This window comes from Brachypodium distachyon, chromosome 2 (genome assembly GCF_000005505.3).
Source record: "Brachypodium distachyon strain Bd21 chromosome 2, Brachypodium_distachyon_v3.0, whole genome shotgun sequence".
In the NCBI taxonomy this organism is placed as follows: Eukaryota; Viridiplantae; Streptophyta; class Magnoliopsida; order Poales; family Poaceae; genus Brachypodium; species Brachypodium distachyon.
The window spans coordinates 15,864,336-15,986,231 of record NC_016132.3 but is presented as its reverse complement, the minus strand read 5'-3'; the positions used below and the strand labels follow the sequence as shown (position 1 = coordinate 15,986,231).

General features: G+C 43.8%; 10 protein-coding genes and 1 long non-coding RNA gene across 41 annotated transcripts; 2 read left to right on the top strand and 9 right to left on the bottom strand.

Annotated features, from left to right (window-relative positions):
- Positions 1–3,409: 3,409 nt before the first annotated feature.
- Positions 3,410–7,079, bottom strand: LOC100845793 (chaperone protein dnaJ 10). The gene is made up of 10 exons (XM_010232781.2): positions 6,788–7,079; positions 6,586–6,692; positions 6,426–6,485; positions 5,980–6,062; positions 5,380–5,542; positions 5,159–5,288; positions 4,714–4,872; positions 4,467–4,639; positions 4,252–4,332; positions 3,410–3,693 (listed from the first exon to the last, which is right to left on the bottom strand). The coding sequence occupies exons 2-10, from the start codon at positions 6,670–6,672 to the stop codon at positions 3,613–3,615; spliced, it is 1,017 nt and encodes a 338-aa protein (XP_010231083.1). The 5' UTR covers positions 6,673–6,692; positions 6,788–7,079; the 3' UTR covers positions 3,410–3,612.
- Positions 7,080–10,002: 2,923 nt separating this feature from the next.
- Positions 10,003–15,604, bottom strand: LOC100845486 (probable periplasmic serine endoprotease DegP-like). The gene is made up of 11 exons (XM_003567925.4): positions 15,227–15,604; positions 14,976–15,137; positions 14,737–14,883; positions 14,472–14,644; positions 12,079–12,348; positions 11,841–11,974; positions 11,204–11,321; positions 11,008–11,100; positions 10,842–10,919; positions 10,669–10,756; positions 10,003–10,435 (listed from the first exon to the last, which is right to left on the bottom strand). Exons 1-11 carry the CDS (start codon positions 15,381–15,383, stop codon positions 10,401–10,403), a joined length of 1,455 nt encoding a protein of 484 aa, XP_003567973.1. The 5' UTR covers positions 15,384–15,604; the 3' UTR covers positions 10,003–10,400.
- A 4,229-nt stretch (positions 15,605–19,833) lies between these two features.
- On the bottom strand, positions 19,834–31,482 carry LOC100844876 (chaperone protein dnaJ 10). Of its 4 annotated transcripts, XR_001406158.2 has the most exons (8): positions 31,226–31,390; positions 31,008–31,131; positions 30,848–30,907; positions 30,332–30,414; positions 29,733–29,895; positions 23,272–24,071; positions 22,271–22,420; positions 19,834–20,353 (listed from the first exon to the last, which is right to left on the bottom strand). XR_001406158.2 is itself a non-coding variant. In XM_014899071.2 (6 exons), the coding sequence occupies exons 2-6, from the start codon at positions 31,092–31,094 to the stop codon at positions 28,350–28,352; spliced, it is 480 nt and encodes a 159-aa protein (XP_014754557.1). In that variant the 5' UTR covers positions 31,095–31,131; positions 31,226–31,482; the 3' UTR covers positions 28,204–28,349. The 4 variants fall into 4 exon arrangements, 3 of the variants coding, with proteins under 3 accessions (XP_024314215.1, XP_014754557.1, XP_010231078.1); XM_014899071.2 differs by lacking the exons at positions 19,834–20,353; positions 22,271–22,420; positions 23,272–24,071 and adding an exon at positions 28,204–28,436 and having other exon boundaries at positions 31,226–31,482; XM_010232776.3 differs by lacking the exons at positions 19,834–20,353; positions 22,271–22,420; positions 23,272–24,071 and adding an exon at positions 28,545–28,789 and having other exon boundaries at positions 31,226–31,481.
- A 1,061-nt stretch (positions 31,483–32,543) lies between these two features.
- Positions 32,544–37,613, bottom strand: LOC100844266. Its single transcript, XM_010232778.3, has 11 exons — positions 37,203–37,613; positions 36,426–36,584; positions 36,209–36,355; positions 35,946–36,118; positions 34,546–34,815; positions 34,308–34,441; positions 33,672–33,789; positions 33,479–33,571; positions 33,305–33,382; positions 33,133–33,220; positions 32,544–32,970 (listed from the first exon to the last, which is right to left on the bottom strand). The coding sequence occupies exons 1-11, from the start codon at positions 37,339–37,341 to the stop codon at positions 32,927–32,929; spliced, it is 1,443 nt and encodes a 480-aa protein (XP_010231080.1). The 5' UTR covers positions 37,342–37,613; the 3' UTR covers positions 32,544–32,926.
- Positions 37,614–42,023: 4,410 nt separating this feature from the next.
- On the bottom strand, positions 42,024–46,634 carry LOC104583109 (polygalacturonase). Its single transcript, XM_024458757.1, is given in 5 exon segments — positions 42,024–44,793; positions 44,932–45,166; positions 45,246–45,473; positions 45,476–45,671; positions 46,491–46,634. Coding segments are annotated over 4 exon segments (690 nt in total). The 3' UTR covers positions 42,024–44,793; positions 44,932–45,044.
- Positions 46,635–48,184: 1,550 nt separating this feature from the next.
- LOC100844567 (chaperone protein dnaJ 10) lies at positions 48,185–64,847 on the bottom strand. 6 transcript variants are annotated; one of them, XM_003567923.4, is made up of 6 exons: positions 64,637–64,792; positions 64,418–64,541; positions 64,248–64,307; positions 63,727–63,809; positions 63,127–63,289; positions 48,185–49,364 (listed from the first exon to the last, which is right to left on the bottom strand). In XM_003567923.4, exons 2-6 carry the CDS (start codon positions 64,502–64,504, stop codon positions 49,356–49,358), a joined length of 402 nt encoding a protein of 133 aa, XP_003567971.1. In that variant the 5' UTR covers positions 64,505–64,541; positions 64,637–64,792; the 3' UTR covers positions 48,185–49,355. The 6 variants fall into 6 exon arrangements, with proteins under 6 accessions (XP_003567971.1, XP_024314211.1, XP_024314209.1 ...); XM_024458443.1 differs by lacking the exon at positions 48,185–49,364 and adding an exon at positions 56,372–56,689 and having other exon boundaries at positions 64,637–64,845; XM_024458441.1 differs by lacking the exon at positions 48,185–49,364 and adding an exon at positions 61,415–61,655 and having other exon boundaries at positions 64,637–64,847.
- Positions 64,848–65,557: 710 nt separating this feature from the next.
- LOC104582598 lies at positions 65,558–68,382 on the top strand. 6 transcript variants are annotated; one of them, XR_002962934.1, is made up of 5 exons: positions 65,562–65,832; positions 66,026–66,107; positions 66,641–67,129; positions 67,501–67,584; positions 67,881–68,382. It is a non-coding gene; the product is annotated as an uncharacterized LOC104582598 (long non-coding RNA). The 6 variants fall into 6 exon arrangements; XR_002962935.1 differs by having other exon boundaries at positions 67,847–68,382; XR_002962932.1 differs by having other exon boundaries at positions 65,558–65,608; positions 65,783–65,832; positions 66,641–68,382.
- A 1,005-nt stretch (positions 68,383–69,387) lies between these two features.
- On the bottom strand, positions 69,388–74,456 carry LOC100828075. Its single transcript, XM_014899698.2, has 11 exons — positions 74,046–74,456; positions 73,269–73,427; positions 73,052–73,198; positions 72,789–72,961; positions 71,387–71,656; positions 71,149–71,282; positions 70,511–70,628; positions 70,319–70,411; positions 70,145–70,222; positions 69,973–70,060; positions 69,388–69,811 (listed from the first exon to the last, which is right to left on the bottom strand). The coding sequence occupies exons 1-11, from the start codon at positions 74,182–74,184 to the stop codon at positions 69,768–69,770; spliced, it is 1,443 nt and encodes a 480-aa protein (XP_014755184.1). The 5' UTR covers positions 74,185–74,456; the 3' UTR covers positions 69,388–69,767.
- A 9,776-nt stretch (positions 74,457–84,232) lies between these two features.
- Positions 84,233–93,670, bottom strand: LOC100843963. Of its 16 annotated transcripts, XM_024459216.1 has the most exons (6): positions 91,042–91,202; positions 89,159–90,842; positions 88,613–88,712; positions 88,302–88,397; positions 86,374–86,788; positions 84,233–85,451 (listed from the first exon to the last, which is right to left on the bottom strand). In XM_024459216.1, the coding sequence occupies exon 6, from the start codon at positions 85,447–85,449 to the stop codon at positions 84,463–84,465; it is 987 nt and encodes a 328-aa protein (XP_024314984.1). In that variant the 5' UTR covers positions 85,450–85,451; positions 86,374–86,788; positions 88,302–88,397; positions 88,613–88,712; positions 89,159–90,842; positions 91,042–91,202; the 3' UTR covers positions 84,233–84,462. The 16 variants fall into 16 exon arrangements, 15 of the variants coding, with proteins under 15 accessions (XP_024314984.1, XP_024314985.1, XP_014754658.1 ...); XM_024459217.1 differs by lacking the exon at positions 86,374–86,788; XM_014899172.2 differs by lacking the exon at positions 88,302–88,397.
- An 8,990-nt stretch (positions 93,671–102,660) lies between these two features.
- LOC100843349 (phosphatidylinositol/phosphatidylcholine transfer protein SFH8) lies at positions 102,661–107,774 on the top strand. Of its 2 annotated transcripts, none has more exons than XM_003567919.4 (15): positions 102,661–102,820; positions 103,015–103,104; positions 103,721–104,012; positions 104,174–104,270; positions 104,359–104,625; positions 104,714–104,791; positions 104,952–105,053; positions 105,155–105,204; positions 105,284–105,383; positions 105,487–105,585; positions 105,681–105,794; positions 106,108–106,237; positions 106,728–107,131; positions 107,262–107,336; positions 107,436–107,774. In XM_003567919.4, the coding sequence occupies exons 2-15, from the start codon at positions 103,068–103,070 to the stop codon at positions 107,454–107,456; spliced, it is 1,866 nt and encodes a 621-aa protein (XP_003567967.1). In that variant the 5' UTR covers positions 102,661–102,820; positions 103,015–103,067; the 3' UTR covers positions 107,457–107,774. The 2 variants fall into 2 exon arrangements, with proteins under 2 accessions (XP_003567967.1, XP_010231072.1); XM_010232770.3 differs by having other exon boundaries at positions 105,678–105,794.
- Positions 107,775–108,213: 439 nt separating this feature from the next.
- LOC100827763 (PH, RCC1 and FYVE domains-containing protein 1) lies at positions 108,214–115,630 on the bottom strand. 2 transcript variants are annotated; one of them, XM_010232768.3, is made up of 10 exons: positions 114,939–115,630; positions 113,936–114,016; positions 113,736–113,822; positions 113,557–113,646; positions 113,287–113,373; positions 113,082–113,189; positions 110,073–112,205; positions 109,848–109,994; positions 108,962–109,377; positions 108,214–108,807 (listed from the first exon to the last, which is right to left on the bottom strand). In XM_010232768.3, exons 2-10 carry the CDS (start codon positions 113,951–113,953, stop codon positions 108,717–108,719), a joined length of 3,177 nt encoding a protein of 1,058 aa, XP_010231070.1. In that variant the 5' UTR covers positions 113,954–114,016; positions 114,939–115,630; the 3' UTR covers positions 108,214–108,716. The 2 variants fall into 2 exon arrangements, with proteins under 2 accessions (XP_010231070.1, XP_010231071.1); XM_010232769.3 differs by having other exon boundaries at positions 113,936–114,003.
- Positions 115,631–121,896: the final 6,266 nt, after the last annotated feature.

Genomic DNA, 121,896 nt, shown 5'->3' with positions numbered 1-121,896 from the left:
CTTGCAGCTACCTCTTGATATGTACTACAGCACCTGACACAGTTTTGTTACTGTACGTGCGTATAGCTACCTGTAACTCAGCACTAAGCTAAAACGTAAACTGCAAGGCAATAAGTACTATGGGAGCAATTCCTACCTATGTTTCTTTACTAATTAAGCAACACATATAGGATTACTTGATCTCAGCGTCAACCAGTAGTCCAGTACCGCAAGGGAGTCTATTACGGAGTACATTTTCTCAAGAACAATAATAATAAGAAGAGCAACCATGACACGCCTACACAATTCACACATTTTACATGCTTCCGACAGACAAGCGGCTGAACATGCAGCGTGTCATGTTTCTGTATGATATTCCTCCTTAAGAAAAAAACTGTTTCTGTATGATTTTTGCTGCATTTTACAGCAAGTCCCATATGCTAATGAGCATGTTTTATCTCGCCCTTCAGGCCTCCTCTGGCTAGCTACCGTTCATAATCAATCTCATCAAGTGGTGATTAGTTAATTCCCTGGTGATCCAAAGGGTGCCACCTCAAATCCAAGGTTCCCCATCATGGATGTCACTTATCGGAGCCATTATTACTCCAGTGAAAACGCACACGTACAAAGCTAGCCATCCCAACCACCTCAAAAAAATAAAAATTAGTCTTAATCTTTATAAAGCATAAATGTGATGAAACAACCCAAATATATCAGCCACACAACGACAAAAAAAAAGTATGTATTCCTTACGCTTGTGAGGTGCATGAAAATCCTGCATGGCCGGCCGGTTGCTTCCCATGAAATCCTTCTCTCCCTGACGTAGACTTCGAGTTTTCTTTGTTGGTTTCTCTCCATGGGAACCTTCCGTGACTAGACTAGACCTGTCAGACTAATTAAGCCGCTAGCTGTTGCTATCCGTGTTTAAATAGTACCACGACAAGTAGCACCACCAGATGACTCACATCTGCAAAGAAAAAAAAAAACAGGTGGCAAAGCAATATTGCAGTAAGGCATTGATCAGCTATAGCAGTTGTCAGTTACATATATATCCCCTGCATGCAGGAGTTGCGAGTGTCGGCACGAGCAGGCAGGCATCGCGGCGGTTATATTGTCTAGATCTAATCTATCTGGGTACAGCTTAATTGGCTGACGCGGCAGGCATGGAATTTGTCAAACGGGATATTTGAGAATTGAGCGGGGTGCAGATACGCTTGTCCCCCTTTGGGCAAAAAAGGGCCGGGACTTTGCACGAATGAATGAAAAAGGTGATGTAAAAGCCTAAAAGGATCATGGAAATTTGTGTGCACCGATCTCCTTTAATCACCTGTGCACTCCGATGTATCCATGGGAGTATGGGACATGCAGAGCAGAAACCAGATAAGAAGATGAGATCACGAACAGTTTCGGCTGGAATAATATTACAATCTAGCCAGAAGCCTTGCATGGCCACGTACGCGCGAGAGTCGTTAATTGATTCGCTGCTAGTGCTGGTGCATGCACCGATCAATCAGTTCGATCGTGTGTGATGGATATGGACGTCGAGAGGGTGAAAAAAGGGATCATATCAGAGGGAGTTAATTAAGCCCTGATTTAACAATCAAGCCATTTTCAGATTGGATGACGCGTCGATCGATCGGTTTGGAAATCGTGGTCAGGGCCGCACATGCGTAACTTGCCTTCAGTTTGACTTAAGTGGCACGCTGAGTAAGTACGTACGCGTGTGTGATTTGATCGTCGTGATCCATCATGGCACGTATGTACGGCCGGGAGCAGTGTAGACGGCAACAGATTAACTGAAGCTACGTACGACATATATATCGCCTGCATGCGTCGTCTCGTCATGGTCAGAAATTGAATTAACCGATCGATCAATCGGAGAGATTGATTAATGGGACGTTGAAAAAACTGAACTCGATCGAACGCGCGTCATTTACGGAGAGAGCCCGGCCGGCCCTCTGTCGTCTAGCTCGATCAGACTAGTCATCAGCGAGTAACTACTCTGCTCACCGACGCTGCAAAGACAAGAGTACATACTTCAATCAGAATGCATCTTGTGCCCGATCCTGCTAAAATAAATAAATAAATAAACACATGTTTATTCTGAAACTCCTATATCCACGGTTTTCACCGCCAACTCCAATTGTTACAGCATTTTCATCATTGTTCCCCTGCGTTCCGCCTTCACTCTCTGTACGTACGTCAAAACCTCGGGTGCTATATACCCGCAAAAATAAATAAATCGTGTTCTATGTTAGGGGCCGGACAGAATGGATGTCTCCGTCCTCCTCTCTTTCCCCCCATAATCGCTTGCCCCCAGCAAGACGTCAATGCACAATGCATGGCACCATTTTTCGTTTCAGCTCGACGTCAAAGCACACACAATGGCACCGTTTCGTTTCAGCTTGACGTCCCGAGAAAGTGACCGGCCATGGCATGTCAATTGTCACCTCCGATCCCTTTTCAGTTTTTTTCTCCTCCACGCGCGCACACACGAGGCACCAGGATGGAGGTTTTTTGCAGTTAATTACGGCACCTCACAACTGGCGCGCCACGTAACATCGAATCGCCCTCTTTGCTGTTTAGTGTTTGGCGTCCGTCCGTTACGTCGCTACCGTGCCAGAAAGGGGTTTAAAGCCGCATGCCACATCGTCGATTCGATGATCTACTGGCAGAAGATTTGCGTGCACCTTTTCTTCAGTCTTACATTAATGAGCTTCACTGATCTCTTTCGCTGGCTCGATCGCGTAAAGCTCGGAGGAAAGAGGCCTCTGGGGGTGGGCCCTCGGTGCTTTCCGTGGAGCCTGGAGGAGAAGCCGACAGGTGCACAGATGGCTTGGAGCTGGCTTGCTCCAGCGTTCAGGTGCGTCTGGAGTCTGGACTTTGGAGTTCGTCAAGACGAGCTGCAGGGTTTCCCATTCTAGCAAAGCTACTCACCTACTGCCATGTGGATCTCAATGGGGATGATCATCATCGCTGCGCATTTCTACAACTCAGGCCGAGTCTAGTTTTTGGACACCCCATGTGCACTTGAATCTGCAACTCCCCTTTTCTCTTTAAGAACCATTTGAAACTCTTTTCCCATTTTTCCCTTTTTGTGAGCAACTTGGAGGATAAATATGCTACGTTCCATACCCTTGTTCGGAAGAGGTGTAAATTTTGCTATTGAGACCTGAGCTCAATTACTCCCTCCGATCCATATTACTTGTCGATGATTTAGTGCAACTTTGTACTAAATCTACCACAAGCAATATGGGTTGGAGGGAGTATAGAATTTACACCTCCTCGCACCGGCCCACCTACAAAGTTTACACCTCTTTCACACTCGCCTATATGGGCCAAGTGCAAGAACAGTCGGATAGATTGGCGCTCGGCGGCTCGGCCAAGGGCCAAATTTGTAACTAGCTACACAACATCAACATCCCCTACGAAAAAAAAATGCAACAGCCAACAAGAATGCCGGATGCCGGCCCAATCACAGCAATGTTTCATGTTCACCATTCGCCTTTGTACAGAAAATAAAGAGGAAACACAGGTGTGTACAGAGCAACCTGCGACATCAAAAAATCTTACAAACAAACAGAAGAATTCATAATAGTTCACAAATTGTTGAAGAGTTATCATCATCAGCCTTCAGTGAGATACTGTTCCATCCTGTTTCGTGGGAGTTTCAACGCGTAAGCTGTTCTCACGATGGTAGAGAGATTTCACGCCCTGGTTTTACAAGGAAGAATTATGGACATGAAGAAAGTCACTAATCCAGCAGTGAACTGGCTGGAGACAAGCTACCATACAAGGAAGAATACACACAGTTTGGTACAATTTTGAGATGGGAGACCTCTGAGATATTCGAAGTTCTGGACAATTGGTGAATTGTGTGCTAATTTTTAATTACTATTCCATCATTGTTGTCCCAAGGCAGGCAGACTTCCAATAATTGATTGAGATTTTAGGGAGTTGTTACTGATGTTAAAAACCATGTTCTAAAGGATTTTCTGTACTAAGACTGTCCTATTTACATTCTAAATTTCAAATGTGTCATGTATCAAAATGTTCAAGAAACCCAAAAGGCAGCAACTGAGGAGTAAGAACAAGTGTTACATGCATAGCTATATGTACAAAAGTAATTAAGGGTCAACAAGTGGAACCCATTCACATGGACTGCTTGCTACACAAGTACACAACTAGAGGTTTGCAAGGCTTGCGACTGCCCTTGTCAACATTTCAACATGCTACACGAAGAAGCAATCAGAAGGGCAAAATATTATGTACCTGGAGTATCGTTCCAAGTTTTTTCAATGCCTTTGCTCGCAACTTCAGAACATCTTTTGAGACAGTGTTATCTTTCAGAACCTAATAAAGACCAACGAGATAAAGAAAGCATTAGGCTTGAGCAAAAATAATTCATATATTTATTTTTACGTGGATAACAGGGTATGCAAGAAGTGACAAGCTTCCAGCCAGGAATTGTGAGAAAACAGACTTACTGCTTGGCATACACGGGAAAGTGTTGACTCAATATCAACCACATTGATTTTCCATAGGGAATTGAGCATTGCATCTTTTTTCTCCTCAAAACTCTTCATAAGCTGCTCTTCCTTATTGGCACCCTCCTCCATCTTTTTCATTCCTTCCTGTAGCTGTATCAGAGCGATAGCACCTATAACAGGAACTCATTACCAAGGAGGAATTTACTCATACATTCAATAAACTAAACAATGGCTTAGAAATTACCTGAAGCAGCATTAACCTGCGATTTAATGATGTGACCCTTGTCTCTTACCCATTCAGCTATGAACGGCACACCCATATACAATTTATTCTTTCCAAGTTCTCTTGACGCTTGCCGTACATAAATATATCCAACGGTGTGAAGCATAGCCTCACCAAAAGCTAAAAAAATGTTTCAAGCAAATCAACAACTTGAGAAGGGCAACATGAAATACTGAAAGTGAAGAAGTACTGAATTATCAAGAGACAACAATTACAACTCTTGTGCAATAGGGATTCCTATATAAAGGTTTTTATGACCCTTGCCTGTGGACAAAATGCCTTTTTTTAAGATGGTAAAAGTAAGAATGATCTTTTAAAGGTTTTTTTTTAAATGAAGCATCCGCAGTAAGCAAAATGGGCCCACTTGAAAAGGCAAACTAGTGCTGTGCACATTCACATGATATACCTGCTTGGGATAATCGCCGAGCTTCTGCATTTGCCCACTCCACAAATTCATCCTTCCTTCCATCCACATATGGTTGAAGTCGATCCTTTAGGCTCTGAATAAGCTTTTGCTCTCTTTCTTTTTGCAACTCCTGAGTTATTTACGTTTATTTTTTGCATCAGCATGGCAGAACCTAGACTAGACTATATTTCAGCGCAATGGATTAAGCAGAAGTAGCATACTTTTATCTTCTCTTGAACTTTTGCTCTGGCCTCTTGATTGCTTGAGCCTTCATCAATCTCCACTGAAGCTATGGATGCCAGAGCAAGCTGACCAACATAATCTTCAAAATAATCGCTTCCAAAAAGCATCCCAAAGACAGCAGCTGGATCTACCATGTTATCCCTGACAGCATTGCTTAAGCAAGTAAGAAGATAACCAGAAAGCGAGGAAGCCAATTAGCATTTTATTTCTGCATAAAGATATAAGTAGAATCTTGAATGGAGTTTTTAATCGGCTGTCTCGAGAGTAGTTACTTTTATGTCCCCCAACAGGTACTTTATTATAAATAGCTACTTAGTTGCTATACTGTCTATCCATCCATAAATTCGAGAGGCTATCTTAACTTGACCCCCATTTTCACCCTCTGTAGTTCCCCTCAAGCCTTTTTCTTGTTGTGCCCTCCTCTTTCTCTCTACATCAACAATCCACTAAATCACCCCGCTCTATCCTCCCAGCCAGCTAGTTTAATCAGAACAATCCTGGAAAGGTCTGCTAACATTGTATTGAGAAAAATACCTACTGTTTAATAAAGCATATAACTCAATAAATACATGACTTACTGGGCAAGACCGTCCTTTCCATGCTTATCATAAGCCTCCTTTTTCGCTGGATCACTTAGAACTTGGTAGGCCTCCCCGAGTTCCTGTTAATAGCAAGCTTTAACTCAATGATCTGCGCATCGGGGATATCATTTAAAGAGACATTTGATGACATATAAGCATTACAGTTAATAGATTCTGCATTTACATCCATGAGCATAGAAACACTACTCAGCAAATTATTTGATAAAATTATGCTTCATAAGGAGTAACAGTTGATGCTACCACAGCCAAACTCTTCTTTTCCTAACTCATATTTTAGCTCACACCTAGATCCAAACCACACGGTTTAGCTACATGAATTCTATAACAACAGACCTTTATGGCCACACAATTTTGCTCGTCCACAACAAAACCGCCACAGCGTCAATAGAAGGCATGCAGTTTGGCACAAAAACAAAATCCACCTGAAATTTCACCGCCGCGTCGGGGTTCCCAGGATTCTTGTCCGGATGCACCAGCTTCGCCTGAAAAACACAACCAATTTAGCGCACAGAGATAGCCCAATAGCGCTGAAGACTCGAGGACGCAACAAAGGAATCATTGATCCATCCGTCCATCAATCACCTTGACGTAGTAGGCCTTCTTGATCTCGGCGGGGGAGGCGTCGACGCTGACCCCCAGGGTGTCGTAGTAGACGGTCTCCTTCACCATGGCAGGAGGAAACCCTGGATCTGCGCCCCACTCAAAAACAGCGAATGCTATCACGCCTGGGAGACAAATCGACCGCGATTGGAACCCGAGGTAGGATAGAGATAGAGACCCGCACCACACGGCCTGTCGGTTCGAGAAGCTTCTGGAAGGTTCCTGGAGAAACGAGCGGTGGAAGAAGTAGAAGAAGAAGACGAGAAGATTTGGGGGAAAACAGAGGAGTCCCCGGTCGATCCGCGCTGAAGGGCGGAGTCAGGAACCGCCGAATCGCTGATGCGATGGGGTCAACGTGGACAGGCTGAGGTCCCGGGCCCGCACGTCAGAGATGCCACGTCAGGGAGGCAGGGCGCCACGGTGATGCCACGTCACGCTGTCTCTTTCCTCTTTGCCTCCGCTGTGAATCCTCTTCTCGTTGGCTCGTTGCGAGGTGCGAGCTGCAGAAGAATGCATCGGGGATTTGCCTGAGGTTTTTATGGGATGAGAAAGCTAATTAGCAGCTTTCAGATGTCGCACGCGGGCACGCACACGGCTGATTTCACGCGGGTGTGACAACGATGCTGCATGGAATGGAAGGGCACCGGTGTTGTATTTTGCTAAGAAACCTCTAGTTACTTAGCCGCGTGTGCTTGACCTGAGGACGTGGATTACGACAAGGTAATGCATTATGCCCGTTCTTATTTTTATTCAAAATATATTATTATATGAATATTCTAGCACTATTAGACTATTAGAGACTAATTAAACCTTGACCTCAAGAATAACCAAGTTCAATCATTTGTTATCGTCTTATCACTCTAACATACCACATTAGTTGATGAATCTAATCATTTTATATATTTCCTCGTCGGTACAACAAGACAATCCTCCAAATACATAAATCAAACCAAATCATCGTTACATTAGTCATAATCTTTATTTTTCTTAGTTGAGTTGATCATACTTACGGGGAAGCATTTACACCAAGGAGCATAACAATACTTTGGGAATAGATATCAACAAAATGAAAAATATATACTCCCTCCGTCCCATAATAAGTGTCAAATATTACATGTATCTAAAAACCTTTTAGGTATAGATACATTCATATTTGGGCAAATTTGAGTCACTTAATATGTGACGAAGGAAGTATATCAACAGCGTTAACACAATGCAATGAATGACTCGAAACCTTTCCTACTGTGTCCATGCCGGAATAGTCAACATATATAAATCCAAATTGAACCAATTGGAAACAAGAAAACCAAATTTAATAAGATTGTATGTCCAACTTAGATAATCACACACGGAAACCATAATAAAAGAGGGGCTCATAATGCACTTGACTGGAATCGGGTGAACTATAAAAGTTAAGTCCCACCTTGTCGCACCCCCGGTACCCGGGGTACCCGTGGATGATACCGCGTGGGCCAGCCTTGTTGCACCCGGGGGAAGAACGACCCCCGGGAGAGACCGGCAGCAGGGGAAGGGGAGCCTCTATTGGCCTCCAACTACTGCTGGAGAGACAAGATAGGACCCGCTGGTACAGCACCACACCGTGGCATAGTTCCGCCGGGGGCTGGGTGGGCCCAGGCGACACCGGAGGGAGTCGAACCCCGGCGAGGCTAGAGGTTTGTGCCCCAAGGGCTTCTCCCCTAGGGGTTGTGTGCAGGAGCGGCCAAGCCCAGGGCACCACCTGCTCCCGAGGGCTCGCCCCCGAAGGCTTGATGTACCTTCTTGAGGGCGTACCCTCCTGAGGGCACGCCCCCGGGAGGAGAGTTGCGTGTGTGCAGGGTGAAGATGACGCGTGGCACCTCCCATCTGCGTCCGAGCAGTAGCTTTGCAGGAGAGCAGATGCCATGCCAAGCGCATGCAGACAAGGAATCTCACTGTTCATCGACAAGACGAGACCCGCGCCGACCGGTCAAGGCTGACTGGACGGCAGGACCGGTCCCATCTATGCAGAGCGAAGGAGGGCGTGTGGAGGAAAGGATCCGATGGCTGCACCACCGACCGTCGCGCGCGACACGTGTGAGGGTAGCGTACTTCTTCAGCAGCCCTAGTTGCGGTATCCCCTTGGTATAAAAGGAGGACCAAGGGCAGTGTAGAGAAGAGAGCTTCAGACTGGTTAGGAATCTCAGCTCGGAACAAAGGGAGATGGAGATGAGTTTCCTAGCTTGGGTAGATAGGAAAGAGGATAGTTGTTCTCTGTTGGTTGGGGCCCCCAGGAGTAAGAGAGCGCCCCTAGGACCATGTGCCACTTCCATCAAGAAAGAATCCAGACAAGCAGGATGTAGGGTATTACGTTTCGGCGGCCCGAACCTTGGTAAAATCCTCTGTGTGTACGAGATCTTGTTGGGCACCGACACTCGTCGACCGCCGGCGCAGCTCCCTCGCCCTCACCAAACCAAAAAGGGGGTGCAAAGCATTCCTGGTGTTGGAGTTCAGGCACCAACACACCTTCTAAACATGTCAAACCTGTAGAGAACCCCTCTTATATCTAGCTCAAAGCAACAATGACGAATGAATCACCAATAAAGAAAAACAACCTCAAACAAGCATCTTGGTCATATTTTGGTTTTTTGTACTTTCCCAATTACTCGTTTTTGTTTTTATATCTTTAGCTCCGCTTGTCTAGAGGGTAGAGGGGAAATCATTTTTCTATTCCTTATGTCTCGTTTGGCTGGAGGGAGTTAGAGATAGGGAATGGGAGTTGAGGGGTACATGACATTAAAATCATTTGTTTGGTTGGAGGGAGTGGGAGTTAAGAGAGATTGGGCATGGGACTTGAGAGGCCAACTCCTACCATTTTATTAACATGGGGGAGGTGAGAATTGAGAGGGAATTGTTTCGTAGAGCTCAACAACTTATGTTATCCTCTCCAAACTAATTCCCCGTGAACTCCCTCAAACCAAAGATGGGATTTAAATTTTCTCGTTAATTCCTACGTATATTTCTTATCCCATACCAAACGATGGACTGAGACTAAAAATCAATTTCCACGTCTAAACTCCCATTCCCATTTCCTGATATTGCCAAACATGGTGTTATGGGCAACCCATGAGCTTGAGGTGCACCTAGCCTAAAAGACAAGTTTGTTTTCTACACAATGTATAAAGTCAACCTTAAGGGATGCCACATAGCCCTTAAGGTGGGCTCTTTTGCACATCGCGGCTGCCCTTAGTACTCAACAATTTCAGGAGAATACACAAAATACAACTCAAACAACTTGCATATACACATATAGATATAAGGTAGAGGCATAACACACATCTCCAATTAGCGGATGGGCCTGCTATGCTGGTGGAGTGCATCCGAGCACACTCGGGTATTTCCCCCACTTTAGGATAATATACATTGCTACATGATGACCATTCTTATTCGCTTTTACCCTGCGCAACAAGCTACAACTTATATGTTTGTTGCACATACATATAATGGGAATTGTCAATGTTAAATATATCAATCTTGTGCCGAACATTTCACTCTAGCATAGTTACCAAACTCAATTCATCATCCACAGCGTAAAGGATGCGAGTCTCACAAAACACAAAATATATAAGTAGCCAGGTTCTGCTCTAAGCTATGTTTCTTGTACGCTCCATGAATTACATTTTAAAACGCATCATAATTTGAAGTTCTTGTTTGATGATACACAAAAATTATCTACGGAACTTGTGTCTATAATTTGAATCGGGCTAATTCCATTGGCTCCATGAAAGAATCAGTTGATCAAAATGTATTTTTTAATTGAATCATCTCCGAAGGCCAACATTGATCGGGTAAGTGCCTACAGAAATAAAAACATCATGTTCGATTAAATACACCACATATATTGGTTGATTATTGTATTCTATTTATACATGCAATGAAGCAAGGGGCGGAATTAAAGAAATTATAAAAATATATAATAAAGGCTCATGGAAATTGGTGAACAAGACAGATTGAATCTACACAAGAGGGAAATACAATAACTTAGATTCACAACAAGAAATTAACTACTACGTTAAAAAAGATGTTTACCTTTTATGATGTCTTCTCCACAGTCCGATACAATTACATTCAAGTTTCTAGCTCTTCGGCAAAGTTTTGTGGCACGAAATATTTGAATCTGTAAAGTCAACAATTATTATTTCAAAGTGCTATGGTGGACATAAATTTAAGTAATCCATAGTTAAAACATAATAGTAACATACTCGAATATCTACTTCGGCATCTAAGACTTTTGCTTGATGAAAATGGTCCTCGCCTATGTCCAGCAACATCTTTTCCAACTGACAAGTTACAAAAGCCAAGAGCATAAAGTGTAGTAGGAATATACTCTCCATTCTATAGATACTCCTTTTCCAATTTACTACCTACCTCAATTGTATTAGAAATATACTCTCCGTTGAAAAGTTCAATAATATCACCCCCGCGGACTCCAAGTTTCTCAGCATTCGATTCTTTTGACACCTAATGTTTAATTGATCATGATTAAACCATAATATGCATATGAGGATTTTTATAGTGAAAACTAATTAATAACAATGTGAAAATAAATAATGTTAATCATTACCTTTTCAACAATAAGACCAGACTGAATGTTATGCTGACGCCTCATCCTCTCAATGCAAATAGGATCTAGAAGCTTGATGGAAATAAAGGTCATTCCAAGGTGGGCACGAGGGACGCACCTACACAAAATATAATCTCTAAGACTGCGTTTTAGACTTATGTTAAAATAAAACAACTTGTTTTATTAGAATCAATATCAAATGAGTATCGCACAAAACGTAGGCAGTAACATTATTATAGAATTAATACCATAACAAGACATTAGTTCACAACGTGCTCAAAAGAGGATTAAGCCAGACAAATAGATCACCAAGTTAAATAGCAAAACTGAATATTTACACCAAATTTAGTTCCTATACACTGGATAGGAATAGTTTGGAAAACATGGAGAGTTCGATAAGGTGACCAACACACATTTTCTCTATAATCTTACACACATTTTGTAGCACCTAGGTCTCACGTAATGATTCTTCTTAATCACAATTTAGCAATTCATTCAAACATAACAATTGCTAAGCAATCACAATGTAAACATAAATTTGTAGTTGCTCAATTGCAAGGAATGAGGTAAAATATATAAGAGAATGTGTTAGTGTAATCAAAAGCAGTAAAAAATGAATTGAGAATAAAGATCGTACTTCAACTTCCTCCACAAATCCAAGCACTTGTGCAATATAGAAGAAGGTAAAAAGGACTCTACGGATTGATTGTGAACCATTCCCACAACCTTGCCTTCTAAGTCAATGACAGGGCCTCCATCATCATGAACTAACTACAACATAGTGACAATAACAAACATTATAATTTATACTAACAAGATATTAACATCGAAAGACAAAACATAAAGTTAGAATTAAATAGTATAATAGTACATACATCTGGTCCATCGTGGATAAAATACATGTAGTGGCATCTCTCATAACTGGACGGAATCCTATAATCCACCCTACCATGGGTTATGCTTAGATCAAAACATTCATCTCTTCCAAGTCGCAGAACATCTTGACCAGAATGCACATTGTCATTAAAAATGGACAGTTGAACTGGTTTGTCCACTACAACCTCGTAAAGAGCAAATTCGTAGTGCTCCTGGAGGTAGATGAGACTGGCTAATGCAGTTGTGCCGTCCAGAAAGTGAACAATGACCTGGAAAGACAACCACAAAAATTATGACACTATGATTCCGAGAAAAAATTCATAGTATTTGGCAAAACCATTTTCAAGAGATTAACTATCAGAAAAAACGAACGCCGCACCGAATCAAGTCTTCTATGAAAATTGAATGATTAAATTTTGAGATGAAGAGTCTGTTTGGGACTACTCCACTTCACAACTTTACCTGTGTAGCATACACATGTGAAATTGTCCCAAACACTCCAAACTCCATATGTTATGTGAAGTAGAACAGTACAACTTTTTAGTTTTTTTTAAACCCTCTAGTTCATTTCACTAGAGTCAAGAAAGAAGTTTTTAACCTGCTTCACTTCACCTGAAACTGGGGTAATTTGCCCACCAATGCCACTCATTAACCCCGAACCGTTATCTACACGAACAGAACCTCGCCTACTCCTCCTCTTCCTCTCGTACTTGACTCCTCTTCCTCCTGTCTCCCCGTAGCGGCGCGCCCGGCCGTAGGCGAGGCATGCTCATCCTCCAGTGAGCCGGTGCTCTATCTCCGGCGAGGCCCGCCCCCCACCTCCACAACCCCCAAGGAGCCAGGTCCCCTGCACCAGCAGGATCAAGGCGCCGGCGACGGCCCCTATACCAGCAGGACCAAGGCGCCACCTCCGCCCCTACTGAAGCAGATATCGTCGTGGTCCTCCAGCAAAACTCAGGGAGAGCTTACAGGCCTATGCCCCGTCGCAAGTCTGCCGCAACCGCATCCAGTAGAACTCGCTGATGCTGCCGCTCTCTGCAGTTCAGCAGGACGTTGCCGCCTCAGCCACCCTTTTCTCCACTGAGACGACACAGCAACAAAGGTAGCAGGTTTCACGGTTGATTGATTGAGACGTCCTTGGTTGATTAGCTTGATTGATTTGAGTGTGGAAGAACAGATCTGTTCCCGTACGGTTAATGCCATCATGAATCTGGAGCTAGCTTGAGAGCCAAACACATTTAGTTGGTGAAGTGGAGTGAAAATGAAGTGGAGTTTAGAGCATGTTTGGGAGGGCTTGACTCCACCTAACACATTTAGTTGGTGGAGTGGAGTGAAAATGAAGTGGAGTTTAGAGCATGTTTGGCAGGGCTTGACTCCACATAAACTTCACTTCACCTCTAAATCCACTCCACTCAGCTCCACTCCACCTGATAAATGTGTTTGGACCAACCAGCTCCAGACTGCCATTCTCTTTCTTTGTTGTATTTTTTTTGCGGCTGTTGGTTCGATCACCCAAGTATTTACGAATTGATGAACGTGGCCGACTAATACAGCGGCTGCTGATCGATTATTTGCACGTACTTCTATTTTGTGTTTCACGTGTTGTGTAGATACATCTAAGAGACGACTTGTTTGCTTTAGAAAATGAACCCGCAATTTTGATAACCCAGCTATGAACACAATCGCAGATCTAAACAAAACGGAGAAAAAAGCCTGCTGCCTTCTGGTTCTAGGAGCAATCGACGGCGAAAAGGAATCACAGAGAAGAAGTCCTTGCTTAACCGGCGCCCGGCGACAAGGTCCTGCGAGGTCAGCGAGTAGTAGAAGTCAGGAGTAGCAGACGGCGATGAATTCGCGCGGCAGAGCATCAGGAGTTGGCTCGCAGGAGATTAAGGGCAGGCTCGCCGGAGATGTTGCGTGACGGGCTAGGTGTTGGAGATGAGCCGCCATGGGGATTCTCTGTCTCTGTCGATACGAGGGAGACGCGAAGAGTCGGGGGCTGGGGCTCGAGGATAACGGTTTGTGTTAACTAATGGCATTCGTGGGTAATTTGTCTCAACTTTAAGTGAAGTGGAGCAGGTGAAGCATCTATTTCTTGACTCCAGTAAGATGAACTAGAGGGGTATACTGGTCCACTTCACTTAACATGTGAAATTTAGGGTGTTTGGGACAACTTCACCTGCTTCAGTGGTGAAGCTGTGAAGTGGAGCTGTACCAAACAGGCTTAGAGGTGAAGCGGAGTGAAAATGAAGTGATGTTTAAAGGTGAAGTGGAGTTTAGCTGGAGTAGAGCCCTCTCAAACACACCCGAAACAAAGAAATAAATAAACAAAGACTAGTGCATGAAGAAGAAGATAGATAATACGATACTGAATTAATGTTAAGAAGCTCACGGTAGCATCACGATGATATTTGCCTGTCCACTCGAACAACCACTTGTTCAGCTTCTTGGGATCCGTTGTGCGATTTGCGCGAATCAGATGCGCGGACGTCAAAACAAGGGCGGTTTTCTTCTCGTCGTCCCGCTGAATCCACAAACCACAGCACCTATTCAGCGGCTCATCGTCTGCAATGAAAGCCATCCGGAAGTCACAACACCAGATCGGCAGATGTGCTAGAAAACATTAAAATTATATGTTCAGTTACATATGTTCATACCGAGATAGGACGAGAGGCTGATGACGGAGCTGGCGGCAAGAAGCACGGCATCCTTTGCAGAGTCACGGATGTGAAGAAGGCGTCGGTCCTTGGTCAGGCAGGAACGAGTAGAGTAGCGATCCAAGGTGAAGAGATCAGACCGACGATCTGCATATATGAAATTAGCTATGCTAGTGTCTTAGCAACAATGATGATAACGACAGGAGGGGAGGGATCAAGCTAGAGGGAGGGGAACCGACTCCTGTCTGCTTGGTATTCGGCCTCGGCATTCTGGAAGGCGGCACGTATGTCCGCCCTGTCAGCTAGCTCGTCGGGGATGTAGGGCTTGTGGAGCAGAGGGCTGGGTGGATCGGAGGACGATTCCTCCGTCGAGGACTCGACCACATCGTCGTACACACGATCTACATACAGAAAAAAAGGAACAACAACACTACTCATGTCGTGATGAGGAGGAAAATTATGTGGAGATTGGGTACGGACTGCGGAGTACCTAATTTTGCTTCGGATTGGGTTTTTTCTTCACTCTCAAAGGCCGCGAACATCACCGTCCGATCCTCTGCCAGGTTTCTGTTCTTCTTCTCCTTCGCTTCCCTCTCCCTCTCCGTCCCCGGATCCCCCCTCGTGCGCCGCCTGCCGGCCTTCGGCATCTTGGAACGGTTTGGGGATTGTTGAGGCGAATCGCGCGTCGAGAATGACCGGCGGTGGATTGCAACGGCGGATCTAGGACTCGCAGCGGCGAGGGGGCAGAGTGGAGGAGGGCTGGTAGCGAGGAGGGCGGAGGGGAGAAGAGGTGAGTCGACGATGCCGCCACTGGAGCTCGGGATGGAAGAATCCCGTCGCCGGCGGCTTGGTCGCCCTCTCTTCCTTTTCCCGAAATATTTTCAGGCCCATTTAATACTCTCCAGTTTTGGGCCCCAAAACGGGCTTCGGATCAGGGCCTCATGTATAGCAGCACTACTTCTGTGTTTCTCAAAAAAAAGAAAAAAAATTGCTCAAAAAAAAAAGAAAAAAAATAGCAGCAGTACTTCTGTATCCAGAGTTGGTGAACAAAACAACTGTAACAACGCTAAGCGACAGTTAATCACGGCCTAATCACAACCGCATAGCTTTGAAATTAATGCAATTTTTTTTCTCTACAATGGTTTCTTCAAGTCTGCCACATTCATCCTAGAGAATCGTGTCAAGGAAATAACTTCTATCGTTTCTCTCTTAGGTAAAGTTGTTAATTACTTTGATCTCTATCTGTGGACACTAAAATGGCTGGGGTTGGTTTGGTTCCTTTTTTACTAGAGTAGCTTACTGTTCATTCTGTTGTAAAACAGAAAAAACAACTCACCATCCCCTCTTTGTTGGGCCGAGGCAGAACTCAAATCGAGCCCATGTCGCTTTCTGAATTCTAAGGGGTTCGACCTGTACCTCAGCTAGGCTTCTTTATGCCTGGTCGCTCCAGATCAAAGAACCAACAAACACCAACATTAATTTAGCGAAATCCGGCATAGAGAGACATGTTTGTTCCTCTCCTCCGCCTGCGCCGCAAAGTGGCAAGTTTGGAGAATGACAAAGAAGAAAACTGAGCCGGGAGGATGCAATGAGGTTGAAAAGAGATCTATGCATCAAGAACATAATTAAGAAAGGACGGAATGGTAGATCTAAGAAAATCCCAAGGACGGCATCAAAATAGATAATTTGGCGGGCAAGTATTCATTGAGTGAGAGTGTTGAGAAATTGTAATGCATACCCCACTTTCTATCCTTTCTCCTCGATCTCTCTCTCCTCAGCACTGCACGCCTCCGGCAGGGTGCCGATCCTAGGTCGCCGGCCATTGCCTCTTCCCTCCTGCGCTGGCTCTGGGAAGAGAGGAGCGGCAGGTGGCGGCAAGCAACAGTGCGGAAGTAGTGGGGCATCAACGATGTGAGATGATCGAAAGGTGCGGCTGCCTTGATTGCCAGTTTGCCACTCGTGCTATAAGGCAATAAGCTCGGCGAGCTCCAGGTGCTGCCGTAACATGCGAGGATGAGGAACAGCGTGCAGGGAAGGACATATCAACAGTTCCTTGCATCCTCCAAAACAGAGATTACAAAAAGGAAATTGCTTCAACTGATCTTGTAAAAGTTTCTCGTGGATCACTGCCTGTACGTTTCAGAATTCCATTAACAGCCCGTTTGGCACCCATCATTTGGGACTAGAATTCTGGATTCATTTTGAATTCCAGAAACGAACTTGTTTGGTTGGCGCAGAATTGGCCACATGAATTCAATCTCAAATTTCATGAAATTGTACTATAAGTAGCCCCAATTTCTCTCCAAAAGCTATTATTTCTCTGAAATTGTCTCTTACTCTACAAATTCATGTGGTAGCTAAACATGATTTTTAAACAAGAAATTCAAATTCGTCCAAATGAAATCCTATCAAAACATGGATTTCATTGCATTTCTATCAAATGAAATGAAACAATGGTTATCAAACGGGCTGTAAGCATACTTTTTGGCATGTTAATCCTAGCAGAAGCATCACCCTAACACACGCATCTGCCTGAAGAGGATCACAACCTGCTGACACCTGATATAGAGAGAGAGGAGGGATCGAGATGGGGGGACGGAAGGGGAAGTCATAGGTGGGTCGTTGTCGCCGGCAGCCGCTATGCAGAGACGACGAGATCGGCAAGACTGAATGCCTGATGTGGGGAGGAGGGAGATGATGGAGGGAAAAGGGATGGCTTAGGCAAGGTATGTTGTCTCCGGTGTGGAAGGCGGTGACGGCCTGACGGGAGGGCAAGGGATACTGGCGAGCATGGGCGGCGCCGTCGGAGGTGCAGTACGGAGTGGCGAGCAAGTGACGACCTTTGCCTAACCTGGACTAGTAACATGACGAGATTAAAATTAAAACTTTCGGAAGACAGATACCCAAAATGCCCTCACAATTACTACTTGCCCGTGAAATTAGTAAATTGTACCGTAAAACCCCTCAATAAATAACCGTTAATGTCTTTCTATTCTTGTTTTATCTTTTATAAGAGAGTTATCACCTTTCTTTGTTACCGCTAGCTCTGGGCGTGAAACTTCTCCTAGGTAAAGTTATTAATTATTTCAGTCTCTCCCTGTGGACACTAAAATGGCTGCGGTTGGTTCAGAGCGCAATTTCGTTTTTTACAAGAGTAGCTCACTATTCATTCTGTGGTAAAGAAAAAGAAAAAGAGAACAAGCAACTCACCCTTCACTCTTTACTGGGCCGAGGCGAGGCAGAACTCTATATATGATGCAGAATTGGGCCGCTGCCTTTACAGCTGGGCCGTGGGTAGTTTGCGTCACAAAGGGATCCGGTCCGGACAGAATATCGGGCTCAAATCGAACTACTCCGATAAACTGAAACCAAATCGTGCCCATGTCGATTTCCGAGTTGTAAAGGGTTCTAGTCGATTTCCTGGAGCTCCAAATCGAAGAACCAACATTAATTTAGCGAAATCCTGCGAGGAGCGATATGTCTGGTTCGTCAAAGCAGGCTCCTCCGGCGGCCATGGATCCAACACCGGCGGCGTCCGTAGATCCAACGCCGCCCGCACAGGAGGCAGTGACGGCGGCGCCGCTCTCGAAGGAGGAGGAGAAGAAGAAGGTAATCCTGTCACAATCCTACGTCGACTTCGTGCTGTCCTGCGAGAAGACGCTCGACACGCCTGCTGGATCTAGGGTTCATGGATCGGCTGCTGGCCCGGATCCCGGGCGGTGACTCGGACGAGTACCTCGCCGAGCAAGGGTTCACGCTGGAGGGCATGAAGCAGATCGCGGCCACCACGGATGACCTGATCGAGAAATACGAGGAGGAAGCGTTGGCCGACCTGGACTATTACAGGATCCGTGAGGAGTATGAACGGAAGGGGTATGTGGAGATGGAGATCACCGACGACGAAGAAGAAGTAGAGGAAACGAGAGCGGGCGTTGGTGCCCCTCGACCGCCTCCTAGTCCTGGAAGAAGGAGGTTTCGTCGTGGAGTCGGCAAGAAAGCCGGCTGCGGAGTCAACAAATTGAACTGACGGTGCTTTCAGTACACCCCAGCATTAGGGCGAAGAACAGCTAGTACAAGGGCACTATATGGACATGCCGAATTTGGTAGTAAGCGGTTTCCGACGAGGAAATTGCACAAAATTGCACATAACACTCAACATTGGTCCAGTTGTTGCGGAGAACACCCATTATTCGTCTTTTTTGCGCAAAACACCTACTATTCGGCTTGCAAATAAGTCCTAAAGCGAGTTTCAACGCGCTAACGATGATTCTGACCGATGGGGCCCACCCGTCAGTGCTAACATGGTGCCTTGGCCTTGCCGGCGTGGATCAGGTCGGGTTCGGTGCTTCGCCGTTCGCCTTCCCGAGCCACTGCACGTAGCGCTCGGGCCGTGCGTCCCTTGCCGCTCGATCGCACGGACGCCGCCGTGGCCTTGGGTGCGTGCGCCGCCGTCCTAGCTGCCGACCGCGTCTCACGAGCACGAGCCGCCTCCGCATCATGCGCAGGGTGCCGCTGCGACTGCCTGGTGCGCGGGCCGCCGCCTCTGGCGCGAGCAAGGCGGCCGCCAATGCGACCAAGTGCGCCGTCGCCGCTGGGTGCGCCCGGCCGCACGCCGTTGCCCTGCCGCTCTGGGCGCGCCACCGCCACGCCGGCTCGATCCACGTTGGCAAGGCCAGACCGCCATGTTGGCACTGACGGGTGGCCCCACCGGTCAGAATCGTCATTAGCGTGCTGAAATTAGGGTTATGACTTATTTGCAACCGATTAGTCAAATAGTAGGTGTTTTGCGCAAAAAAGACGAATAGTGAGTGTTTTGCGCAACAACAAGATAGACACTGAATTTGGACCAAATTAAACTTGCTCCTTTATGTCTTTAGTGTGGTTCAGTCTATCCACATGTTTCGATGTCTCGACATAGAAGAAGTTCAAAAGAAATTGCTCAAACATTTTCATCAAGCCGTAATAGTGATTTAGTTCCATGAAGAAACCAAGCTATTCGGTGGCCTTTTGCAGAACCAAAACACATGAAGAAGTTACTCATCAAGATGTTAAAGCTTCCATTCAGGCACCAATTGAAATTAAAATCATGCTCTAGTATTAAAAATAAAATGCTATTAGAAGCAATCATGTAAATTTGTGAAACATGAAACAATGCAACCTTGTTCATTGCAACTCAGGAAACGAAAACGACAAACAACAAAGATAATAGGCCTACGGTTAATACCAAATCCAGATTTTAAAAACTCTCCCAAATAGTACCATAGTACATAAAAACTAAGGATAAAAGATACCGCAAAGATGTACATGTTTACAACATGAGCAGGGGATACAAACAAGGACAAGTCTTTTTGTTTTGTTTTGTTTTGACCATGGACTGATGATGACTTGAGCAACATCATGTCAGGAAAACAGTGTCTAGCAAGGAGGCTAGCGAAACAAACTCTGACGTTGTACCTCTGCATATTGTGTTGGTGACAAAATGCTCTGGGTGCTTCAAGAGCAGCTCCAACAGGTTCTGCCATGGCTTGCCTAGCGTTCCAGTTGATGAGCCATCCTCTGGTGCTAGGTACTTTTGGACCTTCCAACTAGGCCATATCTTACTAAAGTGTTTAGTAAGCTGTGAAATAATCAAGAATTAGTTTACATGACAAACAAGTTCACAGCACGCTCACACAATCCATAGCAGATCCAAAAGCGTGGTGATATATACTATGTGAAACAAGCATATCATCACCATATTGTAGGATGTTGTCACGGTTTGTCATCAAGCTAGACCGATAAAGATATCTAACCATTTTGTTTTTCAGGAACCTGATATTGAGGATGATGTGGAGTTTGTACCATTTCCTGAAGATGTTGCTAATGTTGAAAGCAGCTAAAGACCGACGATGATGTACAATGGGCTGCTACTTGTTTGCTGCTGCCTGAATGCAACTATGCAAGACTTGCAACTGTTGTGTGCATGCTGCTGTTATTTCGATGTTGTCGTTATTGCTTATTATCTATGCATTGCACCGCTAGTTTGTGCCGCTGTGCCACCTATGCGCATTCTGCTGTTATTTGGTTGGGCCTAGCTGCTAGTTCTTATTTTGGAAGTCTGTGAGTGAGACTGTGAGCCTATCTTGATTTTTGTGTGACTGGAATGGAAGTCTGGACTCTGGAATAGGCCCTTATTTTGCTACTGTCTTGTGTTGAACACTTGAACTGCTCATCTGATGTGTTATTTTCAATCTCTATAGCACTGTCACCTAATTGTCAGTTTGATATAATTTGTTTGCTGTCAGAATTTACCCCAAGCAAATAGGTCATGCCAAATTTTTTAGATCAGCTAGCTTTTGAGCTATTTCTGTTAAAGAGTTTTTAACGATCTTAACGAGCGCTCGCGAGGTTTTATCGAACCGAGCCGAACTATTGTTTGAGATCGTTAAGGTTAACGATCTTAACGATCCGAGCTCTTAACGAACCGAGCTTAACGAACCGAGCTCTTGACGAACCGAGCGCGCTCGTTAGCCAGGCCTAAATGCTAGGTACTTTTGGACCTTCCAACTAGGCCATATCTTACTAAAGTGTTTAATAAGCTGTGAAATAATCAAGAATTAGTTTACATGACAAACAAGTTCACAGCACGCACGCACAATCCATAGCAGATCAAAAAGTGTGGTGATATATACTATGTGAAACAAGCATATCATCACCATATTGTAGGATGTAGTCACGGTTTGTCATCAAGCTAGACTGATAAAGATATCTAACTAATGATGGCGTGGACAAATCCTAAATTTGATAATTTGCTTATGAAAAATAATTGATATTCAGTAACAGCGAGTGGAAGGCGTAATTCTTGGACTTCAAACCACTTTGCATGTTAAAACCGACAAATTAACTCACCGATTCTATCAAGAGAAACAACGAAATTTCCAAAAAAAAATTGAGAGTTTGTCATAATGTCATGATTTATGTGACATGACACTGTAATGATCGTAGGACTCTCAAAGGAGATACCAAGTGAAAAGCAGTTAAGTGATGAAATATGCACATCTACCAATAATCAAAGGGAAACATCTAAATGTGAATTTAGGTACATTGACATATCAAGCGTTTAGAATTTAGGTCATTTTTAACTGCAAAATTATTGCAGCACCTACAAATTAAACAAGGTTCTTGAAGGATCATGTGATTCTTAATGAGCCCAACTATATTGTAGGAATCTCAACGCAGAAATAACAAAAAGGCAATAAAAAATTATTATTGTTCTTTCCAGGTGGAACGTGTAAAGGTTGTCCTATTGACATGAGCAAATCACATCTTCAAATGGAAGTATTGCTATTTCGTTCAGTGATTCTAAGGTGTCGCTCTGTTACTTAAAAGCTTGCAATTTATCATAACTTAACACACAATTTATTAATTAAAAATTAAAGTATTACTGACCTATGTATGCTTTCTCTAAAACATATCAGTGTTGTTAATCAAGGTGGTTGGACTAATCTTTGTAATTCTAGAAACAGAACAAAATGAATAATCTTGCATAACAAACCTTTGCATGGAGTTTTTTCATAGGCATCCATTCTCCAGGTTTGCAGTTGTTTGCTCCCAGGGTTATGACATGAGATAAGATCTTTCTCATCTGTTACACAGAGTTGTTCGTTATCTATATCCTTGTCCGCCTCTTCAACAACTTTCTTGGCTGCATAAATAGAATAACCAAGTTATAGTACATAGATGCGAGTAATAATCAAATCATCATGGTTTCTGAAGAGCATGAGATTGGTGTTGCTAATAAGAATGGGTAAAAACCATTGACATTGTATTTAGTTTTGAATCTTGTTTCAGCATAACAACAATTTTCAGGAATAAGGAAGGATTTGTCACCCTTTGTTTATCCATATCTATACCTATATTTACATCTATATAATTGTAAAATTATGAGTTGTTGTGAGATAACTCTGATTTGAACCTTGTACTAATCTCTCATCAACAACTCATGATTAAAGTTGGGACCTTGGAGTTTACCTCTTAGTTGCAGATTATTGCAGTAATAAATCATATACGAATTACCTCCTAACTGCATGCTTATGGTTCCCGGCCGTTTTGACGTATGATTGATGCTGGCCCAGTCTTTTTTCTTCAAATGGGTTGTGGGAAATTAATAAATTTAATGTCAGATTTTAAATATAGTTTTCTGTATATGATAGCAAACTTAGTATAGTATATTTCCTGTGCAATATGTATATTGAGAGACACAAGCTTGACCCATCCATGTGTCCATGGGTACCCGTCTACTGGAGATTGGGACACAAAGCTAGGAAAATAATATTTAACCATTCATTTCTTTAAATATACGTAAATCCTAAAAGCCATCCTCTGCTACAGTGGTAAATAGTTGTAACACAAAAACAAGTCTATGGGAAAGGGTAGTACATTAGTATTATAACCAAGTAACATTTTGTTTGTTAATTTTAGTATATAAAAGTGAAGAAAAAATAAAACCGGCCGGGAAGAATGATCTAGCTTAAGCATGTGACAAAGATAACATACCATGTTCACCAAGTGGTTCAATATTGATTGGACCGCAATTCGTGTCCAGCTCATCGGAAGACCTCTTGCTTTGCGCCATAGATGTTCCTTGAGTTTCAGTCCCAACTGTAATTCCATGGTCACCATCGACCCATCCATGACCACAAGAATTGCCACAAAGATCAGACAAATGAGGATGGCCAGGGTGTGATGGAATATGTGTATGCCCAGCAACATCCGAGGGAGAACCAATAACGCAGGAGGATCCACGAAAATTAATTGAAAAGGGGTAGGAAGGTGGCAAAGAGGAGGAAGACAAAGGTTGTGATAGAGTTTGAGTGCGCCAAGCACAAAAACTATCAGAGATGGAACAACTTGGTAGGAGAAAATAGAACTTTGCGTCTCCAATCTCGATGAGATCCTGAGACTTTAGTTTAATGGGATCCTTATCAGGAAGGGAAAAGACACCTTGAATGGTGCATCCCTTCATGCTAAGAACTTGAAGGGAAAAGTGGTGGTTTTTGAAATCAAAAAATATACGTGCATGATGGGGGGAAATATTTTTCTTGCTTCCTCCAATAGTAGTGAGATCGAAGTCTACCTTCCATTTCCCTGTATTATGTCCCACGATAATCTCGTAATCTTGCATCACGAAGGATTTTTTTTTACCTTGAAGCAATGCAAATCCAGCATCTAAACTATAACCAATGGTAGATGACTTTCCATCAGCACTAAGAGATTTTGTACGAGCATTCATGGCTGACATCTCCAATATTCCTAGCTGTAGTAGAGCACAAGGTACAAATGTCTTTCAGACAGTCCTGGAAAATTGTTTCATAAATACAACGTTATTTATGTTAGACGTTCATACTACAAAAGATAATAACATAAACCATAATATTACTTTATTTATGGCACATAGAAACCAATATATAATTGGTGTTCGGCATCAACACCTATTGCACATGCATTTTTTATGGGATATAGAAAGCATAAATAACATCAATAATATATATCATCATAAAATTGTAGGTTATTAGGGGGTGACAAATTCACACAATCAGGTCGTTGGTCATCTCTCTTCCAATTAGAGCAAGTACAATAGAGTGATATAGACGGGTTGTAAGACTTTAAATATTATATTTTTGTTGAGTTGGAGGAAAGAGAAGAGGAGAGAGGAGAGAAGCTGATTGTTAAGTAACATGCAGCTGCATCACGTGTTCCTAGGCTCCCTGTGAGAATGGATGTGAGCAATAATTAACAAAGTTGTTTTCCTTATAGCTAACTACTACACATGTTGGCTACTGTGTACTGACTATAGATGACATGACATTAGCTAATAGCAGGCACAACATGTTGTACTATTGTCCTTGCTCTTAACACACTATAAGGCCACAATGCCACAAGCTAGCTAGGGTATCGTTTATTGTAAACTTCTGGCACATAGTTTACAGATCCATGCAAAAAGCCACAAGCTAGCTAGGGTAATTACTAAAAATAATAAACAACTACTCCCTCCGGCCGGAATTACTTGTCGAAATATTACATGTATCTAGACGCTTTTTACACGTAGATAAATCCATATTTGGGCAAGTTTGAGACAACTAATACCGGCCGGAGGGAGTAGCATATTCATCAAAGTATAATTTATATATACAACAGCCAATTCATTTGAAATTAGGCACTACAATGGGGCAACGTTGATGAGTGTGTGCTATACGGTTGGCAACATCGATCGAGCGCAACACAATGCAACAATGCCAATTCGCGTGCTATACAGTTGACAACATCGATCGATCACAACACAATGGGCAGTCCACGTACATATAGCATCCGATCCGGTCTACTTTAGCAAAAACAAAAAGGGGAGCAGAGGCAATACACATGACAACGGGGCAGTACATGGCATCTAATTAACCCATACACGACAACACAATGGGGGCGATGGATATATACACTTTGGGGCAGTACATGGTATCTAATTAACCCATACACATGAGAACACAATGGGGGCATACACAATGTAGCATCGCCACCGCATCCATCTAGACAACAAAATAGGGCGACAACGACATACACAATGGGGTAGGACATGGCATCTAGTTAACCCATACACATGACATGGATCCAACAAAACCCATAAATAGTACTAAGAAGGGAGCAGGGATACCCGTGGTCTACCGAAGAGGAGGAGCGATGGCCGATGAAGGGGTGGCTAGGACGGGGCGGTGCGGCGTCCCGAACAGTGCCGCACGGCGGCAAGGAGGTGGCGGTCGGAGAATAGGAGGCGTAGGCGCGAAGGGTGGAGCTGGTGAATACGAGGTGGGGGAAGCGAGGGGCGGCGGTGGCGGAGGAGGGTCGAAGGATGGCGCCGGCGAATACGAGGTGGGGGAGTGAGTGGCAACGGTGGCAGCGGGTGATTCGCGTTGATGTTGCTCAGCTTAGGGTTCGACGCGCGGTACGGGGGCTTGGTTAAATTTCACCAAGTCCCGCACCCAGGCCCGTTGATAAGCTGACAAAGTGGGCGCCCCCATAGGGGGCCAAAAAGCAGGCCTTGATTCTTCTAATTGTTGCATACAATGGGATGTGGGTGGTGGGCCGTATTGATTTCTAAACTGCAGGCCTGCTAAATCATGGTGGGATGTTTTTTATTTCTAGTTCTGGTCGCTTCTCACCTATATATTGGACATAACATTTTTTTGCCGAGCACCCCACGGGCAGACCTATTACTGCCGAGGAGGTGCATGATGCACTCTTTCAGATGCAGCACCCTCAAGATGCGCGGCGTTGATTGTTTTACAGCCACAGCATTGGAAGTTAGTTAAACTCATCTTATAGTACATGTGGTACTGGAGTTTTTGGTTGGTGGTGAGTTGCCAGATGAACTAAATAATACTGTTATTGTCTTGTCCCAAGTGCGATGTCCCAATACATCAAACTGTTTAGTGCTATTGTCTTGTCCCAAGTGCGATGTCTCAACACACGTGCAGCTCTCAATCCGGCACATACATGAACAGCCATCAACGATGCTTGCCTAATCAGTCTAACAGTTTTCGTGTGCATGTGTTTGAGAGGCCGTGGCAACGCACGGGCATTGTACTAGTAACCAAAACTATCAATAATTATGGTGCCAGATAAGTATCATCATATCCATTAGGAAATATATTTTCATGGTGTCAAAATTTATAAAGTTTGACAGTCAACAAAATTTGTATGCCCTACATTTTAGAATGGAGAGAGTAATTTCTAACATTTTATTTGATGCATCGGGAGAAACAAAATGTAGCTTAATTTGTTCCAGAATGCAGTAGCAATTAATTTATGCCCTCGTGCTTAGGAAAAGAGAAGTCAGTCAACCATATGCAGTGTCATTCTTGATACGTTAGTTGTGCTTTAGTGCTGTGCTGTACCTATCAATTGGCCTTCTTTTTCTCGGTATGACCGAGAATATTGACCAAATATCAAACTTTGAATGGAGGATGCGGACTTGCTTTTGTTTGGCGCATGCTTCAGTACTATATTTCATACTTATTTTCATAACCCATCCCTGAGAGAAAGGTGCCTTGTTAATTGCAGTATTGCACCATGCTGCCACGGTCCCTACTACTATGTGTCTTCTTCCTCCTCCCCGCCACCTCTGCTTCCTACACCAACGATGGCTTCACCTACAACGGTTTCTCTTCTAGCATGCTCCGGCTTGATGGTGTAGCTTCAATCACAAGCAAAGCTCTCAAGCTAACCGATGGCACTTACAAGGGGGTTGGGCGCGCTTTCTATGGAGGCCGGTTGAACTCTATTTCCTCATTCTCGACAACCTTCGTGTTTGTCATCACCAGTGGTCCGTACAGTGATTCTAGCGGTTATGGGCTTGCGTTTACACTTTCTGCCACGACGGACTCTTTGTTGGATACCCTCCCATCTCAGTACTTGGGAATGTTCAACAACGAAAACCTCGGTAATACAACAAACCAACTCTTTGCTATTGAGCTTGATACCTTGTTTAATAGGGAATTCAGGGATATTGATAGTAACCATGTTGGAATCGATGTAAACAACTTGTTATCTATCAATTCACATACTGCTGGTTACTACACCTCAGATGGCAAGTTCACTACCTTGAGACTCATTAGCGGTGAACCGATGCAAGTATGGGTTGACTATGATGCCAATTCACGCCACGTGAATGTCAGTCTAGCACCTTACTTAGAGCCGAAGCCTGAACGCCCACTGCTATCAAGCATTGTTAATCTCACATCCGTGTTGCCAAGGTCAGTCTATGTTGGCTTTGCTTCTGCAACCCGCCTATGGTCCATACACCAAATTATCGGCTGGAGTTTCAATCCAAACGGTGCGGCTACACCACTTGACTACTCAGTGTTGTCTGAAGTTATAGACGATGTTCGTAGGGAAGCAGAAAGTCAATCAGATACCTCCAGTCACATTCTTTTACCGATTATTATCATGTCAGTGTTCATCGTGCTTGTTATGCTTATTGCCCTGTATATTTATATGAAGAAGGCAAGGAAAAGTGGTGAGTGGGAAATCGATTGTGGGTCTCCGTCTTTCACATATAAAGATCTCGTGACCGCAACTAACGGTTTCAAAAACAGGATGCTACTCGGTAAAGGTGGATTTGGAAAGGTTTACAAAGGGACTCTACAAACCTCCAAGAAAAATGTTGCGATCAAGCGGATTTCACCAGATTCAAAGCAAGGGATGAAGGAATTTATAGCTGAGATTACTATTCTCGGTCATCTCCGCCATCGCAATCTTGTCCAGTTACTCGGTTATTGTCGTCACAAAAATGAACTTCTTATAGTTTATGATTACATGCCAAATGGTAGTCTTGACAGAGTTTTGCATGGTCAAGGTAACCGGACTATAGATTGGATACATAGATTTAACATTATAAAAGGTATTGCATCTGGTCTTCTCTATCTCCATGAGGATTGGGAGAAAGTTGTGATCCATCGAGACATCAAGACGAGCAATGTTCTCCTGGATAACAAAATGAATGGAAGACTTGGTGATTTCGGCCTTGCGAGATTGCACAACCATGGAACAGACGCCCACACCACGCATTTGGCCGGCACCTGGGGTTACATTGCTCCTGAGCTAGCCAGGCTAGGAAGAGCAACGAAGGCAACTGATATTTTTGCATTCGGGGTGTTCATGTTGGAGGTTGCCTGTGGAAGGCACCCAATAGAAGTGAATAATTCTGGCGAGCCAGTGCTGCTGACAGATTGGGTGATCGATGCATGGGAGAGCGGTTCAATACTCAAAACAGTAGACCCAAAATTACAAGATTATGTCAAGGAGGAGGCAGATTTAGTACTAAAGCTTGGCCTGCTATGCTCACACTCAGTACACAGTGCTAGGCCATGCATGCGCCTAGTTATGCAATACCTTGTAAAGGATGTGTCACTCCCAGATTTCCAAGCAAGCTTTTTAAGCCTTACTACCCGGGATGAAGACTTCGATCAGCATATGATGCATATCCTGTCATGCGCTTCTGTGGCGACGACCATGACTGGTCTTTCTGGAGGAAGATAATACATAATTACTTGTTGCCAAAATCTATGGGCCATTTTCATATGAAGGGATGGGTTACTCCTGAAACTCACATTTAGTCATGTACTGTTTTATTTTTAGCTACCGGGTACGGATAAAGGTTTCCTTTTTGGTTCGAAAGCATTTCGTAATTCATATCCCTTTGTGGATGCAGCTATGTATTAAACATTTAAACTGCTATGATTATCCTCATCTCACCTTGTATTTTTAACTGCTATGAGTGTTAAAGGCACGCCCATGCATGCTACGATCTCCCTGGGTCGCTCGGCAGAGACCGCGCCCTCCCCTTGCACACTGAAGTAACTTTTTTTTTGACAAAAATGCAGCAGCGCTGCTTTTCATTACTTAAGAAGGAAAGAGAGCAACCAGGAAGCAAAAAGCTACAGCTAGGCAATTACAAGATCAAACACCACGACTAAAACTAGAAACCAAACCTAGCCGGGCGTTCCATCCTCTCGATTGGTGGACTGATGAAGATGTTCGCTGCCAGTCCGCCAAACATCGCACCCGGCTGAGAACTGATATCATGCTTGGCTGGTGGCAAATTTGGTTTGAGCGAAATCAAATTAGTATGATCTCCACCCGTGTGGGCCCAACGGCCCACCGGGCCCTTAGATCTACAGCGCCCTGATCGGGGGCGCCCAACCCAATATGGTTGGCGGGCCCCTGTTACACTGCGCAATATAAAGAGGTGGGGGCCGGCGGCACGCAACACAAGGTTCGTCGCTGTGCCGCACACCCCACCGAACACCCCCTACCGATCTAGGGTTCCGCGCAGGAGTAACGGGAAGCTCCGCCGGGTGCGATGTTTCAGCGCAATGGATTAAGCAGAAGCAGCATACTTTTATCAACATGGCAGAACCTAGACTAGATTATATTTCAGCGCAATGGATTAAGCAGAAGCAGCATACTTTTATCTTCTCTTGAACTTTTGCTCTGGCCTCTTGATTACTTGAGCCTTCATCAATCTCCACTGAAGCTATGGATGCCAGAGCAAGCTGACCAACATAATCTTCAAAATAATCGCTTCCAAAAAGTATCCCAAAGACAGCAGCTGGATCTACCATGTTATCCCTGACAACATTGATTAAGCAAGTAAGAAGATAACCACAAAGCAAGGAAGCCAATTAGCATTTTATTTCTGCATAAAGATATAAGTAGAATCTTGAATGGAGTTTTTAATCGGCTGTCTCGAGAGTAGTTACTTTTATGTCCCCCAACAGGTACTTATTATAAATAGCTACTTAGTTGCTATAATGTCTATCCATCCATAAATTCGAGAGGCTATCTTAACTTGACCCCCATTTTCACCCCCTGTAGTTCCCCTCAAGCCTTTTTCTTGTTGTGCCCTCCTCTTTCTCTCTACATCAACAATCCACTAAATCACCCCACTCTATGCTCCCAGACAGCTAGCTTAATCAGAACAATCCTGGAAAGGTCTGCTAACATTGTATTGAGAAAAATACCTACTGTTTAATAAAGCATATAACTCAATAAATACATGACTTACTGGGCAAGACCGTCCTTTCCATGCTTATCATAAGCCTCCTTTTTAGCTGGATCACTTAGAACTTGGTAGGCCTCCCCGAGTTCCTGTTAATAGCAAGCTTTAACTCAATGATCTGCGCATCGGGGATATCATTTAAAGAGACATTTGATGCCATATAAGCATTACAGTTAATAGATTCCGCATTTACATCCATGAGCATAGAAGCGCTACTCAGCAAGGGACCATCCTATCATTAACAAGGCATGGTCAAAATGAAATACATATGCAGAATATACGGGCACTGAACATCACACCAGTTGCTAATCGATCAAACTATGCTGACGTAAGATGCTGCCACAGCCAAACTCTTCTTTTCCTAACTCATATTTTAGCTCACACCTAGATCCAAACCACACAGTTTAGCTACATGAATTCTATAACAACGGACTTTTATGGCCACACAATTCTGCTCGTCCACAACAAAACTGACACAGCGTCAATATAAGGCATGCAGTTAGGCACCAAAACAAAACCCACCTGAAGTTTCACCGCCGCGTCGGGGTTCCGAGGATTCTTGTCCGGATGCACCAGCTTCGCCTGAAAAACACAACCAATTTAGCGCACAGAGATAGCCCAATAGCGCTGAAGACTCAAGGACGCAACAAAGGAATCATTCATCCGTCCGTCCATCAATCACCTTGACGTAGTAGGCCTTCTTGATATCGGCGGGGGAAGCGTCGACGCTGACCCCCAGGGTGTCGTAGTAGGCGGTTTCCTTCACCATGGCAGGAGGAAACCCTGGATCTGCGCCCCCCTCGCAACTACGACATCAAGAAAACAGCGAATGCTATCACGCCTGGGAGACAAATCGACAGCGATTAGAACCCGAGGGAGGATAGAGATAGAGACCCGCACCACACGGCCTGTCGGTTCGAGAAGCTTCTGGAAGGTTCCTGGAGAAACGAGCGGTGGAAGAAGAAGACGAGAAGATTTGGGGGGAAACAGAGGAGTCCCGGTCGATCCGCGCTGAAGGACGGAGGAAGGCGAGTCACGAACCGCTGATGCGCTGACGGATCAACGTGGACAGGCTGAGGTCCCGGGCCCGCACGTCAGGGATGACATGTCAGGAAGGCAGAGCGCCTTGGAGATGCCACGTCACGCTGTCTCTTTCCTCTTTGCCTCCGCCGTGAATCCTCTTCTCGTTGGCCCGTTGCGAGCTGCAGAGAGATGCACCGGGGATTTGTCGAGTTTTTTAAATTTTATCTCTATCTCTGGTACTTATAAAGACACCAACATATTCATCCCACGTCCACTAAACGTACACGGAGTAGTAATAAGCAGCTAATAAGCAGCTTTCAGATGTCGCACGCGGCACGCACACGGCTAATTTCACGCCGGTGACAAGTGACAACGATGTTGCGTGAAATGGAAGGGCACCGGACCGGTGTAGGAGTATTTGCCGAGAAACCTCTAGTTGGTACCAGAAAGTTGAAAACACTAAAAACAAACAAATCTGTTTTGCAGAGTTTTCTTTTAGCTTTGTTGAGAGTTAAATTTAGAGAATTACGAAATCATTATAAATCCACTGAAGTCAATTAAAATGATAGAATAATTGAAGACTATGGCTCGAAGTCTCATAAAAAAACATTGACATAACCGAAGGTCGTGCAGCCTTGAAGTTAGATCAAAATTTAAGTTAGATCAAAATTCAGAATCACTTCATGCAATGTGTAACTGCGTATGTTTTAGATTACTTTTCATTAATCCGGTTTATTCCGTCAAACGAGGTTAATAACCGAATCACACTTAGCCACCAAATTTATTATCGGTTAATTTGGTTTCGATTAATTCAGTTTCGGTTCCGATTAATTCTGATTCAGTTTTTGGTTCCGGTTTTTTACGCCCACCCTAAATGGAAGGATGAGGCAAATGCCCTCTTTTCCCACTTAGTGCACCATAAAGCAATGGACCAAGATTTTTTTTTCTCATTTTGTCCTCCCTTTTCTCCACCACCAATGGTAGCCATGGTCATTGGTTATGGACACCTAGCCTATAAATATCAGCCCCACCGGTAGGGCTGGGCATTCGGTTAAAACCGAAAATTCTGTTTTTTCTTATTACGGTTAGCAGCACAGGTACCTGAAATTGGTTACTGAATCAGCAAAGCCAAAGATTCGGTTCCGGTTTTCAGTTTATACTGAAATTTCTGTTAAGCACATACACAGTAGACATATTCAGCAGAAATTTCAACAGCATAACAACGCAAAACAGGTGACAATTAACATAACTCATCTATAATACTCAATTCTGAACTCACAAGTTCTGAAGTTTCAGAAAAGCGAAATTAAGTCCACATAAGCACGCAAGTCCACATAAGCAACGCAACCATACATTAAAGTTCAGTTCAGTGGCAGCAGCAGCATACGAAGACAGCAAAATAGCAGCACGAAGTTCACTGGTAGCAGCATACAAAGACAGGCAGACAGCGGCAGGGCCCGGTCATCGATGACGGCAGACAGCGACAGGCTCTGGTTGTCGAGGGCCTTTGGCACTTACCCAATCAGTGGTACTGCCACCACCATGGATAGGGCAAGTGCCATTGGCTCCATGAAAGAATCAGTTGATCGCTTTTCCAAAGCCAACAGTGATAGGGTAAGTGCCTACACAAATAAAAAACATCAAGGTTCGATTAAACACACCACATATAAAATAAAGGCTCAGGGCAATTGGTGAACAAGATAGATTGAATCTACACAAGAGGGAAATACGATAACTTAAGATTCACAGCAAAAATCAACTGCTACGTTAAAAAAGATGTTTACCTTCTATGATGTCTTCTCCACAATCAGATACAATTACAGTCAAGTTTCTGGCTCTTCGGCAAAGTTCCGTGGCACGAAATATTTGAATCTGTAAAGTCAACAATATTATTTCAAAGTGCTATGGTCGACATAAATTTAAGTAATCCATAGTTAAAACATAATAGTAACTTACTCGAATATCTACTTCGGCATCTAAGACTTTTGCTTGATGAAAATGGTCCCCGCCTATGTCCAGCAACATCTTTTCCAACTGACAAGTTACAAAAGCCAAGAGCATAAAGTGTAGTAGGAATATACTCTCCATTCCCTGCCTATATATATACTCCTTTTCCAATTTACTACCTACCTCAATTGTAGTAGAAATATACACTCCGTTGAAACTTTCAATAATATCACCCCTGCGGATTCCAAGTTTCTCAGCATTCGATTCTTTTGACACCTAATATTTAATTGATCATGATTAAACCAGAATTTGCATATGAGGATTTTTTTTAGGGAAAACTAATAACAATGTAAAAATAAATAATGTTAAACATTACCGCTTCAACAATAAGACCAGACTGAATGTTATGCTTACGCCTCATCCTCTCGGTACAAATAGGATCTAGAAGCTTGATGGAAATAAAGGTCATTCCAGGGTGGGGACGAGGGACGCACCTACACAAAATATAATCATTAAGACTGTAATCGTTTTACAGACTTATGTTAAATAAAACAACATATTTTATTAGAATCAATATCAAATAAGTATCACACAAAACTTAGGCAAGAACCTTATTATAGAATTAATACCATAACAAGACATTAGTTCATGCCGTGCTCAAAAGAGGATTAAGCCAGGCAAATAGATCACCAAGTAGAAAAACTGAATATTTACACCAAATTTAGTTCCTACACTGGATAGGAATAGTTTGGAAAACATGCAGAGTTCGATAAGGTGACCAACACACATTTTCTCTATATAATCTTACACACATTTTGGCACCTAGGCCTCACGTAATGATTCTTCTAAATCACAATTTAGCAATTCATTCAAACGTAACAATTGCTAAGCAATCACAATCTAAACATAATTTTGTAGTTGTTCAATTGCAATGAATGAGGTAACATATATAAGAGAATGCGTTAGTGTAATCAAAAGCAGTAGAAAAATGAATTGACAATAAAGATCGTACTTCAACTTCCTCCACAAATCCAAGCACTTGTGCAATATAGAAGAAGGTAAAAACGACTCTACGGATTGATTGTGAACCATTCCCACAACCTTCCCTTCTATGTCAATGACAGGGCCTCCGTCATCATGAACTAACTACAACATAGTGACAATAACAAACATTATAATTTATACTAACAAGATATTAAGATCGAAAAACAAAACATAAAGTTAGAATTAAATAGTACAATAGTACATACATCTGGTCCATCGTGGATAAAATACATGTAGTGGCATCTCTCATAACTGGATGGAAACCTATAATCCACCCTACCATGGGTTATGCTTAGATCAAGACTTTCATCTCTTCCAAGTCGGAGAACATCTTGACCAGAATGCACATTGTCATTAAAAGTGGACAGTTGAACTGGTTTGTCCACTACAACCTCGTAAAGAGCAAATTCGTAGTGCTCCTGGAGGTAGATGAGATTGGCTAATGCAGTTGTGCCATCCAGAAAGTGAACAGTGACCTGGAAAGACAACCGCAAAAATTATGACACTATGATTCCGAGAAAAAATTCATAGTATTTGGCAAAACCATTTTTAAGAGATTAACTATCAGAAAAAACGAACGCCGCACCAAATCAAGTCTTCTACGGAAATTGAAGAGATAACACTTTTAATTGCTAAGCAGATGCCAACTGAGGCATTACAAATAATTAAATTTTGACACGAAGAGCCTGTTTGGGACTACTCCACTTCAAAACTTCACCTGTGTAGTGGGTGAAGTTGTCCCAAACACCCCAAACTCCATATGTTAGGTGAAGTGGAGCAGTACAGCCCTCTAGTTCATTTCACTGGAGTCAAGAAAGAGGTTTTTCCTGCTTCACTTCACCTAAAGCTGGGGTAATTTGCCCACCAATGCCACTCATTAACCCCGAACCGTTATCTACGTGAACAGAACCTCCCTGACTCCTCCTCTTCCTCTCGTACGTGACTCCTCTTCCTCCTGTCTCCCCGAAGCGGCGCACCCGGCCGTAGGCGAGGCATGCTCATCCTCCAGTGAGCCGGCGCTCTATCTCCGGCGAGGCCCGCCCCCCACCTCCACAACCCCCAAGGAGCCGGGTCCCCTGCACCAGCACGACCAAGGCGCCACCTCCGCCCCTACTGAAGCAGATATCGTCGTGGTCCTCCAGCAAAACTCAAGGAGAGCTTACAGGCCTATGCCCCGTCGCAGGTCTGCCGCAACCGCATCCAGTAGAACTCGCTGATGCTGCCGCTCTCTGCACTTCAGCAGTTCAGCAGGACGTTGCTGCCTCAGCCACCCTTTTCTCCACTGAGACGACATAGCAACGAAGGTAGCAGGTTTCACAGTTGATTGATTGAGACGTCCTTGGTTGATTAGCTTGATTGATTTGAGTGTGGAAGAACAGATCTGTTCCCGTACGGTTAAGGCCATCATGAATCTGGAGCTAGCTTGAGCGCCAAACACATTTAGTTGGTGAAGTGGAGTGAAAATGAAGTGGAGTTTAGAGGTGAAGTGGAGTTTAGCTGGAGTGGAGCCCTCTCAAACACACCTGAAACAAAGAAAGAAAGAAACAAAGACTAGCGCATGAAGAAGATAGATAATACAATAGTGAATTAATGTTAAGAAGCTCACGCTAGCATCACGATGATATTTGCCTGTCCACTCGAACAACCACTTGTTCAGCTTCTTGGGATCCGTTGTGCGATTTGCACGAATGAGATGCGCGGACGTCAAAACAATGGCGGTTTTCTCCTTGTCGTCCCGTTGAATCCACAAACCACAGCACTTATTCAGCGGCTCATCGTCTGCAAGGAAAGCAAACCGAAAGTCGCAACACTAGCTCGGCAGATGTGCTAGAAAATATTAATTATATGTTTAGTTACATGTGTTCATACCGAGATAGGACGAGAGGCTGATGACGGAGTTGGCGGCAAGAAGCACGGCATCCTTTGCAGACTCGCGGATGTGAAGAAGGCGTCGGTCCTTGGTCAGGCAGGAACGAGTATAGTAGCGATCCAAGGTGAAGAGATCAGACCGACGATCTGCATATATAAAATTAGCTATGATGATAACGATGAAAAGCGGGATCAAGCTAGAGGGAGGGGACCCGACTTATGTCTGCTTCGAATTGTAACATGGCATTCTGGAAGGCGGCACGTACGTCCGCCCTGTCAGCTAGCTCGTCGGGGATGTAGGGCCTGTGGAGCAGAGGGCTGGGTGGATTGGAGGATTCCTCCATTGAGGACTCAACCACATTGTCGTACACACGATCTACAGCACCAAAATTGATGTAAGAAAAATGATAAGCAGGGTTGTCGTATTCCACAGGGATCAACTATACTAGTGCAAATAATTTCCTAAGCTAGAGAGATCGAAAAAAGAACAAGGGTTTGATGCAAAAGCAACTAAACTGATTTCCTAGCAATATGAATGCAAACCCTGACCAAATTGCAACTCAAACACCTATTACTGATGCTATAAAAAGTAGAACTAGCATCATGCATGACTAGCATACATCAAGGTTTGGGTAGAAGCAAGTGAGTCAGGACTGGGAGAGAGACATGACGAAGTACTCAAAATAAAGAGACATCACGCAATGACTAATATAGACTGAAACAGTGGAAGATAGCTCATGGCATAGCAGATCTGAACAAAGTAAAACACTAAAATGTAACTCACAGACAGATGAATGATTACAGAATTTTTTCTCTATTTCCAAAAAAGAGAAGAATTTTAACTCGTCGCAGTAAATTACAAGCCATGCAAGACCGGGAACTAATATAGAGTTAGAGATTTGAGTTCTATCAACCAAGTAAACAACAAGGGTATGGCAGCAATACTACTCATGCCGTGATGAGGAGGAAAATTATGTGGAGGTTGGCTACATACCTAATTTTGCTTCGGATTGGATTTTTTCATTCTCAAAAGCCGCGAACATCACCGTCCGATCCTCTGCCAGGCTTCTCTTCTTCGCTTCCCTCTCCTTCCCCGGATCCCTCCTCATGCGCCGCCTGCTGGCCTTCGGCATCTTCGAACGGTTTCGGGATTGGGGCGAATCGCGTCGAGGGGACCGGCGGTGAATTGCAGCGGCGGATCTAGGACTGGCAGCGGCGACGGGGCAAAGTGGAGGAGGACTGGCAGCGAGGAGGGCGGAGGGGAGAAGAGGTCAGGGCCGGCAGCTAGGGCGGCGGCGTGGCGGAGCCGGGCGGGGGCGGCGAGGGGCGGGGGGGCTCGCGGGGTGAGGCGACACTAGCGTCGAGGATTGAAGAGACTGACGCAACGAGGAATTTTTCTCGGACCGAACTACCAGCGACGTGTCCACCGTAACGTAAAACGTGCGGCGCCTGCTAATAAGCCGTGAACCCGCAGCCAGCGGCGGGGCGCGCCAGGGGGCTATGCCACGTATGTGCTACACTTAGGTTTTTTTGATCGGGCTGTGCTACTCGTAGTTGTGTTGCTGAAAACCTCCCGCTTCTTCCCATCGTCTTGTTCTTCTTGCCAAACCGTCTTATTCTTCTGGCCAAAGTTTTTTGGCAGCAAAGTATCAACAACAAAATTGCTATGCTCAACATCAAACTAAAAAAAAATCTTTCATCGGGAAATAAGTGACCTTGGGTCCAAGTAAGCCTCGCCGCTAACCTTTGCCCATCCGCCAACGCTGCCGCCCTCTGCTCCAGATGTTGCTGCCGCTGGCGACTCCAGTTGCTTCGTCACCGCCGCCAATTCTCCTGACTGCAACCCGCTCTGTCCCAGGATTCGCTTGTGTTTGGGTGAATTTCTTCAAACTCGGAAGTTACCAACGAGAAAATATACCAGTTACCAAGTATTTTCAAGTGTAGTTATTGGGTTCAAAACACTAGATCTTAATTAGTAACTACTCCCTCCGATTTATAATAAGTGTTTTGAATTTAGTACAAGTTAATGGACTGGACTATGTAACTGATGTACGACATTTGACATATCTACCTTACATATCCCAATCCCACCCTGTTTTTTCCCTGTGAGCCCGAGCGTTCGGCCGCGCGCGGGGCAAGCCCGAGCCGTTCCCGCAAGACCATGTGCACAACAAGAAACTAGCTGTTGAGTGCATGCATGCAAATGAAGTGAGATAGGGGCCCTGCAGCATAAACACATGCTAAATGGAAAGGTTTAAAAGTTGTGTAGCTAAAGCCGTATACCTGAGCTTCAAAACAAGATCACGGTTGGATATGTTTTACCAACCCTTTCTTCAAGTTTAAAGTTACCAACCATAAGCACATGAGTTACTGAACCTATTCACTATTAGTTATCAGCTTGAAAACTATAATCATTGGGGGTGTTTCAATGTTTTTAGAGCTCTGAAGTTATCAACCAGTAACAGGTGAGTTATCGGTATATACTATGTGAGTTATCAGGTTATTTATGATTTGTTTCGACGCTAGATCTAGCTAGACATGTTTTGGTTACTTTTTTCTGAGTTTAGAAATTACCTCACCAATACCATGTAAGTTACCAAACTATTCGCAAATATTTATCAACCAGGAAACTATAAACTAAGGAAGTTTGCGAGACATTTTTTCCAAATCTAGAAGTTATCAGGCAGTAACGATATGAGTTACCCAACTATTTACAAATAGTTATCGACCTAAAAAAATTGACCTCAATTGGTTATGTTTTGAAGATATTTGCTTAGCCTTGAAAGTTACCAGACCGGTGGTACCAGTTACCTTACTATTCAAAAAATAGTTACCAATTACAAACCTACGTCTTCTCACTTAGACATATTCTAGAACTCTTCTTACAAGCTCAGAAGTTATCAGCCGATAAAGATGTGAGTTACCAGACTAGACTATTCACAAGTAATAGCTTCCACAGTAGATAAACCCTGTGTATGTTTGGCGAATACTATGTCGGGAACAATAACCACGACAGCTTGGTAACTACCACAATGACATAGTGATAATTGTAACATGGACACCAGGTAACTATATCGAGATCGTGTTGGTAATTGTAACATGAAAGGTTGCTAGCTATGCCACTATATGAGGGTAACTTTACACAAACAACATGGCAACTCTGCTAGTGATTTGATGGTAACTTTAACCCAAACAACAGAGTAACTCCAACAATGTTACATTGGTAATTATACCCTCAGCTGATGGTTAACTACACAGCTAGAACTGTGATAATTGTAACCTGATAGCTAGGTAACTACATCAATATCAGTTTGGTAACTACAAGAAGTAATAAAGCCAGTGAACATTGTAAAACTCTACTTGATTGATGACAAATGGTGATGATCAAGCAAATCAGAGTAAGATCAAATGTGCTATTGGAGTGGAATTGAAGCATCGCAACAAGATATCACCGGTTGTGTGATGCTTGTGACGAGGCTCCGATGCATGATCAAGACGACCTTCGGGAGCCACATGGTGCCGAACGAGTAAGTGAGCACCACCACGTCGTCAGGGTCTACCTCCTCACCAGCGCGCGAGCAAACAACAACTGCTTAATTTGATCTTCAAGCTTTTTGACACTTTCCAAGGTCTCTTTCATCATTGAACCATCACAATCTCCAGGATGTGGAAGAATGCCTAGCACATGATGCAAATCCAACACCATAGCTTGTAACCCCATGGGGGGATAAGTCCCCACTAGCTGAATATGCGCGCTTCACCGCGCTGCTCGAAAAAAACTGACCATTATACGAAAATACGGAAGCGTGTTTTTCAACACACCATTCATTTTTTTTCTTACTTTTTCATTCATTAGCAAACCTGTCTCTTTGTGTGTCATAACTTAAAATTTAAAATGCATATTTTTTCTAACACTTCATATTTCATAAGACTCTTTGTTAGTCACAAATATTTCACTTTCTTGGATTAGATAAAAAGATGATCATCAATTACCACTATTTACGGGAAAATCAATCAATTTGGTGGCACATGTACTCTTACTGAACTATCCAAGCTCACCAAGATTACATTATCTAGATATTCTGTAGATCTGAATGTTACATGTTTCGGATCCTGAAAATATAGAAGAGTACACCGCTCCGAATAAGTCCAAAACAATATACCTGGAAGAAGTTAAAAATAAAATGCGTGAACTTCAACTTGAAGAATTCAAAACTCTTAACAGTCTGAGAATTAACTTTCATAATTCTTAGGACACCTGCCTAACACCTTGAGCGAGGTAATGATGGAGCTTCACGGGGGAGAAACAGTGATGACCTTTGTTTGAACTCCTCCAGAGCGGATTGGCCAAATCTTACCTCTAATGGAAAATACCTCCAGATGTTAGATAACAATGCTGACCATTTTATGAAGTGTTGAAAAGATTCCAGTCATTTGCCCGAATTTATTGTTCAAGAATGGAGCAAGGTTGGACTGTATGTTTTTGACACTACTTGTAGGGAACCTACAGAATGCTCTTACTTGTCTTGATAACTTCCCAGTGATAATGAGCCACAATTTCAAGCAAAGGGGCAATGATTCAGATATCCCAATTGGGCACTCAACAATAAGTCCATGCTGATTACGATTCAAGAAAGATATTAAATAAACCTATATGATAAGCACAGCCAAATGCAAGTATTAACTTGCTTTTTGGTTGTGAAATACAGGTTCATCTACCGACACTCCTTGTATTTGGTATTTCTCATGCCTTGCACTTGGACAGGAAGTTGGTCATGCCATGGATAAGAAATGAAACCCACAACAAATTAAACATTTTTCAGGAAACAATAAAATTAAACATGGCTAGTCCTTCAATCCTCACATCAAGGTATATATATGGAAACAATACATCAATACATCAACAATCCTAATTAGTACAAGAAGGGTTGTTCAAAAGGGAACCGGCAAGAGTTTCAAGGAAATGACTTATCAAGGACATTCTCATATCATATATATATGGAAACAATACATCAATATTGTCAAAGTCTATTTAAGAAACCCGCCCTAAATACAGAGTATTACTACTCAACCTGGACCCATCTCACGCAATAAGGCTGCCCCCTTTCTCCCTATCCTCACATTTCTGATTTAACATGACCAAAAATAAGTCATTGTTAGCAACCGGTGATCGATTTCCTGCAACACCTTTGGCAACAAACAGCCAAAATTATCAAATACTTTTGGCCACTCCAGATGCAAGATAACCCCCGTTTGCGCTAATGCGGCAGCCGTCGACAGTGGCTAGCAAAACTAGGGTTCGGGTGGACGCAGGGGAAGAGGAATGCAAACGAAAGATGACGAAATGTTTGCTTTAGAGAGAATTCCTGACAAAAAAAATTAAAAGGTCCACGGGGCTTTCAGCAAAATGCAACACCCGACTAAACAGTCCACGTGTCATCTTCTTGTTGGTCTGGACCTCTAATGAACCCGCAAATCAAATATTATGATGAGTCCACCCCATTTTACAAGAATTGGACTAATTTGCTTCCACCTCTTAAATAATTGATCGGAGTGTATTTACCGCCACCAAGAGTCCAAGCCAAATTGAAACTCCAGAACTATTGCACTAAGAGTTCAAGGCAAAATGAAGGTCCAAACCCCTTGCACTATTGCACCAAAAGCCCAACCGGTCAAAATAAATTCGGTAATTAACCGTATGTTTGGATGATGCTGATACATGTCAATTTTTTGGCTAATGGTTTTTGAGCCCACACTAGACCAAAGATTTGACAAGAATATGTGAGAGAGGTGGATGGATACTTATTGGAAATCAATTTTTTGGCAACAAAGCAAACAAACACTAAATATTTCGGGCATGGCTAGTTTTGGCATAGAAAACACACCTTTTTTTTTACATCGAAGTACCTGTTTATTCATCATTTACATAACAAAGTTACATCTTGGATCGTACAATGCTGGGGAATGTATCCTCCACTCGGATCGAATTCTTTGACGAGCCGGAGGCTGTCGCTCTCGATGCAGATTAGTCTGGAGATCAGGTGGTGAAGGCTCCGCAGCCCCTCAAGCGCAGCAATAGTCTCCATGGTGGTGTCGTCCGAGGCATTGATGCCGCCCGCCCACGCAGAGCCCACGACGCTCCCGTCGTGATTGCACAGGACGGCGCCCCAGGAACCAAAGCCAGAACTGTTGGAGAAGCTCGCGTCGACGTTCAGCTTTTGCCAACCATGCTTGGGTCTTTGCCAGACGGCCGTGGGGCCAGGGCGGGTAGCATTTCTCCGTAGGAGACAACGGCGGGATGATCACCCTTTTCCTTAATTCCTTTTGGTCAGAGGGAAATTCAAATTCCCCGGAGTCTTTTCCTGCCCAGAATAGGAGCCCATGAGCAGGTTTATAGATGCACTAATTGGGCAGTCTCCGTTGTTGAAGATGATGTTGTTCCTGTGGTGCCAAGCCCTCCACCAGATGAGGAGCATCTTAGTCCGCTCGTTTCGGTTCAGCCTGGCAAGAGTGAGTAGGCACCAGTCGTTTCCTTTGAAACTAAGGGTTTTCTCGTCAGGCAGCTCCCAGTGCGATCTCATAGTGAAACGGAGGGCAGGCAGATTTGGCAGGTAGGGATCTCTTTTGGTAGCCTTCTCGCTCTGTTATGTTGGACTGCAAGTGCCAGGGAGTTGGTAGCAAGTTTCCAGGCGACAACGCGCACCTTGGGCTGTACATCCGCTTTCCAAATCAAATCCCAAAGCTGACGTATTCCATCAGGGGCAGTACGTGCTGGACTGGCCATCGATCGGAGAGAGCGAGGCAATGGCTTTGCCTGCCCAGACGGTAGGCACTGCAGACAGATAAAATTCCGTTCGCCCCGTGGTGCCACGCGATGCGGTACGTCTTCAACTGCTGCACGGGAGAGAGGAATTTTCAGGACACCTCTTAATCGTCAGGAGGGATACAGACTTCCCGAACTCGATCCTCTCTCCAGGAGTGTTTAGTCTGATCGATCAGGTCAGACACCCGTCTAAGGCGAGAGCGGTTCAGGCTTGCAGAAGCTTTCAAGTTGCCCCGGGGGCCAAATTTGCACATTCCTGCCGTTACCAATTCTCCAGATAACGCCTCTTTTCAGAAGATCAAGGCCATGCTCGATGCCTCTCCAACAGGGGGAGGCATTTTGGATAAGGGAGTCACTAGGGATCAGGCGACTGAGTCCACCATGATCCAAGGAGGTCTCCGTAATTAATTTCACTTCTGTTGACGCTGTCCAGGTTTAACGTACAATAGTAACTCCATATCTAGTCCAATGGCCCACAAAAAAGCAATAAAAACACAACCCAAGTTAGGTACGGTAGCTGTTTTATTGGGCCTATAGTAGTGCAAAAAAAACCTACAATCAAACGCACAGATAAACAATACGGGAGAACAAAAACCACAACGACCTCATGAGTGTATACAGTTTTAAAAATTGCACGTGAAGTTTAACACACGGTTTCAAAAATTGCACGTGAAATTTAATGTGTGGTTAAAAATTGCGTATGAAATTTAACGTGCCGTTTTAAAAATTGGACGTGAAATTTGATGCGCCGTATTAAAAAATTGCACTTGAAACTTAATGCGCGGTTAAAAATTGCACGTGAAATTGAACGCGCCGTTCTAAAAATTGCACGTGAAATTTAATGTGCCGTATTACAAATTGCACTTGAAACTTAATGCGCGATTTTAAAAATTGCACATGAAATTTAGTGCCCCATGAAATAGGAAACATTATGGGTGCAACTAGAAAAACTACAATTGAAACCGGCACGCAACCAAAAAAATTAAAGTTACAGTCGAATAAAATTAAGCGGATGACCTGCCATCAACACGTCCACGCAGCATGTCGATCGTCCGGTCGATGCTAATATCGTCGATTGAGAAATTGTTTTTCTCAGCGATTGAGATCTAACAAATCCGATAATAATAATAATACTAATAATAGTATGGTAATTTAGGAAAAAAAGAAGAAAAAACCCATATAAAACTAGCTAGTAGCTAAAAACCAGATAAAACTAGTACTATATTAACCAATATAAAGGAATATAGATAAAGAAATTGCACACTCATTGGATGTAACCACTACCAAACACAAACACAGAGCTTTGATTAAAAAAAGGACACTATATTATTCTAACCTTTTTTAATTGGGACTATATTATTCTAACATTTTTTTGAGAATAACTATATTATTCTAACCTGTTGCTTACGAACACAAAGGAATGGCAAAAGAATACACTCATGACCCTGCAAATTCTGAAAAGAAAATTCCACTAGCATTTATCAAGCCCAACACACAGCCACTGGCCCACCAAAAATCAGAACACAGACCATCTCAGACCCGCACACCCCTGGCCCAAGAAAAATGCTAGCTATTATGGCCCTTTTAGCTCTTTCGTGGACAGGGAATTATCGAGGAAACAGAAAACGCACGCACGATCTTAGCATGGAAATCCAACCATCAGCAGGTCGACTGAGAAATATTGTTTCTCAGTCGCCTGAGCACTAGCAATTCCGTTTGGACAAAGGCAGTGTCGGTGAGAACTCCAGAAGCCGCAGCCGTCCTGAACAACAACGGCAGCAAAATGTTACTGGTACACGGCTTTGATGTTAGCTTCAGTTCAGTGTCATCATCTCCTGGCCTGGGTGGCCGTCGTTTACTTGATTCAGATGAGGAATTGGGGATTGTATTGTGTGGTTACCTCGTGTGTGTTGGTGATGAAGAGGGTGTCCATCTTGATCTTCTCGGTCTTGTGCTGACTTTGGTCCTCGCCCGAGTCCCCGATACCGACCAACATTTCAAAGGGTGCATTTTTCATAGGCAAATCGAGATTAAGTTGCAAAATTGGCTGGAAATTCTACCGGCGCCTGGTCCGCACGAGACGGATCTGAGACGCACATCCGTGCAATTCCCCACAATCGACACACAATCGCCACCTGAAAGAAAACGACAGCAGATTCAGACATTCAGTTCAGAAATTAAACGGATACAGACAACAGATGCGCAGACGCATACCGACGGAGAAGAGGTCGTCCATGACGTGCACGTTGGTGGAGCTGGCGAGCAGCACGCCGACGGTGCCGGGGCTGCCCTCCGGCGCGGTCACCTGCAGGTAGTTGGCCTTGACGTTGTAGTAGCGGGTGAAGGCCAGGTGCTGCCGCGGGCTGTTCTGCACCGTGATCCCCATGACGCTCACGTCCTCGCAGCCCTCGAAGTGGACCGCCTTGGGAGCCGCCTGGTTTACTGTTGAGTCTGTGAGGAAACAGACCACAGAGGCTGGAAATTGAAGTGCACTAGTACCAGGAGCTTGATTTCGCCGCGGCAGGGGCCGGCGAGCGTGACGGGCCAGATCTGGTAGGACTTGCCGGCGGGGACGTTGAGGTACGTGTTGTCGCCCATGGCGCATGCCGCGCTCCAGGCCTCGACGAACGCCAGGAGAAGAAATCAGAAACCAGAAACTAGAGCTCGGACTTAATGCCGCCTCCATCGATGGAGAGGCTAACGTCGGAGAATACGATGCAAGCTAGAACGATCTCAATATTAGAAGAAAGAAGACATTACTGTGTAATATTCTAAAATATAAAATAAATAAAAGAGGGAACCTTCTAGTGTTTAGATATGCACGAAGAATTATGTAGAAGCTTTGGAATACTTTAGAATAGGAGTTTAAAATAAATAAATAGGAAACCTTCTAGTACCTAGATATTTATGTAGAAGTGTGTGGAAGGCTTTAGATATTTTGTATCAATGGCTAAGATTTTGACACATGTCAAAGATCCAATGGCCATGTAGTCCTATAAATAGAGGCCCTTACCTCACACCTTGTGTAGTAGATAATAAGAAAGTGAAGAAGGTGGAAAACAAGGTATGAGCAAGTGTAAGGTGTGTATGCTCTCTCTTGTACTAATATTCCTAAAGCAATATAGTACTACTTTGTTCATATAAGTCTCCCGGTTAGGCCTTGTTATTTCTAAGTACTTAGTGCATATAAGTTGTGATTTAACGTGAGCGGATTCGCCCGGAATCACAACGGTCTTGTTTCAACGTGAGTGGCATAGCCGCCCGGATTCAAGACTTGCTTTAACGTGAGTGGCTCTGCCGCCCGAAAGCTTGCATTAAGTAAGTAGAAATAAAAAGAGACTAATCAACTACACCAAAGTAGTTGGTATAGGTGAATAGGCCCTCTCGTAGTGTGTTAGGTACACCTCGAATTCTCTACAGCTAAGATTAAAATTAAAGCAGCTTGAGGGCGTTAGTTACCTGGGTGTCGTTGGCAATGCCGTCCCCGACGGCGCCGAAGTCGTCGAGCGTGAGGAGGACGCGTGCCTCGGCGGCGCTTGACAGGAGGAACGCCACGGCGAGAGCCGCGGGCAGAAGCGGCGTCGTCCTTGCACGAAGCGCCATGGACGCGCCCACTGTCTGTTCGGCCAGCCCGGGATGGATCGGAGCCTAGCTCAGCTCAGGGTCAGCTGTCATTGCAACTGCAGACGGGAAGTACGACAACTCCTCCAGCGATCCGTTTGACTTCACACGCATCGCGTTGTTACATTTTTTTTAGCTGAATTTTGTACTAACTACTAAGAGAGGAAAGGGCAGATCTGCATCTGTGCTTCCATGTTCTTTAGGGAAATTCGAATTGAACAGCATCATGATCCACGCTAGTACAAATCACGGGCCGAATCTCGATCTGACACGGCTATCTTCGCACTATTGCACCCAGTGTCAAACAGCAAATCATACCACAAGTTTACAGGAGCAGAACAGTACATAAGAAAAATACAAACTTATAACACTTGAAAATAGAGGGCAGTACACACAATTTCACACTACAGTACAACACTTGTAAACAGGGCAGCAGTACAACACACGGCCGGATCGATCCAAGGACGACCGGCCGGCCACTCTACAAGTACCATCACAAGCACAGCTAATACAACACCGTGGACCGTGGATCCAAGAACCTCAAGCCTCACTCACTCTCATCATCATCAGCAGATTTGAAGCCCAGCAGCCTGGGCAGCGTGGCGAGGCAGGACTCGGGGACGACGACGCCGGTGCTCTTGCCGGACGCGGCGCGGCACTATGCCGACGGCGCCCTGTGCCCGTGCCCGACCAACGTCAGGTTGACGTTCCGCAGCGCCACGCGCCTGCACGGCACGGCGAAGCTGCACGCGAACGTCACCGCCCGCTTCGTCGCCGACGTGCCTGCGATGCCCTCGTAGTCGATCTTCTCCACCGCCACCGCGCTCATCCCCTTCGGTTAATTCCGTAATTGCAAATAATACACTGGACTGCGATGGCTTTGCAATACCATGGTTTGCAAATTATACCCTGGACTTCTAGGGAGGCGGTGGAGGGCTGGAGGCCGGGAAGCGGCCGAGGCGGCGGGCCAGCGCGAGCTGGCGGGTAGAGCGCGGCCTGCACGGGGATGGCGTCCATGAGCACGACGGCGTCCCACAGCGCCACCCACGCCGACAGCCGCATCCGGCACCGCGCCTTCCGCAGTAAGAACGCCACATCGGGAGATGGAAGGCAGAGGGCACCAGAGCAGGGGGCGGCGCCGGCAAGTCGTGGTGGAGAGAAAATGAGAAAGGAAGAGAACCGAGATGGCGACGGTTTGGATCGGGAGTAACGAGTTTTCGGCAAAGAGAGAATTGAGCACGCCGGCTGGTTACTGGGCCGGCCCATTCGTTTTTCGCAGGTATTGGCGAGGCAGGGTGAGATATTAGTCCCACGTCGCCAATTTAGCCAGATCTCGTCCGACATAAATATTGTGCTCCGCACCTATTTTTGACTTCTTGCAAATGCTCAAGTTTGCTGCGCTAGTAGGGAACGAACCGATCCTCCAGTCAAATCGGGGGGCAATTTTCTTATTCTCTCTTTTAGGAAAGATTATTTTTTGTTTTTCCCTTCTTCTTCTTTTTTTGTACATCACATACAAATTCACCATCAAGTTATAAGTAAACAGACCATTCATGGATGTGTTTGGATTTAGGCAAACTTGTGGCCAAAAAAATGGAGCCACAAGTGGTATGTTTAGCTAATAAATGAGTCTGATACATGGGCCATGTGTACAAGGAAGTGTGGCAAGCCATAGTTGTGGCAGAGAGCCAAACACTAATGCCATGCCTTGCAATTATGTACCTTGCCAAATGAGCAGAAAAGGCATGTGCAAGTATATAGATGAGGATGGTTCCACACCAATCATATCTAAGAAAATCAAGACGAAAGCCAAGGCCATTTGCAAGGTGAAAAACGCTGGTAGCAGGAGGGGTGCAGCTTCCTCCTTTGTAGGGGCTGCCACCTCATCTCACCCTTTGTGTGAGAATCTGCCTGCTGTCAGGGTGAGGAAACCAAATCCAATATATATATGACTGCGTCATAGCATATTGATCACATATGAATTCTACATCTGGATGCAACCAGATGTATTCTACTGGGTCATGTGGCCACAGGACAACCATAAAAGAAGCCAACAACTAACCCCTGTAAATCAAACCGAATCAAGAGCCAAGATAACCTAGAATGGATGAAACAGAAGAACAGAAACCAGCGACTCATGGTCTAATCCACCAGCGACCCACGCACCCAGCCGCCGAAGGCCACCAGCCCTTCTCCTTGCCCCCCAGACGAACCGCGCGTGGAGGACCCGCTGATGCTGGGGATTTTCTTGGTCGGGGGAGAGGTGGAAGACGATGCGGGAGGCGAGGTTATGGCGGCGCACCCAGGTTTGTTGTTGCAGGATTCTCGTCGCCGTACCAGGCACGCCGAAGTGGGAGAGAATGGGGCATGACAGGGTGAACGACGATGGCACCAGGCGTGTCGTGGTGGAATTGACATTGAGCAGCTGGTTGCCCCTCCCCCGTCCACTTGCGATATGTTCGTTGGTGCTTATCTGTCGGGCCTGGCGGTGGCCATGGTGGTCTGCCGTTCTTCAGTCAGCTGCTGATGATGGGCATGCCACCGCCAATGGCGATGGAGGAGTACAACGGCAATGGCTGGCCCGCCAGCGTTGTGAGGCCGCTAACCGGATCTTGAGCCGATGGGTACGGGGAAAATTGGTGAACGTGGAATTAACGGGGAAGGCAAAGAACGGCTACTCAACATCCTGAAGCACCACCACCTCTACGAAACCTGGGGAAGCACAGAAACAAAGATCTTCAGTGCAACGCCACCAATGAACATCACAGGAAAGACAAACACTGTCGGGAGCAGAAATGGCAGACCAAATTACCACAAAAGAATGCAGACTTCGAACCATAAATAGAGGACAGAAGAAGGCACGAGAACGGGAGTTACCGACCTCCAAACTGCCAGCGCAGTACACTCTCAAAGGCTCCGAAAGACAACGCATGAACACGCGTCGATCGCCACCCGCCTAGCCCATCGTCAGCCATCCCCGCGCAGCCCAAACGCCCACCCCTACCCTGACAGCGGCCCAACTGAGCACAGCGGCCCACACCACCAGTGATAAATGAACATCCGCGCAATTGGTTTCTCACGCTCGCCAACAGAACCGGCCAACAAATCGGCCGAAACAGAAGGAAATCACAACCGCCTACGTGGAACGCTGAGGAAGCGAAAAACTCATCGGCTGTAGGATTTGGATAGTATTGGTCTCATATGGAATAGCAGGGGGTGGGGACGAAAGGTTTTAAGGCATATTTACAAGGTGTGACTAGGGAATTTCAGGTTGATTTCTTGGGCATTCAGGAAACTATGAGGAAAGATTTCTCTGATGCTTTCTTTAGGAGAATTGATCCTTTGAATCAATTCACCTGAAAATTTATACCATCTTGTGGGAAATCAGGTGGTCTTTTGGGGGGATTTAGAATGGAAAGATTTGACATCAAGACCTATGCGACGGGTAGATACCGTATAAAGGTAAAGGTGCGGGACAAGAAAATAAAGCTATCTTACTGGATTGTGATTGTTTATGGGGCTGCTCAGGAAGAAAGAAAGATGAGTTTCTGGTTGAGCTTGGTGCTGCTTGTGGTGATCAAGAATTACCATTACTAGTAGGAGGAGATTTTAATATCTTAAGGTTTCACCAGGATAAAAATAAAAAGAGGAGGAGTTGTAAGAAGACTGATATGCTGAATGCCATCATTGACACTCATGGGTTGAGGGAAATTGTAATGTCTTGGGGGCAGTATACTTGTTCCAACAATCATGATGTCCCACCCTTGAAAAGTTGGATAGAATACTAGTGAATAGTGATTGGGGAGATCTTTTTCCTTTGATGACTATCAGGAAATTAGTGAGACAGCTTTTTGATCATAACCCTTTGATTATTGATACCATGGAACAACATGAGAAACAGAGGAACAATGACTTTAAATTTGATATTAGTTGGTGCAGGCACCCTGATTTCCTTGAGAGAGTTAGGAAGGTTTGGATGTAACCTGTTCAGGCTGCAGATAGTTTGGGGGCGATTCAGGGGAAACTAAAAAAACAAAAGAAATCTCTAAAAGGATGGGGCCATAATATTAGAGGGCAAGCTAACAAACTAAAAAAGGACTTGTCAGAGGAGCTGCAAGATATTGAAGAGCTAGAGGAAATTCAACCTCTGCAGGTGGATCCGTTAGCTATGAGGGGTGACATTAACTCTGCACTATTTGAACTTTATGATGATGAGGAAGAGTTCCGGCGGAGAAAATCTGGAGAGAATTGGTTACACAAAGGGGACAATAATACTATTTATTTCCATAGAATTGCAAATAGCAGGAGGAGAAAGAATGTCATTTTATCTTTGCATCAAGGGGAGGAAGTGAAACAGGGCACTACTAATTTGGTGAATCATGCTACTGATTTTTATAAATCCTTATTTGGTCGTGCTGATGGATTTCAGTGTCATCTCAGAGGGGAGATGTGGGGGGATGGGGAAAGGTTAACTGTGGAAGAACAGACTGTGCTGGATATGCCATTTGGAGAAGATGAAATAAAGGGTATAATTGATTCCATGGAAAGAAATAAAGCAGTTGGTCATGATGGGTTTGCTAAAGAATTTTATCAATCTTGCTGGGAAATTGTTAAAGATGACGTTATACAACTTTTGCTGATTTCCATGCTGGGAAAGTGGACTTAAGCAGAATCAACTATGGGATAATCACCTTGATACCAAAAGGAGCTGATGCTGATGTTTGCTTCAGGTACTGTTCAAGATGTTTTCCAAGGGCATGACTCTAAGGCTGGGCCCTCTGATGCCTAAGCTAATTGAGCCATGCCAGTCTGCTTTTATAAAGGGTAGGAACAATGGGGTGCTTGCTTTGAATGAAATCCTCAGAGAATCCAAGTGTTGCAAACAGCAGGGTGTGGTGCTGAAGATTGATTTTGAAAAGGCCTATGATAAGGTGAACTGGGACTTTCTTTTCCACTATGGTCAGATGAAAGGTTTTAGTGAAGATGGATGGGATGTATTAGATCTATTGTTACTAATGGGACATTGAGTGTAGAAGTAAATGATGTGTTGGGGCCATACTTTGGGAGCCATAAGGGGGTAAGACGGGGGATCCTCTATCCCCTTTTTTGTTCAATCTTGCAGCTGAATGCTTGGCCAAAATGATACATGCTACTCAACATGTTGGTAGACTGACTGGACTAGTGCCCCACCTAGTTGATTCAGGAGTTGCCGTTTTCAATATGCTAATGATAACATATTGTTTGTCATAGATGATCTTGAGGAGGCCAGATCCTTGAAACTCATTCTATACTTGTTTGAGGCCATGTGAGGGCTCAAGATCAATTTTCAAAAACGTGAAGTAATCATGATTTTACCAGACAACCAGAAGAGGCAATGCTACGCAGAGATGTTCAACTGTCATGAGGGGAATTGGCCCATTAAGTAGTTAGGAATGCCTGTGAGTGTTGATAAAATCAAAGTTGCATATTGGGCTTTGCTGGAGGAAAAAAAATGGAAAAAAAGTTTGCAGGGTGGAAGGGGGGGGGGGGGGGGGGCTTTGTACATTGGTGGCAGAGTCACCTTGCTTAATTGATGTTTGACTGCTACTCCAGTTTACCATATGTCCATGAATATTTTACCCAAGTCAAACCTTGTCAAATTGGACAAGATTAGAAGAAGATTTTTATGGAAGGGGGGATCTAGGAAGAGGAAATATCATCTAATCTCCTGGAAAATCATATGCAAACCAAATATCAAAGGTGGGTTTGGGAGTAAAAAATCTGGAGCTATTTAATATTAGCCTTACGTGCAAATGGTGGTAGAAATTGAAAGCTGAACCAGGGCTGCGGAAGGAGCTGATTCAAAGGAAATATTTGCAGGAGAGGGGCATTTTTAATATCCAAAGCAGACCACATGATTCTCCATGCTGGGCAGATTTACCGAAAGTTAGAGATTTATATCTAAAAGGAAGAAATGTGGTGATTGGTGATGGAAAATCAACTGGTTTCTGGGGTGATGCCTGGTGTGGACAGTTGTCCTTTGCACAACAATTCCCTAGGCTGTTTTCCATATCTAATGAGGTGGGGCTATCCGTTCATGACATGGCCGCCAGGAGATGGGTTATGACTTTCAGGAGATGGCTTGATGAGACTTTGAAGAAGAATACAGGAAAGTTAGGGATAAGTTGATGGGCTCTTACTGATCAGAAAGATACACTAGTTTGGAACTTGACCAAAAACAGGAAATTCTCAGTTAAATCCATGTATGATGTACTCACATGTGGGGGTGGGGGGGGGGGGGGGTGGGCAAGCAGATCATTTAAACATCTCTGGAAAGCTAGGATTCCATTTAAGATAAAAATCTGGTCATGGCTAATCTGGTACAATGCCATAGCTACCAAAGATGATATGAAAAGGAGGAATTGGGAAGGGGGGTACCACCTGTAGATTTTGCAAAGGGGAAGAGACCATACACCACTTGTTCTTTCATTGTGGAGCAGCGACATACGCCTATAGTGTTGTGAGTATGATGTTAGGTGTTAATGCTAGACCCTCTTGTTTTTCCCAGTACTTTTGGTGGATGTCAACATTTACAAAAAAAATTTGGTGGATGTCAACATTTATATGCGTAGGGAAAAACTTGCAAGTCGTGGGCCTAGCTGCCATTTGCTGGGCAATCTGGAAGTTGCGAAATAGGGCATGGTTGAAAATAAGTTGATACGTTCACTTGTAGAAATAATATGCCTGCCATGTGCTTTCATGAAATATTGGACAGGTTTGCAATCCAATGGCGATAGGGACCGGCTTCGAGCAGGGGCGGCGGCGTTACAGGCAGAGGCGCTACAACTTCATCCACGGCAGGCCAAGGTGGACACGGCGCAGATCCTGGGGCCTGAACAGGACATGGGAGGGCCTGGCATGTGATCTGGAACATGAAGGGGCGGTTTCTGAGAAGACGCAGATGCTGGAGTGGCTGCAAGGTGTCATTTTTGTCTGGTTCAAGTAGGCAACAAAAAACAGTGGCGATCCTTGGTATCGTATGTAATTAGATTTGGGCCTTTTGTGTGTTTTATATCTTCAGTTTGAGTTTGAGACCTCTGCCTCCAGGACTGCGTTTTGCAGCCTGAGAACTTTTGTTGGCGTGCTATGTGAACTCTTGTTCCGTTGCTTTGGTAGTGGAATCCGGCCGATAAAAAGGTCGTATGTAAATGAAAAAAAAAGTACATCTCCCCACCGTTCCGCATCATCAGTCCCGCCTTCATGTAAAAGTAACTGATGACGGTTATTGGATTAATATGTAATCATAGCTAGTGCTGGAAGATAGAAGGAGTAGGACGGACCCCGGATTTTGTGCCAAGGGGGGGGGGGGGTCGCACATGTTATCCTAGCCGTCCCCAACTCATTGGGATCTGTGCCAAAAAAACAAATATTGCTCTATGGACAGATACGGGTACAACGTACAGGGGGGCGCGCACGTGGGGTTCACATCCCGTCGCCCCCTCCCTTTTCTCTCTTGAAGAACCGCCGCCAGTCATCCTCTCCGTCTCTCTTGCGCGCGCCGGTGCCATCCTCGACGGCGAACTTGGTGTCCGCTCCACTGCCATCCTCACCCCGAATCCGTTCCTCCAGCCGCCAAATCCCGTCCGGAGCAGTCCCGAATCCTGAGTTCGTGTCACCGCGGCCTCCATGCCCGAAACTCCGGAAGATCAGGACCTGGAGTGGTCTTCCCGGAGTCCGGCGGCCCCGAATCCCCTCCTGCAGTTCCGAATCCACACCTCCAGGCCCCCGAATCCCCGCTAAGGAGCGCGACGAGGCCCTGTTCATGGAGAACGAGCCGTATGATTCCTCGTTCCAGGGCCGCCGCCGTCGCCGGCCCGATGTCTACGCTCTCGCATGAAGAACTCCTCCCCAAAATTGCTCCTGCGCCGCTGGGCCGAGGTCTAGAGCGACACAAGGAGAACCAGAGGAGAATCCGGGCGGCGAAGGAAGAATGTGCCTCTGCTACGAACCTGCGAGACGCCATCAAGTCCGTGCTCATCTCCTGCTACGACCTCAAGTCGTCGGCGCCGCTGCTCTTCTCTCGCGCCGTCGCCCTGGTCGAAGCCCGGCCGCTTCGAACAAGCAGAGGTGGCGTCGTTGGACGGCGCGACCTCCCGTGCCGCCGTGGACGGAAGGCCCACCATGGGCAGCCCGGCGTCCCCGGCCATCACGCACGTGTTGCACGACACGCACGAGTTCCCGTTCGCGCCGCTACTTTTGCCGTGGTGCTCGCCGGGGACGTTGGCGGCGGCGCGGAGGCCGAGGAAGTCGAGCTCGACCGGCGGCGCTCATCACTTGGAAATCAGGAGGGGGAGACAAGTGAGAGAGATGGGGCGAGAGGAGGGGACGACGCCTGGAGGGAGAGACAGAGAGACATCGGGGGGTGCAAGGGCCCCACCACGACCCTACATGTGTCACCTCAACTGCAAATACAGAGGCCAAATCAGCAAATTTGACCCTTTTTCGAAAGTTGAGGCAAAAATGACCCTCGTTCAAAACTATTTTCGAATCTGATCTTTTTTGGAAACGTCACTCGTGCTGGCGTTTCGATTACAAAGGAAACGCTACGCGCAGTCTGCAACCGGTTTGCTCGCCAGGGGAAACGCCACAACCCCTGGCGTTGGCAACCCAACCGCAACGCCAAGACCTCTGGCGTTTCAGTCCATCTTCTTGTTTTTGACATGCATGGGTGGTCCTCGATCTCCTGCTGGCTGGGGACGGACGTGCCTGTGTGTACTAGCTAGGTAGCTTGCTCTGAGGTGCAGTCCCGGTGGAGTCTGATCGGTGATCCCATCATATTCATCATATGTACACTCCATGGTGCTACTGCTTCTTTTCCGTCCCCGGGCGCCTCTTTCTTTTGTGTGTGCAGGCCCTTTGGAATATGCAGCATATATATTTTTATGCATAAAGTATCAAAACAAGATCAGGGGGCACGGGCGCGGGCAGGGGGCACGGGCGTGGGCACGGGGAGGCGGCATGGCGGCGCGGGCGCGGGGAGGCGATGCAGTGATCTCCAACCCGGAGTTTTTCCAGTGGTACCAGCAGGATCAAATGGTGATGACCGCACTGCTTGCCTCCATGTCCGAGGACATTCTTGGGCAGATGACACACCACACCTCAGCTCGTGAAGTCTGGGAGGCACTGCACCCCATGTTTGGCTCCCACAACCGCGCACGTGTCAAGCAGGTTCGGTACCTGTTGTCGAACTTGAAGAAGGACCTGAGTGCTGCATAATACTTCAACACTGTTAACAGTGCTTAAGAAGAATGGTACAGTTCATAATGGAATCTGTGTAGCTGGACTTCCTGCTAAGGAACTGTTCTTACCCAAATAGGCAAATACTAACATGACTTGGTTGTATAGTTAGACAATCTATTACAATATATTAAATTGAAATTGATGGTGATGGTGGGCGCCGTTGGTCGGTCAACTTCGTTAAAATTATAATCAATATGCCACTGCTCCTTATTTTTTTTCCTCCTGCCTTATTCACGATTTCAGTAGCAGAAATTCTACGGTTTAGATTTACCGAAAGTTATTGTACTGTCCAAATTTGTCACAACATAATACGAACAATCCTAAAATAAATCAATCTCCTAAGCATGAAATCCAAAATTCTTCGTATCCATCTCAGTATGGAAATCAATCCGAACCCAAACAAAAAATCTCGGTATCAATCTCAGTATGGAAATCAATCCAATCGAAAAATCAATGTCCAGACTTCGCCTCCACCGGCTCGTGCTTGATACACTTTCCGTTGTTCTGTAGCATGCACGGGTTTTTTTGCTAGTAATATTTTAAATATGAAACTAATCTAAGCCTTAGCAGGTTCATTTGGCCTGTCCTGAGACTTGTCACAGTGGCTACAGTGCTGACCCACATGACACGTGGCTTTAGGCTGACATACTAATCGAAGGACCTAGACCCCCAGTAAAATATTGGACAGATAATAAGTGTTCAGACATACCTTCTCCATAAGATCTGGTCGATGGTCCGATAAGACAGTGAACCAGTACCTAGCATGGTACATCTCAGATATCATCAAAGGATTCAATTCCTATAATAATATGGACTTTGCTATGCGGCAGCCGTTAGCGTGGCAGCGGTACGCTTCCCGCCCGATCGATCCCGCGAGCCGAGTGCGCGGCAGCGCGCGAGGCGACCCCGTTCCGTTTTTCCAATGAGCCCCTAAACCTAGCTAGTGTATCTTTCCCGATCTGTTCCGCGAGGCGAGCATGCAGCAGCGCTGCGCTGCGCGAGGGAACCCCATCTTGGTTTCGAAGAAAGTCCAAGCGTGCCGAAGCTATCCTGGCTGCCACGGTCCAACGATGATGCATGCTTATGTCACCCAAGATTCTTTCCAAATCCAAAAATTCAAAATGTTTTAGCTCTCAGATGGCACAACGAATTTACGATCCGTTTTCACCGTTGAGTTAGTGACAACGAGGGCTTCACAACAAGATCTCACTTGGGTATGTTTCGACAACTTTTTTCGAGCTCAAAAGTTACCAAGCACTAAGACGTGAGTTACCAGACCTTGGCACAAGTAGTTACCCACTTCAAAAACTATATTAGATCAACAATCGAACACCAAGATAACTTGGATATCTTGACAACTACAATGATGCCATGGTCCTGAACAGTAACATGGATAATTTGTTAACTACACAGTGCTATGTTGAGAAACAAGATCAATATCACATTAGTAACAATCCATTAGTAATTGTAACACGAAACCTAGTTAACTACATCGCTGCTATGATGTAGGTGGTAACTTTCACCCAAAACCTGGATAACTATGTTAATAATATGGTGGTAATTGAAGCCTAGATAGTTGGATAGTATATTATTGACACGATGAATATTATAAACTAAACGACTGGATAACCACATGAGTGTCACGATGGTAACTTTAATAATCTAAATGACTAGATAACTAATGTGTGTCATGATGATAAATGTAACATAAACGACTGGATAACTACATGAGTGTCAAGATGGTAACTGTAACCTAAACGAATGGATAACTACATGGGTCATGATGATAACTGCAAACTAAACGACTGAATAACTACGTCAGTGTCATGATGGTAACTGTAACCTAAACGGTTGGATAACTAAATGAGTGCCTTTATGGTAATTGTAACTTTAACGGTTGGATAAGTATGTGAGTTTCATTATGGTAACTGTAACCTAAATGAATAGAGAATTCACTTGGGTTTGGTTCTAGGCCACTTTCTTCAAGTTCAGAAGTTATTTACCCATACATAAATTGATCGAGTTAGCTAACCATTCACACTAATTCATCGGCTCAAAACTAGATGCTTTGGCGAATTCATTTGAGAACATAAGTTACCAACCGATAATATATGAGTTACCAGACCAGATTATTCACAAGTAGATACAGTATGTGTTTGGGTGAATTTCTTCAAATTCGGAAGTTACCAACGAGAAAATATACCAGTTACCAAGTATTCTCAAGTGTAGTATTGGGTTCAAAACACTAGATCTTACTTAGTAACTACTCCCTCCGATTTATAGTAAGTGTTTTGAATTTAGTACAAGTTAATGGACTGGACTATGTAACTGATGTACGACATTTGACATATCTGCCTTACGTATCCCAATCCCACCCTGTTTTTTCCCTGTGAGCCCGAGCATTCGGCCGCGCGCGGGGCAAGCCCGAGCCGTTCCCGCAAGACCATGTGCACAACAAGAAACTAGCTGTTGAGTGCATGCATGCAAATGAAGTGAGATAGGGGCCCTGCAGCATAAACACATGCTAAATGGAAAGGTTTAAAAGTTGTGTAGCTAAAGCCGTATACCTGAGCTTCAAAACAAGATCACGGTTGGATATGTTTTACCAACCTTTTCTTCAAGTTTAAAGTTACCAACCATAAGCACGTGAGTTACTGAACCTATTCACTATTAGTTATCGGCTTGAAAACTATAATCACTGGGGGTGTTTCAACGTTTTTAGAGCTCTGAAGTTATCAACCAGTAACAGGTGAGTTATCGGTATATACTATGTGAGTTATCAGGTTAGTTATGATTTGTTTCGACGCTAGATCTAGCTAGACATGTTTTGGTTTCTTTTTTCTGAGTTTAGAAATTACCTCACCAATACCATGTAAGTTACCAGACTATTCGCAAATATTTATCAACCAGGAAACTATAATTTCACTAAGGAAGTTTGCGAGACATTTTTTTCCAAATCTAGAAGTCATCAGGCAGTAACGATATGAGTTACCCAACTATTTACAAATAGTTATCGACCTAAAAAAATTGACCTCAATTGGTTATGTTTTGAAGATATTTGCTTAGCCTTGAAAGTTACCAGACCGGTGGTACATGAGTTACCTTACTATTCAAAAAATAGTTACCAATTACAAACCTACGTCTTCTCACTTAGACATATTCTAGAACTCTTCTTACAAGCTCAGAAGTTATCAGCCGATAAAGATGTGAGTTACCAGACTAGACTATTCACAAGTAATAGCTTCCACAGTAGATAAACCCTGTATGTTTGGTGAATACTATGTCAGGAACAATAACCACGACAGCTTGGTAACTACCACAATGACATGGTGATAATTGTAAGATGGACACCAGGTAACTATATCGAGATCCTGTTGGTAATTGTAACATGAAAGTTTGCTAGCTATGCCAGTGATATGAGGGTAACTTTACACAAACAACATGGTAACTCTGCTGGTGATTTGATGGTAACTTTAACCCAAACAACAGAGTAACTCCAACAATGTTACATTGGTAATTATACCCTCAGCTGATGGTTAACTACACAGCTAGAACTGTGATAATTGTAACCCGATAGCTAGGTAACTACATCAATATCAGTTTGGTAACTACAAGTAACAAAGCCAGTGAACATTGTAAAACTCTACTTGATTGATGACAAATGGTGATGATCAAGCAAATCAGAGTAAGATCACATGTGCTATTGGAGTGGAATTGAAGCATCGCAACAAGATATCACCGGTTGTGTGATGCTTGTGACGAGGCTCCGATGCATGATCAAGACGACCTTCGGGAGCCACATGGTGCCGAACGAGTAAGTGAGCACCACCACGTCGTCAGGGTTTGCCTCCTCACCAGCGCGCGAGCAAACAACAACTGCTTAATTTGATCTTCAAGCTTTTTGACACTTTCCAAGGTCTCTTTCATCATTGAACCATCACAATCTCCAGGATGTGGAAGAATGCCTAGCACATGATGCAAATCCAACACCATAGCTTGTAACCCCATGGGGGGATAAGTCCCCACTAGCTGGATATGCGCGCTTCGTTAGTTGTGCTTAGGAAAAGAGAAGTCGGTCAACCATATGCAGTGTCATTCTTGATACGTTAGTTGTGCTTTAGTGCTGTGCTGTACCTATCAATTGGCCTTCTTTTTCTCGGTATGACAGAGAATATTGACCAAATATCAAACTTTGAATGGACGATGCCCGGACTTCCTTTTGTTTGGCGCATGCTTCAGTACTATATTTCATATTTATTTTTCATAACCCATCCCTGAGAGAAAGGTGCCTTGTTAATTGCAGCATTGCACCATGCTGCCACGCTCCCTACTACTATGTGTCTTCTTCCTCCTCCCCGCCACCTCTGCTTCCTACACCAACGATGGCTTCACCTACAACGGTTTCTCTTCTAGCATGCTCCAGCTTGATGGTGTAGCTTCAATCACAAGCAAAGCTCTCAAGCTAACCGATGGCACTTACAAGGGGGTTGGGCGCGCTTTCTGTGGAGGCCCGTTGAACTCTATTTCCTCATTCTCGACAACCTTCGTGTTTGTCATCACTAGTGGTCCGTACAGCGATTCTAGCGGCTATGGGCTTGGGTTTACACTTTCTGCCACGACGGACACTTTGTTGGATACCCTCCCATCTCAGTACTTGGGCATGTTCAGCAACGAAAACCTCGGTAATACAACAAACCAACTCTTTGCTATTGAGTTTGATACCTTGTTTAATAGGGAATTCATGGATATTGATAGTAACCATGTTGGAATCGATGTAAACAACTTGGTATCTATCAATTCACATACTGCTGGTTACTACACCTCAGATGGCAAGTTCACTAACTTGAGACTCATTAGCGGTGAACCGATGCAAGTATGGGTTGACTATGATGCCAATTCACGCCACATGAATGTCAGTCTAGCACCTCACTTAGAGCCGAAGCCTGAACGCCCACTGCTATCAAGCATTGTTAATCTCATATCCGTGTTGCCAAGGTCAGTCTATGTTGGCTTTGCTTCTGCAACCCGCCTATGGTCCATACACCAAATTATCGGCTGGAGTTTCAATCCAAACGGTGCGGCTACACCACTTGACTACTCAGTGTTGTCTGAAGTTATAGACGATGTTCGTAGGGAAGCAGAAAGTCAATCAGATACCTCCAGTCACATTCTTTTACCGATTATTATCATGTCAGTGTTCATCGTGCTTGTTATGCTTATTGCCCTGTATATTTATATGAAGAAGGCAAGGAAAAGTGGTGAGTGGGAAATCAATTGTGGGTCTCCGTCTTTCACATATAAAGATCTCGTGACCGCAACCAACGGTTTCAAAAACAGGATGCTACTCGGTAAAGGTGGATTTGGAAAGGTTTACAAAGGGATTCTACAAAGCTCCAAGAAAAATGTTGCGATCAAGCGGATTTCACCAGATTCAAAGCAAGGGATGAAGGAATTTATAGCTGAGATTACTATTCTCGGTCATCTCCGCCATCACAATCTTGTCTAGTTACTCGGTTATTGTCGTCACAAAAATGAACTTCTTATAGTTTATGATTACATGCCAAATGGTAGTCTTGACAGAGTTTTGCATGGTCAAGGTAACCGACTATAGATTGGATACATAGATTTAACATTATAAAAGGTATTGCATCTGGTCTTCTCTATCTCCATGAGGATTGGGAGAAAGTTGTGATCCATCGAGACATCAAGACGAGCAATGTTCTCCTGGATAACAAAATGAATGGAAGACTTGGTGATTTCGGCCTTGCGAGATTGCACAACCATGGAACAGACGCCCACACCACGCATTTGGCCGGCACCTGGGGTTACATTGCTCCTGAGCTAGCCAGGCTAGGAAGAGCAACCAAGGCAACTGATGTTTTTGCATTCGGGGTGTTCATGTTGGAGGTTGCCTGTGGAAGGCACCCAATAGAAGTGAACAATTCTGGCGAGCTGGTGCCACTGACAGATTGGGTGATCGATGCATGGGAGAGCGGTTCAATACTCAAAACAGTAGACCCAAAATTACAAGATTATGTCAAGGAGGAGGCAGATTTAGTACTAAAGCTTGGCCTGCTATGCTCACACTCAGTACACAGTGCTAGGCCATGCATGCGCCTAGTTATGCAATACCTTGTAAAGGATGTGTCACTCCCAGATTTCCAAGCAAGCTTTTTAAGCCTTACTACCCGGGATGAAGACTTCGATCAGCATATGATGCATATCCTGTCATGCGCTTCTGTGGCGACGACCATGACTGGTCTTTCTGGAGGAAGATAATACATAATTACTTGTTGCCAAAATCTATGGGCCATTTTCATATGAAGGGATGGGTTACTCCTGAAACTCACATTTAGTCATGTACTGTTTTATTTTTAGCTACCGGGTACGGATAAAGGTTTCCTTTTTGGTTCGAAAGCATTTCGTAATTCGTATCCCTTTGTGGATGCAGCTATGTATTAAACATTTAAACTGCTATGATTATCCTCATCTCACCTTGTATTCTTATCCGAGTGTTAAAGGCATGCCCATGCATGCTACGATCTCCCTGGGTCGCTCGGCAGAGACCGCGCCCTCCCCTTGCACACTGAAGTAACTTTTTTTTTGACAAAAATGCAGCAGCGCTGCTTTTCATTACTTAAGAAGGAAAGAGAGCAACCAGGAAGCAAAAAGCTACAGCTAGGCAATTACAAGATCAAACACCACGACTAAAACTAGAAACCAAACCTAGCCGGGCGTTCCATCCTCTCGATTGGTGGACTAATGAAGATCTTCGCTGCCAGTCCGCCAAAAATCGCACCCGGCTGAGAACTGCTATCATGCTTGGCTGGTGGCAAATTTGGTTTGAGCGAAATCAAATTAGTATGATCTCCACCCATGTGGGCCCACCGGGCCCTTAGATCTACAGCGCCCTGATCAGCGGCGCCCAACCCAATATGGTTGGCGGGCCCCTGTTACACTACGCAATATAAAGAGGTGGGGGCCGGCGGCACGCAACACAAGGTTCGTCGCTGTGCCGCACACCCCACCGAACACCCCCTACCGATCTAGGGTTCCGCGCAGGAGTAACGGGAAGCTCCGCCGGGTGCGATGTTTCAGCGCAATGGATTAAGCAGAAGCAGCATACTTTTATCAGCATGGCAGAACCTAGACTAGATTATATTTCAGCGCAATGGATTAAGCAGAAGCAGCATACTTTTATCTTCTCTTGAACTTTTGCTGTGGCCTCTTGATTGCTTGAGCCTTCATCAATCTCCACTGAAGCTATGGATGCCAGAGCAAGCTGACCAACATAATCTTCAAAATAATCGCTTCCAAAAAGCATCCCAAAGACAGCAGCTGGATCTACCATGTTATCCCTGACAACATTGATTAAGCAAGTAAGAAGATAACCACAAAGCAAGGAAGCCAATTAGCCTTTTATTTCTGCATAAAGATATAAGTAGAATCTTGAATGGAGTTTTTAATCGTCTGTCTCGAGAGTAGTTACTTTTATGTCCCCCAACAGGTACTTTATTATAAATAGCTACTTAGTTGCTATACTGTCTATCCATCCATAAATTCGAGAGGCTATCTTAACTTGACCCCCATTTTCACCCCCTGTAGTTCCCCTCAAGCCTTTTTCTTGTTGTGCCCTCCTCTTTCTCTCTACATCAACAATCCACTAAATCACCCTGCTCTATGCTCCCAGCCAGCTAGTTTAATCAGAACAATCCTGGAAAGGTCTGCTAATATTGTATTGAGAAAAATACCTACTGTTTAATAAAGCATATAACTCAATAAATACATGACTTACTGGGCAAGACCGTCCTTTCCATGCTTATCATAAGCCTCCTTTTTAGCTGGATCACTTAGAACTTGGTAGGCCTCCCCAAGTTCCTGTTAATAGCAAGCTTTAACCCAATGATCTTCGCATCGGGGATATCATTTAAAGATATATTTGATGACATATAAGCATTACAGTTAATAGATTCCACATTTACATCCACGAGCATAGAAGCACTACTCAGCAAGGAACCATCCTATCATGAACAAGGCATGGTGAAAATGAAATACATATGCAGAATATACTGGCACTGAACATCTCGCCAGTCGTTAATTACTATACTTCATAAGGAGTAACAATTGATGCTACCACAGCCAAACTCTTCTTTTCCTAACTCATATTTTAGCTCACACCTAGATCCAAACCACACGGTTTAGCTACATGAATTCTATAACAACAGACCTTTATGGCCACACAATTCTGCTCGTCCACAACAAAACTGCCACAGCGTCCATATAAGGCATGCAGTTAGGCACCAAAACAAAACCCACCTGAAATTTCACCGCCGCGTCGGGGTTCCCAGGATTCTTGTCCGGATGCACCAGCTTCGCCTGAAACGCAGAAAAAACACCAACCAATTTAGCGCACAGAGATAGCCCAATAGCGCTGAAGACTCAAGGACGCAACAAAGGAATCATTCATCCGTCCGTCCATCAATCACCTTGACGTAGTAGGCCTTCTTGATCTCGGCGGGGGAGGCGTCGACGCTGACCCCCAGGGTGTCGTAGTAGGCGGTCTCCTTCACCATGGCAGGAGGAAACCCTGGATCTGCGCCTCCCTCACAACTACGAACATCAAGAAAACAGCGAATGCTATCACGCCTGGAAGATAAATCGACAGCGATTAGAACCCGAGGGAGGACAGAGATAGAGACCCGCACCACACGGCCTGTCGTTTCGAGAAGCTTCTGGAAGGTTCCTGGAGAAACGAGCGGTGGAAGAAGAAGACGAGAAGATTTGGGGGAAAACAGAGGAGTCCCGGTCGATCCGCGCTGAAGGACGGAGGAAGGCGAGTCGCGAACCGCTGATGCGCTGACGGATCAACGTGGACAGGCTGAGGTCCCGGGCCCGCACGTCAGGGATGACACGTCAGGAAGGCAGAGCGCCTTGGAGATGCCACGTCACGCTGTCTCTTTCCTCTTTGCCTCCGCCCTTCTCGTTGGCCGGTTGCGAGCTGCAGAGAGATGTACCGGGGATTTGTAGAGTTTTTTAAATTTTATCATTATCTCTGCTACTTATAAAGACACCAACATATTTATCCGACGTCCACTAAACGTACACGGAGTAGTAATAGCCCCACGATCAGAGTCAGTGAACATGAATTATTTGCTAACCGTGCGCGCTCATGTTTAGGCTGAAATTCCACCCCCTCCAACCCTTTTTTTCTTTTCTTTTCCCCATCCAGCCTCCAACGATGCCTCCTGAGGCCGCCGCCGCCGCCTCCTCCCCCCGCTGCCCTCTCCTCTGCCCCGCCTCAGCCCGCCTCGCACGCTCCCCACCCCGTCTCTGCCCTCCTTTTCAACTCCCGTTGCCGTCGCCCCTGCCCTCTCGCCTCCTCCTGCACTCCAGCCCCTCCAGCGGCCTCGGTCCCGCGCCGCACCTCTAGCGCCGCCTTCGCACAGGCCCGCCCCGCCGTCTCCCAGGCCCTCCAGCGCTCCGCAGTCTCCGTCGCAATTCATATCAGATTTACCAAGGAGGCATAGCTCTCTCTCTCTCTCTCTGATGTGGTTCCTCTCCCTGCTCTTTAACCCTAGATTCCTAGAACAACAACAAGTTATCAGGCCTAATCGTTTCTCTTCTGCAGGTTAATTAGAGTTCAGAATAACAAGTTGCAGCAATCAAGTCACTAAAAGGTAACACGAATGGATGAATTTTGTGTGTCTAGATTTACTCGAAGTGTTACTATGTGATCTGAATTTTTGAATCTTAAATTTTTGGTCTAGCACTCATGCAGTGTACTAATGTGTGAGATATATATGCATAATTACTGGTCTTGAAACTGAGACTTAAATGTCTTGTCAAATTAGATCCAGGGAACATGATTGAAACATGATCCTGAACGTATTATCTTTTACAGGTATGTCTGCCAAATTATGGTATTTATATTGTCTCTTATATGCTCTTAGACGAGGCCCCTTGACTGATTGTTATTGCACCTAGAGATGGAGTTGGCGAAAACAAATTCAGCCATGTCATTCAAATCCCATGTGCAGTTGTTGTTTTTCACCCCCCCCCCCCCCCCTCCATTTTGATCAGTTACAAATGCACAGGATGGCAGCACTTACTTTCTTCATGCTGACTACCAACAAGGTGTTCTATGAATCTCATGATGATACTCATGTGAATAAAAAGGTATATCTCTGAACCGATCAATCATTTTGACTTCAAACCATTGATTTCTCCGACAATATAGTAATGCAAAGCAATTCCTATCAGATTTACCAAGGAGGCATATACCTTTCTCTTTCTTAAGTTAGTTGGAATCTGTTTAATCTTATTCTCGAGGTAGACCACGATAAGTTTGTTTCATGGCATATTACAGGTTAGAACAAACTGGATACAAACAATTGTTAATACATAGAAAGAGCTAGTAGTTCTTTTGTGAGTAGTAATTCAATTAGCTTGGATGTACCCTTCTGTAATTTTGTGTTAATTTTCTTATGTATATGCCACACATCTCTTAATTGAGTGTCAATAAAGTGGGTTGCAGGGGAGTCATCTTCAGAAAATTAATCTTAGAATGATATAAGTAGAGTATTTTTACTCTTCAGCTTACAGTTCTATTTGTACAAACAACAATAGAGTTAGAGACCCGGTCAAAAAAAAACAATAGAGTTAGAGTGACTTGTGTTATACTAATACAGTAATGCTTTTTTGTCCGCCAGATATATGGCTGAGTTGCTTGCCGCGAGGCAAAAAAATGCCCCGTTCCTTCAAGTTCTTCCCTTCTATACCAGGCTCTTAAACCAAGGTTCTTTCTTTTGCTTTCAGGCATTACTATAATCCTGCCTGTTTATGTGCTCTTTAACAATTTACTAGATAATATTATGAGTTGTTAATAATGCAATGCATTCAATCATCCACTCACTATCACCAATTATTTTGTTTAATTACTTTATTTTACCCAAGGCTGAAGTACTGCTTTCTAGCTCATTGTTCGCTTTCTGTTGTTATTCCTGCCGATTCCTAGCAACAAACAATTGTTATTGAACACCAGAACGCTGCTATAACCTTTTCATCATGGGGTCATTTCATTCCTGACCTTGGTTCTTAAGTGTAGCACCAGGATGAATATTTCTACACAGGGATATCGGCTTGAAGCCTGGCTTGTTAGATAATGGTCTCCCCTGAATTTTCAGCTGGGCCAATTTATGGTAATCATATATGATTTTCTGCACTTCATATATTTCTTTTTACGATATCACATATTAAACATGCAAGAATTTTTGTTCTTTTTTACTGTGGCAAGATGACAAGATTCCTATCTGAGTAATTTTACTCCGAATTTGTACTAATGAGACTTTCACCTTAGCCAAAGTTGTTCTCCACCATGCATCTATAGGAAACTTCTGCGTTCATGCAAGGAGCATACATAAGTGCAACCTTTCTGTTCATCCAGTAATGCATTCAGGACTAATCTTGGCTAATAGATTGATTGAATCATTCTTGTCAGGCCATTACTGGCAACAAGCACGCTAAGTATTGTTTGCACTCTTCTTGATCAGAAATGAATGATGATTTGCAGGTCCTGGGTTGTCTGATGCTTGTCGATTTTCTGAATGGACAGCTTATTGACGAAGTAACAATCTTCATTAAATTTATTTCCTAGGTATTTGCCATCTGCGTAATTTTGAATTGAGTGTTTATCTAGGCCTGATGATGTCTATTTTCAGTTGCAAACATGCCAAGAAATTATTCTTCGTGTTTATAGCATGCTTAGGATGTTTTTTCTAGATTCTGAAGGGATTTCTTGAGCAATCAGTTTTGCATACGTCGTGGAGTTTAAAGCCATGGATACAACTAAAGACTAAAGTGTAGAAATACATGAGTTTTTACTTTTTACAGTCATAGCTTTCTGTTTCTATTTACAGAGGACTGCTATCGAGTAAACATGTTTTTTCTTAGGCTGTTATTGTTGCTCTTTGGTTGGCCAGTGCTGGAAAAGAATCTACGCCCTGGCAGCACTACAAAATTAGAAGCTTTGGTAGGGCGGTACTTCCCTTTCGTACATGTTTTCTCTTGGGTATATCCTGATGTTGTGTAAGATCATGGATAATGCCTTGTATTTTGATGCAATATGGGAGATTTCAAGCTTGAATGTATATGTTCCAACACCTGTAACTTCAGAGGACTTGAAGAAAGCATATGAGAATGAAGTACAGGAGAAGCCACTCTGTTAAAGCAGCGAGAAGTGTCCATTGACTAAAATTTGATCGGTCTTCACAGGGGATATTTGAGCAATACGGTTAGCATCATTTGTAAACATAACATTTGAGTGAGATGAGCAGCAATAGCAAGGCAAGTAACAATGTTGGGGTATCTTTTCCTTGTTTAATTGATTCATTTGACTTCTGTGTGACCAATTGATTTAATGGTTTAGGCTAATATGACTTAAGTTTTATGTCAATGTTTCTCAGTATTTAAGCTAATTACTATGTGTTGGGTGTTATGACGAGTTTTTGATTTATTTTTTCTGTGTGTGTGCTTGTAATACACCTAATTGAATTTATATTAATCGAGACGTGCATTGCACGTGCAATTCTACTAGTGGGATGAGAAAGCTAATAAGCAGCTTTTAGATGTCGCACACGGCTAATTTCACGCCGGTGACAAGTGACAACGATGTTGCGTGAAATGGAAGGGCACCGGACCGGTGTAGGAGTTTTTGCCGAGAAACCTCTAGTTGGTACCTGAAAGTTAAAAACACTAAAAACAAACAAATCTGTTTTGCAGAGTTTTTTTTTAGCTTTCTTGCAGAGTTAAATTTAGAGAATTACGAAATCATTATAAATCCACTAAAAGTCAATTAAAATGATAGAATAATTGAAGACTATGGCTCGAAGTCTCATACAAAGAAACTTTGACATAACCGAAGGTCGTGAAGCCTTGAAAATTACATCAAAATTCAGAATCACTTCATACAATGTGTAACTGTGTATGTTTTAGACTATTTTTCATTAATCCGGTTTATTCCGTCAAACGAGGTTAATAACCGAATCACACTTAGCCACCAAATTTATTATCGATTAATTTGGTTTCGATTAATTCTGGTTCAGTTTTTGGTTCCGGTTTTTTACGCCCACCCTAAATGGAAGGATGAGGCAAATGCCCTCTTTTCCCACTTAGTGCACCATAAAGCAATGGACCAAGATTTTTTTTTTTTCTCATTTTGCCCTCCGTTTTCTCCACCACCAATGGTAGCCATGGTCATTGGTTGTGGACACATAGCCTATAAATACCAGCCCCACGGGTAGGGCTGGGCATTCGGTTAAAACCGAAAATTCTGTTTTTTCTTATTACGGTTAGCAGCACAGGTACCTGAAATTGGTTACTGAATCAGCAAAACCGAAGATGCGGTTTCGGTTTTCAGTTTATACTGAAATTTCTGTTAAGCACATACACAGTAGACATATTCAGCAGAAATTTCAACAGCATAACAACGCAAAACAGGTGACAATTAACATAACTCATCTATAATACTCAATTCTGAACTCACAAGTTCTGAAGTTTCAGAAAAGCGAAATTAAGTCCACATAAGCACGCAAGTCCACATAAGCAACGCAACCATACATTAAAGTTCAGTTCAGTGGCAGCAGCATACGAAGACAGCAAAATAGCAGCACGAAGTTCACTGGTAGCAGCATACAAAGACAGGCAGACAGCGGCAGGGTCCGGTCATCGATGACGGCAGACAGCGACAGGCTCTGGTTGTCGAGGGCCTTTGGCACTTACCCAATCAGTGGTACTGCCACCACCATGGATAGGGCAAGTGCCATTGGCTCCATGAAAGAATCAGTTGATCTCTTTTCCAAAGCCAACAGTGATAGGGTAAGTGCCTACACAAATAAAAAACATCAAGGTTCGATTAAACACACCACATATAAAATAAAGGCTCAGGGCAATTGGTGAACAAGATAGATTGAATCTACACAAGAGGGAAATACGATAACTTAGATTCACAGCAAAAATCAACTGCTACGTTAAAAAAGATGTTTACCTTCTATGATGTCTTCTCCACAATCAGATACAATTACAGTCAAGTTTCTAGCTCTTCGGCAAAGTTCCGTGGCACGAAATATTTGAATCTGTAAAGTCAACAATATTATTTCAAAGTGCTATGGTCGACATAAATTTAAGTAATCCATAGTTAAAACATAATAGTAACTTACTCGAATATCTACTTCGGCATCTAAGACTTTTGCTTGATGAAAATGTTCCCCGCCTATGTCCAGCAACATCTTTTCCAACTGACAAGTTACAAAAGCCAAGAGCATAAAGTGTAGTAGGAATATACTCTCCATTCCCTGCCTATATATATACTCCTTTTCCAATTTACTACCTACCTCAATTGTAGTAGAAATATACACTCCGTTGAAACTTTCAATAATATCACCCCTGCGGATTCCAAGTTTCTCAGCATTCGATTCTTTTGACACCTAATATTTAATTGATCATGATTAAACCAGAATTTGCATATGAGGATTTTTTTTAGGGAAAACTAATACAATGTAAAAATAAATAATGTTAAACATTACCGCTTCAACAATAAGACCAGACTGAATGTTATGCTTACGCCTCATCCTCTCAGTACAAATAGGATCTAGAAGCTTGATGGAAATAAAGGTCATTCCAGGGTGGGGACGAGGGACGCACCTACACAAAATATAATCATTAAGACTGTAATCGTTTTACAGACTTATGTTAAATAAAACAACATATTTTATTAGAATCAATATCAAATAAGTATCACACAAAACATAGGCAAGAACATTATTATAGAATTAATACCATAACAAGACATTAGTTCATGCCGTGCTCAAAAGAGGATTAAGCCAGGAAAATAGATCACCAAGTAGAAAAACTGAATATTTACACCAAATTTAGTTCCTACACACTGGATAGGAATAGTTTGGAAAACATGCAGAGTTCGATAAGGTGACCAACACACATTTTCTCTATATAATCTTACACACATTTTGGCACCTAGGCCTCACGTAATGATTCTTCTAAATCACAATTTAGCAATTCATTCAAACGTAATAATTGCTAAGCAATCACAATCTAAACATAATTTTGTAGTTGTTCAATTGAAATGAATGAGGTAACATATATAAGAGAATGCGTTAGTGTAATCAAAAGCAGTAGAAAAATGAATTGACAATAAAGATCGTACTTCAACTTCCTCCACAAATCCAAGCACTTGTGCAATATAGAAGAAGGTAAAAACGACTCTACGCATTGATTGTGAACCATTCCCACAACTTTCCCTTCTAAGTCAATGACAGGGCCTCCGTCATCATGAACTAACTACAACATAGTGACAATAACAAACATTATAATTTATACTAACAAGATATTAAGATCGAAAAACAAAACATAAAGTTAGAATTAAATAGTACAATAGTACATACATCTGGTCCATCGTGGCTAAAATACATGTAGTGGCATCTCTCATAACTGGATGGAATCCTATAATGCACCCTACCATGGGTTATGCTTAGATCAAGACTTTCATCTCTTCCAAGTCGGAGAACATCTTGACCAGAATGCACATTGTCATTAAAAGTGGACAGTTGAACTGGTTTGTCCACTACAACCTCGTAAAGAGCAAATTCGTAGTGCTCCTGGAGGTAGATGAGATTGGCTAATGCAGTTGTGCCATCCAGAAAGTGAACAGTGACCTGGAAAGACAACCGCAAAAATTATGACACTATGATTCCGAGAAAAAATTCATAGTATTTGGCAAAACCATTTTTAAGAGATTAACTATCAGAAAAAACGAACACCGCACCAAATCAAGTCTTCTACGGAAATTGAAGAGATAACACTTTTAATTGCTAACCAGATGCCCACTGAGGCATTACAAATAATTAAATTTTGAGACGAAGAGCCTGTTTGGGACTACTCCACTTCACAACTTCACCTGTGTAGTGGGTGAAGTTGTCCCAAACACCCCAAACTCCATATGTTAGGTGAAGTGGAGCAGTACAGCCCTCTAGTTCATTTCACTGGAGTCAAGAAAGAGGTTTTTAACCTGCTTCACTTCACCTAAAGCTGGGGTAATTTGCCCACCAATGCCACTCATTAACCCTGAACCGTTATCTACGCGAACAGAACCTCCCTGACTCCTCCTCTTCCTCTCGTACGTGACTCCTCTTCCTCCTGTCTCCCCGTAGCGGCGCACCCGGCCGCAGGCGAGGCATGCTCATCCTCCAGTGAGCCGGCGCTCTATCTCCGGCGAGGCCCGCCCCCCACCTCCACAACCCCCAAGGAGCCGAGTCCCCTGCACCAGCACGACCAAGGCGCCACCTCCGCCCCTACTGAAGCAGATATCGTCGTGGTCCTCCAGCAAAACTCAAGGAGAGCTTACAGGCCTATGCCCCGTCGCAGGTCTGCCGCAACCGCATCCAGTAGAACTCGCTGATGCTGCCGCTCTCTGCACTTCAGCAGTTCAGCAGGACGTTGCTGCCTCAGCCACCCTTTTCTCCACTGAGACGACATAGCAACGAAGGTAGCAGGTTTCACAGTTGATTGATTGAGACGTCCTTGGTTGATTAGCTTGATTGATTTGAGTGTGGAAGAACAGATCTGTTCCCGTACGGTTAAGGCCATCATGAATCTGGAGCTAGCTTGAGAGCCAAACACATTTAGTTGGTGAAGTGGAGTGAAAATGAAGTGGAGTTTAGAGGTGAAGTGGAGTTTAGCTGGAGTGGAGCCCTCTCAAACACACCCGAAACAAAGAAAGAAAGAAACAAAGACTAGCGCATGAAGAAGATAGATAATACAATAGTGAATTAATGTTAAGAAGCTCACGCTAGCATCACGATGATATTTGCCTGTCCACTCGAACAACCACTTGTTCAGCTTCTTGGGATCCGTTGTGCGATTTGCCCGAATGAGATGCGCGGACGTCAAAACAATGGCGGTTTTCTCCTTGTCGTCCCGTTGAATCCACAAACCACAGCACTTATTCAGCGGCTCATCGTCTGCAAGGAAAGCAAACCGAAAGTCGCAACACTAGCTCGGCAGATGTGCTAGAAAATATTAATTATATGTTTAGTTACATGTGTTCATACCGAGATAGGACGAGAGGCTGATGACGGAGTTGGCGGCAAGAAGCACGGCATCCTTTGCAGACTCGCGGATGTGAAGAAGGCGTCGGTCCTTGGTCAGGCAGGAACGAGTATAGTAGCGATCCAAGGTGAAGAGATCAGACCGACGATCTGCATATATAAAATTAGCTATGATGATAACGATGAAAAGCGGGATCAAGCTAGAGGGAGGGGACCCGACTTATGTCTGCTTCGAATTGTAACATGGCATTCTGGAAGGCGGCACGTACGTCCGCCCTGTCAGCTAGCTCGTCGGGGATGTAGGGCCTGTGGAGCAGAGGGCTGGGTGGATTGGAGGATTCCTCCATTGAGGACTCAACCACATTGTCGTACACACGATCTACAGCACCAAAATTGATGTAAGAAAAATGATAAGCAGGGTTGTCGTATTCCACAGGGATCAACTATACTAGTGCAAATAATTTCCTAAGCTAGAGAGATCGAAAAAAGAACAAGGGTTTGATGCAAAAGCAACTAAACTGATTTCCTAGCAATATGAATGCAAACCCTGACCAAATTGCAACTCAAACACCTATTACTGATGCTATAAAAAGTAGAACTAGCATCATGCATGACTAGCATACATCAAGGTTTGGGTAGAAGCAAGTGAGTCAGGACTGGGAGAGAGACATGACGAAGTACTCAAAATAAAGAGACATCACGCAATGACTAATATAGACTGAAACAGTGGAAGATAGCTCATGGCATAGCAGATCTGAACAAAGTAAAACACTAAAATGTAACTCACAGACAGATGAATGATTACAGAATTTTTTCTCTATTTCCAAAAAAGAGAAGAATTTTAACTCGTCGCAGTAAATTACAAGCCATGCAAGACCGGGAACTAATATAGAGTTAGAGATTTGAGTTCTATCAACCAAGTAAACAACAAGGGTATGGCAGCAATACTACTCATGCCGTGATGAGGAGGAAAATTATGTGGAGGTTGGCTACATACCTAATTTTGCTTCGGATTGGATTTTTTCATTCTCAAAAGCCGCGAACATCACCGTCCGATCCTCTGCCAGGCTTCTCTTCTTCGCTTCCCTCTCCTTCCCCGGATCCCTCCTCATGCGCCGCCTGCTGGCCTTCGGCATCTTCGAACGGTTTCGGGATTGGGGCGAATCGCGTCGAGGGGACCGGCGGTGAATTGCAGCGGCGGATCTAGGACTGGCAGCGGCGACGGGGCAAAGTGGAGGAGGACTGGCAGCGAGGAGGGCGGAGGGGAGAAGAGGTCAGGGCCGGCAGCTAGGGCGGCGGCGTGGCGGAGCCGGGCGGGGGCGGCGAGGGGCGGGGGGGCTCGCGGGGTGAGGCGACACTAGCGTCGAGGATTGAAGAGACTGACGCAACGAGGAATTTTTCTCGGACCGAACTACCAGCGACGTGTCCACCGTAACGTAAAACGTGCGGCGCCTGCTAATAAGCCGTGAACCCGCAGCCAGCGGCGGGGCGCGCCAGGGGGCTATGCCACGTATGTGCTACACTTAGGTTTTTTTGATCGGGCTGTGCTACTCGTAGTTGTGTTGCTGAAAACCTCCCGCTTCTTCCCATCGTCTTGTTCTTCTTGCCAAACCGTCTTATTCTTCTGGCCAAAGTTTTTTGGCAGCAAAGTATCAACAACAAAATTGCTATGCTCAACATCAAACTAAAAAAAAATCTTTCATCGGGAAATAAGTGACCTTGGGTCCAAGTAAGCCTCGCCGCTAACCTTTGCCCATCCGCCAACGCTGCCGCCCTCTGCTCCAGATGTTGCTGCCGCTGGCGACTCCAGTTGCTTCGTCACCGCCGCCAATTCTCCTGACTGCAACCCGCTCTGTCCCAGGATTCGCTTGTGTTTGGGTGAATTTCTTCAAACTCGGAAGTTACCAACGAGAAAATATACCAGTTACCAAGTATTTTCAAGTGTAGTTATTGGGTTCAAAACACTAGATCTTAATTAGTAACTACTCCCTCCGATTTATAATAAGTGTTTTGAATTTAGTACAAGTTAATGGACTGGACTATGTAACTGATGTACGACATTTGACATATCTACCTTACATATCCCAATCCCACCCTGTTTTTTCCCTGTGAGCCCGAGCGTTCGGCCGCGCGCGGGGCAAGCCCGAGCCGTTCCCGCAAGACCATGTGCACAACAAGAAACTAGCTGTTGAGTGCATGCATGCAAATGAAGTGAGATAGGGGCCCTGCAGCATAAACACATGCTAAATGGAAAGGTTTAAAAGTTGTGTAGCTAAAGCCGTATACCTGAGCTTCAAAACAAGATCACGGTTGGATATGTTTTACCAACCCTTTCTTCAAGTTTAAAGTTACCAACCATAAGCACATGAGTTACTGAACCTATTCACTATTAGTTATCAGCTTGAAAACTATAATCATTGGGGGTGTTTCAATGTTTTTAGAGCTCTGAAGTTATCAACCAGTAACAGGTGAGTTATCGGTATATACTATGTGAGTTATCAGGTTATTTATGATTTGTTTCGACGCTAGATCTAGCTAGACATGTTTTGGTTACTTTTTTCTGAGTTTAGAAATTACCTCACCAATACCATGTAAGTTACCAAACTATTCGCAAATATTTATCAACCAGGAAACTATAAACTAAGGAAGTTTGCGAGACATTTTTTCCAAATCTAGAAGTTATCAGGCAGTAACGATATGAGTTACCCAACTATTTACAAATAGTTATCGACCTAAAAAAATTGACCTCAATTGGTTATGTTTTGAAGATATTTGCTTAGCCTTGAAAGTTACCAGACCGGTGGTACATGAGTTACCTTACTATTCAAAAAATAGTTACCAATTACAAACCTACGTCTTCTCACTTAGACATATTCTAGAACTCTTCTTACAAGCTCAGAAGTTATCAGCCGATAAAGATGTGAGTTACCAGACTAGACTATTCACAAGTAATAGCTTCCACAGTAGATAAACCCTGTGTATGTTTGGCGAATACTATGTCGGGAACAATAACCACGACAGCTTGGTAACTACCACAATGACATGGTGATAATTGTAACATGGACACCAGGTAACTATATCGAGATCCTGTTGGTAATTGTAACATGAAAGTTTGCTAGCTATGCCAGTGATATGAGGGTAACTTTACACAAACAACATGGCAACTCTGCTAGTGATTTGATGGTAACTTTAACCCAAACAACAGAGTAACTCCAACAATGTTACATTGGTAATTATACCCTCAGCTGATGGTTAACTACACAGCTAGAACTGTGATAATTGTAACCCGATAGCTAGGTAACTACATCAATATCAGTTTGGTAACTACAAGTAACAAAGCCAGTGAACATTGTAAAACTCTACTTGATTGATGACAAATGGTGATGATCAAGCAAATCAGAGTAAGATCACATGTGCTATTGGAGTGGAATTGAAGCATCGCAACAAGATATCACCGGTTGTGTGATGCTTGTGACGAGGCTCCGATGCATGATCAAGACGACCTTCGGGAGCCACATGGTGCCGAACGAGTAAGTGAGCACCACCACGTCGTCAGGGTTTGCCTCCTCACCAGCGCGCGAGCAAACAACAACTGCTTAATTTGATCTTCAAGCTTTTTGACACTTTCCAAGGTCTCTTTCATCATTGAACCATCACAATCTCCAGGATGTGGAAGAATGCCTAGCACATGATGCAAATCCAACACCATAGCTTGTAACCCCATGGGGGGATAAGTCCCCACTAGCTGGATATGCGCGCTTCACCGCGCTGCTCGAAAAAAACTGACCATTATACGAAAATACGGAAGCGTGTTTTTCAACACACCATTCATTTTTTTTCTTACTTTTTCATTCATTAGCAAACCTGTCTCTTTGTGTGTCATAACTTAAAATTTAAAATGCATATTTTTTCTAACACTTCATATTTCATAAGACTCTTTGTTAGTCACAAATATTTCACTTTCTTGGATTAGATAAAAAGATGATCATCAATTACCACTATTTACAGGAAAATCAATCAATTTGGTGGCACATGTACTCTTACTGAACTATCCAAGCTCACCAAGATTACATTATCTAGATATTCTGTAGATCTGAATGTTACATGTTTCGGATCCTGAAAATATAGAAGAGTACACCGCTCCGAATAAGTCCAAAACAATATACCTGGAAGAAGTTAAAAATAAAATGCGTGAACTTCAACTTGAAGAATTCAAAACTCTTAACAGTCTGAGAATTAACTTTCATAATTCTTAGGACACCTGCCTAACACCTTGAGCGAGGTAATGATGGAGCTTCACGGGGGAGAAACAGTGATGACCTTTGTTTGAACTCCTCCAGAGCGGATTGGCCAAATCTTACCTCTAATGGAAAATACCTCCAGATGTTAGATAACAATGCTGACCATTTTATGAAGTGTTGAAAAGATTCCAGTCATTTGCCCGAATTTATTGTTCAAGAATGGAGCAAGGTTGGACTGTATGTTTTTGACACTACTTGTAGGGAACCTACAGAATGCTCTTACTTGTCTTGATAACTTCCCAGTGATAATGAGCCACAATTTCAAGCAAAGGGGCAATGATTCAGATATCCCAATTGGGCACTCAACAATAAGTCCATGCTGATTACGATTCAAGAAAGATATTAAATAAACCTATATGATAAGCACAGCCAAATGCAAGTATTAACTTGCTTTTTGGTTGTGAAATACAGGTTCATCTACCGACACTCCTTGTATTTGGTATTTCTCATGCCTTGCACTTGGACAGGAAGTTGGTCATGCCATGGATAAGAAATGAAACCCACAACAAATTAAACATTTTTCAGGAAACAATAAAATTAAACATGGCTAGTCCTTCAATCCTCACATCAAGGTATATATATGGAAACAATACATCAATACATCAACAATCCTAATTAGTACAAGAAGGGTTGTTCAAAAGGGAACCGGCAAGAGTTTCAAGGAAATGACTTATCAAGGACATTCTCATATCATATATATATGGAAACAATACATCAATATTGTCAAAGTCTATTTAAGAAACCCGCCCTAAATACAGAGTACTACTACTCAACCTGGACCCATCTCACGCAATAAGGCTGCCCCCTTTCTCCCTATCCTCACATTTCTGATTTAACATGACCAAAAATAAGTCATTGTTAGCAACCGGTGATCGATTTCCTGCAACACCTTTGGCAACAAACAGCCAAAATTATCAAATACTTTTGGCCACTCCAGATGCAAGATAACCCCAGTCGTGCTAGCACACATCTTGACCACAAAGGGGATTCAAATCGAGCGATAAAAACTACAGTAGGATGTCCACATATCCCTTCAGAGTTAATAGAATGCACTATGAAAAGAAAAATATAACATCCAGGCAACGATAGCAGTTTGTCAAGTTCATTGGTCACAGATTCGTAGATATCACAAATTAGGTTTCTTTATATGGGAACAATTTACGGTGACAATATGCTAGATGGCATAAAGCATAAATTTCAAGATATTATTACCGTCTAGTATACAGAGTAAGTCTGCTAACCAGACACTAAATATGGAAAATTGACAGGACTATCAGGGTTGGGAAAAATAAAAATCAGTGTATGCAAGGTGAGATGGTTGATTCTTGATTGCTTGAACGCCAGCAGGTTAGTTGGTGATATTCCTTTCCATCAAATGCACATGGCTAAAGAAAATTAATTGAGCTTGATATTGGCACACAACTCTTCCATCTGATCATCTGATTGCTAAAAAGACAAAAAGTAGAGTAAGTATGCTATAAAGAGAATAAAGTAGTCCATAACTTGAGCAACTTACTTGTTATGGTCAGCTATAGGGTTCTTCGACGCCATCTGTTCCTTGAATTTTCGTAAGTTTGCTGCAGAAAAGTTAGTTGGTGCTATTATCTAGCTTATTCGAAGTGAGACACAAAAATTCTTAAGGTGTATCACCACGTCCAAACATTTCATAGAAGTCGGTAATAATCAGACTGAGGACTGTATTGTTAGTTTTTTGTGTTACCTACACTACCATAATGACAGTACATTTATTTTTTGAGGCCATAATAACACTGACCTGCACCAAAGCAGTGTGTAGCACTGTAGCATGAGCAAAAGATTCTTCATTCATGATGCATTGCAACTTGACATTTCTAGAACTATAAGACCTGCTTGCAGTGTAAACCATAACTATAGAAGGTCTATAAACATGTGCAAGGAATAAACTGAGCTATGTTTTAGCCTTCAGAGAGCTCCATAAGAGGAAAGGTCCAAATTTATCTTGTAGGACAGAAAGGTAAAACAAGATGCACCCAGAACTTACTGCCAAGCTGGTGATCTGATATGCTGAAGGGGGTTTCCTCAAACCTGTGAAGTGAAATCTGAGACTAATATTTGGACTGACTATTTATAGTATTATACACCAAAGGCAGTACCCAAATACCAAAAATCTTTGCCACCATTGAAGCTTGTATGACAGAGTATTAGTACTGATTCATTTTGCAAAACAACCTTGTGCATATCCATAATGCGCTACATAATTCAAGTATTGTTATTCGAACATAGCTTTAAACGAAGCATCCACTTGAAATTGCTAAAGGTGCAAAGGCAAATGTATGCATTTTTCAGTGGCTTGTAACAGCTCCAGACCAACATTACAAAGTTTATGTATCACAACTTCTCATTGTGTGAAAAGATGCATGTTGATTTAGCCTTCCTTTCCCTTTATTTTAATATTTGTTTCATTGTATACCTAGAGAGAGAGAACGAAGCACCAGGTCAAATTGAATTTTATTTTTGTTCTTCAGGCAACACGTTCGACAGACCAACTGCAAGATATTACTTTACACATACTGTTTACTGTTCTAGAAACCATACTGAATCATATTAGATCGCTTCTACCGGTGGATCAAAGAATTAATCAAATTAAGGAGATCACTTCACTTATATTAGGAGGATGCATAAAATATATCCTCAACTAACCTGCCACTCCATTAAACCAAGTAAAATTCTTGCCGACAAAAATAGGCCTAGTAGAGCGTGAAGGCTCGCTGGATGGCGTGGTCGTACCTGGCGAACATCCAGAAAGTCGGCACTCGCCCTGACCGGCTCACAGCCCGGTAGATCTCCATGGCCACCAATCCATGGTCCAGCGGCCGTGTTCTCCTCAGGAGAAGCGTAAGCGAGACGCGGAGAGAGATCAAGGGACCAGATCGGCTTGCCCCATGGCGACCACGACCACCAGTCGCCATGTCCACAGGTACAAATGCACCCAACCGCCCCGTCCATGGACACAGAGCAACCCGAAAAAAAAACACGATGAAAAGAACCCGCAGCATCCATTAACCAGACCAACCAAACATCCACGACAGACGAACAAGAAATAGAAAAGACGACCCATGATCTAGCCCATTGGCAACGCGACGTGAAAGAATAAGAGCTTACCGAAACGGCAGAAGCAAAACGGCCGCAGAATAGAACAACAGAGCACCAGCCATGAAACCAGGGAGAAGCACACAGAAGAAAGATTGTCAGTTCCCCCGCCATCAATCACCTTCACCAAATCACACCTGCACCAAGAAAACAGCACCAGCACAAAGCAGATCCCAAAACCACGCAGCGGTTTTTTTGTTGATGCCGACAGGCACCACAATATATAGGAGCCGTGGAAGACACCAGAACAACAGTTACCGCCTTAAACACGGCCAGCACATAGGCCCCCAAAAAGCCAGCGCATAGCCGGCCCAACACGCGTCGATAGACGGAGGCCCCTCCCGCACATCGCCTGGCCCCAAGACAGGACCTCTTCGCTGACAATGGCCCAGCCTGACAACGCCCACAACAGCGGCCCACCACCAGAGACCAAGACGCCGCACGGCCTTACGCACCCAATAAAGCGAAGGAACGGCCGGACGACAGGAAAACGCTGGCGTGGAGCTCTCACAGAGCGAAGTTAGGATATGCATGTTATTGCTTGAAGGGCGGTAAGTCGCACGTGAAGAAGTTCCCCAAGACATTTTGTCGAACACCATGCGCCCAACATCTGCATGTGCATATTGATGCTTCACTTTAGAAGAAGAGCACCACGCAACAGCACCTTCATTGGTCGAGGTCGTCTTCCACAACCACATCCTCGCCTCCTGGCACGCGACCGTAGGTGCCGTCCCTGCGCGCGTGCTCTCGAGACGGCCGCTGCTAGCTGCGACCACCTCGTTGCCGGCACACCGCTTCCTCTGCCGCGAGGACAGCCGTGTTCCCAGACTCGCTCCACCCACGTGTCGTAGCGCGGTGCTCCGTTGCCTCCGTCCTTGTTGGTGGTGCTGGCCTCGCAGCGCACGTCTCGCAGCCGTGCGCCAGCTCCTCCACTTCGGCCTCCGTATGCTCCTCTTGGAGTGCTGCACCGAGGGATACGGCGGCTGGTGAGATTGAGGGCAGAGGAGACGTGGGTGAAGGTTGCAACAGGCAGGAAAAGCATTGTGGAGAAGAAGAAATGGCAGCAAGCGGGATTTCCTCTAGCCTGGTCGTACCGCATAGGAAGGAAGAAAGAGATGGAAGGTAGAAAGATATGGGGGAAGGAGACGGGTGAAATAACTTCGGTGGAGATCGCTGCGCGTCCGCGCGTAAGGGCAGATGCCGTCCGGCAGAAAAATAGATTTTCCGTAATAATATTTATAGATAAGTGTAAGGTAGAATACTTGAACTCATCATGGTCGAGATCAATTGTATTTGGTTCATACCTGCAGTACAAATTGTATATTACAAATCACACACGATATATTATGTTGCACATGATAATATTTTTTCTGTCACTACCGACCTTACATGCAATAAAACCACCTGCCCTCGAGCAATACCCACATGTCTAAGTAGTATGAAATGTTTTAAATATTCGTTGATTATATAAAAAAAGAGGTACTGACAGACTGTTATCGTTTAAGTTGGCAAGGAAAGCTTCTCCAGTAATGTGGTGAAAAGAGCACATACTGCTTGCTTAAGCAGGTGTGAGTACATGGAGGAAACTCCCAAGTTAAATCTGCTCAGACGACGACCCTGTTTGGTTGAGGCCCAGTCCATGGAGATCACAATCTAGAAGATTTGGATATATGCTTAAGAGTCTCAGTTAATTTCTGCCCAGTTAACTGTTAGCTCTGGAGGCAAGTTCTTTTGGAGTTTTCAGGGCAATGAAAGTAGGGTCCCACTTCCATACTGAATCTGTTATAGCAGTTTGACTTTTACTTGCTCTTCTTTGGGTTGAGAAATTGGATCCAACTATCTAGCAACAGTGCCATTGATATTCTAAAATTTTAGTAGACATGGTAGAGATGAGTGCTAAATAGTTGCAGCTTACGTCTTTGGGTCTTCCAACATTGGAAAGACATCCAATGAGGGTACAAGATGGAGAACACCAACATATAGAGCTGCACTCGCATCAGACCGCAAAATGTCACCCTTGAAAGTAGGCCTTTCAAAACATCCCATGCCCGTCGTAGCAGGAGCTACCACAGATACAGGTGCTGTAATCTGTGTACCCTTCTGCACAAACTTGTCCATCCATGATATCTGACAAGTTCCATATTAAAATTTTATTGATCTAATCCATACAGAAGAATATTTAATAACTGAAATGTGGAATAGATTAAAAAGAAAATGTTAACCAAGAGCGAAAGAGTAGAAAATTGTGATGACAAAACATCTGACTCATTCGACTCTAATATGGAGATAAGGTTGTGAGTCATTTTTTGGGTGCGTGCACTTGTGTGGCTTTTGGTTGGTTGGAAGTGATCCCCATTTGAACAGTGTAATTTAGAGTTCCATATCAAAATTTATTGATCATGCAATTCAGAGTTCTCCCTTGTAAAAAAATCAATACTGAGACAGGATGTTCTACTCTACAGAATACCAAACAAACAGTAATTAAGGTAACCATAATCAAGAATAGATGTCCTTGCTTTCTCTTTGAGATAACCTAGAGGAGGTCCATGAATCTTCCCACCAACATATGGAGCACCCATTAGAAAATGCTCTCAACCAAGTGACGTTCACTCAAGTTATCAAGATCATGCTTCTCATAACTCATAAACACGCCCAGTGCTCCTAGAAAGTCGTCATGACGCAGAAACATAGCTTTTGCTTCTCCTTTTGACCTTTCCAAAACAATAGAGTATGTTGGTTTCAGGAACATATTATTCGAATACAACATGAAGGAGTATTTCTTTCAAAATTAATTACTTCCTCCGTCCAATAAAGGATGTCTCAAGTTTGTCAAAATTTGGATGTATCTAGACATGACTTAGTGTATAGATACATTCAAATTTAATCAAAGTTCAGACATCTTTTGTTGGACATGGGGAGTACATTAAAACGTATCTAGAAGACCAAAACTAAAATGCTTTCAGAATATTTACTAGAAATGTACTGCAAAAGAAATGGTGTCCATGGTGTAAGCATGACCACGAATGAAGAATCCACCAAAAAATATCCTCTTTGAGTCCATATCTAAGTGCATTAAGGTAGGAAAACTACAAAAGGGAAGAAAAATGAGTCAAGCAACTTCTATAACCTGCAATGTTGCATGTACTATCATGACTTGGTAGAAGACACCCAGTTTGTCCTTAGACATGGTGTCGAGTATTAAACTGAACTGAATGTTGAAGCTTTCGATTATATGTACCTTTTTACCAAAATTTCTTCAATCATAAACTCCCAGATCATGATAAATGAAATAGCACCGCTTTTTACTTGTTAGCTTACAGCACCTAACACCAAATATTTAAATTCACTGAACAGTTAACACCATGGTAAATGGCATTCGACTATTTCAATATATTGTTTACCACACTCATTTAACATCTTTGGCAGTGTTAGCTCCTCGACTCGTTTTGTTTTCATATTCACCAATAGCAGTTTACAAATAATAGTATATCTTTTTTAATGCCACTAGATAACAAAAACAAGCTAAGATTCACTGATATTTCAGATAAGCATGCTACTGTTCAGTGTTGGACACTTGAGTTTCTGAATAAATCAAGAAGAACAAAGCTCCTGTTTATATAAGCTCACAAGCTTCACTGTACGGATTACTTGATCATATTAACATGAAATATCATCAGGTCTATAATCTTATAAGTGATAACTGCTTGTTATCTGAGATTGTCTTCCCAAAACTAGTGGCAATTGTCGATGCTGATAGTTCAATCTGCCATACACCATAAGCATGCAAGAATAAGTGCATTGCAAAACAACAATAGGCACTTTAAGAACCATCATATCAGAATGTTGACTATAACTTGTGACTGGAAGTTATCGCAATGCATACCAATAACAAAGTCGATGTCTACAATAACTTTAAGGGGGCATCGGAATGATAAGGCTCAATAAAAAAACATTGGAGCTTCCAACACAAATTAGTTGACAGTTTCAGCCGCTACGCTTGCGGCGGCAGCCGCTCCAATTCTTCTGCGCAGCCATGAGCTTATCTTCAACGGCTGCACCGGGCTTCTCTCCAGAGGAGGTGGATTCTTCAGTGGCAACGGCGGCAGCGGCAGCGGTGGCGGCCTCACGGGCTGCAGCGATGAAGTCTTCTATGTGCTGAGGCGCAACAAAGTAAGAGTGGGGTCCGTTGAAGCCACCGTGCAAGATGCCAATGACGTCTCCAGCAGCGTTGAACAAAGGTGCCCCTGATGAGCCGGCCTTGCTCCCAATTTGTGCCTCCAGCACACTCATATCGTAGCCGACAGTGTTGCTACTAATGATATCTATCCTCCTCAGATCACATTGCAACCCTTGACAGACTAGATGTAAGAAATTGGACGGCCAGGAGAGGAGAAGGCACGGCTTGCCCGGCTGGATCATGGTGCCGACGTGCAGCTCCGGATGTGGAGTTGAACACGGGACCGGACGTCTCCCTCCGTCTACCCTCTCTGTCCTCAAAGCAATCTGACTCACGCGTGCCGTCAACATCAAGAGATCTGTCCTACAATTGATGAAACTGGCCACTGCTTTGAAGCAAGTCCTCCGTCCTTGGCCTCCTTGACTGATCCAGAGAAGCTCGGAGTGAGGGCAGTAAATTTCAATATCATAAAGACTGTTGATAGCGCTCACGTCAATAGGCCACCTACCGGCCTGAAAGATGTGTTCAATCATATGAGCGCACGTTAAAATGAGGATTTTCTGCCTCTGCCCTTCTCCAACCGTCCCCACCGTAAATCCTGTGGCGCAATGATCCGCTGCATTACAAGCCGCTTCTCGCTCGTCCTCCCCAACAATGCTCAGAACTTTATCTGCCAGACTTGAGATCTTATTATAAGCTTCTCTTCCCTTGGGTATCATACGAACGAAAAATATAGATTCCTTTAAGTCATCCACCATGCTGTACAAATCTGGTGCAGGTGCAGGTGCAGCCATGCCTACGGTAAGAGTAAGTAAAAACTGATCACAAACAACATCAAATAGCCAAGAACAGCAGCATTCATTTGCATACTTTTCTAAACCACGTTTTCACATTAAAACTAAAAGACTAAGACATACTTGAAAAAAATTGAGAAATCAACAATCAGGAATAGGAAAAGTATAGGAATTGGCATGACATCCTACAGGGATTGAAAACACAGGTTTGAAGTAGAAGAGCCGTTTGGAACGCAGGAACAGAAACTATAGGAATTGACAACATCGTCTAGAGTAAAAACTAGTAATAGACAAATACTAGCCAAACGACCTGCGCATTTGCGTGGCTATACGGACTATAGAATTTATTCTAAGGATTAATCCATCAAGATCAATATGTATGAACATCCTCTTGTTTTAGTAATTGTGTGTATACTTGGTTCGTCGCTGGCGACAACATGTACTCGCATCATGGGGGCATGTGCGACGCGGCAAATTATACAAACATGCTGTTTTGCTAAGAAAGATCACGTGAGTTGTTTTAATTGGGATTAATGTTTTTAGCCTGATTGATTAGTTGAGTAACCATAACATCAGCTGGCCACACCCACAAATACATCGAGCCAAAAAAAAAGTCCCGAGCCGAATCCAAGTTAGTACTTGATGTTTCTCATGCACGCCAGCGCTGGAGCAGCCAAAGAGGCTTTGCTTTGCCTGTGCAAAAAAATGAGGTCCAGACGGATGTTTCTTTTCATGTGAAATCAAGTTGTAGTAACAGTGTTCCATAGGGAATGCATACTTTCCTATCCTGTGTTCCAAATGGTTCAAAGGAATCTATTCCTATGAAATTCCTTTCCTACAAAAATCCTATACAAATCCTTGGTTCCAAACGACCCCTAAACACAAACAGGAGTTGCACAAGAGGACGATGATGTGTTGGGGTACCTAATTTTACAGAACTCAGTCCTCGGCTACCCGGTTGCCGCTGCCGCCTGCCGTCGCTGCCGTTCCCGGGGACGAGGACAGCTGCTGTAGTCGTGGCGGAGGAGGACGAAACCCTGACAGAGGAGCGGGGAACGGGGGCTGGCGCTTGCTCTGTGGCGGTGGCGGGGTGGGGTCTGCGGCTCAGGGGGAGCCGACGGCGGTGGGGCGCCGGAGCGGGGAACGGGCCGCCGCCGCCATGGATGGGAGGAAATAGTCGGGTGTGCAGCAGGGGTAGGCTTAGGGATTTCTGTTCGTTTTTCTTTTCTTTCAGAAGATGAGAATTTACCGGGGAGCGGTCACAACTCGCAAGCTGTGGTTGCAGCCTTGCAGGTACTCAGCCTCTCTCGTTGGCAGCATGATTTTATTTAACAGCACACTAGGATTTGAAAAAATAGGCATAGAAAAAGTGAGAAATACAGTATGATAGAAATATATTACAAAATAAAATATTAAAAACACTGCAAATCTTACAGAAGCGGGGAAATCTTAATAAAATTCATATAATCAAATTGACAAAAACCACCTGCAAAAATTAAGTTCTTATATTACCAAGTCATTTGACTCTTGCTGTTTTTCGTGCAAAGTTGCAAAGAGATTTCAAAAAAGATCAAGCTGAATAGTAAAAACTAGCGGATCTACGCGTCTAGACTTTGTAATAAAATATTTCTTTCATCCATTTTTTGTCGGCTTGACTTATTTTTCTCATATCAAGAAATATTGCTTTGCATGTATTGATTGGAACATTGTGGCATGCAAGCTAACACATTATATTGAATATTAGATAGTCATTACATGTTTTATCATGAGATTAGGGTGTTTATTGGCATCCAACATGGTCGGTTTGGCTCTGGTGATATGTATTTTGCATGTATCCTGAGAGTTTATTTTTTTAATAAAATATTTACTTTGCCTATAAGACTCGATAATTCAGTTTTCCATTTCACTCTCCACCTTCCGTTACCGCACCAGCCGCCTCTGCCTCTGTCAAAATTTGGATGTATCTAGACATGATTTAGTGTACAGATGCATTCAAATTTAGTCAAAGTTGAAACATCCTTTGTTGGACGGAGGAATACATCATTTAGATTTTTGGACGACATCCACACGTTATCTTCCATTTTTCGTCGTATGTTTATTGACTCATAGATTAAAATTATGTCAATTATACATACGAAGGTTTGTTAGTTTTTTTTATCTAAGATTGCACGGATACGTTCAAAGGCCGCGTTTTGATACGATTGTCCGCCCGGCCACGGCCCCCTATGTATTTTCCCTTATACACCGGATTCCTTATTTGATTAAGGGCTCATTCAGTTTGTAGAAATTTTACAGGATTTCATAGGAATCCAGGTGCTGGATTTTTAAGGATTGGTCTCAAATTGATCTAATTATTAGATGAGACCTCATTTAAAATTCATAAGGATTGAAGTGTGCATGACATCTCAATCCTCTATTTTTTCATATTCCCATGATTCTAAAATCCTACGAACCGAATAGGCCCAAAAAAAAAAACTCATCCACAGGAATCATCGATTCTCACGGTGGGAAGTAACTTAGAGTAATAACATATGCATGTTACTAGTCTAAGTTACTAACTCTATAGTGGATATCAACATATGTGTAGTGTCATTAATTGTGTTGTAGACTCATCTTGTCTTGATTTGTGTGATGTTATGGTAACATATGTAGTTACCACCTCCCTCTCTTTCGTCATTTATTAACATGACATGTCACCAAAATGCTTAGTTGGCACTTATGTTATCACCAAGTTACTTGCAACATGTAGTCTTAGCGTCGCTCATCGATTCTCACGCACAATCACCTAGCGTTGCATAGGACTGGTTTTTCCCTCCTTATCTCTTAACCGAATTAATTTCCATAGCACGTACCAACATGTACCGTGATTTGTTTTCACAGTTGTCCGGATTGGATTTCCATGTCGAGATGGGTGATTGATGGCCGACGTGCATGTCCGTGATTTCAGGCTGTATACAGAGTATTATGCTTGGTTGATGCACTTAACATTTCAAAAATTATAAAAAGAATTATGGACATATTTCATGCTGTACTGTAATACATAAACCCGTTAAATTCTATACATAACTTCTGGGTTTTCGTTTTCCGTGTACTTTAGTTGTATTCTTGCATGGGATTTATAGGTTTGTTGTACATTACTCCTATAACATGAAATGCAACATACCTTTTTTTTTTGAAACAGCGAAATACCTCAAACAGTGTCGTGTGTGCACCGCAGGAAAGCAACATCAGATGTATTACGGCCAGCTAGCAACATGTAAGACCTAAGGAGAGACAACGAAGAAGTCGGTTATGGAAAAGTTCACAAGATTCAGTTATATAACTTTTGAGGGAAATCGGGAAAGAACCAATCTATTACCGCCCCTTCTTCTAAATATACAAGGCCAAGATACAAAAATAAATTATTCAAATTTTGACCGACAATTATGCTACTCCCTCCGATCCATATTACTTGTCGAAATATTACATGTATCTAGACGCTTTTTAAACATAAATACATCCATGTTTGGATAAATTTGAGACGAGTAATGTGGATCGGAGGGAGCAGTAGAATAAAGTTATTGTGACGCAGAAGTGATAGTGTTAAATTCGTAAAAATACTATAGCAATCTTAACGAATATACTTTTGCAGGAAGGTATATCTACACGTGCTGCTATAAATGTCCAGCCCGTTGGAAAAAAAAAAGGGAATTAATTAATCGTTACTTACATGAGCACGGTGTATGCCTCGGAGATCGTTGCATATAACATATTTCCAGACCATTTTGCAAATATCGTGACATTGTCTCCAATCGTAGATCTGTAGGATATGAGACTCCCAAGTTCCCGAGTATTCATGAAACCAGCTCATGCAAAACCAACAGTGAATTTTGGAAGTCATGGTCGTAAAAAGTAGCTCTTCATCTTGAATTATGTTGTTCAGTAACCTGCACATGAATAATTCGACTGTTAGAAAGTCAATACAATAGAGCCACCACCTATTAGGTGAGCGACGCCGCAGATTTGTAACATTATAATATAATTATACATAGAAAAGCACAAAATTTTCTCACAGGTGAAGTGATTACAAAATTATCTCACAGGTAAAGTGGTCTAACTAGACCAAAAAACATAGCTTTGGATAAACAAAATTGCTGTCTCTATCTAAAAGCACAAAAACAAATTTGAGGGTTGAGGGAACCAAGAAAACATTTCATCCGAGAAGGGCGTTGAAGCCTATAAGTTTATTCCCGAAATAAATACTTTATTTTTTAAGCATAATGCAGAAAAAATAAAAGATTTTTTCTTCTATAAAAAATAAGAAACGATTCGTCTTTCTAGGACTAAAAAGCTTGATTGTCTTCAGTACAAAACTGCATGATGAACCTCTGTAAACAAAAACTGCATGGTGAGCCACATCACTAAACCACGTACGCCATGGCGCCTCATTGCTTGGCCCCCACATAACCATCCATCGACAGGTCATTGCCACCTCTTGAGCTCATGGGCCACCGGAGGACCTAAACTGCAGGCTCACTGGAGACCTTGCTGACACCTATATATGACACTTGCTAGACTTAGATTTCTCAAGTTAAAAGTAACTCTGTCTAAACCATGAGTGTGTGGAAAGTCAAACTTATTCTCTTACTAGTTCGCCGAGCTCATATCCCATATGACAGAAAAACTTTTTCTCTAGATTTAATAATGTTTCCTGCATTCACCGAAAATCTGATTTAGGTATAGAATTGGATACAGATCGCCTACTGTTCCATTAATCTAGGTCATGAACTACTTTAAAGTTTTGAAAGGCATACCCATGTCCATGTTCTCAAGTAGAACGCCAAGACGCCAAGTGGTTTAACTTTGGCTGCTAACATATCGAAAACCTACTTTGGTTTGTCCTACGGAAATTGTACAATATGGTTACATATATAGGTTATTATCAAATTATTTTTCATACGCACACAAATCAGTTTTTACTACTCCGTAATATATACTGTAGCTCGAAACAATAGTTGTGAAATACTATGTGCTGGAGAGCGGAAACCATGCGTCGTTCGAGTGAAAACAGAGGTCGCGTACCTTACCGTGGAAAGGAACCCGCACAAGTGTAAATCAAGTTAGGGTCAGGTAAAAAATCTTGTCTAACGAGTGTAAACCATCTACGTATAGTGAAGACAAGACCCGGTGGATAATTTCTAAACACAAGGCACGCGTTTCCTGTGGCGACCGCTGTCATAGACGCTGCACCCATGATGACCAGATCTGACTGCCGGCAGCTCCCGAAAGAGGAAGGAGACGATCTTCCCATCATGGAAGCGAAGCTGGACTCGACTGGATGCACGGCAGCCCGCAGGGTATAGCTGCTCCAGACCGTAGGCAAGAGAGACAGACGGGCCATCGGGCGTTGACATCTGAGGAAATTAGCCAAATCAGCCGAACGAGCACGTCATATCAGAACACAGAAGCAGATATTTGCCTCATCCGCGCGCACCCAAGTATCAATCTAATGAGCAGATGTTCCCTCGCAGGAGCAGTCCCAGGACAGGGAATTCAACAGCGGACATCGACATAGGTCACACGGACCGATAAGAATAGGATCCCAGGACTCACCAGAGGAAGGCGCAGCCGCCGATGCTGCAGATCCGAGGGGAAGGCGACGGCGCCATGCACAGGGGAGGCGGCTCACAAGGTTGAGGAACAGAAACAGGGGAAGGGGAAAAGGATGATGCGGCGGGGGAACAGAAACAGAGCAATATCCTCCCGTCCTGTCAATTGCCCCGTTTATATTTGCGCTCCCGAATTACAGAAATACCCCTTTGATGTGAGAACGGAAGCCCTAGCCCATCGCGTCCGCCTATACGGTTAAATTTCCTTCCATATACGGCGCTTTGTAAACGCGTCATGCGCAGTTAAAATGTATCCTTTCGCGCCCATAATATCCCGGCCGTACGATTCAGCATCCAAGCAGGTGTCTATCTGCCTGCAGGGCAGCTCAGTTTCCTCGAGGAGGTCTCATCTCGTAAATTAAGGTAAAGGCAGCTAGGATCTTGTTTGTGTTCAAGTTGTATTCCTAGAAACGGCAATTTTCTTGCTCACAATTTAGCGCACTATGCTAGGGAGAAAGGTGTGTTTGCTGGCGAGGATGGAGGCAGGATTTTCAGGTATAAAGAAGACAAAAATAATAACTTTGAGCTTTGAGGGAGCTTCGTCTTCTCTTTAAATATTTTTGTTAGTCCCTGCTGGTTTCCTTGTTTGTGCAATCCCAAGAGATGTCTGTTCTGCGTTGAGCATAATCCTCCTTGTAATTTGCTAGCTACTCAATTATGGCTAAATGAATGCCTTTTCCCGTTAAAAGAATGGTACTTCCTCCGATCCTAAATTGTTGTCGAAATATTATCTAAATGCTTTTTACTAATAAATACATCCATATTTGGAAAAATTTGAGTCAAGAATTTAGAATCGGAGGGAGTAGTTTGTATACCTTCTTTGTGAGGTTTTGTGTCCTTAGAATTAGAGACGATGTCCTGCACTGGTGTATGGAATAATAGTCTTCCAGCTCCATCCATGTCCTGATGTAGTTAATACAATTTACTCCAATAGAGCTAGTGGACCTCGCAATTTGTTCTTTCGTTATTTTGATCTTTTTTTCTCATTGGTTTGCGATGAATCTGTTGGAGTATTAAGTAATTTCGAAAATAACATATTAATAAGTGATTCCAGAAAATATAGACCACGGCAACACTAAGAACTAGCATATGCATTTCGAAAATACAGGAAATATTTTAACAGCATAACACACATGAACAGAAACTTGCATATCATAATTAAACAGTAGATTGGATCACGGTTCACGTACTGCTGTGGTGAAGGAGGAGTCGAGGTTGCTGTTGCGTTCGCTTGATGTTGGCGAAGTTGCTGACGAAGAAGACGACGGCTCACGCCGCCCACTCAAGGAGGTAGACCATCCAACTCTGTGCCAGCGGTGAGTTTGACCTCCAGTGGCGCCAATGACATCTCACGTAAACACACACATGAATGGTCTGTTTACTTGAAACTTGATGGTGGATTTGTATGTGATGTGTACAGAAAAGGAACAAGGGGGAAAAACAAAAGAGAATCTTTGCGACGTACGGTAGAGCCTAATAGAGAAAATAAAAAATTTGCCCCCCGATTTGATTGGAGGATCGGTTCGTTCACTGCAACCTCACCGGAAAGGGGGCCCAGTCAAGCCAGGCCAACAGAGCCCACAAGAACAAGGCCGACAGGCCAGGCGTAGGAACAAGCACATCAAACTTGAGCATTTGTAGGAATGGCGGAGCACAATATTTATTTCGGACAAGATCTGCCTAAATCGGCGAGGTGGGACTAATATCCCGCCCCGCCTCGCCAATGCCTGCGAAAATCGAATGGGCCGGCCCAGTAACCGGTCTGCCTGCACGTACCGTGTAGGTACAAGGGGCTCTCGCTCAAAAAAAAAAAGGCACAAGGGGCTCGAACAGGGGCTGCTTAACCGCAACATGGATAAACAAGCTATTCATATGATATACGTAGTTCTAAAAAAAGCTATTCATATGATCGTATGGAAAAAAATTAGTGGCCACGCTAGGCGTCGGCCGGGCGGAAGGAGGGCAAGGATCGGCCCCTTCGCCAACCGTTCATCACGCCGCATCCCGGACGTGCGATTCCGTCCGCATCCTCTGATCTAAAGCGAATCAGACTTCGTTAGCAGCAGAATCCCGTGTCGCTCGCAGCACCACCGATCACCATTCAAAGCACCGCTGGCCGCCGGTCGCAGCACTGCCAGCCTCCGTTCGAAGCACCGCCTGCCGTCGGTGGCGGCAGCGCGGGCCGCCGTTCGCCGCACCACCTCCTATCCCGTCACCGTCGTCGCAGCGGCACCGATGTCGTTCCCAGCTCCACTTGCCGCCGTCGATCGCGGACTTGCGTGCCGCCGTCCAAAGCATCGTAGTTGCCGGTCGAAGCACCGCCCGACTACGATTGCAGCACCGATGGTCGCCGCAGCGCCCCCTCCGCCTTGAAGCATCGACGGCCGCCGGTCGCAGCACCGCCGGTGGTCGCTTGCAGCTCGCCACTCTGCCTCGCCTCCTCCACTTGCAGCATCGCCGCTTGCAGCATCTTAGACATCGCTTGCAGCACCGTTTGCAAGAGCTGTGGTGGTTGTTTCCTTCCGTGTGGTAGCAGCGACGGGAAGAGTACAAAGGATTGGGGGAGATTTTTCTGGAGGAGGAAGATGTGAAGGAGAGAAAACGATAAGGGAGAAGACGTGGGTGGGACCCACATGGGACGCTGGATTCTTTTTCGCCAGGAAAAACCACGTGTCGATCAGGGGAGGCGGCCGAACGGTGAGTGCGATCGGTGGGGCGGAAAGAATATAATTTTTTTAAAATAATACGAATTTTTAATCATTTTCGAAAATAATACGCGTTTTTTAAAATTTACAAAAATAATGTGGCCTGGGCGCGGGCGAGGCCGAATGGGCCCAGTCGGCCTGGCCCAAGCCGATTAGGCCCAGTCGGCCTGCGGCCTGGCCCATGCCGACTGCAGGCCGGCTGCCGACCGCGCGGGCCCTCACCAGCCAGCCAGCCTGGCCCAGGCCGACTGGCCAGTCGGCTTCGCCGTGGCCGACTGCGGGCTGATGGGTCGGGGAATCTTTCCCTTTTTCTTTTTCCCTTTTCTTCCCATCTCCCCTGCGCCCGTGCGAGCCCAGTCACGCCCACTGCTTCTGCTTCTTCCTCCTCTGCTCCTTTCTTCTCTTCTCTTCTTGTTCTTCATTTCCTCCTCAAATGCCCCCATTTTCTAGCCCAAATCAGTGCATTTTGATCCCATTTAATCCACAAAATCACATCCCCTACTTAGTTGGCACCCAAAGACACCTCGATTACTGTTTTCATTGGCCATGTGGAGCTAATTTTGTGGTGCAAAGTTGGAGCAATGTTGGTGGTTTGGAGGAGTTTGGAGGTGGTGGTGCTCATCCGGTGACCGTGAGGCTGCTCGAAGTTGGGTTCACGCTTCAAGAGTAAATCCTAATCTCTGACGTATTTATCTTATAATGTATATGTTTATGAGGATACGTGTGTACTGCTTCAATGTATATGTTTTGATTGGAGCAATGGTGGTGATGCCAGAAATATGTTTTAGCGTTTGATAGTGCTCATTATTTTGGTTAACGGTTAATGTCGTACTGTTTAGTATTTTACGCGTATTAATATTTTTAATAAGCCGTACTGGTTAGTATTTGACGCGTATTAATATTTTTAATACACCGTACTGGTTAGTATTTGACGCGTATTAATATTTTTAATACGCCGTACTGGTTAGTATTTGACGCGTCATAATATTTTTAATATGCCGTACTGGTTAGTATTTGACGCGTATTAATATTTTTAATATACCGTACTGCTTAGTATTTGACGCGTATTAATATTTTTAATATGCCGTACTGGTAAGTATTTGACGCGTCATAATATTTTTAATATGCCGTACTGCTTAGTATTTGACGCGTATTAATATTTTTAATGTGCCATACTGCTCAGTATTTGACGCGTATTAATATTTTTAATATGGCGTACTGCTCAGTATTTGACGCGTATTAATATTTTTAATATGTCGTACTGCTCATTATTTGACGCGTATTAATATTTTTTATATGCCGTACTGCTTAGTATTTGATGTGTCTAAACATTTTTTTTAGGCATCAGAGATGTCCGGTGTAGTGAAGTTTTTTTTACTACGGTTCCGGTACTGTCTTAACAACTGAGCACGGAGCTGATCTGAGTCAGTTTAAGTATGTGGAGTTGGATCTAACGGCCCCTCAAACATGGACGTTTAGTCAGCTGCAGGAATGGTTGGCAGGAGGTTTAGCGGTCAATCCTGAAACATACACCGTCCGTGTGCAAGCATTGTGGACCAGGTCAAGTTCAAATATTTTCTGGGTTTTGAGGCCGATAGACCGGACATCAAAGTGGGTGCGCTGGTTAGAAAGTTGCGAGAAAAGGGGAACTACACCTGTCACCTTAATCCAGGTTGTCGCTCATGAGACCAATCCAGCTGAAGGCGAGGGTGAATCAAGTTATGACTTGTCCAATGCAAACTCTGTGTCGAATGCTGGAGGTGGTGGTTATGAATCATGCCAGAGCTCCGGGGCAGTAGGAGAGGATGAGTACACTGGCGAGGCAGATGCGGACGAAGAAGATGGACACTTGCAGAACGAGATGGAGGATGAAGATACAGATGGTCGTAGTTCTTATGACGATGTGTCTCATGAGTCGGACGAAGAGGAGGTGCCGATTCCTGCATCATGGAATCAACACTTCTCTTCAGCTATGACCGTGAACGATGGGCATGACTCTGCATGGTAATATCATCAGAACAACATTGCGAAGGGTGCCAGATTTCTTGACAAGAAACATCTGCAGGATGCCATAGTTGCTTGGGCAATGTCCACGCAAATGGTTTTCAAAACAACAGTCTCTTCACAAAAATATCTGACAATGGAGTGCGAACAAATAGATTGTCCCGGGAGGGTGCATGACTATGTTCCTAAGTATGACACAGATTGGGTTGTGAGTGACTTGGTGTTGCACACATGTGTCATTCCCAGTATCCCTCAAGACCATCGTAAGCTCTCGTCGACGCTTCTTGCTCGGTTGCTTTACACGGAAATAGTGGAGAGCAAAGCAATGGAAGTGAAGGCCATCATGCATAAGGTCAGGGTAAGGTTTAAGTACAACATTTCGTATGGCAAGGCTTGGAGGGCTAAGCAGAGGGCTCTTGAGGAAAGATTTGGTTCGTTTTTCGACTCGTACGACTCTGTTGTCCGCCTCCTCCATACACTGCAAGGCCGTAATCCAGGCACCTATGTCGACATCCAACACTTCGTGCACCCAGAGTATCCAACTGTGAGGGTGCTGCAACGATTGTTCTCGGGAAGGTGATGTTCACCGAGAACCACGTCACCACCATTAGCGCACGCTACATCCCTATTGCAGTGGAGATCGCGAATGCAACTTGTGGTGACGACATCACACAGAGGAGTTGGGGTTCGGCCGTCTTAGCGGCTACGTACCGAGGTATGTGCAATGCTTGCCAGCTTGCATCGCCCAAGTCAGCCCTGATTGGATGTCCTTTATTGTTGCAGCTCTGGTCGTGGGAGAGGTTTTCTATCGGCCGACCAGACGTTACGGGCGAGCACCCTAACCCTGAGCAGGAGTTGTTTGACTTAGAACACATCGACCTGCCTACTTTCGCGACAATTTGGACACGTAGCAAGGTACGTCGAATGTGAAATTCATACATTAGTTTACATAAACCATGAATGAAGCTAACTTCTTTTTTTTACAGAGACACTTTGCACACGATCAGGTCAGGAATTGCTACCCATCATTCAACGAGCAGTTCGACGTGTTGCACTCTGAGGTGGTTGTCTGGGAGCCGTACACACAGGACGCCATCGAGGATAGATACCCTGGCGGGATGTCCACGGTCTGCACGAGAGATTACGCTTACTGGATGACAAAATCAAAGATCATCTTCGACGTCTGCGTGGAGGAGATGGCCCAGCAGAGGGTCATGAGGCAGTTTGGGGCACGCCAATTGGTCGTTCCTGCACCGACGGAGGATCCACTTCCACAGGTCGTCCACAGGTATCTGCAGTTCTCCAATTTATGATTGTCGTCCAGAATTGTCCAGAATTTATTGTTCAACTTTCTATTGCGATCTCAGATTTACCAGGAAGGGAAGTACCAGGACCCAGACTCAGTGGCTGCAGAGGGTTCAGTCGTACGTCACAGAGTGGGAGACTGCGACGACACGGGTTTGGCCATTGGCGGCCTTTGATCTCAATCTATTCAACGGATATTTGCAGAGGTACATGACAGCTACCCGATTGACCATCATTCAGCACTCTCACCCCCAGGAGATAGCCGAGCCGAGTTTGCAAGATATGTACCCTAGCCAGTCTACTTCAGGCTCTAGACAGCACGCGGTAAGTATCTTCTCTTAACATAATGCATGTGTTTGTTACGTACTTTGCCATATATATGTAATACTCTTCGTGCCAATTGCAGGCTCAGTTGACACAGGATTTACAGGCCGAGTTCGCTGCGTATGGACATTCGCTTTCGACCGGTCCACTTCTACTACCACGGGAGCCGCACCAGTCCTGGCTTAGACGAATGGAGGAGAAGCTACGCTCTGTTTATGCGGCTATCACGTGCACCCGCACTTCCGACGTCGTTCACCACCAGGCGTCCGTACGGCCCCCTCGTCACTCCACGCACCAGCAGCGGCCACGTCAGCAGGAAGCACCGCACCCCCGACACCACCCGCGTCCACGTCTACCAGAGCAGTCGACGCCCAGGCGACCTCCTCCTGAGCAGGCTGGAGGTTCATCGTGGCACCAGCCGCAGTCTTCTTTCGACTATTGGCACCAGCAGCAGCCCTCTTTTGAGGTTGGAGGTTCGTCGTGGCAGCACCAACAGAGTCTTAGGATGAACTTCGAGTTTCGTCCACAGACCCAGCCACAGGGTATGTATATTTCTATCTATTGTGTTCGTTACCATGACTGCTACGCAATTGTAATGCTAAGTACTTTCACACATGCAGGAGCCTACGGGCATCAGTCATCGTTGTCCGAACCCTCGTGGGGTAGTGAGCAGGATCACGCTCAAGGAGAGGACTATTCTGTCCAACACAGCTAGATGTTCAGTACTCCGCCACCAGACCCCACACAGGAGGATACACAGTATCATGAGGATGGGTCCGTGATTCCTCAGCGCAACGTAGTGCCACCTCATAGGTATGGCTGGACCACGCCACAGGCACCCCCGGAACGCCGTCCCAGACGTCGTGCCTGATATTTGGATGTAGGTCCTATGTATGAGACATATTTCTACCTATGTATGAGAGAGACATGTTACTAATTTTCTCATTCTTATTCAAGTTACATTTGCATATAAATAATGGCAGGACTTAAATACATATGCAATAGAAAGACTGAAATTAAAACCGACAACTTAAAATAAACGGGAAACGGTGGCGGTAAAAGGAGGCGGGAAAAGGAGGCGGTAAACGGTGGCGCAAAAACGAGGCGGGAAACGATGGCGGGAAAACGAGGCAGGAAAGGGTGGCGCAAAAAGGAGGCGGGAAACGGTGGCGCGAAAAGCAGGCGAGAAAAAGAGGAGGAAAACGGTGGCGGGAGAATGAGTTTGAGAGCCTATAAATACCTCATCTCCGGTAATCATCCAAGCATCCTTCACACTACTGTTTTTTCCAATATTTCAGTGTCCCCAAATGAGTTTGCCTTGCTCGGACCAGGGCGAGAGGCCGAGGAGGATGAAAGATGCGATGTTGCCTCGGGGGGTGGAACATCTCAGGTGTTGGTGCGGCAATCTATGCAAGGTGAAGGAGGTGATAGATTTTTCAGATAAGCTGGGCATGAGGTTTTTCATGTGTGCGAACTATGAGTATGAACCACCTATCCCGGTTTCGCCGTACGACAAGCCTCCGGTAAGCACATTTAGGTGTTCTAAAACATGTTTTTTGTGTCATATCAGATTTGTAACAGTAGGCTTTTTTGTAGTCTCCTCCGCCCCTATGCATGTGGTATCGTTGGATTGACACAGAGATGCCGGATTGGGCGGTGGAAGAGATCAAAACAAGGTCCCGAAATGCATGGCAGTGTTTCCACGCGGAGGAGCGTGCGGAAAAAGCTGCAGCCCAGGAGAAAGAGGAGCAAGAGAGAGAGATGAAAGAGCATAGGGAGGAACAACGTCGTTGGATTGACGAAGCACTAAGGAAAAACAGGGAGAAAGCGCTTGAGATGCAAGAGGAGGAATGAAGGCGCAAGGATGCTCGTGAGGCAGAAAGGGAGAGGCAAAGAGAAAGGGCCGCCGTGGCAAAGGCTGCAGAAGAACGTGGCGATACGAGCGGAAAATGGCCTAAGTGGACTCAGTAGTGCTTGTGTTTTTATGTATTTGCTATCTTTAATTATGTCCAATTGCGGTATTACCTATGTTAATTTACTCGTGCCTTGGTTCCGTAACCAGCACATATCGATGTATGTTAATTTATCCAAATATCAAGTCTTTCAGTTCAAACAAACTGCAAAGAATCGACACAGAAATTGTCCAGCAATTTTTCGATATATGTTACTCTTTATCCAAGTTGTCAAGTCTTTAAATTCAAAAAACCGCAAGGATTCGAGACAAAAATGGGCCTCGGCCGTGTATGCGTTGATCATGCAACGAACTAGCGGCGAAGACTAATTACTTCCAATCGGATTCGGCGTGTTACTTTTATCCATGTTGTCGAGTATTTTAGTTCAAAAGACCGGAAGGATCCGAAGAAAAATATGAAATTATTTCGAATCGGGCCAAGAAAAAATGAATTGAATCCAGTCGGCCTGGCCCAAACCAACTGGGCCAGTCGGCCTAGGTGAAGCCAACTGGGCTTCAGTCGGCCTGGGCCAGGCTGACTGGCGCGTGGGGGCCCCGCGGGCTAGACAGGCGGCCTGGCCGAGGCTGACTGGGCCTAATCGACTTGGGCCGGGCCGACTGGGCCCAATCGGCCTCGCCCAGGCCGAGGCCGTATTATTTTAAAAAAAATTTAAAAACGCGTATTATTTTTGAAAATGATTAAAAAAATCATATTATTTAAAAAAAATTAGCCGGAAAGAATCGTTTCCCAAAAATATATAATTAGCAATACAAAATGGTATTTTCCTTTATCTTGATAATGGAAACCGATCGTATATTCATATGTAAAAGAATAATAGTACTCCAAAATCACGGTTCTTTGACCTGTAAAGAAATCATGCTGGTTCATGTAAGGTCATTATCTTATCATAATTCCTTTTCTCGGTGGAATATGTATGCACTCCCACGATGGCCAGGGACCGCTGCAGGTGTGACGTGTGAGTCGTCGTCTAGTAGTAGCTAGTACCTACCTACCGTTTCTTTAAAAGTTCTTGGCCTCCTTAATTTCCTTTATGTATCCGTATCTGCAAGTCCACTTGAAAGGCCACAATCAAAGCAAGGCAACTTGGTTTTTCTACAGTATTTGACATGTATTTTCGTGGAATGAGTCATGCATATGTTTGCAAGTCCCTTTCTTGATTACAGCTACAGGAAGCAATTAGCAATGGTATTTTTGCAAGTGATTGTTATACGTACGTTTGGATGTCAAATACTGGCAGCATTATTGCACGGTGGTGTGTCTTTGAGCATCTCAAATTACAGCCAATTGGCAGACAAACCGTGTAACAAGCCATTTTACCACATCGCAATCACTAGTATGAAGCAAGGATTGGAACAATTCAACTAACTCTAAGATTTGCGTCTCCGTCACTTGTAAAACCACGAGGGAAGATATTCTACATAACGCGCCGAGATTTTGGCACCGCGATTTTTCCTGTTTCCATTCCCTTTTCGTGAAATTCATCACATCGTTTTCAATTAACAATGAAAAAAATGACAGATTCTTGTTACCAAAAATATATATCAGTGGTGAATAAATCAGCCAAGTTTGGTCATGTGACACTTAAGAATATGTTTCTTGCTTGTCTGGTCCTATTATATATACATCCTACAAAACATAAGCATCCTTTTCACCTTTTGTGCTTTAGGCTCTGGTCAGCTTACACTAGAGCCTTTATTTTTCCTTCCTATGGTAGCCAACGCCCAACCATCCTGTGTTCCATGTGACCGATGAAAGCCGTGACGCTTTAATGCGGTTCACGGACAATGATTGCAATTGATCAGTGCAACAAACCCAACTAACTAAAAGAGATTAGTACAGCAAGCACAGGTGGCCAAACTGTCAGCCGGACATCACGAAAGCTAATCACAGACACGGACAAAAACCCTTCTTGGTGCCGACTTCGTTAATGTGCATATGCATGCAAATCTTGGCCATATATTTGTCCTTTTTGCTCTGCTGGATTGATGATAACAGAAATTGCAGGTGAGTTGCACTAATTAAATATAGTTGCAAAGAGAACAATTTTTTTAGGCTGGTTTGTACTGTATCAGGCAACCGAATCCTAAATTGGGTACAGTGGAGTACAATTAAAAAATAAAGTACCCACTCCGTCCAACAAAAGATGTCTCAACTTTGACTAAATTTGAATGCATCTATACACTAAGTCATGTCTAGATACATCCAAATTTTTACAAACTTAGGACATCTTTTGTTGGATGGAGGAAGTAGAAACAACCAAAAAGAAAATCTATTGGCAGGTGAAAAGTACAGCAATAAGCTTGGGTGGTGAGATATATTGTCGATCCACTTGTCAACCAACGTTGTTAGGCTTTCATGTACTGTACTGATTACCTAATTAAAACACACAAGAACTATTAGCTATCTTGACAGGACTTGTGGATGGTGAGGTATTTCAGCCTGTGTTCCATTTAGAGTTCAGATTAATTATTTTCATTGCTAGATTGACACATAAATTACCACGGTGAGACCACCAATGAACAAAGTGCACCAAGCATCTTATCCTAGGCTGCCAATGCTGGCATTCTTCGTTGTGTTCAAGGAGCAGCAACCAGTAACTTAGGCAACCAAATCGGTTTGTTACCCTCGTTGAACAGTAATACTTTTTCCGATTCATAATAAGTGTCGTAATTTTGTACTTCGTAGTTAGTAGCACATTGAAACTGCAGTGTTGCTCTACTACCTAGGTCTGGAAACAAAACTAATGTCGCTGTTATAGGTTATAACACATTAAAAAAAGAAGATAAAGCAATATAATTCATGAATACGTGTTTTTAGATGTTGACATGTGGTTAATAAAATCAACAGTATCATAGCAACATAGTCTTTTTTTTGTTTAATCAATTGTATCAAGGCAATTCATATCCATATAATAAATACTTTAAACAAAAATATAATTTGTAGAACGAGTAGTTGTCCAACCAACCTAGTCTGACTTGGCCAAAATCCTCCACGCGTCACACACTCACACGCATCTTCCTGAACGTGGTCCATGGGCCTGACTCCATCACCACCGTACACTCCTCGGATGCAGTCACCAGCACGGATCTTAACACAAATCAGACCGGAGGTCGACTGGCTCTGCACGGTGGGACCCCCATCAATCATGCGGCTAGACGACTCCTGAGATCTATCCTCCTATGTGGATAGCTGCGTGCACCGAGTCCATGCACCGAGCCCGTCCACGTCGTGCGTGTCAACCGTTTGCGGTGTATGGACTCGGTCCACCTGCAACGCATGGAAACCCCTTGCCTGTTCTCGCCTCCTTCGTCCTCCCCCGAGTCTCCAACCCATTAAAATGTGGGGAGAAGAAGCTTCTTCTCCTTCTCCTCTTCCTCCTCCAAAATCTGCACCAGAACTCCAGGATTAAGAGGTAAAAATTTCTGCCCCAAAAGTTCTTCGATAGCTTGTCTCTTCCGCACCGCCTGTAGTATCAACCAACCCCTGCTTCTTTGTTCAAGATTAATTGAATTTTCTTCTCCCTTCCCCCGTGCAATTCACCAATTTAGCGTTCAAGCGTGGTGCTCTGCTGCTTCTTTTGTTGATTATTTTTCTGGAATGTTTCAGCGGATTCTTGAACCTGCGGCTTTCTCGGGAGGTCGATTTCAGAGTTGGAGGGGATGTCGTCAGGACCCCTCGATCGATTGGCCAGGCCATGTGAGTATGAAGTATTTATTGCCATTTGACTTCTTCTTTTTTGGGGCGAGGGTATTTGCTTTAGGACTCTGTGGAATCGATTTACAGGGATTTAAAAAGGTGCATATTTTGATTGTGTGGGCTCCTCAAATCAGTGACATGGTTTACAGGATTTAGAGTACCATCTAAAAAACTAGAGGGTACTATAGTCTATAGCTAATGCTTCTGCAGAAAATCAACGACAAGATAACCAAAAAGGAAAAAACTGTAGAGTATAACAAATACAGAGAATCAGCATCTACTGTTGTTGATGTCAAATTATGTAACTAATCTATGTGCTCTTCATATTGTCTTCCAATTTTAAGAGTACGACGCCGAACTAATTTGGCGATGCACTCACTATCCCTTTTTTGTAAAGCCCCCTTCTGCCAAATCTTCATACTAGCAGTCTAGCACCTGACGCAAGTGTATATTATTATTTAAGCATTCGGGTACTTGTATGTAGCACAGGCTCTTGTTGTATCTCCTTGTGGAACAAGATAATCTGGATAGCCCGCTAATCTTTTTCTGTTACTAGAGTGACACTAGCTGCTTTGCTTTGAGAGATGGAACATTAACACATTGTTACTGGCTTCAGCTTTCGAAGGGTTCACACATAATGATGGAAAGAAAGAGAGCCGATCTGACGCAGACAACTCGGAAGGAGAGAAGAAGACTAAAATTGGGTCTTTCAAGAAAAAGGCAATTAATGCAGGAAATAAATTCAGACATTCCCTAAGGAGGAGAAGCAAAAAGAAAAAAGAAAATTCGATTTCTATTGAGGATATAAGAGATGTTCAAGACCTCAAAGCCGTCGATGCATTTCGACAGTACTTACTTGATGAGGACTTATTGCCACAACAGCACGATGATTACCACATGATGTTGAGGTACAGAATCTGCTGATCTCTGGTCTTATCTGACCTTATTATGTGGTTTTTAATTTCAAATCTTTCAAATAGTCCCACACCCACCAAAGGAAACCCTCTATGTCTGTACCAAGTGCTTAGGCCATGTGTCAGAGATTTTCATTTATATGAATTACTGATAGGTTCCTGAAGGCAAGGAAGTTTGATGTTGAGAAAGCAAAGCATATGTGGTCTGAAATGCTTAGATGGAGAAAGGATTTTGGGACCGACAGTATAGAGGTAAAGCTGAAAGTAAAACGAACACATCTAAGACGGTTAAAGTAACTTCAGAGTGTTGACACAGTGTGTTTCTGTTTTTCTTCCTCAGGAATTTGATTACTCTGAGTTAGAAGAAGTTATGAAGTATTATCCACAGTTTTATCATGGGGTGGACAAAGAAGGAAGACCTATCTACATAGAGTTAATAGGAAAAGTTGATGCCAACAAGCTGGTGCAAGTAACAACCATAGAACGGTATGTGAGGTATCATGTCAAAGAGTTTGAGAGATGTTTCCAGATGAGATTTCCAGCTAGCTCAATCGCTGCAAAACGACAGTTGGACTCATGCACTACTATTCTGGACGTGCAAGGCGTGGTATGTCTCGTTATGACCAAACATTGCTCTCAACATTGAAAGTCACATTTTTAAGACTCCGTACTTAACTAGTTCTCTATAATTAAAGGGATTGAAGAACTTCTCAAAATCTGCAAGGGAACTAATCACAAGATTGCAGAAGATTGACAGTGACAATTACCCAGAGGTAGGTGATACTGATACTGTCATGAGTATTAGGCAACAAACTTCCGTTCTGGCCTTTTGATTTTTATTCTGGATGAAATATATATTTTACCGTGTTCTTGTCATCATATTTCTCATGGCCCGACGGTACAGTATCTAACGTGTTTGGAATGCTGTTGCAGACATTATGCCGGATGTACATAATTAATGCTGGACAAGGCTTCAAGATGTTATGGAGTACAATAAAATCTTTTCTTGATCCAAAAACTGCTTCAAAAATTCATGTAAATACCTGTATTATGTAGCATTTATTTTATTCGATGCACAATTGTTTCAGCAGTTTCGTGCGTAGATAGTGAATATCTTTCAAACTATTTACTTGCAGGTTCTTGGAAACAAGTATCAAAACAAGCTCCTTGAAATAATCGATGAGAGGTCAGAATCTTTAATTTTGTCCATGCATGCTTGTGCTGTTGGTTTCCACCCTAATGTCATTTGGTTTCCATGTATGCAGTGAATTGCCAGAATTTTTTGGTGGCAAATGCAAGTGTGACGAATACGGAGGCTGCCAAAGATCAGATAAAGGTCCTTGGAAGGATCCCAACATAATAAAGGTTGTGATCCTCCCACCTCTCTCCCAAAGAGGATATTGCATGCACAGAGTTATCTGCAGGGCATCTTGTGTTTGCTAATGTGATGCATTTTCATTTTCCCCAGAGGGTCCTAAATGGCGAGGCAAGCTATGACAGGCAGATCGTGACCATATCAGGCACCGATGGAAAAATTATTGGTTATGCTAGGCCACAGCGCCCAACTGTAAGTTTTATAAGCATGCTTGGACATGGAGATTTGTAGAATCATCCTGTTCAATTTTTAACGATTATACTTACTCTGTTATCTCCCTAAAGCAGAGAAAAGGCAGTGATGCATCTGCTGAGTCTGGGTCTGAAGTGGAAGAGATTACATCTCCTACTGCACCGAAGAACCTGATAACAAACCCTATACTAACCCCTGTTCACGAGGAGGCAAGTACCTACCCCCTGTTCTCCTGAGTATACAATTAAGAATTGTATCAGCAATTCAGTGTAGTCTACATCAGTAATGTCGCGAACTAAATGTTGACTGGCATCATAAGAACAGCAAATTGTTGAGGAGTAATCACCAAAATATGATTATCTTCTAAATTTTATTTGAACCACGAATGCCCTTGCACCGAATTTTCCAATGTTCAGTAATACAATTTTTTTTATAAGTAGGCTTTCTTATTGATTCTTGTGGTAATGATGCCTTTATTATTGCATACATGTTGCTAACAGGTAGCCCCTTTTGCTATTTCAGTCAAAATTTGCACAGCATGCATCAACATCTGCTGCTCGACCCATTGTTGAAGAAAGCATCCCTGTTGTCGACAAGGTTGTGGACGACGGATGGAGCAGCCCCAGAGCTAGTCCAACTGCTTCTTCACCAGGTATTTTACATTGCTACTATACTTTTTACCATCTCAGGAAGCTCTTGTCCAGTGGTCCAAAACAACTACACCCTTTATATTTAGTTCAAAGTGCTCATAAGTTCAGGGAATAAATCCATGTGTAGTCCCATTTACCAATATAATTTTCATACACAGTGAAGAAATTTAAGAAAATTGGCTATGGATTTTTTATCCATAAATACTTCTGCTGTTATACTGCCAGCTAATTGCATAGATGAGGCTAGCAGTTGGTACTCACCCAGCGCTAAGCACCTAGGAGCTCTTTATGCCAGGAGGATAGACTTATGCTCATCATCTTTTCATTCTTTTGTATGTACTTAAATTCCTGCTTATTCAATGAAACAAGCAAAGCTTTTGCCTTTGTTTACAAAAATAGCATTTCTGGAAATTTTCCAATACGTGATTGGTACGCAAGTGAATTGTATTGGGTTTTTGCGACTTAACATGTTTTAAAACATGCTTTACCCAGGTTCATTATCCTTGAGTAATTTACCGACCACGTTTCAAGGAATTCGGACTTTGACTATCACATGGCTGACAGTCTTGATTGTGAGTCTTTTCGGCATGCTTTGTTCCGTCCCGAGCAGAATGGCCAAAAGGCTCTCAAACCAATCCGTTAACCATGATCAATATTATGTGGACTGCCCCCAAGAACAAGAATACAAGGAGGAATTCCGACCTCCTTCTCCTGCCCCGTCTTATACGGAAAAGGAAGTCCTTTCAACTTTGCTAAGACGGCTAGGGGAGTTGGAGCAGAAGGTGTTAGTCCTTGAAACAAAGCCATCTGAGATGCCTTTTGAGAAGGAGGAATTACTCAATGCATCCGCCCGCCGCGTGGATGCTTTGGAAGCTGACTTGATTTCTACAAAGAAGGTAATGCTTTTTTGCTCACAAGCTGTGGCAGCTTGGATCTGAATCTGCATAAACTAGAGTGGTTCAGTATTTACCCTTCAGTAATACACTGCAGCTTTAAAAAGATTCTACTCCGATTTTTGATTGACAGGCACTCTATGAAGCGCTGATGCGGCAGGACGAGCTGCTTGCGTACATCGACAAACAAGACATGCTCAAGTTTCGTGTATGTTACAGCCATTGATCCCATGCTTCATTTCCTTTAACACAGGCAGACACACGGGCATTTGATTCGACCATATCTAATGAGTACATTCCTTTGCAGAAAAAGAGATTCTGCTTCTGAGGAGCCGAAGGAGGAGGAGCTATACGTACCCCTGATGCGCAGAACTGTTAGTGTGTATTGTACTATACTGGACCGATCGCCGTAAATACGTAGATAAACCGATCGCCGTAAATACGCGTATCTACGTACGCCGGGAGTGTAAATGTAATGTACAGTAGTGTGTGGGTGGGTGTGGGGGGGGCAAATGGGGTGTCCTAAATGTGTACGTATTTGATGCATTGGGCAGATTCGGCTGCTCATAACGGCTGCAATTGTGGGTCAGAATTCCGAAAGTATATGCATATGATGATGAGGTTGGAGATGTTGTTTTGCGTGCTTGCTGGAACTCTCAGATATGCCAAAGTGATAAGTGCTTTCTGGCCTCTCAGATAGCATTGCCGGATGCCGCCGGGCGTGGTGTTGTTCTTGCTACGCATATGCTGCTTCCTTGTGAATCGCATCTCAGGATGCCTGGTGCGAGCTGTAGATGGACTTTGGGTACGAAGAGCAGCTGGGAGGGAGGCCCAGGCTCAGGCATATGCCCGGGCGAAGCAGTTCGGACCAAGGTTAGCAGTTCTGGGAGGAACCAATTGGTTATTGTTTTTCTGGGAAGCGAATTTTTTACTCTCTGCAAGCAGCAGTCAAGCAACTATACTACTCTTTATTACTGCATCTCATAAAAAGAAACAGAGGCAGTATATGTTTAAGATGACTCATCTTCTTATAAAAAGGGAACATATGTACTCCGTACATGTTTAAGATGACTCAAGACTGGGCGTTGGATGAGAATATTCATATCTGCTCACTCACGCCAAATCAAACATGTGGTATAAACAACAGGTGGTGACTAGTAAAAACTGGCGGTCGGTATTTCTAGCTGGTAGGTCGCAAACAACCTTAAGATGCGCATAAAAGGCGGGCTTATTACCTTACATTCCTTTATACATACTTGCCAGAAGAATATTCGTCCGCGTAATTACACCGTTCGTTACAAGCTAGTTTACCTCACTGGGAAGTAATGTTTCCCAGCTGAGCACATGTTCCCAGAAAAATAGGCTCAAGGGAATGGAAATAAAACACCAAAACAAAATTAAACGAACAAACAAAGGTGAACACCAAAAGAGCAAACAGTCGCCAGGATCTTCAGAGGCAGCATCAGCAGGCAACGCTCCAGGAAAAACGCAGAGTCCCGAGCATCAACGGTCCTCGTTATGCAATTCATCTCCTGACGGCTCATCCGAAACAAAACGCACCAAGGGTGAACAATATCGAGGAGCCTAGTTAATTAGGTGGATGGTTGTATTTCCTGAACACCCTCTCTTGGTTCTCCCTCCACCATTCCTCGGCTTGTTGTTCAGCAAACCTCCTCTTGCTAATAAAGATTTAAAAGAAAAGAACTTGTAAATAAATGCACTGAGCCCCTCCAAAATTTTGCCATGGGGTTGTTATGTGGTGAAAATATGGTTCATGGATTAATCGAGTTGAGATGTATGCAGGATGTGGTAACAGGGGTGAGGATGGAATACCTGAACCGGACACGCTTGAATACTTTGGTGCCATCTCTCATCTGGATAAGTGTGACATAAACTCCTGGCTCAAATTGCTCAATCAGCTGCACTTCGCCATGAGTACCATACTTTGGTGCAAAGTCACCTGGAGCCCTCCCGTTGCTTTCCATCAGTCGATGGCATGGAGATTCACTTGTCATGGAAATACCAGCAGCAGAACTGCCATCTTGGGACAGTACCAGGTTACCCATGCTAGCTGACCTGTGGTGCGCGATTTCATGCAGTCCACCACTGGAGAGGCGAGGCTGGTCATGTCCAGGAATGCCCTCTGGGGGATGACTACATTGTCCAGTAAGAAACTTCTCTGAATGGCTTTGCAATGTTTTGATGCTGTCAGTAAATTCAGTGGGCACCTGATCTGCAACTCCCTTGAGCTGAATATTGAAGGGGTGTGGTATTTATGAGCATCCACTAATACAGATCAACAAAACATGAAGCAACTCTTGCTATATGAGCCATTAAGACTACATAAATGCAGTAAATATCTACTCCGTCCGATCCATATTAGTTGTCAAAATATTACATGTATCTAGACGCTTTTTAGGCATGAATACATCCATATTTTGACAAATTTGAGACAATTAATATGGATCGGAGGGAGTATTCAAATTTCAAACAAACAATGATTTTGTTTTGTGTTCGTTTCATTTGAATATCACTGTCTCACTGATGCATGCCTCTAATTGTATTTTAATTGAACTATAGAGAAGTATGAATACTGTAAATGGTGTACCATAGAAGAAAGTATATAAGTATGGCAGCACAATAGGCAAAAATATGTCATGCGGGTTCTAATAGAGTTCAAGTTGCATATGTAGTTTCCAGGAGCAGTAGCCTATTGTACCTCACTGTCAAGAAACCTAACAAAATCCAACACAGCATTGCGCCTGGCAGATTCTTCTGAAGCTAGAGAGGCAGCACTTTTGGCTCTTTTTTCTGATTTCTGCAGTTGCTCATCTTGGACTTCACACTTTTGTTTTAACTTAGTAACCTACCAAAGACAGTGAAGTTATAAAAATCAGCAAACCACAATAAAGTAGAAAAAAATCTACAGTATTCTCAATCATACCTGAGTTTGTAACTTTGAGAGTTCTTGATTCAGTGTCTCAATAGTTTTCTTCATGCCATCGGTGTCACTTTTAGTGTCACTTTTAATGGCGAGAGGACTTACGGTTGCTGGAGATGGGTTTGACTTCTTCGGTTGAGCTGGTGAAACCATAGGCATGCCCATTCCCATTTGTCCCATTCCCATAGGCATGGCACCTCCCATTCCCATCCCCATCCCCCCCATGCCCCCCATGCCCCCCATCCCCATACCCATCCCCATTCCCATTCCCATTCCCATGCCCATTCCCATAGGCTTGGTTACAGTAGTTGGAACTGACAAAGCTTGAGGTGCCCTAGCCATGGTAGTAGGGTCAGGTTTTACATCGTTTCTAACTGATTTTGTGTCTGCATGCTTCATTGGCTCTGCTGGTGCTGCCGTTGCAAGTCTTGAAGGCCTTATGTCTGGCCTCTCTGACTTCTCTTTGATATCAACAGAGCGACGAGTAATGACACTCTTTTTATTATATGGACTGTTACTCCCGCTATCTGCAGCTTTCAGTTTCATGAAGCATGAATCACATACACGATGTGGCTTGCCAGGAGTTGGTGCCAAAGCAGCCTTCAGTACCTTTCTTGAACTACATGCATGGCAATGAACAAGCCCACAATTGTAGCAATTGTGTCTCTTTCTTGTGAAACCAAATGGTTGCCTACAGCCCGAGCACACAGACTGATCTGCACCTGAAACCCACTTATGTATGCAAATGCATGTCGTGAAATTCGAACCACATGCTATACTTTTAACATGGCGATCTTTTAATGCGTCAACAATAGTTGGCTTCTTTTTATCTTCAATGCCACCATGTCCCAGCCTTCCATTGGCCCCCATACCCCATGTATACACTTCACTTCGTGAAGTCAAGACTGCAACATGGTAAGAGCCACATGAGATCTCTTCAACCAACTCACTAGACAACTTGTCTTGTACTTGGCAGGGTTGTTTACCATCAGCTTTTGGATTCCCAAGCTGGCCATAGTTAGAGCTACCCATTGTGAAAACATGACCGGATGTGGCCAGGGCAATAGTCATACTATACCCACAAGCTACCTGATGGAAATTATTGTCAACAAGGGCTTGAACAACGGTAGGAACTAGCCGAGCCTCTTTATCCCCATGACCTAGGCGGTTCTTATCTCCATCACCCCAGGTAAATAGCTTCCTGGATACCATATTCACACCTGTCTGACTAGTAGTCTCCACAATTGCTGCGGAATGCCAAACGCCACAGGCAACTTTCATCGTCCTGAATCCGCTCAAAGATTCTACTTCTTTCGGATATGCAACATTTTCACGATTCCCATGTCCAAGAGCACCAAATGTCCCATCACCAAAAGTGAATACTTTTCCACTTGACATAGCAAGTGCTGAATGCCATGAGCCACACGCAACAGACAAAACTTGAAGCCCTTCTAAAGGCCCTGACACTCGTTTTGGAAGCCAGTGGCTAGCTCCAATACCATGCCCAAGCAATCCAGCATTGTAAGAACCATCACCCCAATTGTACAAATCACCAGAGGCTGTTACAGCACAAGTATGAAACTCCCCACATGCAATATATTCCACATTAGAGACTGCTAAGGATTCAACAAGTTTGGGACGACTAATATCTTCATCCGTTCCATGACCTAGACGCCCACCAAGTTCTTCACCCCATGTGAATACTTCTCCTTGCCTGGTAGTAAGAGCAATGTGCCTCGAACCACATGATATCTGCTGTACATCCAAGACAACATCTGATTCCAGAGGTTTAGGAATTAAAACATCTGTTTTGGAGCACACAAGGTTTGAGGATCCTTCTGAAGGGATCACATCAGTCCACACCTCACCCCACACATAAACATCACCAAGGGATTCTATATCATCTGGTCCAGAACCTTGACTGGAAGAACTAGGGATACTGCTGGAAATACTAATCCGACTGCTGTCTCCCGTACTTACTCTTAGCATATTTGCACGGTCTGATCCAACATCTGCTCTTGAAGAATTCAATGAATTGGCTGTGCTATAACCGGCTGAGTTAAAAGTGCGTGTAATACTCGAGGCAATATCTACTGTTGTACCATACAAATTGCTATCTTGATATTGTGTCACTTCCTGAAAAGGAAGGAAACACGTGTTAAACAAGAATATCCTGCAATTTATGATCAAGTGTAAGCCACTCTTCAATCTTCAACTGATACAAGGAGTGGTAAGATGGATACATAAGGGACCAGATGCTAGCTAATCCACACAATAAATAGGGACTAAGTGGCGCCTCCAAGCTTAGCTTTCTTAGCACAGGACTGTTGTAAATCACATCAGTGCTTAAGTATATGCTCTTCTGGTTTAACAATTATAATTGTGTATGCTAAAATAAGATAAGTAGCATGGTCTTGTGCACGTGTTTGGGCAGCTTTCCAGGAACCGTAGGGAAGCAGATGCCCCTAAAGTAACAAGTACTCCCTCCAATGCATAAAAAGTTTCGCCCACTTTTTATGGAACTAGATGATGCCCGCACGTTGTTGCAGAAATTTTTAGTTAACATACGTGAGCCCACGTTGTTGAGAACATACATGAGTGAAAAGTAGCAACAAAAGAGTATCCAGTGAAAATGTATAATGGAATTGTATGACAGATTATAGATTCTTCACTTAGTGGAAATAACTTGATGAAAAGTAGCATGCATGCATGTGCAAAAAATATGAGTTTTCCACTAAATATGTGTGAATAAATTAATGGTGTGATGATGTGGCATGCTTGCATGTTGAGAGAAATCAAGTAGTGGGTTTCTCCAACTTAGATATAGAAGATGGAGGGAGTAGCTTCTAAAAAACATATGGCTTCTAAAGGAAGCAGCAAACCTTTGCCACCCAAGGCTTAACTAATACATGGATGATATCTGAATCAGTCTCGATTTTTTTTATAAAGGAATGCTTATACCATTGTATTGATTGTAATAATGAAGCAAATTATTTAGGAAGATCAACTCACGTCGGAAAATGATACTCTATCACTTTGGCAATCAGTTACACGACATGACGTAATCAGTGTCTCAAGTGTTGAAAACCACACTTCAACTTCAGCTTGATCCTTGCAAACCTGTAGATCAGCTAGAATTCCGTGTCATTATTGTCTTCTATAGATAATCCTACAAGGCATCAGTTCATAAAACGAGCATAAAGAATTTATATTTTACCAGATCAAGGGAACGTTGGCCGTTTTTATATATCAGAGAAAATGATAGGTAATCCTTCTCAGGGCGTAAAAACCTCCTAAAAACAGCCTGTTAATAAAACGTAAATGCATAAGATCCCAATTAAAAAATGTCTAGTCTAACAAATTTAAATCGAAACACTACATAATCTCATAGTCTCAATAAGCTCTGTGATATTAAAACTCAATTTCGCGAATGTTTACCAGCAACTTAATCACCAACAGTTAACTGATCAGTGGTAGTTCAACTTACAGTTCTCTGTCCAGGAATGATTTTAGACACAGCAGACAGTTTGAGGCACTTTTCCTTGTGTTTCGAATACCAAACTAATATTGTTTCGTCCTGTAATGAGAAAAAGAAAAGGGACTTATGTTTTCAGTGTGTAATGTAGAACTTAGATTGGTATCACACAAACGCACAAACAAACTTACACTAGAAAGTCTGAACTCACGGATCTTGGGTTTTCCCTTCCGGCTATACTTGATAAGCTTGCTGCCTTTCTTCAAAGTAATAATGGACTTTTGTGCATGCAAACATAGTCCAGATTAGCATCGCCAATTATTTAGTACATAAATGTATGTTCACGAAAAAACAGTGGGAATGATACACAGCACAATATCTAGAACCTCACATTATCATCTGGTGTCATCTAAACAGCAACAGGTCACCATTCTATTTTCACCTCTTGATCACCAGTATCTGCACAGATAAACTAATAATGGGGTATCAGCATGACAGCATCAACAAGAGTGGATTGGAGAGCAACTATGAAAAACATGTCAATGTCGAATGTAATTTTCAACGAGTATGAGCAGATGATGCGATTTTGGTGCCCAAGTGTTCTAGTCACATTTTGAGTGCAAAGGTTATGATGTACTGTTCAAAAACTATTAAAAATCATTTGTGTAGCTCACGTAATTTATCTATGCCTGCAAATTTTGATATCAAATTCACCGTTGGTATTAAGAACAAAGGAAAACGACAAGAGGTTCTTTTTCTACTCCCTCAGACCCTAAATTGTTGTCGAAATATTACATGTATCAGTATCTGGACGTTTTTTTAAGAATAGATACATCCATATTTGAGCAAATTTGAGTCAAGAATTTAGGATCAGAGGGAGTACTTCATATGATATTCATATGGGAAAGAAAAGGTGGCAAAAAAATGTTCATATTGTCACTGTTGGCCGGAATAGATTGTAGATATATTTGCTACAGTAAGAGTTGCCCTGTCTTTTGTTTCACGACAACCGTGATGAATCTAAATAGGAAAATTTGCAGGTTTACTCTATGTGTTCGACGTCTGTGATTTTCTCAGAAGCTTCAGACCATTCTATCGTGCCCAAAATTGCAAATGAAGGGCACTCTCTCGCCTGCACAAATATCTATGGTTCCGTCGTGTATTTCATTTATAGATGTCACCAGAGACGGACTTAATCTGCGGAATGTTGGTTCAAAGTGACAGAAAATATGCAGCTTGTAAAGCTGGAAGCCTTCAGTCTAGAGAAATAAACAAGTGGCGTCCACCTATTGTAACAATAACAAAACCGAGTGGAGGGAATGAGAAGATCCTCCCAATCATAACAAAACGAACTTATCGGCACAATCCAACCAATCGAGCTAGGGTTCCCTTACCAACACAGACTCGGAGGAGCAAATCCAAGTCGCTTAGGATAGGAGGCTTCGGCGGGCGGAGGACCGGGTAGCTGCGTCCCGTCGCCGGCGGCGAGGTCGCCAATGGTGGGGCATTTACGGAACTGCGAGGTAGAAAAGAAGGTAGAGGAAGAATCCCCGCACCACCGACCAAAAGGAAATCAGTGAGCCCGGGCGGGTCTCCTGTCCACTCCGCGCGAATCCGGTGGATGGGAGGAGGGAATGGCTCCCTCGAGGTGGCGGGAGGACGCATGGGCGGCGCGGCGACGAGAGGAGAGGAGGGTTCGGCGGCGCTGGACGCGGGAAACGGACGGATCGGAGGAGGAGGAGGACGCTGTTGGTCCTCCCAAGTTCTAACTCTAGCAGAGGAAAATCGCTGGATTTCTTCAGCCGTTGGATGGACCATGGACGAATGGGAACCGGTCGAGTCTCGGGTCCTGCCATGAAATAGACCTCTTGAAAATAATTTTGGTGAGGGGTCACCAATATTATTGTCAAAACGAGTTTGACCATACATTTTCTCAAACTTCAAGAATTCTGATATTCTGACATTTGAATGTTGGACGCGGTTGAATGTTTGGATGAATTTGATCGTAGAATTAGATTTAGATTTTCCTCCAAGCTCTATCATTTTAGAATGTATTCCGGTTTGAATCATGTAATTATCACATTTGGGCGGTTTGAACATGATTTATTTAAACAATTAGATGCTCTAGGTTGGACTTTTTAGGATGGGATAAGATTTTTTTGCTATAATACACCAAGCATGGTGTATCAGCATGTAAAGGAGAAAACTGTGAAGCAGCGAGAACAAGTACATTTAGCTGGTATTGCGTCACAGAAGTTATATCGTACCCACATTATAAATGCCAATGGACTGCTTCGAGGCCACTTGCCGAAATAATGTCTCTTGTAGTTGAGCTTGCCTCATCAAATACAATTTTGTTTTTGTGCTTCCATATAGCCCAGCAGATTAGGATGATGCAAGTGGTGAGCTTCTTTCTATCTTTGCCGGCAATGGTGATGTCCGACCACCAATCAGCAACCGTTGCATCCGAAGTTAGCAGCTACGGAGGTTGATCCCAGAGCAAGAAGAATATTAACAACGCCTCTCTGGCAACGACAAACCCCAAAAGAAGATGATTGATGCTTTCCGATTCCTGCTCGCATAACGGCCATGACAGCGGGTGGTCCAAACCCTTGCGTCGTATCCCGTCCACCGTCCAGCAACGTCTTCTGAACGCAAGCCACATGATCGAGATTTCAAGTCTTGTTCAATTTAGATGCTCAAACCGAGTTCAATGTGTCATAGAAAAATCTGATTCAAACTGTCGCAACAAGACCAAAGTTGTGGTTGAAAGAGAATGACTAATTGTGTTAATGGTTGATTAGAGAAAGATGGTGCTTCCCCGCACTTAGGATCTTAGCCTTTTTCTTTTCTTTTTTGAAAGAAGGATCTTAGCTCAACGATCGTTGCAAATTGATCAAAAGCTCCTGTATATTCCAAAACACGTGCCACATTTTACGTTGGCAACGTATCCTAAGACGAGATTATAGCGAACGGGCTTCTAGCGTAATGGCTAGGGGCTCTAGTAGCACCCCTTTGGTCCTGAGTTCGACTCGTCTATCCCATACCAAAACACAGGTCTAAGGCCGATTTTGATCTCACGTGGTGCCGTTGTGTATGGATGGGACATGAGGTTCGGAGATTTTCTCGGTGCGTGAGAAAAGTTCTTCTTCTTCTTCACATATACCCTGGGGGAGGTCTTTCCCGGGCGGGCCAGGAAGCTGTATTGTTGATCTGGCAGGCCAATTCCTTGATTGCTCGATGTTAGGACTCTTGAGTGGTCAGCCAACTGCCTTATCCAACACCCCAACTTGCAACCGGCTATGCCAATGGACGGAACTGTTCAGCATTCAGATTGGGCCGAGAGACTCGGTGGAGTCGGCGAAAAGGCTTCAGCTCTACTGCATTTTCCTATCCATCAAAGTTACCAAACTATCATCCCCAATCACATTGATGCCAACACGACGGTCTAATCCTAGAAAAGAAGTCCGGTACTGAACCAAATTTAGAAGGCCCGTACGTCTTTTCAGATGGTCAACTTCTTCATCGATTAAACTTTTCGCCAAGCTCTCCTTATGGTCAACGGCGTACGCTGCCCTGAACCTGAAGAGGGGAGTACCTTTTTTTCCTGTACCTGCTCTTTTTGCGAGGTCGACGTTGACTCCCTCTCTTTCAGAAGAATAATCAGGGGGCGTGGACTCTGTTGTTACCTGAAACACAAAGCAAAGCACGCAGGCATGCATATTATATTTTCGGCTGCGCATGATTGGCAAGCAACGAGTGTGACATCCCTCAAAAGGCGTCACTGTTCAGACCACTTTTGGGGAAGATTAGAGTGCGGCACAATCTATGTATACTCAGTACCTTAATTACTGCTCAAAATGCAAGGAACGAAAATAAATTCAACATCAAACTTCAAGATAGGCTTCTTCACAGCTTCGCCTTTTTTTTTTCAGTACAGACTACAGGCCGGCTCAGAGTTTGTTCGTGCCCGTCGCTGTCTTTATCTGCTCGAAGATCCACTCGATCTCGCAGATCGTACCCGGACGACGCAGACGTTTCGATCTCGATCGTATGGTAACCCCGGCCCTTTGGTGTCGTCGCTCGTCAACTGCACCAATTCAGGCACACTGGCTTCAGGTCAAAGGGGCGCCACCTGCTAGTACAGAGTTGGGGGCCTTTCCAACGAAAAAGAAGTCCCATCCTCGCCTTTTGGCTTGACTGCAACAGGCGCCAAGAAATAAAAGATTAACAAATGGGATGCCGAATTGAATAGCGTTGGAAATATGTCCCAAAGCCAATAATAAATTTGTTATTATTCATATTTTCTTGTTCTTCATAAAGGTTTATTATCCATGATATAATTGTATTAATAGGAAACTAAATACATGTGTGGATAAATAAACAAATACCGTGTCTCTAATACGCCTCTACTAGATGAGTTCGTTGATTAAAAGATGGTTAAGGTTTTCTAACCATAGACATGTGTTGTCATTTAATAACGAGGTCATATCATTAGAAGAATGATGTGATGGACAGACCCAAACCTAAGCACAGCTTTTGATCGTGTCACTTAAGTTTAAATTGCTAATGCTTTTATTATGTCAAGTATCATTTCTTTAGACCATGAGATCATGCCACTCCCTAGTACCGGAAGAATACTTTGTGGACATCAACCGTCATCTCGTAACTGGGTGATTATAAAGGGTTTTTCAGGTATCTCGAAAGGTGCTTGTTGGGTTGTATGGATCAAGACTGGAATTTCTCACTCCATGTGATGGAGAGATATCTCTGGGCCCTCTCGGTAATATAACATTCTAATGAGCTTGCAAGCATGTGACTAATGTGTTTAATCACGGGGATATTATATTGCGGTATGAGTAAAGAGAACTTGCCGGTAACGAGATTGAATTAGGTATGGTGATACCGGCGATCAAATCTCGCGCAAGTAATATATCGCGAGACAAAGAGAATTGAATACCGGATTAATTGAATCCTCGACATCGTGGTTCAACCGATGAGATATTCGTGAAATATGTGAGAGTCATTATGGACATCCAGGTCCCGCTATTGGTTATTGATCAGAGAGGTGTCTATGTCATGTCCGCATGTTCTCGAACCCGTAGGGTCACACACTTAACGCTTAATGTCGCCAGGATTTGCTGAGATAAAAGATGGTGATATGGAATTATGATTCGGAGTATCCCATGGGATCCAGGACATCATGAGGAACTTTGGAATGATCCGGAGATAAAGATTTATATATGGAAAAGCTGTTTCAGGGTTTCGGAAAAGTTCGGGATATTTTTCGGTATTGACCGAGAATATTCTAAAAGGTTTCGGAAGTTCTCGGAAGGTTCTGAAATGTTCCGGATTATTCTTGAGAATTGGGCATTTATATGAATTAATTGGAGCAATCTAATTAATTATCCCCTAATGGAACTAAGCCCATTAGGGGAGAGGGAACCGTGGGGGACTCCACCACGAGGTGGAAACCACGTACGTGGGGAGACCACATGTGGGAAGGAGTTCCGGGACTCCTTTACCTCCCCTGGCCGGCCCTAGCCTCTCCTTGGAGGAGGGGCAAACCCTATCCACCACCCCCTATATAAATAGAGGGGAGGGGCAGGGGGAGAGGACAACCCAAGCCCTCAGCTGGATCTCTCTCCCCTGAGCCCCTCTCCTCCTCCTCTCTCGCGCAGCAAAGCCCTGCCCGCGGAGCTCTCCACCATAGCCACCACCACGCCGTCATGCTACTGGAATCTCATCGACCTCTTCCCCTCGCTTGCTGGATCAAGAAGGAGGAGACGGCGTGAAGCTGAACGTGTGGATACCAGAGATTGGCCATCGTTTCTGCACTGAGATTGATCTCATCGAAAGTTCTAATGCGCCAACAACGATCCCGTGATCGTAACGCTTTGTGGTCTACGAGGGTATGATGCTCATTATCCCTCTCGTTACTTACATCTACTAGATATGACCTTGGGTTTCTTCCGCACATCTCGTAGGAATTTTTTTGTTTTCCATGCAATGAACCCTTCAGTGGTATTAGAGGTAGATCTATGCGTAGATGTTTTGTACGAGTAGAACACAACTTGGTTGTGGGCGTTGATGTTCATGTTGCTACCTCTTTTGTGCACTTAGGATTTTGCGTGATAGTGGGATGAAGCGGCTCGGACCAACCTTACCTGTCATCGCACAAGAGACCGGTTCCGCAATTGGCATGCAACTTGTATTGCGTATGTGGCTGGCGGGTGTTTGTCTCTCCCACTATAGTTGAAATCTGATCTGCAATGGGAGGCCTATATGGTTACTAAGCAATTTGTATATCACCGTTGTGACTTTTGCGCAAGTAAGAACGGTTCTTTTAGTGCAGCCGCTAAAGCCACGTAAAACATGCAACAACAATGTAAAAGCGTCTAACTTGTTTTTGCAGGGGCATGTGATGTGGTATGGCCCACATATGATATGATATATTTGATGTATGAGATGATCACGTTTTGTAATATTTCACGATTTGCATGTCGATGAGTTTGGCAACCGGCAGGAGCCGTATGGTTGTCTCATTAATTATTGTATGACCTTCGTGTCAACATTTTAAGCGCCATGTAATTGCTATAATTTATCGCTAGTAGCAGCAATAGTTGTAGTAAAAATAGTTGGTGGAGGCAACTATACTTGACGGCCGAGGACCTAGGCGACAGGCTAGTGATGATGGAGATCATGCCCGTGCTTTGGAAAAGGAGATCAAAGGCACATGAATAAAAGGCCATATCATGTCACATTATTTATGCATGTGATGTTTATCCCTTTTATGCATCTTATTTTGCTTAGTTGACGACGGTAGCATTATAAGATGATTCCTCATTATTAATATCAAGATAATAATGTGTTCTCCCTTAGTATGCACCGTTGCAAAAGTTTGTCGTTTTGAAGCACCACGTGATGATCGGGTGTTATAAACTCTACATTCGCATACAACGGGTGTAAGCCAGTTTTGCACATGCAAAAATACTTTGGTTAACTTGACGAGCCTAGCATGTACAGACATGGCCTCCAAACACAAGGAACCGAAAGGTTAAACATGAGTCATATGAATGATACGATCAACATGCTGATGTTCACCATTGAAGCTACTCCATCTCACGTGATGATCGGACTTGGTGTAGTGGATTTGGATCATGTGTCACTAAACAACCTGAGGGATGTTGATTTTAGTGGGAGTTCATTAGTAATTTGATTAGATTGAACTAATTATCATGAACATAGTCTAATTGTCTTTGCAAATATGCTGTTGATCAATGGCTCACACTAGTTTCAATTTTAATGTGTTCCGCAATCTGAGGATTATCCTCACTACTGCTCAGAAGGATTATGTCCTTGATGCAGCGCTTGGTGATCAACCCCACTCAGATGAGCCTGAAGATGTTAGGAACGTCTGGTAGACTCTTGCTGAGGACCACTCTGTAGTAAAGTGCGCCATTTTGTGCATTTTGGAACCTGAGCTCCAAAAGCGTTTTGAGCACCGCACGGCATTTGATATGATTGGGGAACTAAAAGTGATATTTAAAACCCAAGTCCGTGCGGAGAGGTATAAGGTCTTCAAAAAGTTCTTTGACTTTAACATGGAGGATAACAGCTCCATTAGCGAGCACGTGGCCAGAATGTCTGGGTACACCGAACCCCTAGGTCATCTTGGAATTTTGATTCCTAATGAACTAGGCATTGATCGGAGACCTAAGCTATATACGGAGTGCTTCAACTGTAAGAGGACTAGCCACTAGAAGCGTAACTGCCCCAAGTACTTGGCAAATAAGAAGGCCGGCAACCTCAATAAAGGTATATTTGATATACATGTTATTGATGTGTACCTTACTAGTGCTCGTAGTAGCGCCTGGGTATTTGATACCGGTTCAGTTGCTAACATTTGCAACTCGAAACAGGAGCTGCATAATAAACGGAGACTAGCAAGAGATGAGGTGACCATGCGCGTCGGGAATGGATCAAAAGTTGATGTGATCGCCGTCGGCACGTTCCCTCTACGTCTACCTTCGAGATTAGTTTTAAACCTCAATAGTTGTTATTTGGTGCCTGTGTTGAGCATGAACATTATATCAGGATCTTGTTTAATGCGAGACGGTTATTCATTTAAATCAGAGAATAATGGTTGTTCGATTTATATGAGTAATATTTTTATGGTCATGCACCACTTGTGAATGGTTTATTTCTATTAAATCTCGATAGTAGTGATACACATATTCATAATGTTAATGTCAAAAGATGCAAAGTTGATAATGATAGTTTCACATATTTGTGGCACTGCCATCTAGGTCATATTGGTATAAAACGCATGAAGAAACTCTATTATGATGG

What these genes read in the sequence shown, in the direction of transcription:
- LOC100845793 (XM_010232781.2), bottom strand. Translation starts at nt 6,672, where the DNA reads ATGGTGAAGGAGACCGTCTACTACGACACCCTGGGGGTCAGCGTCGAC. An exon ending in AGAAGGCCTACTACGTCAAG is followed by an intron (nt 6,486 to 6,585) that starts GTGATTGATGGA and finishes TGTGTTTTTCAG; the next exon opens with GCGAAGCTGGTGCATCCGGA. An exon ending in TCGGCGATTATCCCAAGCAG is followed by an intron (nt 4,873 to 5,158) that starts GTATATCATGTG and finishes ACATTTTTTTAG; the next exon opens with CTTTTGGTGAGGCTATGCTT.
- LOC100845486 (XM_003567925.4), bottom strand. Translation starts at nt 15,383, where the DNA reads ATGCCGAAGGCCGGCAGGCGGCGCACGAGGGGGGATCCGGGGACGGAG. An exon ending in CGAATACCAAGCAGACAGGA is followed by an intron (nt 14,884 to 14,975) that starts GTCGGTTCCCCT and finishes TCATATATGCAG; the next exon opens with ATCGTCGGTCTGATCTCTTC. An exon ending in CTGGTCTTATTGTTGAAAAG is followed by an intron (nt 11,101 to 11,203) that starts GTAATGATTAAC and finishes ATTAAACATTAG; the next exon opens with GTGTCAAAAGAATCGAATGC.
- LOC100844876 (XM_014899071.2), bottom strand. Translation starts at nt 31,094, where the DNA reads ATGGTGAAGGAAACCGCCTACTACGACACCCTGGGGGTCAGCGTCGAC. An exon ending in AGAAGGCCTACTACGTCAAG is followed by an intron (nt 30,908 to 31,007) that starts GTGATTGATGGA and finishes TGTGTTTTTCAG; the next exon opens with GCGAAGCTGGTGCATCCGGA. An exon ending in ACGCGGCGGTGAAACTTCAG is followed by an intron (nt 30,415 to 30,847) that starts GTGGGTTTTGTT and finishes TGCTATTAACAG; the next exon opens with GAACTCGGGGAGGCCTACCA.
- LOC100844266 (XM_010232778.3), bottom strand. Translation starts at nt 37,341, where the DNA reads ATGCCGAAGGCCAGCAGGCGGCGCATGAGGAGGGATCCGGGGAAGGAG. An exon ending in TTATCCACGATGGACCAGAT is followed by an intron (nt 34,442 to 34,545) that starts GTATGTACTATT and finishes ACTATGTTGTAG; the next exon opens with TTAGTTCATGATGACGGAGG. An exon ending in ATATTTCTACTACAATTGAG is followed by an intron (nt 33,383 to 33,478) that starts GTAGGTAGTAAA and finishes GTAACTTGTCAG; the next exon opens with TTGGAAAAGATGTTGCTGGA.
- LOC100844567 (XM_024458441.1), bottom strand. Translation starts at nt 64,504, where the DNA reads ATGGTGAAGGAGACCGCCTACTACGACACCCTGGGGGTCAGCGTCGAC. An exon ending in AGAAGGCCTACTACGTCAAG is followed by an intron (nt 64,308 to 64,417) that starts GTGATTGATGGA and finishes TCTGCGTTTCAG; the next exon opens with GCGAAGCTGGTGCATCCGGA. An exon ending in ACGCGGCGGTGAAATTTCAG is followed by an intron (nt 63,810 to 64,247) that starts GTGGGTTTTGTT and finishes TGCTATTAACAG; the next exon opens with GAACTTGGGGAGGCCTACCA.
- LOC100828075 (XM_014899698.2), bottom strand. Translation starts at nt 74,184, where the DNA reads ATGCCGAAGGCCAGCAGGCGGCGCATGAGGAGGGATCCGGGGAAGGAG. An exon ending in ACAATTCGAAGCAGACATAA is followed by an intron (nt 73,199 to 73,268) that starts GTCGGGTCCCCT and finishes TTATATATGCAG; the next exon opens with ATCGTCGGTCTGATCTCTTC. An exon ending in TTAGCCACGATGGACCAGAT is followed by an intron (nt 71,283 to 71,386) that starts GTATGTACTATT and finishes ACTATGTTGTAG; the next exon opens with TTAGTTCATGATGACGGAGG.
- LOC100843963 (XM_024459215.1), bottom strand. Translation starts at nt 89,231, where the DNA reads ATGTCACGATATTTGCAAAATGGTCTGGAAATATGTTATATGCAACGA. An exon ending in GAGGCATACACCGTGCTCAT is followed by an intron (nt 85,452 to 89,158) that starts GTAAGTAACGAT and finishes CTCTTACCGTAG; the next exon opens with GCATGGCTGCACCTGCACCT.
- LOC100843349 (XM_010232770.3), top strand. Translation starts at nt 103,068, where the DNA reads ATGTCGTCAGGACCCCTCGATCGATTGGCCAGGCCAT. An exon ending in ACAGTGACAATTACCCAGAG is followed by an intron (nt 104,792 to 104,951) that starts GTAGGTGATACT and finishes ATGCTGTTGCAG; the next exon opens with ACATTATGCCGGATGTACAT. An exon ending in AAGACATGCTCAAGTTTCGT is followed by an intron (nt 107,337 to 107,435) that starts GTATGTTACAGC and finishes ATTCCTTTGCAG; the next exon opens with AAAAAGAGATTCTGCTTCTG.
- LOC100827763 (XM_010232768.3), bottom strand. An exon ending in TCATTCCTGGACAGAGAACT is followed by an intron (nt 113,374 to 113,556) that starts GTAAGTTGAACT and finishes TTTTATTAACAG; the next exon opens with GCTGTTTTTAGGAGGTTTTT. An exon ending in ATAGAGTATCATTTTCCGAC is followed by an intron (nt 112,206 to 113,081) that starts GTGAGTTGATCT and finishes CTTCCTTTTCAG; the next exon opens with GAAGTGACACAATATCAAGA.